This window comes from Periophthalmus magnuspinnatus, chromosome 20 (assembly GCF_009829125.3).
Source record: "Periophthalmus magnuspinnatus isolate fPerMag1 chromosome 20, fPerMag1.2.pri, whole genome shotgun sequence".
Taxonomy (NCBI): domain Eukaryota; kingdom Metazoa; phylum Chordata; class Actinopteri; order Gobiiformes; family Gobiidae; genus Periophthalmus; species Periophthalmus magnuspinnatus.
The window spans coordinates 22,001,084-22,111,042 of record NC_047145.1 but is presented as its reverse complement, the minus strand read 5'-3'; the positions used below and the strand labels follow the sequence as shown (position 1 = coordinate 22,111,042).

Genomic DNA, 109,959 nt, shown 5'->3' with positions numbered 1-109,959 from the left:
AGAAGACGACCACAGCTGAGCCTCAACACAGACGGCAGCTTTAAATACAACTGTGTTTCATATAAATGCATTTTAACCTTAATCTGCCACAGCAATAAAGGAAGATAGAGGAAAAAAAAACATTCAAACAAAATCTATTTTGGCTCAGTGGAGAAAATGTATGTGGACTACTGAAAAAAATAAAATAAAAAGCCAAACCAACGCAACAAGTGATAAGAGACAACGTTAATATAGTTACATCACCCAAAACACAGATTATAAACAGATTTTTACCACTGACACAGACTGATGTTAATATACAAAGAAAATGTATTTTTGTCACAAAACAAGAGCAATGAAGTTTAAGTTTGATGAAGGAGGTTGATAAAGATGAGGTTGGTGTTTCTCACATGGACAGAAGATGAACACATTTACCGTCTGCTTCAGCTGAACACACGGCTGTTCAACACATGTGCGTTCAGAGGAGGCACCACAGTGAGAACTTTGATCTAATCTGGAAACAAAAGGATCTGTTCAAGGGAAATGGCCCCCACCTGAGCAGAGGTGGAGTGAGAGTGCTGACGGAGAACCTCCTCCACCCGGCAGGCACCGGCCTGGACACGATCCTGGGCCAGAGGAAAAAGAGACTGAGCCAATGTGTCAGCACCACCAGCACCACCACAACTACAACCAGCACCACCACAACTACAACCAGCACCACCACAACTACAACCGCCGCCTCACCACCAGCACCACCACAACTACAACCACAACTACAACCGCCACCTCACCACCAGCAGCACCACAACTAGCACAATCATCTCCCCCAGTAAAGGAGTCACAACCCACACCACAACTATCTCCTCCAGAGAACAAGTCAGCAGCACCACCACCTCCCCCAGAGAACAAGTCAGCAGCACCACCACCTCCCCCAGAGAACAAGTCAGCAGCACCACCACCTCCCCTAGAGAACAAGTCAGCAGCACCACCACCTCCCCAGAGAACAAGTCAGCAGCACCACCACCTCCCCCAGAGAACAAGTCAGCAGCACCACCACCTCCCCCAGAGAACAAGTCAGCAGCACCACCACCTCCCCAGAGAACAAGTCAGCAGCACCACCACCTTCACAAGTGAAGGATTCCCAGCGGCTGGTCCTGCAGTTGTTCGTAGGAGACACATAAATGATAAAACAGGTGGTGCACTGTTCATGGAAACACTTTGAAAATGCCTCATGTTCTAACGTTGATGATTTGTTGAACTCTGTGACTTCGAGTGTTTTGAATGTTCTGGACACCATTGCTCCGATAAAGGTTAAAATGGTTAATGATAAACAGAAAGCGTCATGCAGGAACGGTGACTCAAAGAACGATGACAGAGCCCAGCCTATAGGCCCCAGAGGAACCACAAGAGCCATAGATTTATACTGAATATAAGATAATATGTAAAGTTGAAAACAGGACTTGTGTGTTTACAGCAGCCTAAATGTCCCTCTCAAATGATTATGTTTGTTTTTATCTATAGTAAAATATCAGCTGCTGTTTACATGTGTTTTTGAGCGGGGCAGAGGTGAGGGCAGCTCTGTGTTTACACTGGAGCAAGGACCCCTTCCACTGGGGGGCGCTCAGGCAGCTGGGGTACATTTGAATGGATGTTTTACAAGTTAGATTGAAAGTTAGTGAGCTTAAGTTTATCTAAAGTCTTGGGTAATGCATCAAAAACACAAGAAGAATATTATTTTGGAAAAGACGGTGAGAGGACTCACCGTCTGACTCTAATGGACATGCCAGGATGAAGTATTTTTAAACTACAACAGAAAGAAAAATATACCAACAAAGAAAAAAACACAGAAGAATACAGAAATAGTAAGGAAACAATGAGCATGAAGTAGATCCAACACTGATACAGAGAAAGTGCAGCGTGAGAATATATTTACACTGGTCTCTCTCTGTTTTCTGTTTTCTCTGTTTTTAAATTTATGAATATTTTGGCATTTCTTTTGTTGTAAATCCAGAGCATTCCACAGTTTCACCCCACAAACAGTCACACAAAAACTTTTACGAGCGGTTTGAACATTAGGTAGTATAATATTTCCATAACTTCTTAAATTATAAGTTCTTTCTTTAAGAGCGAAACACTTCTGCACGTTTCATGGTAAGAACTTTAATAATTTGAACTGGATGAAAAGATTGTGAGTATGATCTAGAAAACCAGCCATGTGAATGATTCACACGACTCGTTTTTTGCAATTAGAATAATGGGATAGTTGAGCAGTGATAACTGTTTCCCCATATTTCAACACAATACGTGAAATAAAGGAGAAACAATCAGCAGTAAAATGTACAAAGTGTCATGATCAAGATAATTGAGAGGCTCTTGGCTATTTTAGTTTTTATATGCCGAATGTGGGCTTTCCATGATCATTTGTTGACCGTAATTACTGGAATTTATTCTTAAACACATTTTCAATTTATACTCCTTCAATATTTTTGTGTAATTCTGTGCTGGTTTTATGGTCACCAAATGTCAAAGGTCATTACTTTGGTTTTGCTTGAACGTACTGACAGTTTATTTGTGTCCATTGTTTTATTTTCTTTAGTTCCACATTTCCAGTGTCTACGAGCTCATTATAATCTAAACCTTTATAAAAAATGTCAGCGTCATCAGCAAAGAGAATTAGTTTACAACAAATGAAGAAGGGTTCCTCAGTATTTTTTATCTACACTGAGTTTTAGCTTTAGGTCTGGGATTTGAGACAGATGTGGGCCAATATTTACAAAAAAATAAATTAAAACTGTTAACTATATTTTTAATGTTGTATTTATGTCAGTAAAATACACTGTCTGGCCAAAAAAAGAGTCGCCATCTAGATTTAACGAAGCAAATAGGTTGGTGTAGCTGCAGTTGGTCCAGTCGAGGTTCAGAGAGAGAGAAAGAGAGAGAGAGGAAGAGAGAGAGAAAACAGAGAGAGAAACAGAGAGACAGAGACACAGAGGGAGAGAAAACAGAGAGAGAGACAGAGAGAGAGAAAGCAGAGAGAGAGAAAACAGGGAGAGAAAACAGAGAGAGAGAAAGAGAGAGAGAAAACAGAGAGAGAGAGAGACAGAGACAGAGAAAACAGAGAGAGAAACAGAGAGACAGAGACACAGAGGGAGAGAAAACAGAGAGAGAGAGACAGAGAGAGAAAACAGGGAGAGAAAACAGAGAGAGAGAAAAAACAGACAGAGAGACAGAGGGAGAGAAAACAGAGAGAGAGAACAGAGAGCCAGACAGAGAGAGAAAACAGAGGGAGAGACAGAGACCGAGACAGAGAGAGAGAGAAACAGAGAGAGAAACAGAGAGACAGAGACACAGAGGGAGAGAAAACAGAGAGAGAGACAGAGAGAGAGAAAGCAGAGAGAGAGACAGAGAAAACAGAGAGAGAAACAGAGAGACAGAGACACAGAGGGAGAGAAAACAGAGAGAGAGAGACAGAGAGAGAGAAAACAGGGAGAGAAAACAGAGAGAGAGAAAAAACAGACAGAGAGACAGAAAGAGAAAACAGAGAGAGAGAACAGAGAGCCAGACAGAGAGAGAAAACAGAGGGAGAGACCGAGACAGAGAGAGAGAGACCGAGAGAGAGAAAACAGGGAGAGAAACAGAGAGACAGAGACACAGAGGGAGAGAAAACAGAGAGAGAAAAACAAAGAGAGACAGAGAGAGCGAAAGCAGAGAGAGAGAAAACAGAGAAAGACAGAGAGAAAACAGAGAGAGAAACAGAGAGAACGAAAGCAGAGAGAGAGACAGGGAGAGAGAAAACAGAGAGAGTGAGAGACAGACAGTGAGCGAGAGAAGGAGCTTGAGGGAGGGAGAAGGGAGTGGGGAGGGAGGGAGGGAGAGAGAGAGAGAGAAATAAAAGCAGAGAGGGAGAGAAAGGGAGGCAGAGAGAGAAAGAGAAGCAGAGAGTGGGAGAAGCAGAAAGAGAGAGACACAGATAAAGATGCACAGAGAGGGAGAGAGAAAGAGGGAAATAGAAGCAGAGAGGAAGAGAGAGAAGCAGAGAGAGGGAGAAGCAGAAAGAGAGAGACAGAGAGAGGGAGGTACAGAGACATCATTTTCACACATGGATTGTCCACCACAGAGTCCAGACCTTAACCCCATTGAGAATCTTTGGGATGAGCTGGAGAAGCTGCAGCGTCAGACTCGACCATCATCAATGAAACATGTTGATGAAAAATTGGCAAACAAAAAAAACAAAAACAATGCCACAGGGAATGTGTGACGTAATCAAAGACAAGGGAACAACCAAATATTAGAGTGTGGGACCTTTTTTTTTTTTTTTTGGCCAGGTAGTGTATCTAATGACACTATTCTTTAATGACAAGGTTCAGGGTATTAAAAATGGCATCAATTCCACAACACAAATAACACCCCTGCAGCCACCAAGACACTTAGAGCGGACTCACTTTGCATCTTAAGTATAAAACATCAAAATGTAACCTGCTGACATGAATCACTCTGTGCAGCAAAGGAAGAAGCACCATGAGCCATTTAAGCCATTACATTTACTCTGTGGGCTCAATATCACATTATACTTTACATTATTTATACATATTACACATTATTTACAAAACACACTCACGTTTACACCGTATCCTTACGCCATACTGTGTCGCCTCTTAGTGTTGAACATGAGAATTAATTTAACCAACAGAAAGTTAGAAAATCAACAGTGAAACAGAAGCAGACAAACAAATGAATCCAAAAATAATAAAAGAAAACAAACTGATGTGTGTACGGCTCAATTTACCACAGATTTAAGAAACAATAATATGATTAAATACATAAGAAATGAAGATGTCGTATTTTATCTGAAAGAACTGAAGTGAGTCCACCAGCAGATGACAGTGTTTACTATTAGCACTAAGACACCAGCACAACCATCACACACACACACACACACACACACACACACACACACACACACACACACACACACACACACACACACACACACACACTTTGAACAGAATGTGATTGTTTTGAGTAAATGTAATATTATTTCTTCTTTACTTTTGCATAAAGGCTTTCAAAATCATCTTGAACCTGCCCGCTGGTGTCTTGCTTTGATACTTGAACCTGGGAGTACACAGTGTCCTCTTGTTCTGTGCTTGGGACGTCTTTAGGACTCAACTTAGAAAAGTCAAGCTCCCCATAATGGACGGTTTCTTCTTCTGTGGTTTTAGCCTGGGACATATTGACCTGGGAGTAGACTGTTTGCTCTTGTGGTTCATTGTCTGGATTAATATTTGAAGAATGTTTGAAGGTGGAGAAGTTAATTTCTCCATAATGGATGGTATCTTCCACTCCCTGCACAGATGTTTGTTGCTACAACAGACAAAAAATGTTTCATGTTTGTTCGATCTCCTTTGAGGTGTTTAATAGATTTTACCTGTACGTCTTTGGGAGTCTGGCATTTTATTTTGAAACACCTGAAAAAGAGCAATAAAGTAGTATGTATCAAAGACATTGGACTATTTTGTTTACAGGGAAGTTAAAGGGAAGTTGTCTCCATGGAAACAAGCAGTAGTGTAACCTCCACCAGAAAAGTTACACAGGACACAAAATTAAAGTGAGGAATTTCAATATTTAAATGTCAAACTAGACTTAATTGCCCGGGGAAATTGGACCCATCAGACAAGCCCAACTTGTACCATTAAACCAGGGGTGTCCAAACTTTTTTCATTAAGGGCCACGTATAAAAACACAGACAAAGCTGAGGGCCAATTTAGGGCCATAGACTGGTCACCAATACAGTGAATACTTCAAATCTGTGTATTATTACAAGTTAGACTGAACCACTAGACCTTTACTCACGCTCAAATCCTCAGTAAGACACGTTACATATTTGATATGGGCTTGTTAAAGTAAATTTTCAGAAATAGACAGTAAAAAGTACTGTTTAAGGCAATATGGGCCAATTCACCTGGAAGCTTGAGGGCCAAAAAAAATTGGTCTGAGGGCCGCATTTGGTCCCCGGGCCACAGTTTGGGCATGACTGCATTAAACATTTGCAATCTTTTTTTTTTTTTTTTCTTAACGTTTTCTTAATGTGCTGTGACAAAAACAGGAAATGTCCGTTTTAATTGTTTTTATTGTTTTAAATCAACTGATGCGCCTCGGACCTGGAAGTGACATCACACTAAACAAACAGTTATTCTCATAAGTTTACTCACCAGACAAACAGACACAAGCAGATGACCAACAGAACTCCAATAACTACTCCAAGAATGATCCATAGCAGAGCAGAAGAGCTTGTTCCTTTTATAAAACAGTGTCAGAATTAGAAATGCACAGATACTGGTAGATGTTGGGCCCAAGACCTACTATGTGATCACATGTGAAAAACAATTGAATTCAAGACAGAAACACCAGTATCATCCCCCATAATCAATGGAGCAGCTTTGGAGATGGTGTCAATATCAGGATTGAATTGTTGTTTTATGTTACTTTGCACTACAGCACTGCACATTCTTTATTTGAGCCAGTTATTAATTCCAACATTGATTCTGGGTAACAATACTGCACTTTAGGCTGACATACCTGTTATACTCAGTGTAATGGCTGGAGATGATTCATGTCCAAGTGTATTTGAGGCCACACAATAGTACTGTCCCTCTTCAGTGAGGTTGAAGCTGTACGTGTGTCCCTGGCTGACATTGGCTGGTCCCTGTGAGCTGTGTCTGAACCAGGTGAAGTGGTGGACAGGAGGCTTGGCTCTGCTGGAGCAGCTCAGCGTCACTGACTGACCTGCTGACAGTGAACCGGACGGACTGACCTCCACTGAGGTGTTTTTAGGACCATCTGAGGACACACAGGGAAGTTTAATGCCATACTTTGGAACAATTCAGGCACAGCAGTAATATCTCAGTGTAAACAGACTGAATCCATCAGTGTGTTTCACTCACATGAGACACTGAGAGTCACGTTACTGTTGGCCATTTTGAATCCTCCACTCACAGGATACGCTGCATTACACTTTATCATTAGTCCATCATGGGCGTCTGTCAGAGTGATGTTCTGTGTGATTTTAGTGGTAAATGTCCCGTTGGTCTCTGTGATGTGGGCAGTGCCTTGGTGGAGGTCCCATGTGAGCTGAGGAGGGGCGTGTGGACAGGGAGTGACAGCTGAGCAGGTTATAGTCACCACCTCTGTCTCTGTCTGTTTACCAGAGACTTCTATTGTGGGGCTCCAGGGAGAGTCTGAGAAGAGTAAAAACATTTGGGGAGAACATTACAATCTAAAAAAGGCAATAAACCGTCAGATGGGAGTGGAGGCTATTTACTGTGCACAGAAGTAGAGTGAAAATGTCATTCAAACATTCAAACTTGTTTATAACAGGTGTATGTTAGAACCTGATGACAAAACTAATGTGGAAAAGCAGTTTGTCCCTTTATAAATGAGGTAATGTTTATAAAATAAAGAGATAACATCAAAAGGTTTTAATCCTTTTTTTTTCTTCATTAACCTTTGAATAAATAGTAAAAGTGTCTTACCTATGACTTTTATTTGAAGAGAGTCACAAACAGCTGTGGCCGAAAAACGACTGTTCTCTACTCTGAAGTAATATTTGTCATCGTGGTTTTTGCTTAAATTATAAAACATTGTGGTGCAGTTTTTGTTTTTCAGGTTCCCAGTGATATTCATGGGATAAGACTTATTGAAGTCTCCACTGACCGAAAACGTATACTGTGACCAACGATCACCTTTAAACCAAATGCCAGTGACAGGGTCTGCAGTGTTTATGTCTTTATCTGGAGATAAATCTTTATAGGTGCATGGGATCCACAAACAGGAGCCACTCAGAGCCTCCATTGGACTTGGAGTTGTAAAGGACAAAGCATTTATTGGATCACAACCATCAGCTCCTGTAAAACATGCACAGGGTTAAAATGACAGTAACAGAAAATGCAGAGTACACACAGGTGTTCACCATGTAATCATTCATGTCATGTTTATTCTTACAAATACTGAATATAAATACACATTATAAATGACTGTGGTGAATACTCTTTATTCTCACGTTTAACAAGTCCTGCTTGAAAAAATAAGAGAATTAAATAAAATTAACTCACCTGAAAACAGCAGAAAAAGTTGTATAATTTGAATGAGCATATTCATTATAGCTTCAGAATTAAAAAAAAACAAATAACTTGAGCTGTTAGTGCTCTGCTTAAGGAACCTTCTCCAGAGTCGACAGTGAATCTCTCAATCGTCTTTGTGAGTTTTAGAATAACAGTGACTTCCTCTTCGTGACTGTCTCCAGCTTCTGTATTTTTTTGTTCTTATCATCTGACAGACAGATCAAACCACAAAGAGAAAGGTGAAGTTGGCAGCACCGTGGACTCAACATCATTGTCCACTGTTCATTCATTTGTCTTTATTATTTTCACAATAATTTATACTTGTATTCTTACAGTGAGCAGGGTCACCTCTCCACAGATCTGACCTACTGAACATATGTGGAACACAAGCTGCTCGAACCCAACCTGATTCTTATTAAAGATCATATGTTTCCTAAAATGGATCATATGAGCCTAATTTGCATTTGCAGGAGGGTGATTTTAAATTCAAATGGACTCACCCAGAGCCGCCCTCTTTGTGCATAAGACTTCTGGAAATAATCTCCTAGTAGTTTATGCAACTCTATAAAGAAGTGGACTAAGGGAGTGTGACGTCACCCGTAATGTTCGGCTTGCAGTTTTAGGGGAGAATTTGAAGGGAACATCAAAATCATCTGAATTCAGTATAATTCCAAGCCAAAGAAAAGATGCAGCAGGTGTCAGAAAAAATAAACCAGCATTATAAACCTAATCTGACTTCTGTCCTCTCCCCGAGCACCTTGGGGTTTGCTCACGAATCAGTCAGTGCCTGTACTTTATAAGAAGATTGAGGGTGTACGGCGTGGACAAAAATATAATGCTTCTTTTTTATCAAGCATGTATTGAGTCTATTATCTGTTATCGGATGTCTACTTGGTTTGGCAACCTGTCTGTCAAATTGAAAGCTCAAATCTTAAGCTTGACTAAAAGGGCAGGTAAAATAATCGGCATCGCCCCCTGTCCTCTTCAGGAGATCTTTCAAGAGACACTAGTGAAACTGGGTAGTAAAATATGTAATGACCCGACTCACATCATCGACAACCAGTTTGAGTTAATGGGTACAGGGTCCCAACCAGCAGACTAAACAGGTTTAAGCACTCATTTATTCCCCTTTCAATTTCCTTGCTGAACTTGAAGAAATAATGCTCTACGGTATGGCCATCAGGGACTGTGCAATACTATGTGCACATAGGCTTTGAGAATATGCAATACTGCCCATAGGTAGGCTCCAGGGAAGGTGCAATATCTTTGGGCACTTGCAGTGAGTAGGTTTCAGGGAATGTGCAATATACACTCACCTAAAGGATTATTAGGAACACCTGTTCAATTTCTCCTTAATGCAATTATCTAATCAACCAATCACATGGCAGTTGCTTCAGTGCATTTAGGGGTGTGGTCCTGGTCAAGACAATCTCCTGAACTCCAAACTGAATGTCAGAATGGGAAAGACAGGTGATTTAAGCAATTCTGAGTGTGGCCTGGTTGTTGGTGCCAGACGGGCCGGTCTGAGTATTTCACAATCTGCTCAGTTACTGGAATTTTCACGCACAACCATTTCTAGGGTTTACAAAGAATGGTGTGAAAAGGGAAAAACATCCAGTATGCAGCAGTCCTGTGGGCGAAAATGCCTTGCCATCCATATATATATATATATATATATATATATATATATATATATATATATATATATATATATCTGTGTATGCGTGTATGTGTGTCATAACCAGCGTGACGTAAGGACCAAAGTTGCAGACTCATAAAGGTTTAACAATGTCTTTATTCACAATAATCGTGATCACAAGGGTAATAGTCCGTAGTATAGTCCGTGATCTTAAAACAAGGCAAGAGTCCAAAAACCATAGAAGCTGGGGAGCGTGGGTGCGAAGTAGTGGAGGGACCGAGGTGTACGGGGAGCAGAGCGAGACAGGATCCTACCAGGGTCGAGGTGCACGAGCAGGGGAGGTCCGGAGCTGGTTCCCGGCGGATTCGTGAGTACGCGGACGTTCTGGCCCCGAGTGACTCGTCCAGACCCCTCTTATCCGCGGCAGGTGGCGTTGATTGCACTGATGGGGAGCAGGTGCGCGCGGGAGGAGTCCGGACTCCGCCCAGCTCCGGAGACAGACAGGTGAGGGAGGGGGGAGACGAGGGCGCAGGGAGAGCAGAACAGGGATCATGACAATGTGTATGTGTATGTGTGTGTGTATATATATATATATATATATATATATATATATATATATATATATATATATATATATATATATATATATATATATATATATATATATATTACAGCACATGGACACCAAACAGAGCTTGTGCAAGCCATCTTTTTACCTTGCACATGAAGCGATCTTCTTCACGCACGTGACGGGAGTTTGTATCCATTTCTACTGCAACTCCTCCTACTCCTACTACTACTGTGTTTATTTAAAATACTAATTTGTTGTTTTGAATTTAGTCGTGGCTGTTAAGTCAAAGGAAGAGGAGTACAAACATTTGAGCTCAACCTTGGTATTGTCATACTGGTAGCACTTTAAAATACAGTCCAGGACTTACCAGGAAGTATCTGTTGTAGTTCGTAGATACTTCACTGGTAATTACGATGGTACTTACAGTGGTAGTTACTGGGGTAGTTACTATGGTATTTCTGGTGGTACTTTGGCTGGTACTTATACTGATACTTACTGATACGTACTGTATAACTAATAGTGGTACTTTGTGGTACCTACAGTAGTACTTATTGTGGTACAAGAAGTGATACTTGCAGTAATAACTACTGGTACTAGTACTGTACTTACTGCAGTATGTCATATTAAGTGAATGGTTTAAAGAATATATTGTTATGAGGCAGATGAATATTTGATTTACTGGTACTTACCAGTAATTACTGCTGTTTGTACTGGTAATTACCGTAGTAGTTACCAGTGAGAACGGACTGTATTTTAAAGTGAGATATTATGGTAGTTGCACGAGTAAGTACTGGTACTTTCTGTGGTACTTACTGTTGTTTGTACTGGTAATTACTGTAGTAGCCCATAACATGGTACACTTCTCGCACGCACTTTTTATGGTTTCAGTAAAATTTGGTCAATGGTGCAATATGGCACAGTGTAGTGAAGTGCCACACTATTCTAACATTTTATTTGATCTGCTGTGTTTTGTATTTGATGATACTGATTTGTACATTCTGATGTTTGGAATAGCACAGGACATTTTACCTGACTCTAATAAACTGACTATTGCCTCAGTGTTTTAGAGTTTTAGTGTTTTTTGTCGTGTTTGTTAAATAAATTAGCTAAATTTATTTCCAGCCTCTGTCCAGTTCATTCTGGCACCTGCATATCCTGAACACTACACAAAAAACAACACAGCAGTAGTGATCTGTACATTCTGAAGTATTTTATGGATTATTGTTATTATTAATTTATTTATTAAATCTTTAAAAAACTTTACCAGACCAGAGGACAAACTCACAAATGTTAAACTTCCTCTTCACACTTCTATTCTGCAGATATTAATCTCCAAACGTGGTCAGTCTGCTGTGCTTCCTTAAAAACACTTACGACAGAGAATGTTTTCACGCCATTTCTATTTTAACACATTACAAGATACATTATGTTGGCCAAACCTTTTCAGTTTAGAGTCCACTATTGAGATGTTACTGCATTAAACTTATCCATCAGTTTGTCTACAGGTCAGGTCAGGTCAGATCTGTGGAGAGGTGACCCTGCTCACTGTAAGAATGCATGTTTTTAAAGTTTTTAAGTTTAATATCCTCCCTGAACCACCACCTTAACATGGTGGAGGGGTTTGAGCACCAGAATGATCCTGGGAGCCATGTTGTCAGGCTTCATGCCCCTGGTAGGGTCACCCATGGCAAAAAGGTCCAGGGGGACGGGTCAGACTAAGAGCGGTTCAGAAGCCCCTTATGATGAGCACCAGAACAAGGCCAGTTACGTCGCCCGGACCAGCGTTACCAGGGCCCCACCCTGGAGCCAGGCTTGGGGCGGGTGCTTGCCATTGAGCGCCTGGTGGCCAGGCCTTTCCCCACGGGGCCCTGCCAGGGTCAGCTGAAGGAGCGACGTCGGGCCGTCCTCCCACGGACTCACCACCTGTGGGAGGATTTGTAAGGGGCCGGTGCAGAGAGATCTGAGCGGCAACTGAAGGCGGGGGCCTCAACAGCCGGATCTCCAGACATGGAGACTGGCTCTGTGGACATCACCTCGCTGGGGGGAAGGAGCTTATGTGGGAGGTTGAGTGTTACTGACTAGATATAGTCGTCTCACCTCCACACAGTTTGGGCTCTGGAACCCAACTCCTTGAGAGGAGCTGGACTCTCCATTTCTCTGGGGTTGCCTGGTGAGGCGGCTGGTGTAGTTTTGCTTACTGCCCCACAGCTCAGCTGCCTCTTGTTGGAGTTCACCCGATGAACGACAGGATCGGAGACAGGTCTCACTGTTGTGTCGGCCAATGGGCCACACAGATTTTCAGACAGTTTGAGATTACGGTCTATTTCAAACCTACAAACACTTTAAGACAGTTCAGGACAACGAGCCACAAACAAAGTAATGTGTCTACTCCATTCAGTGTAGTGAAGAGGGAAGGGAGCGATACATTCGAGAAACTAAACAGCCACAACAGAGAATGTACCAACACTGAACTGAAGAAGAGACTTGGATGAGCAGCGAAACGTCTTCACTCCTACAACATTTTGTCCAGTTGACAGATTTAACTTTGTTTTTTACTGTCATGTCAGAGGCTCATAAATACTTCAGTATTGGTTGGATAACAGAGTATTTTTTAAAACACACAGTGACAACCTTTTCAAAAAGCGTTTTCTTTTATCGGAATAAAGTCTGTGTTTTATATAAAATAGGAAACATTAATTCAATCTACAGTCTTTTCTTCACTGGATTATGGTGACATTATTTATGGTCACGCAGCAAACACCTTATAAATCTTGATACGATTCACCGCAGGCCTTTTTGTTTTATTCCTTTTGACGGTAACTGTCCTCACCGCTGTGATCTGTACAGCAGACTGGGCTGGACCTCACTGCAGACCTGCAGACTTCTACACACCCACATCTTCATTTACAAAGTTATACTGGTAAAACTTCCACAGTATCTCAGCTCCTGATTCAATTCAATTTTCATCATAACTATACCAGGTCTCAGGAGGAACTGACCTCAGCAAAACCACAAATGTACACAGAGCAAAAGAAAACTGGTCTTGGATTGTGAGTTTAAGTGAATTTAAACACACCATATCTGTCACCTCTTCAGATCGTTTTAATTGTTTCAACTTAAACCTGTGGACCACAGGTTCAGTAAATATTTAAATGTCCATTTTATTATGTATTTTATTAATTTTAAATGTTGCTTGTTTAACTGTACTCAGGACTCCCTTGCAATTAAGATCAACCTCAATGGAACTTCCTGATAAAAATAAATTAAATAAAAACAAACATAAAAGTCAAACATAGACCGAACACAAAGATACATTCACTCGTTGCCGTATAAATGATCATTAATATTCAATATAAAGCGGCTCTAGTATTTGTTGTTTTGCAGGTATCTGATCAAATACAACATAAGCAGGAAACACTAAACACAAATGGTTTTAATCTTGATTTTCAATGACACGATTGACATGTGCTGCTGCCTCTGGGCTCTGTGGATAAGACGACACACAGAGTTAAACAGAGTGACAAAAGTGTATTCATAAAACTTTTACCTGTTCCTGTTTCTTGACACAAGTTGATCTAAACCAGCTGAAAATAAATCACAGGAATCAGTTTGACTTTTTTACTCACTCGTGGCCTCTACTCACTTATTAATGTGCTGCACATGTTCATCTTAAAGGGACACTGTGGCACTTTTTGGTGATGTTATTTCTTTGCCTCGAATGTTCCACAATAAGCATTAAGCTATAAAATCATTTATTTCCATGGAGACAAGCAGGTGACACCACCCAGACCAAGTTACAGGTCAGATCTGTGGAGAAGTGACCCCCCTCACAGTAAGAATGTAATAACAACACCTGTAATTGAATAAACGCAAGACAAGACATATTTAATGCCATAGTGTGGAACATTCCAGGCAAATTAAAAGCTTCTTCATGAAGACAAGTCAGACCCCCACCAGAAAAGTTACAGTGCATCTTTAATATGACTTTTTATCCTCGTACTCATACTTAAGTAAAAAAAACAAGTTTGTAAAAATCCAGCTTCACTAAATAAGTAGAAAGTAAAAGCAAAACAAATATTGTCTACACTTTAAACTGATATAATGCAGGTCTAATATCTGGAAACAATAACTTATTAGAATATACATTTTGGTCTCACCATTCCAGAAGGAGCAGGGAGCTGTAGAGCAGTATAATCCCACAGAGCTTCACTATGTTGTATGGGCCAATCCAAGTCACAACACTGGGTCCAGACTCTGACAAAGGTAAAGATACAGACTGAATGAACTTCTGTTTCATCTCCTGTTCTTCTGTAATTAGCATTTTAATATTCTAATAACTGTAAAGAGCCACAACTGGTTTTATTCTGAAAAAGTCTCACACATGTGTAAATGAGTAACTCTGTGTATTATGTAATGCCACAGAGGGTAATCTAATGGCACCTCTCTGGTTCACACCTGCAGCCTGTGACAAAGGACAAAATCATCCATCTGGAATTTCCCCAGTGTGGGACAAATAAAGTTTATCTCATCCTAAGCTATTCATTAGTGCCTTATATTGAATATTTAGATGCCAAACACTGGTACTGGGTAAAAAACCTTCAGAGAATACTGCACTTTAGGGTGACATACCTGTTATACTCAGTGTAATGGCTGGAGATGAATCATGTCCAAGTGTATTTGAGGCCACACAATAGTACTGTCCCTCTTCAGTGAGGTTGAAGCTGTACGTGTGTCCCTGGCTGACATTGGCTGGTCCCTGTGAGCTGTGTCTGAACCAGGTGAAGTGGTGGACAGGAGGCTTGGCTCTGCTGGAGCAGCTCAGCGTCACTGACTGACCTGCTGACAGTGAACCGGACGGACTGACCTCCACTGAGGTGTTTTTAGGACCATCTGAGGGCACACAGGGTTGAAGGATATAGTAGTTGTAACTAATTTAAAAATGTGAAAACAGAGCTACTTTGGTTAAAATGATTTGCAGTGGTCCAAAGGTTTTCCTCACTTACCTTATGCATTCTGAGCATCCTAATTATTCACTACGATGAGTTTATGAGCACTTTTCACAATTCACACAAGACCATCATGCAGCCTCTTAAAATTTAAACTCAAACAAACTCCATCCTGTCTCAGCAGTTGCTATAGTGACACAAAATAATAGACTTACATGTAACATTGAGAGTGATGGTATTTTCTGTTGTTTTGAATCCTCCACTCACAGGATACGCTGCATTACACTTTATCATTAGTCCATCATGGGCGTCTGTCAGAGTGATGTTCTGTGTGATTTTAGTGGTAAATGTCCCGTTGGTCTCTGTGATGTGGACAGTGCCTTGGTGGAGGTCCCATGTGAGCTGAGGAGGGGCGTGTGGACAGGGAGTGACAGCTGAGCAGGTTATAGTCACCACCTCTGTCTCTGTCTGTTTACCAGAGACTTCTATTGTGGGGCTCCAGGGAGAGTCTGAGAAGAGTAAAAACATTTGGGGAGAACATTACAATCTAAAAAAGGCAATAAACCAAGACCTAAGCTGATGCTCGTCAGATGGGAGTGGAGGCTATTTACTGTGCACAGAAGTAGAGTGAAAATGTCATTCAAACATTCAAACTTGTTTATAACAGGTGTATGTTAGAACCTGATGACAAAACTAATGTGGAAAAGCAGTTTGTCCCTTTGAATATAAACCTGTGTCAACAAAATACTGTTTGATTGTAAAACAAACTGCTATTCAGAGATGAAACTGTAGAAACAAACATTGGAGCTGATTGAATGTAAATCCTAAACAGTGAAATACACAGTATTTCACTGTATATAATATAAGAATAAAAGTTTGATTAAAATTCAGACAGTAGAATATTCAATTGGTCTTGGGTTTTGCACAAACTAGTTTGTCCCTTTGTAAATGAGGTAATGTGTATAAAATAAAGACATAACATCAAAAGGTTTTAATACATGTGTCATAATTAACCTTTGAATAAATAGTAAAAGTGTCTTACCTCTGACTTTTATTTGAAGAGAGTCACAAGCAGCTGTGGACTTAAAACCACTCTTCTCTACTCTGAAGTAATATTTGTCATTGTGGGTTTTGTTTAAATTATAAAACATTGTGGTGCAGTTTTTGTTTTTCAGGTTCCCAGTGAAATTCATGGGATAAGACTTACTGGAGTCTCCACTGACTGAAAACGCAAACCTTGTTTCCTTTTTATCATTAACACCTTTAAACCAAAAGCCAGTGACAGGGTTTTCAGTGTTTATGTCTTCATTTGTATTTACAGGTTTATAGGTGCATGGGATCCACAAACAGGAGCCACTCAGAGCCTCCATTGGACTTGGAGTTGTAAAGTTCAAATTATTTATTTTACCACAACCATCAGCTCCTGTAAAACATGCACAGGGTTAAAATGACAGAAAAATGTAACAGAAAATGCAGAGTACACACAGGTGTTCACCATGTAATCATTCATGTCATGTTTATTCTTACAATATAAAGCTAAATTATTGTGTGGTGAAAAGGCTCCACTTTGTGCTCACATTTAACATATAACAATATTAAAACAATCTGAACTCACCTGAACTCAGCAGTAAGATTAGTATCATCTGAATAAACATATTTCCAAAGGACAGAGTCTGTGATAAAAATGAACTCTTTTAAAAGGCTTGAGTCCTGAAGAACCTGCAGCTCCTCTGAGTTGGGTCGAGTGGAGTAACAGTGACTTCCTCTTCGTGACTGATCTTAACTTCTATATTTCTGTAATAATTGCAGTGTGTTTTGTGGTTGCCTGACAGACAGACACAAACAAAAAGGTAACGTTAGGTAAAAACACTCAATATAATGCTCTCTGATATTTGTAATTGTTTGGTATTAGTTTCACTGATATGGAAAAATTCACTTTATGTTAAAGTTACAAATTGTAGCTTTAGCATAACTGATCCAGTCCTGTTGTGTTCCCATATAACACCACTAATCTATCTGCTGTGTAATCGTGTGTCAGATTTGATCCAACAGAAGACGACCACAGCTGAGCCTCAACACAGACGGCAGCTTTAAATACAACTGTGTTTCATATAAATGCATTTTAACCTTAATCTGGATTTTTTTTTTTTTTTTATAATATTGGCAAACTTTGGTTATTGGCCACAGCAATAAAGGAAGATAGAGAAAAAAAAACATTCAAACAAAATCTATCTTGGCTCAGTGGAGAAAATGTATGTGGACTACTGAAAAAAAAAAAAAAAAGCCAAACCAACGCAACAAGTGATAAGAGACAATGTTAATATAGTTACATCACCCAAAACACAGATTATAAACAGATTTTTACCACTGACACAGACTGATGTTAATATACAAAGAAAATGTATTTTTGTCACAAAACAAGAGCAATGAAGTTTAAGTTTGATGAAGGAGGTTGATAAAGATGAGGTTGGTGTTTCTCACATGGACAGAAGATGAACACATTTACCGTCTGCTTCAGCTGAACACACGGCTGTTCAACACATGTGCGTTCAGAGGAGGCACCACAGTGAGAACTTTGATCTAATCTGGAAACAAAAGGATCTGTTCAAGGGAAATGGCCCCCACCTGAGCAGAGGTGGAGTGAGAGTGCTGATGGAGAACCTCCTCCACCCGGCAGGCACCGGCCTGGACAGGATCCTGGGCCAGAGGAAAAAGAGACCGAGCCAATGTGTCAGCACCACCAGCACCACCACAACTACAACCGCCGCCTCACCACCAGCACCACCAGCACCACCACAACTACAACCACAACTACAACTGCCTCCTCACCACCAGCACCACCACAACTAGCACAATCATCTCCCCCAGCAAAGGAGTCACAACCCACACCACAACTATCTCCTCCAGAGAACAAGTCAGCAGCACCACCACCTCCCCCAGAGAACAAGTCAGCAGCACCACCACCTCCCCCAGAGAACAAGTCAGCAGCACCACCACCTCCCCTAGAGAACAAGTCAGCAGCACCACCACCTTCACAAGTGAAGGATTCCCAGCGGCTGGTCCTGCAGTTGTTCGTAGGAGACACATAAATGATAAAACAGGTGGTGCACTGTTCATGGAAACACTTTGAAAATGCCTCATGTTCTAACGTTGATGATTTGTTGAACTCTGTGACTTCGAGTGTTTTGAATGTTCTGGACACCATTGCTCCGATAAAGGTTAAAATGGTTAAAGATAAACAGAAAGCGTCATGCAGGAACGGTGACTCAAAGAACGATGACAGAGCCCAGCCTATAGGCCCCAGAGGAACCACAAGAGCCATAGATTTATACTGAATATAAGATAATATGTAAAGTTGAAAACAGGACTTGTGTGTTTACAGCAGCCTAAATGTCCCTCTCAAATGATTATGTTTGTTTTTATCTATAGTAAAATATCAGCTGCTGTTTACATGTGTTTTTGAGCGGGGCAGAGGTGAGGGCAGCTCTGTGTTTACACTGGAGCAAGGACCCCTTCCACTGGGGGGCGCTCAGGCAGCTGGGGTACATTTAAATGGATGTTTTACAAGTTAGATTGAAAGTTAGTGAGCTTAAGTTTATCTAAAGTCTTGGGTAATGCATCAAAAACACAAGAAGAATATTATTTTGGAAAAGACGGTGAGAGGACTCACCGTCTGACTCTAATGGACATGCCAGGATGAAGTATTTTTAAACTACAACAGAAAGAAAAATATACCAACAATGGAAATAACAAGAATACAGCAATAGTAGGGAAACAATGAGCATGAAGTAGATCCAACACTGATACAGAGAAAGTGCAGCGTGAGAATATATTTACACTGGTCTCTCTCTGTTTTCTGTTTTCTCTGTTTTTAAATTTATGAATACTTAGGAATTTCTTTTGGTGCAAAACCAGAGCATTCCACAGTTTCACCCCACAAACAGTCACACAAAAACTTTTACGAGCAGTTTGAACATTAGGTAGTATAATATTTCCATAACCTCTTAAATTGTAAGTTCTTTAAGAGCGAAACACTTCTGCACGTTTCATGGTAAGAACTTTAATAATTTGAACTGGATGAAAAGACTGTGAGTATGATCTAGAAAACCAGACATGTGAATGATTCGCACGACTCGTTTTTTGCAATTAGAATAATGGGATAGTTAAGCAGTGATAATTGTTTCCCCATATTTCAACACAATACGTGAAATAAAGGAGAAACAATCAGCAGTAAAATGTACAAAGTGTCATGATCAAGATAATTGAGAGGCTCTTGGCTATTTTAGTTTTTATATGCCGAATGTGGGCTTTCCATGATCATTTGTTGACCGTAATTACTGGAATTTATTCTTAAACACATTTTCAATTTATACTCCTTCAATATTTTTGTGTAATTCTGTGCTGGTTTTATGGTCACCAAATGTCAAAGGTCATTACTTTGGTTTTGCTTGAACGTACTGACAGTTTATTTGTGTCCATTGTTTTATTTTAGTTCCACATTTCCAGTGTCTACGAGCTCATTATAATCTAAACCTTTATAAAAAATGTCAGCGTCATCAGCAAAGAGAATTAGTTTACAACATCTCTGACTTTTTGTTCGTTGGTTGGTGAGAGAAAAAAATGAAGAAGGGTTCCTCAGTATTTTTCTCTACACTGAGTTTTAGCTTTAGGTCTGGGATTTGAGACAGATGTGGGCCAATATTTACAAAAAAATAAATTAAAACTGTTAAACTATATTTTTAATGTTGTATTTATGTCAGTAAAATACACTGTCTGGCCAAAAAAAGAGTCGCCATCTAGATTTAACGAAGCAAATAGGTTGGTGTAGCTGCAGTTGGTTCAGTCGAGGTTCAGAGAGAGAGACTGAGAGAGAGAAAACAGAGAGAGAGAAAGAGAGAGAGAGACAGAGAAAACAGAGAGAGAAACAGAGAGACAGAGACACAGAGGGAGAGAAAACAGAGAGAGAGACAGAGAGAGAGAAAGCAGAGAGAGAGAAAACAGGGAGAGAAAACAGAGAGAGAGAAAAACAGACAGAGAGAGACAGAAAGAGAAAACAGAGAGAGAGAACAGAGAGCCAGACAGAGAGAGAAAACAGAGGGAGAGACAGAGACCGAGACAGAGAGAGAGAGAGACGGAGAGAGAGAAAACAGAGAGATACAGAGAGACAGAGACACAGAGGGAGAGAAAACAGAGAGAGAAAAACAGAGAGAGACAGAGAGAGCGAAAGCAGAGAGAGAGAAAACAGAGAAAGACAGAGAGAAAACAGAGAGAGAAACAGAGAGAACGAAAGCAGAGAGAGAGACAGGGAGAGAGAAAACAGAGAGAGTGAGAGACAGACAGTGAGCGAGAGAAGGAGGTTGAGGGAGGGAGGAGGGAGTGGGGAGGGAGGGAGAGAGAGAGAAATAAAAGCAGAGAGGGAGAGAAAGGGAGGCAGAGAGAGAAAGAGAAGCAGAGAGCGGGAGAAGCAGAAATCTCATTGTTGTGGAATTTCTAATGGTCAAAAAGTCTTAAAGATATAAAAATCAACAGAGAAGTTGTCTTGAATCAAAGGTCTGGTTTATTGAATCAATTGTGCACAATTGTCAAAAAGCTGTGTCCCTAACGGTGTCGTCTCGCCCTCAGCTGACAAATGTAAACATACAGAGTATTTATACCACCAAAACAATCTTGCCAGTTTGGTCTAATCGAAGTGGCTTTGACGCCAGACACATAAGACATAACAACATAACAGATAGTATTATGAAGGTTAGGTCAAAATGATCCATAATAATACAAATAAAGATTTATGCCAAAGAAAGCCATAACAATACTTTAGATGATTCTCCTAAATAAACTTGTGTCCCTTGGTTTGGATAAGGTTTCTCTAAACTTGTTCACCTCATACGTTTTAAATAGATCACAATCAGGAATAGCAGATGAATACAGAGCTCCATGGTCAGTGATAAAAAACGTAATCCCCAAAATCCTTGGCCTATTACTTTATACTTTGTATATAAATAATAATTTCCCCTCATCTTCTCATTGTATCGCCCATTTTTATGCGGATGACATCATTTTATATTCTATTGCGCTCACTGCTCATGAAGCTCTTTTCAAATAACAAAATGTATTTGATATTTTTCAGTGGTCATAAATAAATCTAAAACTGATCTTAAATTTGTCAAAAACTAAAACCATGCACTTCACCATCTCTCATGTCAGAGGCTCATAAATACCTCAGTATTGGTTGGAGTATTTTTTTAAACACACAGCGACAACCTTTTCAAAAAGCGTTTTCTTTTATCGGAATAAAGTCTGTGTTTTATATAAAATAGGAAACATTAATTCAATCTACAGTCTTTTCTTCACTGTGTTCATTTCTGATGCAAGCGTCAAAGAGGACTAAGAGACTGAAATATAAGTCAGAAGGGTTTAATGAGTTCATCACAGGTAAAGTTAACAATGAAGCACCGGACTCTCAGGAAAGGATAGGAAGAGAGTCCTGAGATGTTTGTGTTTCCAGCTTTTATAGGCCTCCCAGTGTGTGAGGCGGGTCTTCCTCTCGGCAACATGTGGTTACACATTAACCTCCTGAGACCTGACGTCCTCATCTGTGAACAACACATTTTGGATTGTTTAGGCCACAGTGCAAATTTTTAGAAGAACAGCAATAAGAGAATGTTCAATTTTGAATATTTCTAAGAGTTTAGAATATTTATTTTTTTGTTTATTTTTATTTTATTTTTTATTTAATTATTTTATTTTTATTTGTTTTTATTATTTTTTTATTGTATTTTTATTTTTTTTTAATTTTATTTACTTATTTTTTTATTATTTTATTTGATTAAAGCTCGGGTCTCAGGAGGTTAAAAACCTTTTGGCAAAATCCCACAATGTGTGTTTTTAAGTCAATCAATCTCATTGTTTTATGACCCTCACAGGATGGGGGCACTCAGTCCTTGGTGAACAGGGCCACAGAGAGGAAGTGGCCCTGATCATAGATGTTATCTTCTTGGCCCCAGTGCTGCAGATTGCTTTATGATTTTCTCAGGGTGGGGGTCTTTGGTGAATGGGGCTACAGGCATCTGGGGTAGTATTACATTGTTAAAAAATACCTTACAACTGGATTATGGTGACATTATTTATGGTCACGCAGCAAATACCTTATAAATCTTGATACGATTCACCGCAGGACTTTCTGTTTTATTCCTTTTGACAGTTACTGTCCTCACCGCTGTGATCTGTACAGCAGACTGGGCTGGACCTCACTGCAGACCTGCAGACTTCTACACACCCACATCTTCATTTACAAAGTTATACTGGTAAAACTTCCACAGTATCTCAGCTCCTGATTCAATTCAATTTTCATCATAACTATACCAGGTCTCAGGAGGAACTGACCTCAGCAAAACCACAAATGTACACAGAGCAAAAGAAAACTGGTCTTGGATTGTGAGTTTAAGTGAATTTAAACACACCATATCTGTCACCTCTTCAGATCGTTTTAATTGTTTCAACTAAAACCTGTGGACCACAGGTTCAGTAAATATTTAAGTGTCCATTTTATTATGTATTTTATTAATTTTAAATGTTGCTTGTTTAACTGTACTCAGGACTCCCTTGCAATTAAGATCAACCTCAATGGAACTTCCTGATAAAAATAAATTAAATAAAAACAAACATAAAAGTCAAACATAGACCGAACACAAAGATTCATTCACTTGCTGCCGTATAAATGCATAATTAATATTCAATATAAAGCGGCTCTAGTATTTGTTGTTTTGCAGGTATCTGATCAAATACAACATAAGCAGGAAACACTAAACACAAATGGTTTTAATCTTGATTTTCAATGACACGATTGACATGTGCTGCTGCCTCTGGGCTCTGTGGATAAGACGACACACAGAGTTAAACAGAGTGACAAAAGTGTATTCATAAAACTTTTACCTGTTCCTGTTTCTTGACACAAGTTGATCTAAACCAGCTGAAAATAAATAACAGGAATCAGTTTGACTTTTTTACTCACTCGTGGCCTCTACTCACTTATTAATGTGCTGCACATGTTCATCTTAAAGGGACACTGTGGCACTTTTTGGTGATGTTATTTCTTTGCCTCGAATGTTCCACAATAAACATTAAACTATAAACTCATCTATTTCCATGGAGACAAGCAGGTGACACCACCCAGACCAAGTTACAGGTCAGATCTGTGGAGAAGTGACCCCCTCACAGTAAGAATGTAAAAACAACACCTGTAATTGAATAAACGCAAGACAAGACATATTTAATGCCATAGTGTGGAACATTCCAGGCAAATTAAAAGCTTCTTCATGAAGACAAGTCAGACCCCCACCAGAAAAGTTACACAGTGCATCTTTAATATGACTTTTTATCCTCGTACTCATACTTAAGTAAAAAAAACAAGTTTGTAAAAATCCAGCTTCACTAAATAAGATAGTTAGAAAGTAAAAGCAAAACAAATATTGTCTACACTTTAAACTGATATAATACAGGTCTAATATCTGGAAACAATAACTTATTAGAATATACATTTTGGTCTCACCATTCCAGAAGGAGCAGGGAGCTGTAGAGCAGTATAATCCCACAGAGCTTCACTATGTTGTATGGGCCAATCCAAGTCACAACACTGGGTCCAGACTCTGACAAAGGTAAAGATACAGACTGAATGAACTTCTGTTTCATCTCCTGTTCTTCTGTAATTAGCATTTTAATATTCTAATAACTGTAAAGAGCCACAACTGGTTTTATTCTGAAAAAGCCTCACACATGTGTAAATGAGTAACTCTGTGTATTATGTAATGCCACAGAGGGTAATCTAATGGCACCTCTCTGGTTCACACCTGCAGCCTGTGACAAAGGACAAAATCACCCATCTGGAATTTCCCCAGTGTGGGACAAATAAAGTTTATCTCATCCTAACCTATTCATTAGTGCCTTATATTGAATATTTAGATGCCAAACACTGGTACTGGGTAAAAAACGTTCAGAGAATACTGCACTTTAGGGTGACATACCTGTTATACTCAGTGTAATGACTGGAGATGATTGGTTTCCGAGTGTATTTGAGGCCACACAATAGTACTGTCCCTCTTCAGTGAGGTTGAAGCTGTACGTGTGTCCCTGGCTGACATTGGCTGGTCCCTGTGAGCTGTGTCTGAACCAGGTGAAGTGGTGGACAGGAGGCTTGGCTCTGCTGGAGCAGCTCAGCGTCACTGACTGACCTGCTGACAGTGAACCGGACGGACTGACCTCCACTGAGGTGTTTTTAGGACCATCTGAGGACACACAGGGAAGTTTAATGCCATAATGTGGAACAATTCAGGCACAGCAGTAATATCTCAGTGTAAACAGACTGAATCCATCAGTGTGTTTCACTCACATGAGACACTGAGAGTCACTTTACTGTCGGCCATTTTGAATCCTCCACTCACAGGATACGCTGCATTACACTTTATCATTAGTCCATCATGGGCGTCTGTCAGAGTGATGTTCTGTGTGATTTTAGTGGTAAATGTCCCGTTGGTCTCTGTGATGTGGGCAGTGCCTTGGTGGAGGTCCCATGTGAGCTGAGGAGGGGCGTGTGGACAGGGAGTGACAGCTGAGCAGGTTATAGTCACCACCTCTGTCTCTGTCTGTTTACCAGAGACTTCTATTGTGGGGCTCCAGGGAGAGTCTGAGAAGAGTAAAAACATTTGGGGAGAACATTACAATCTAAAAAAGGCAATAAACCAAGACCTAAGCTGATGCTCATCAGATGGGAGTGGAGGCTATTTACTGTGCACAGAAGTAGAGTGAAAATGTCATTCAAACATTCAAACTTGTTTATAACAGGTGTATGTTAGAACCTGATGACAAAACTAATGTGGAAAAGCAGTTTGTCCCTTTGAATATAAACCTGTGTCAACAAAATACTGTTTGATTGTAAAACAAACTGCTATTCAGAGATGAAACTGTAGAAACAAACATTGGAGCTGATTGAATGTAAATCCTAAACAGTGAAATACACAGAATATAAGAATAAAAGTTTGATTAAAATTCAGACAGTAGAATATTCAATGGGTCTTGGGTTTTGCACAAACTAGTTTGTCCCTTTGTAAATTAGGTAATGTGTATAAAATAAAGACATAACATCAAAAGGTTTTAATACATGTGTCATAATTAACCTTTGAATAAATAGTAAAAGTTTCTTACCTCTGACTTTTATTTGAAGAGAGTCACAAGCAGCTGTGGTCCTAAAACCACTGTTCTCTACTCTGAAGTAATATTTGTCATCGTGGGTTTTGTTTAAATTATAAAACATTGTGGTGCAGCTTTTGTTTTTCAGGTTCCCAGTGATATTCATGGGATAAGACTTACTGGAGTCTCCACTGACTGAAAACGCATACTTTGTTTCCTTTTTATCATTAACACCTTTAAACCAAAAGCCAGTGACAGGGTCTGCAGTGTTTATGTCTTCATTTGTATTTACAGGTTTATAGGTGCATGGGATCCACAAACAGGAGCCACTCAGAGCCTGCATTGGATTTGGAGTTGTAAAGTTCAAATTATTTATTTTACCACAACCATCAGCTCCTGTAAAACATGCACAGGGTTAAAATGACAGTAACAGAAAATGCAGAGTAGACACAGGTGTTCACCATGTAATCATTCATGTCATGTTTATTCTTACAATATAAAGCTAAATTATTGTGTGGTGAAAAGGCTCCACTTTGTGCTCACATTTAACATATAACAATATTAAAACAATCTGAACTCACCTGAACTCAGCAGTAAGATTAGTATCATCTGAATAAACATATTTCCAAAGGACAGAGTCTGTGATAAAAATGAACTCTTTTAAAAGGCTTGAGTCCTGAAGAACCTGCAGCTCCTCTGAGTTGGGTCGAGTGGAGTAACAGTGACTTCCTCTTCGTGACTGATCTTAACTTCTATATTTCTGTAATAATTGCAGTGTGTTTTGTGGTTGCCTGACAGACAGACACAAACAAAAAGGTAACGTTAGGTAAAAACACTCAATATAATGCTCTCTGATATTTGTAATTGTTTGTTATTAGTTTCACTGATATGGAAAAATTCACTTTATGTTAAAGTTACAAATTGTAGCTTTAACATAACTGATCCAGTCCTGTTGTGTTCCCATATAACACCACTAATCTATCTGCTGTGTAATCGTGTGTCAGATTTGATCCAACAGAAGACGACCACAGCTGAGCCTCAACACAGACGGCAGCTTTAAATACAACTGTGTTTCATATAAATGCATTTTAACCTTAATCTGCCACAGCAATAAAGGAAGATAGAGGAAAAAAAAACATTCAAACAAAATCTATTTTGGCTCAGTGGAGAAAATGTATGTGGACTACTGAAAAAAATAAAATAAAAAGCCAAACCAACGCAACAAGTGATAAGAGACAACGTTAATATAGTTACATCACCCAAAACACAGATTATAAACAGATTTTTACCACTGACACAGACTGATGTTAATATACAAAGAAAATGTATTTTTGTCACAAAACAAGAGCAATGAAGTTTAAGTTTGATGAAGGAGGTTGATAAAGATGAGGTTGGTGTTTCTCACATGGACAGAAGATGAACACATTTACCGTCTGCTTCAGCTGAACACACGGCTGTTCAACACATGTGCGTTCAGAGGAGGCACCACAGTGAGAACTTTGATCTAATCTGGAAACGAAAGGATCTGTTCAAGGGAAATGGCCTCCACCTGAGCAGAGGTGGAGTGCTGACGGAGAACCTCCTCCACCCTCTGAGGCACCAGCCTGGACAGGGTCCTGGGCCAGAGGAAAAAGAGACCGAGCCAATGTGTCAGCACCACCAGCACCACCACAACTACAACCAGCACCACCACAACTACAACCGCCGCCTCACCACCAGCACCACCAGCACCACCAGCACCACCACAACTACAACCACAACTACAACTGCCTCCTCACCACCAGCAGCACCACAACTAGCACAATCATCTCCCCCAGCAAAGGAGTCACAACCCACACCACAACTATTTCCTCCAGAGAACAAGTCAGCAGCACCACCACCTCCCCTAGAGAACAAGTCAGCAGCACCACCACCTCCCCCAGAGAACAAGTCAGCAGCACCACCACCTCCCCTAGAGAACAAGTCAGCAGCACCACCACCTTCACAAGTGAAGGATTCCCAGCGGCTGGTCCTGCAGTTGTTCGTAGGAGACACATAAATGATAAAACAGGTGGTGCACTGTTCATGGAAACACTTTGAAAATGCCTCATGTTCTAACGTTGATGATTTGTTGAACTCTGTGACTTCGAGTGTTTTGAATGTTCTGGACACCATTGCTCCGATAAAGGTTAAAATGTGACAGAGAGAGAGAAAACAGAGAGAGAAACAGAGAGACAGAGACACAGAGGGTGAGAAAAGAGGGAGAGAAAACAGAGAGAGAAAACAGAGAGAGAAAACAGAGAGAGACAGAGAGAAAACAGACAGAGAAACAGAGAGAACGAAAGCAGAGAGAGAGACAGGGAGAGAGAAAACAGAGAGAGTGAGAGACAGACAGTGAGCGAGAGAAGGAGGTTGAGGGAGGGAGGAGGGAGTGGGGAGGGAGGGAGAGAGAAATAAAAGCAGAGAGGGAGAGAAAGGGAGGCAGAGAGAGAAAGAGAAGCAGAGAGCGGTAGAAGCAGAAAGAGAGAGACACAGATAAAGATGCACAGAGAGGGAGAGAGAAAGAGGGAAATAGAAGCAGAGAGAGGGAGAAGCAGAAAGAGAGAGACAGAGAGAGGGAGGTACAGAGACATCATTTTCACACATGGATCGTCCACCACAGAGTCCAGACCTTAACCCCATTGAGAATCTTTGGGATGAGCTGGAGAAGCTGCAGCGTCAGACTCGACCATCATCAATGAAACATGTTGATGAAAAATTGGCAAACAAAAAAAACAAAAACAATGCCACAGGGAATGTGTGACGTAATCAAAGACAAGGGAACAACCAAATATTAGAGTGTGGGACCTTTTTTTTTTTTTTTTGGCCAGGTAGTGTATCTAATGACACTATTCTTTAATGACAAGGTTCAGGGTATTAAAAATGGCATCAATTCCACAACACAAATAACACCCCTGCAGCCACCAAGACACTTAGAGCGGACTCACTTTGCATCTTAAGTATAAAACATCAAAATGTAACCTGCTGACATGAATCAGTCTGTGCAGCAAAGGAAGAAGCACCATGAGCCATTTAAGCCACTACATTTACTCTGTGGGCTCAGTATCACATTATACTTTACATTATTTATACATATTACACATTATTTACAAAACACACTCACGTTTACACCGTATCCTTACGCCATACTGTGTCGCCTCTTAGTGTTGAACATGAGAATTAATTTAACCAACAGAAAGTTAGAAAATCAACAGTGAAACAGAAGCAGACAAACAAATGAATCCAAAAATAATAAAAGAAAACAAACTGATGTGTGTACGGCTCAATTTACCACAGCTTTAAGAAACAATAATATATTTAAATACATAAGAAATGAAGATGTCGTGTTTTATCTGACAGAACTGAAGTGAGTCCACCAGCAGATGACAGTGTTTACTATTAGCACTAAGACACCAGCCCAACCATCACACACACACACACACACGCACACACGCACACACACACACACACTTTGAACAGAATGTGATTGTTTTGAGTAAATGTAATATTATTTCTTCTTTACTTTTGCATAAAGGCTTTCAAAATCATCTTGAACCTGCCCGCTGGTGTCTGGCTTTGATACTTGAACCTGGGAGTACACAGTGTCCTCTTGTTCTGTGCTTGGGACGTCTTTAGGACTCAACTTAGAAAAGTCAAGCTCCCCATAATGGACGGTTTCTTCTTCTGTGGTTTTAGCCTGGGACATATTGACCTGGGAGTAGACTGTTTGCTCTTGTGGTTCATCGTCTGGATTAATATTTGAAGAATGTTTGAAGTTGGAGAAGTTAATTTCTCCATAATGGATGGTATCTTCCACTCCTTGTACGAATGTTTCTTGCTGTAACAGACAAAAAGTGTTTTACGTTTGTTTCATCTCCCTTGAGGTACACTCCTGATCAAAATTACCATTTGAAAAATTGCAAGAATTCACATTTTGCAATGTTGGATTTTAAGAAGGTTCTACGTAGTGCTTCAGAACGCAAAAAGAATAAATGGGAGTGAGACAAAAAAAAATGAAATTGGCTGTTCATCAGCTGATCAAACGTTTAAGACTTTAAAAGCCCAATCTTCGCAAAAATATGGATTCAGTGTCATTTTCTGTCAGATCTCCAACTTTCTCGACCTCCTGATAGCAAAGGCAAAAAATCTTTCTCTCTTTGAACGTGGTCAGATTGTTGAGCGGCATCAGCCTCTCGCAGCGTGCCATTGGTGCTGAGGTTGGACGCAGTAAGACAGTCATTTTAAAATTTTTAAAAGATCCTGAGGGTTATGGGAAAAAAGTCAAGTGGTAGACCCAAAAAAATTTCATCGACCCTGAGCCGGAGGATCCGATTGGCTCGAGACACAGGACGATCCTTGGTCCATTAGACGACATCTGCAAGAGAAGTGTTTTAAAACAAAAAAAACGTCTTCAAAGACCTCGTCTCCTTCATCAGCACAAAATTGCCCATTTGGAGTTTGCACAAAAGCACCAAACATGGGACACTGAAAGGTGGAAGAAAGTTTTATTCTCTGATGAGAAAAAAAATTTAACCTTAATGGTCCTGATGGCTTCCAAAGTTACCGGCATGACAAGGAGATCCCACCTGAGATGTTTTCCACACGGCACAGTGCAGGGGGCGCCATCATGATCTGACTTTTTGCTTCAGTGGAACAATGGAGCTTCAGGTTGTGCAAAGGCGTCAAACGACCGCTGGCTGTGGAGATGTTGCAGGGGGCGTCCCTCATGACTGAAGACCATCGTCTGTGAGGTAATGACTGGGTTTTTCAACAGGACAATGCTGCAGTTCACAATGCTGCCTGACAAAGGACTTCTTCGAGAGAAATAACATAACTCTTTTCAACCATCCTGTTCCCCTGATCTAAATCCAACTGAGAACGTTTGAGGTTGAATGGCAAAGGGAGTTAACAAAAATGAACACCAGTTCCAGACAGTGGATGCCTCCATGAAGCATCTTCACCACTTGGAGTCACATTCCCACGCGCCTCCTGGAAACACTCGCATCAAACATGTCGAAACAATTTCTGAGGTGATTAGCAAGAATGGCACAGCTACTCATTACTGAGTCCTTTTTGAAAGTCCCATTTGTTCTTTTTGCGTTTTGAAGCTCTACTTAGAACCTTCTTAAGATCCAACAGTGCAAAATGTGAATTCTTGCAATTTTTCAACTAATCTTAAAATTTTGATAAGCAGTGTATTTGATATGTTTTACCTGTGTGCCTTTAGGACTCTGGCATTTTATTTTGAAACACCTGAAAAAGAGCAATAAAGTAGCATGTATCAAAGGCATTGGACTAATTTGTTTACAGGGAGGTTAAAGGGAAGTGGTCTCCATGGAAACAAGCAGTACTGTAACCTCCACCAGAAAAGTTACACAGGACACAAAACTAAAGTGAGGAATTTCAATATTTAAATGTCAAACTAGACCTAATTGTCCTTGTGGGGAAATTCCATCTCTACATTTGATCCATCAGACAAGTCCACAGTCTGTGGGGACTTGTCCTTGGATCATAAAGAACAAACCATTCTAAGACCTGAACAAGAATCATCAGTATTGTAGGGTTTCAGGAGACATTACAACATTCTGTAGGGTTATAATAAAATGAGGAGGGGTCTAAGTTTTGATAATTACAAGTCATATTGAGTTCAAAGGCAGAGTCTAGCTTCTTTTACCTTGTACACTTTCTGCCACACTTATAACCTTGTTAGAATTAAACGTTTACAATCCTTTTACAAAGCCAAATGTTCCATCACTAAAAAAACAGGAAATGTCCGTTGTCTATTGTTTTAAATCAACTGAAGCGTTTCGAACCCGGAAGTCACATCACACTAAACAATCCTATGCAAACAGAAAACTGTAAACAATAGTTAGTCTCTTAAGTTTACGCACCAGACAAACAGACCCAAGCAGATGACCACCAGAACTCCAATAACTGCTCCAAGAATGACCTCCCATGACAGATCACCACTAAAAGAGCCTTTTAGTGACAGAATTAGACAGACAAATAGTGCATTGTCATTATGAAAATATACAGGAGACCCACAAGAATGCATTTAGGGACCCCTCTTGTTCACTGTGATCACATGTGAAAACTCATTGAATTCAGGACAAAAACACCAGAATCATTGCCCATTAAGTGGTGGAACAACCTTGGAGACTTTTGACATATGTGTTAAAATCAGGTTTAAGTTGTTACTTTTATGTTACTCTGGACTACATTGGTTTTAGGTAACATTTTTTCTCTTAATTAAAGTAAACTTCAAGAATGCCTGGTGAGTTTAAAATAGTTTCCAGTCATTACAATACTGCACTTTAGGGTGACATACCTGTTATACTCAGTGTAACGGCTGGAGATGATTCATTTCCAAGTGTATTTGAGGCCACACAATAGTACTGTCCCTCTTCAGTGAGGTTGAAGCTGTACGTGTGTCCCTGGCTGACATTGGCTGGTCCCTGTGAGCTGTGTCTGAACCAGGTGAAGTGGTGGACAGGAGGCTTGGCTCTGCTGGAGCAGCTCAGCGTCACTGACTGACCTGCTGACAGTGAACCGGACGGACTGACCTCCACTGAGGTGTTTTTAGGACCATCTGAGGACACACGGAGTCAGTGGCTATATTAACATTAAAACTGACCACTATTAAGATCATATAAAATTTGTTTTATTGGATTCCTAAAGTAAAGTCTTTAAAGGTGTTGTATCTGATTTAAAAAAGTGAAAAACCAAACCAATTCATTTTAAAAGATTTACAGTGATCTATAGTTATTCCTCACTTACCTTAAGCATTCTGAGCATCCTAATTACTGTGATGGTAAATTTAGCAACACTTAGTATGCTAACTGCACACTTCCTGATAAATGGACAATAAAATGCTTTACAATTAAATGCAGACCAAATATTTGTACTGTGAAATGTGAACATATGTGTGACCCAACCCCTAGACCATCATGCAGCGCCTCTTTAAATTTAAACTCAAACAAACTCCATCCTGTCTCAGCAGTTGCTATAGTGACACTAAATAATAGACTTACATGTAACATTGAGAGTGATGGTATTTTCTGTTGCTTTGAATCCTCCACTCACAGGATACGCTGCATTACACTTTATCATTAGTCCATCATGGGCGTCTGTCAGAGTGATGTTCTGTGTGATTTTAGTGGTAAATGTCCCGTTGGTCTCTGTGATGTGAGCAGTGCCTTGGTGGAGGTCCCATGTGAGCTGAGGAGGGGCGTGTGGACAGGGAGTGACAGCTGAGCAGGTTATAGTCACCACCTCTGTCTCTGTCTGTTTACCAGAGACTTCTATGAACGGGACCCCAGGAGCAGCTGAGGGAGAAACAAAAAAACAAAAACATGACAATTGTTTTCTCTAAGGTCATACTAGGTTCATACTAGTTCCAAGCCCAAATAAATTAAAGTATTTGTGAGAGTAAATACGTTTGTGTTTACAGGTGTGTTGAACAGTAGCCTGCTGCTATTAAGTACTTAGTCAGTGGACAGTCAAATACAGGAGCCCCTCTCTGTTGTCCCCATGTTAACAGCCCCAGACTCCTGTATTTAAAACATGAATCACACAGATAGATCTTTGCTTTATGGAAAAGTCTCACAAAAAGTCAGTTTAGATTCACATATGAGTTTTAGCCACGTTCATTTGTGCCTCTCTGTGTGATGCAGAGACACTATTTTCTGTGGGGTCAAAGGTCAGCACATGCTTGATGGGAGCTGCCTCAGTGCAGTGATGGATGTGTTCAGTAAGATGCTCAAACTTTACCAGGGTCTGGCCCTTTCAATTCAAAGGTGATAAAACCTACCAGTTATTTGCAGTGTAATGTCTGGAGACGTCCCATTGCCATGTGTATTTGAGGCCACACAGTAATAGTCTCCTCCTTCACAGATGTTGAAGCTGTACGTGTGTCCCTGGCTGACATTGGCTGGTCCCTGTGAGCTGTGTCTGAACCAGGTGAAGTGGTGGACAGGAGGCTTGGCTCTGCTGGAGCAGCTCAGCGTCACTGACTGACCTGCTGACAGTGAACCGGATGGACTGACCTCCACTGAGGTGTTTTTAGGACCATCTGAGGACACACAGGAAAGTTTAAGGCCATACTGTGGAACATTTCAGACAAGGTAGCCCTAAGAGAGAACTGCTGTTGTGATGTTGGGCTTTACAAAAATAAACTGAACTGAATTGAAAGCAATGATATCTCCATGTAAACAGACTGAATCCATCAGTGTGTTTCACTCACATGAGACACTGAGAGTCACGTTACTGTCGGCCTTTTTTTTGAATCCTCCACTCACAGGATACGCTGCATTACACTTTATCATTAGTCCATCATGGGCGTCTGTCAGAGTGATGTTCTGTGTGATTTTAGTGGTAAATGTCCCGTTGGTCTCTGTGATGTGGGCAGTGCCTTGGTGGAGGTCCCATGTGAGCTGAGGAGGGGCGTGTGGACAGGGAGTGACAGCTGAGCAGGTTATAGTCACCACCTCTGTCTCTGTCTGTTTACCAGAGACTTCTATTGTGGGGCTCCAGGGAGAGTCTGAGAAGAGTAAAAACATTTGGGGAGAACATTACAATCTAAAAAAGGCAATAAACCAAGACCTAAGCTGATGCTCGTCAGATGGGAGTGGAGGCTATTTACTGTGCACAGAAGTAGAGTGAAAATGTCATTCAAACATTCAAACTTGTTTATAACAGGTGTAAATGTAAATCCTAAACAGTGAAATACTAGAATATAAGAATAAAAGTTTGATTATGCATTAAATGTGTTCTCTTCAGTTTGTCTTGGGTTTTACAGAAACAATTTTATTCCTTTGCTAATTATGTACTGTAAATAAAATAAAAACATATTTGATCTTTTGCCCTGTTACAGATCAATAATAACACACTTTTTTAACGGATATCAATGTGCTGTACAATTCTTCTGTGTCTGTGTCTGTGCACATCAGAGGAAGTGGCTAAATGTAATTTTATTGGTTGCTTTCTCAATGACAAATTTGACAATAAATGACAATCTATCAACATCAAAAGGTTTTAATGCATGTTTTTATCATTACATCCAAATGAATAGTAAAAGTGTCTTACCTCTGACTTTTATTTGAAGAGGGTCACAACGAGCTGTGGCCGTAAAACCACTGTTCTCTACTCTGAAGTAATATTTGTCATTGTGGCTTTTGCTTAAATTATAAAACATTGTGGTGCAGTTTTTGTTTTTCAGGTTCCCAGTGAAATTCATGGGATAAGACTTACTGGAGTCTCCACTGACTGAAAACTTATACTGTGACCAACGACCACCTTTAAACCAAATGCCAGTCACAGGGTCTGCAGTGTTTATGTCTTCATTTCTATTTACAGGTTTATAGGTGCATGGAATCCACAAACAGGAGCCACTCAGAGCCTCCATTGGACTTGGAGTTGTAATGGACAAATCAGTCTGAAATAAACAACCATCAGCTCCTGTAAAACATGCACAGGGTTAAAATGACAGTAACTGAAAATGCAGAGTACACACAGGTGTTCACCATGTAATCATTCATGTCATGTTTATTCTTACAATATAAAGCTAAATTATTGTGTGGTGAAAAGGCTCTACTTTGTGCTCACATTTAACATATAACAATATTAAAACAATCTGAACTCACCTGAACTCAGCAGTAAGATTAGTATCATCTGAATAAACATATTTCCAAAGGACAGAATCTGCAACAGCAATAAATAAAAAATTAAATATAAAAATGTTTGCGAAATGATCCTAATCTTAAAATATACCACTAGAACAGGCTCGAGTCCTGAAGAACCTGCAGCTCCTCTGAGTTGGGTCGAGTGGAGTAACAGTGACTTCCTCTTAGTGACTGATCTTAACTTCTGTATTTCACACAATAAATGTAGTGGGTTTTGTTCTTATCTGACACAGACACAACCACAAACAAAAAGGTAACATTAGGTAAAAACACTGTTACTCTGTGGACTGAACATAATACTCTGCATTTTGTATTTGCAGTGAATAATAATTGCTTATTACATTTTGCTTAACATGAAAAAAATGATATTTATGTTAAATGTTATTATGTTTTATATAAATGCATTTTTTATATTTGTTTTAATAAAAGTGAAAAGTTAATGACTCTTCAATTTGAGGGACTTTCTGGAGATTTGAAAATATATCAGCAAAGCGAGATACAGAATTGTGCGATACAAATAAACTTTCCTCATTAGTAGAAAAATATTTATATATTGTCCCATCACAGCTGATCCAGTGGAGAAAAGAAGCAATTTAGAGAATGTACTTTACTGAAAAATATGTTTTAAGAATGTATTAGAACAGAGTAGACAGTGGGGCAAAAAAGTATTTAGTCAGTCACCAATTGTACAAGTTCTCCCACTTAAAAAGATGAGAGAGGCCTGTAGTTTTCATCATAGTTTCACTTCAACTATGAGAGACAAAATGAGGGGGAAAAAATCAAGAAAATCACAAATTATTGTGGAAAATAAGTATTTGGTCAATAGCAAAACTTCATCTTAATACTTTGTTATATACCCTTTGTTGACAATAACAGAGGTCAAATGTTTTCTGTAAGTCTCCACAAGGTTTTCACTGTTGCTGTAGTTTGGCCCCTTCCTCCTGCAGATCTCCTCTAGAGCAGTGATGTTTTGGGGCTGTTGCTGGGCAACACGGACTTTTAACTCCCTCCAAAGATTTTCAATGGGGTTGAGATCTCGAGATTGGCTAGGCCACTCCAAAACCTTGAAATGCTTCTTACAAAGCCACTCCTTCATTGCCCAGGCTCTGTGTTTTTGGGATCATTGTCACTGAAAGACCCAGCCACATTTCATCTTCAATGCCCTCGCTGATGGAAGGAGGTTTTCACTCAAAATCTCACGATACTTGGCCTCATTCATTCTTTCCTTTACACAGATCAGTCGCCTTGTTCCCTTTGCAGAAAAACAGCCCCAAAGCATGATGTTTCCACCCTCATGCTTCACAGTTGGTCTGGTGTTCTTAGGATGCAACTCAGTATTCTTTCTCCTTCAAACATGACAAGTTGAGTGTTCACCAAAAAGTTCTATTTTGATTTCATCTGACCATATGACATTCTCCCAGTCCTCTTCTGGATCATCCAAATGCTTCTAGAAACTTCAGATGGGCCTGGACATGTCTTAAGCAGGGGGACAGGTCTGGCACTGCAGGATTTCAGTCCCTAGCGGCATAGTGTGTTATTGGTGGTCGCCTTTGTTACTTTGGTCCCAGTTCTCTGCAGGTCATTCACTAGGTCCCCCTGTGTGGTTCTGGGATTTTTGCTCATCGTTCTTGTGATCATTTTGATCCCACAGGGTGAGATCTTGCGTGGAGCCACAGATCGAGGGAGATTATCAGTGGTCACAGTTGATTTCTTCACACCAAGCTGCTTATCTATAGCAGATTCAGCCTTCAGCCTGGTGCAGGTCTACAGTTTTGTTTGTGGTGTCCTTTGACAATAAGTAAAGTTACCTGTGTTCCTAAGGCTTAGCAATCTATAATCTCCAGGTGAAATTCCTGGGGTGACATTGTTGGATATTTATTAAATTATTTAAAGGTACTACTCCTCTGCTCCCGCCGCACATGTCAAAACTATTACACATAGTCCCCGACCACCAAAGGCATAATCCCATCTCATTTGTGTTTCAAAACCGTCTGGGGGCTTTTAAAATGAGGTGTGGTGATCCGCCTGTGTAATTACTCAGTCTATACAAATAATTCTAGGATATAGGCCTATAATTACCCTTTATTCATGTAAAACAATGTGAAATAATTTACAATATGTTATAATGCAGACGTCTCCAACCTTTTTCCTCCAGTCAGCTGCTTTTACAAAACAAAAAGCTGCTAGAAAGTGAGCGATGACAAGCCTCATATGGTGCACAGTTACATGCCCATAAATATATCCATTCATTAATGTGCAGAGTTAAGCATCTGAAGTTTACAGTTACTGGTAAGAGGCATTTAAAGAATCAAACTTGATTCAGCACAAAGTGTATAACTCAGAAATCCTTGGATAGCTGCTTTGAAGGAGGTGGAGAGCTACAGGTTTGAGACACGATATAAAGTTATACATTGTCAATAAAACTGACTATAATTCAGAGATTAAACACAAATTAGTTTGTGGATTAACCTAAATACATTAATCTATAATAAACTGTTTCAAAGGTAAACACTCAAAATGTTTTGAACTGTTTTTGATTGATGCAGTTGAGTGGGAATAGTGACATAGACAATGACATTTTTTTTTGTGTATTTTCCTTTAATTCTGGTATAATTCATTTTGACCCAGGAGCCGTTTTTCAATTCCAAACTGGCGACTCCATGTAATGAGTTTGCATAATCCAGTTTTCCACCCACCTTTTAAGACACACTTGTCCAAATCTTGTAAAATTTGGGAAATATAAACAAATTTAAATTCAAGAATATCTTTTAAAAGTAGTAAACTTACTTCTCTGTGTCTGTTGGTTCCTCTGTCGAAAGTGTGAACAGTACAGTGCTGACTGTGAAATGCAAATGATGACACCACAAGTTCTGTTCCTCCAGTATGGCTTTTTTTTAAAAACAAGTAAATAATTTTCATTTTATCATTACAAGTTCCAGTGCATAATATGTGGTCCACCAAATGGTTCACATCACAAACACATTGCGTTTTGTTTCATTCACACAAGTTTGACACTTTGTGATGCCATGTGGTAATACAGGAAGTGCTCCACTGTGTTTTTAAACTCCATGTCGTGCTTGAGGGGGCACTAGGCTCCTCTAGGCTCTTGACTAAATATGTTCAAATGGCAACTACAAAATGTTCAAAATGAGCCTACGATAAAATAAAGAATTCCATATTATGTTTTATAAGTCACTAGAGGGCGCTAACTCCATTTAAACTTGGTCAAAGCAGCAAAGCAAATATAGTAGAGAGTGGGGGGGGGGGGGGGCCTTGGCACCTCCTCAGCTCCTCCTCCAACCAAAAATGTCTGGCTCCTGTGCACAAGGTCGAATTATGAACTTCTGACTCATTATAGTTACATAATCATAACAAAAGTGTTACATTCAGCTATATATTTTTTTGAGTCATTATATTGTTGGGCCTTATTCATAGTAAACATCTCATTTTAATCTCATAATGATTTAAAGTATAGAAATGCCATTCATGGGTTTCAATCCTGTGACTTTTTTAATTACAGGTGTCATTTTTAGGACTTCTGACTATTCATAAGAATTTGTTTTTGATTGTAAATAATTGCCATGGCAGCTGTCTCAACTTGTCATTACTCTGAAACCTATGGAAACATGTTGTCAAATATGTTAGAATAGAACTAGACTTGTGTGTGCCTTAAGCATTAACGATAAAAATGGTTTTACTTGTCAATACAAATCTACAACAGCATGCTTAGATTTTGGGAGGACAGAGTACCCAAAGGGTGTTCTGGGCATGTCCCAGGAGGCCCACATCAAATTACTCTCCTCCATGTGACCCTGTCCTCTGCAGCCTCCTGTTTCTATCCTTAACCCTCCAAAGCAGAACCCAGTCCACTACAAGTTCCACTATTCCTCTTTCATTACTGTAAATGAGTGATTCACAAACCATATAACCAGTACAGGGCTCAAATCAGAGCCACAAAAGGGAAGCAGAGACACATGTTATGAAATTCAAACTTATTTCAGAAGGGAAAACTAAGATAAAACCAGAGTTCACTGTGGAGTGGATGGGTACGGTACTGTCTAAAGTGAACTGCCCCGTCTGAGGAGTCTGACCCTGCAGGACGTGGGTCTGGTACGGCACAACTCCAGGCACGATTACCTACCAAACGAGATGACTGGATAAGAGAGAACGCAGAGTCAAGTGAAAACTTAAAATAATAATCTTGCTGCCTTGTGATAAACCGCCATATTCCCAGTTATGGCAACTTTAATGGCAAATTGAAATGAGCTACTTAGCTATAATCTGGTGCAGAACATCTCTGTTTTATGCTTAATGTCTCTGTACATGATCCCTTAAATAAAGACTAAACTAACTAACTTATAAGTTGAGCCGACATGCCCCACAAAACACAAATGCAATACTGTTTCCTGTTTATAGATGCAGGACACTCGTGTAGAAAGAAAAAGATCGAAAATGTTATATTTCCAGGTCATAGCGCATCTAACATGAGCTAAACCCTCTGCATGACATAAAGAGACACTAAAACACAGCACAGAGGCTTCAAAATGGGAAATAAATGCACAAAAAGCCGATCATAAACCGGGAACTAGCATTAGCCCCACAAACTAAACGTCTTTTTGAGGTTTCGTTCATCCAAGCTGCTTGGATCTTCCGTTCTGGTCAAATTGCTGGTGGACACTGCCTTATATCTATCTGCAGAAAGGAGCTGACTACACTGAAACTGTAAACGGCTCTTGTCTCCATTTACACCCCTAATGGCCCTATTCAGCCTTTAATGGCCCTACTAATGTTCTCTTTTTTTCTTTTGTTTACTTTGGGTCTGAGAGTGGAATTATAGATCATTGAGAGATGATGTCTCAGGCCCATTTCTGTTTCGGGAAGGATTGTTTTTCCTAACAAAAAGATCTTCTTTAACTCCCCTCTCAAACCATTTCTTTTCTCTGGCTCAGATCTGAACCTTAATGGCTCAAGTGATGAGCACAAACACAGAGGGAAAAGTGAAGGAGGAACAACATGTGGAGAAAGCCCTATTTGTTTGTGGATATTCAACATGGGCCTTCAATAGATCTAAGAGAGCTAAAAAAAACAAAACAAAAAAAACAGGACAACAAGGAATCTGAACCTAGAAGGAAAGATGTAACTATTCCTTACAGAGCAGGTGTGTCTGGAAAATGTTTCACAGTATGAGATTCCGGTCTATTTCAAAAACACTTTAATAGGGAAACTGGGTCACCCAAAGGACAAAACCCTGAGCCACAAACAAAGTAATGAAGTCTACTCCATTCAGTTTAGTGAAGAGTGCAGTGAGCGTTACACTGGAGTAACTTAACAGACACTCCATAAGAGAATGGACCAACACAGAGAGAGAGCTCCTCAGGACCTCAGTCTGCTGTTCATCTCCATCTCAAAGACACTAACCTCTCCTTTGAAGAGAGTGAGGTTCAGATATTAGCCAGAGGAAAGAAATGGTTTGAGAGAAGAGTTAAAGAAGCTATTTTTGTTAGGAAAGACAATCCTTCCTTAAACAGGAATGGGGGCCTGAAACATAATCTCTCACAGATCTACAACTCTATCCTCTGACCCAAAATAAACAGGAACAATGAGAACAATAGGCAGTCATTACAGGCTGAATAGTCTCGTTAAGGCTGAAACTGGAGCTGTTTATAGTTTAGATGTAGTTAGCCTCTCCCTGCAGATAGATATAAGGCAGTGTCCACCAGAAATCTGATCAGAACTGAAGATGAGCAGTGAAAATGTCTTCACTCCTACAACGATTTGTCCAGCGGATTTAATTTCGTCTTTTGCTATAAAGAGGCTGTAGATAAAAGTACCTTTCCAAATTAATCAGTGTGTCCAATCTCCAGTGCAGAGAGTACATTTCTATCCTTACACACTGTATAATAACCCGACGACTAAAATGGCTGTGCAAATGGTTGGAGCATATTAAGTAAACTATTAAGTTCAAGTAAATACAACTGGTTAGTGTACAGTGGGGCCACAGCAACATGTGTGACAACTAAACTAAAAGGTCCTATGGTTTGTTACACATAAAGTGAGTTCACTTTCGGTGAACTCTTTGGTTCCGAGGACTTCTTGGCTTTCCCAGTAGCAGGAGCCGTAGGTTTTCCTTTCTTAGGTGGACCTGCAGAGGGCGTTAGAATGATGCACAACAATTATCCTTTTGATCATTTATGAAACCATGTATTTTTGTTTCGTCGTTACCTTGGAGGCAGACACAGTGGACTTCTTGGGGGGGTGCAGGTTTGGGAGGAGCTTAAGCAGGAGCTTAAAACAAGATGGCTCTTAATGCAGCCATTTGACTGACGCACTTATTCAAAGTTACAAGTTACTTCCTTTGTCAAGTTTCAGTTTGTCCAAATCAGCAAGAAAAGGATTAACAGCCTTTTCTCCTTCCGTAGACATAGTTGTACCCAAAGCTTCGAAAGCAGCATCTCTCACCTCTGGAGCAGAATCATTCACTTGCTAAAAATACAGGACAAAAACACAATTTAACAGCTTATATTCATGATCATGGTATTATGGTATACCAAATGATACCATTTACCTTAATGAGCGCTGCAGAAAGGGGTTTGAGGACACTCTTGGGTAACACTGCCTGGGTGCTGTGTCTTAAAGAATGTGTGAGAAATAGCAAGGTTTGCTGCTTTATAGAGGGATTTTTGTTGGCCATTGCAGCTAATATGTCTTTAGAAAGCTTTTGTACAGTAGTCTAGGAAATAAAAATGACACCATAGAAACTACATAGTATAAAAGTACAAAGACACTAAAGAGTGGCACTTACAGTGAGAAAATTTGCATCAGTTGCCTCCTGCAGGGCTTGTACCACCTGTGGTTTGTTCTCCTTGAATTTCTCAAGAATAGTTGGGACTACCTAGAACATCAAATACATTTTTAAGTTAAAAGCGAAAAATCCATAGATCAACAAAAGAGAAGACTCCAGGCTATTTACTTGTCCAGCGTATTGCCCAAATTTCTTTCTTAAACCTGTGACCAGGTCAGCCAAACATTTAGCTGCCATGGACACCAACATTACATGTGCATCATTTCCCACAACCTGCAATGAAATGAAAACAACATAAATACAATAAAAGATATGTGAGGAGGACAACAATACAAGATTTTTACCTTTTTCAATGCCCTAACAAGATCACTCTCCATTTTCTAGTTTTGGATTCTTGGCCATGACCTCCACAGCTTCAAGAGCTTCTTTTCTCTCCTGCCATTCCTTCACCTCCTGTTAGATGAAACCCCCAAGTAAGCAGCATTTTACTGTATGATTATATTCAAGAGGAAGTCAAACATACTATTTTTTCATACTATTTTTTCATAGAAGTCTTCGGGCATCTGGGAAAGAATCTCTGCAGCCTCCAGAAGTTCATGTGGGTCAAATGCTGCTGCAGTTTCCTCAACATCTTCCCCTAATATCAAATGCATGTAAAACTTTGCTCCCCAAATCTTAAAATGTTACATGAAATGATCGAACTGATTTTACCATATGACTGGGCTTGCTGCTGTTCAAACTTTGCCTTCATGTCGTGCTGGGAACGAAAGAACCTGGTCTGCTTGGGTGGAGCAGTGGGTGACTTCACCTACTCTTCCTCCAGCTCTTTCAGCTGCAACGCCAAACAATACACAAGGATGCTTTGATACCTTTTAACTTCATTTAAACATCATATGGATCGTACACACAACACAAATGGATCCCACCTGCACAGAGTCGATATTCTGCTGAGAAGGTCTAACAGCATCTCTGTTCCACTTATAGATTTCAATGGCAATTATTACACTGGCTGTGGTTGTGTCTCGTCCTTTTGTCTCTAAACACAGATGATGTGAGTGGAGTTAAAGCCTCTGCTCCTGTGTCAGATTAACAATGTTGATTATGGCAGAAACCTGTTACATCTGCTGAATGAAAGAACGACCTGTGAACAACTCCTGAATGTGCTGTGAATCATATAGGGACGCATCAACACCACGTTTTGAAAACCTAGTGCTTCATTTTGAGTACACGCGGATACCGAGTAAAGATACCAGACATGATTTTTGATTATACTAGTAAATCTAATTTATTTCATAGGATTTTTATAGTATAGCTGACTTATTCATCTAAGAAGACTCATCTGAGAGTTTGTTTTTCATTTCTAGTGAAATCACTGTAGTTAGGTATAACTACAGAAAATATAAATATAATTTATAGAAAATATAATTTATCTCGATAAGCTCCTGGCTTTAATATTTACCACTCCATCTTTGCAGCTGCGCTAACTGCTAACAAGCTAACTGCTAACAAGCCACTGCTAACGTAACAGTGAGTGTTGTGTTACTTTAACCACGGCCACACTTTGACTTTTAAAAGCTCTATTCAGTCTATAAATGTGTTTGTCAGTTACATTAACTTATAATGCAGCATAAGCAGGTAATTGCCAGCGCCACTTAGCAACATTAGCATGCTACGATCGTAAACACAAGCACTGCGCTGATGTCCTCTGTGAACTACACAAACCTTTAGAGTCCTAAATATTTATATATATGTATGTGTGAAATATGTATATTTCATGTGATCTTCTCATATGATTAAAGCTGCGCTTAATGTTACAGTTAATGTGCACTTTTATGGTCACCTCTGCTCAGAGCTCAGCTCTGTGGAGAGATGAGCTGTGAGCCTCAAACAAGAGGCAGCACAGATACAGTGGTATCGGCTCTTGGTATCAGCAGCCCATTGACGAGTATGAGTACTGGCACCCGATACTGGTATCGGTATCTGTGCATCCTTAATCATTAATATGCACATTTAGGTGAAATCTTTTGAAGGCAAATTTATGTCTCATAACTCAACTCTGCTTTCAAAGCCTGACAATAAAAATAAAAATTATGTAACCCTATAATAACCCTCTTATTTAACGTTCAGTTCTTCCCAATGATCTGATTGTTATAAATTTGATGCTATGTCCAGTCTGTTTTTCTTATGCAACTCTTAACTTGGATCACTACTTTGTTCTTGAGTGATATGATTTGAAGTAAGTGTACTCTTGCTTAAGTACATCGTTTGGCTACTCTATCCAATTCTGACATAAAAAAAATAAAAGATAAATGTAAGCTCACTTTAGTCAAGTGTAATACATTAAAATGCACCAGAATTTTTAACTTTCTCTGGCAGACCCCCCTTCCTTACATGTTTTTATACTGTTTTACTATAGAATTTTCAATCTTTTAACAACTGGTTGTGATGATGTCTTAATGTTGTCAAATAAAAATATGTGGCACTGAAGGGGCGAGGGCAAATTCAGTTTATCGCCCCCTAAAGGCTAGGGACGGCCCTGCTGTAGTCTGACAAAACTAAAATTGAACTGTTTGGCCATAATGAGCATCGTTATGTTCGGGGGGAAAAGGGGGAAGCTAGCAAAACACCATCCACAAAATAGATGGCATCATGATTCATGAACATTATGTGGAAATACTGAAGCAACATCTCAAGCCAGGAGGTTAAAGCTTGGGCACACATGTGTTTTCCAAATGGACAATAACCTAAAGTATACTGTCAAACTGGTTACAAAGTGACTCAAGGATAACAAAGTCAATGTTTTGGAGCGGCCATCACAAAGCCCTGATCTTAATCCTATTAAACATGTATGGGGAGACCTGAAAAAGCATGTGCAAGCAAGGAATCCTACAAACCTGACTCAGTTTCACCAGTTCTGTCAGAAATGGGCCAAAATTCCTGCCAACCATTGTGAGAAGCTTGTGGAAGGATATTCAAAACATTTGACCCAAGTCATAGAGTTTAAAGGCAATGGTACCAAATACTAATGAAATGTCTGACTTTGAAGAAAGTCATGAAAAACTGTGTAAATTGTCTCATTATTCTGGCATTTATCAATTAGAAATAATTTTTGTAATCCTCATTGGCCCAAAACAGAAAAAGTTTAGTCTGATTTTATGTCAGACAGTGAGAAAAAAAGGTTATGTGTCTTTTTATACAGTGTATATATAAACCTCTGGTTTCAACTGTATTTTTGATTTGATATATTCATAATTTTTCATGTTTACCTTGCACCTTCTGGGGAAAAAAACAAAAAATTTCATCCATCTCAAAACATAACCAACATGTGACTTGTCCTTTACAGTAAATAAAATAAGAGCATAATTTAATTACTTCTTACCTTTTACATTGACTTGAATGGTTTGGCAGGACGCAGTTGCCTTGAAAATCTCATTCTCAGCCCTGAAGTAGTATCTATTTGTATGTTGTGTGGTCAGATTTGAAAACATTGTAGTGCAAATTTTCTGACATGTTTCCAATAATTTTCATGGGATATTTCGTCATTGCCCCAGTGCTGTTAATCTGTCTTTGTTTCGGTCTGAAAGTACATGGGATTTGTAAACAGGATTAGGTCAATACTTTTAACTCCTTTGTTGGTGCAGTGACAAACAGTGTAGGATTCCTCTCACTGGCCCAAACATCTGAAATTGCAATTCAGTATTTTCAATAATTAGCAAGTGTTGTTTAGATGTAATTTAAAGTACAGTTGGGCATGTTATTTCTAAACCTGGAATGTTCCACAGCATAGCATTAAACCTACTATCTATATTATATTATATTATATTATATAGCATTTGGGAGGTCCAGGACATGATGGAGGAACTATGTCTCTTGACTTGCCTTGGAACACCCTGGAGTCCCACTGGAGGAGCTGGTTTGGGGTGAGGAAAGTCTGGGAGCCCCTGTTTTGACTGAAGCCCCTGTGACCCAGGCCTGGATAAGCAGAACAGAATGGATGGATGACATTTTGGCTCAATTACAGATGTTACAAGATAATTAACTCACTAGAATACCTTGTTGAGCTGAAGAATATGATTGTTTCTATTTTTGAACCAACACGACACACAAAGACCTAAAAAAAAACAAAAAAAAACAACAACTTTGAAAACAAAAGTAGGTTTCCACAACAGATTTATGCCACTAATATTGAAATGTTATTGACCGTTTATGGAATAGCTCAAGTCATTCGTGGTTATCTGAAATCATATAAACATTATCTATCCACATTCACATGTAATTGATGTTGTAATAGAAAACAATATTAAAGACTTACCAAATCGCTCACTCAGGGATAAAGATTGAAGGGTATGTCAAGTAATAAAGCTTTTAAGTTGCATTACAAACACATATATCAAAAATATGGAATGCATATTGATTGAATAAAGTTTCTTAGGGCCATCACATATACATATATATCTTTTGATACTGAAATCATATAAGTTTTGAATATTATTATGTAATCACCATTTTTATACTGAATTTATATATTCTTTGAATGTTGTATCTTTTTGGAGGTTGTCTAACAAGCACCATACTAAAAGTTGAATACCATCTACTAACACTGAAATTAGGTTAAAGGTAAAACGTGAATTATGGGAGACAGTTGGTCCCTTGCAGAAACTCCTTTAACCGAGTTAAGGCAACATAGTAGGAGGTGAATCATGTTGTTTGACAGCTACTAATGTTTATACTAGAGTGGAGCATCTTGTGATAATACTGAAACTATGCTAAAAGCAATATTGTGTGATATGAATTGGGGAAGGCTGTTGGGGTGTGTAGACGCTCCTTTACAGGGTGGTCGGATGAGACTCAAGGCCGGAAAAATAGACTGGTGCAGCCTGGAGAGATGAGTGAGGCCGGAGGGAGGAACCTGGGCTACAACCTACTCAACATAATATTTGCATATTCATGTTTCATGTTATATTTTTATGTTACGGGGCCAGGGAAAAGCAGACAGACCGCCTGCTGCACACACGAGGGATAGATCATATGACCCCGGGTCCTGTATTAGATTGTAACTGTCAGGGGAATAAACTTTTGAGATTTGAACTGATTGAATCCAGTCGTCATTTTGATAAGAACACGCCTAACAATTGGTGAGCCCGACGTGATCAAAACTGACGCCGTACCAACTGCGCGAGGGGGAGTAGGACTCCGCGCGCCTCCGCTCGGACAGGACTTCTCTCCAAGTGCGGCCGCCAACTCTGAAAGGTGAGCAGAAAGCCTGTTGTGATAAGGAACCGAATTTCTGCTATTGGACATATCAAAATTAAGGAGAGAGGTGCTGCCCAGTGGAGGTGAACATGTATTAAAGGCGCTATTATCGTATAAGAGCGGTCCAGACAAGGTGAGCATATATGTATATATTTTTCTCTCTTTTAAAAGTGTTAATATCATAACAAGAGCAGACCCGGGGTCATATGATGTGGTGAACTTGTGTGATGTGGTGTTGTGTTGTGTTGTGTTGAAGGTTTTTATCTGATAGAGGACATGTTGAGATTTAGATCTTATGTGTTGCTCAACTTGGTGAACTTGGTGTGTTTTAGATTGTTATGCAATTGAGAGTTTTGCCCTGCCTGGTGTAAAATATGAGACCTAAGTATTTTTGTGCAGCGACCTGAAAGTGTTTGTGTGCTTATGTGCTAATATTGTATATGTTTAAATTAGATACAGTACTGAGCTGAACTCTATAGGTAGGCGGCCACCTCGTGTGGTGCGCTGAAATTAGATAGGCTACCCGGCGTGGTGAGCAAAATAGATTAGGTAGGCGACCCGGCGTGGTGCGCTGAAATTAGATAGGCTACCCGGCGTGGTGAGCTGAATAGATTAGATAGGCGACCCGGCGTGGTGCGCTGAACGTGTGTGTGTGTGTGTGTGTGTGTGTTTATGTGATAAGATAAATTGTGCCCGGAGACGTATAGTCTTTTGAGAAACCAGTAAATTGTGCCGCTCCCCGACAAGGTGAGCTGATTGTGTTTAACATTTTTTGGGTGATAAAGTGAGTTATACCAGGCAGGTGCAATAGTCTAAAGTGGAGTTTTCTTATAATTGTGTAGGTTTAGGGTCACCAAGTTGAAATAATACAGTACAACATGGACGGATAGTGTGCATTCTGACTAGACATTTGGACTGTGGGGGCTTGGGGCCCTGGGCCTGGGACCCACTCAGCTGTGCAATATTTGGATAAACTGGCAGGGACAGAACTTCTTCTTCACTGTGGGTGGCTTGGGTCTCTGACTTCTCCTTTTTAGCCTTTACCGCATGGAGTATTGGCTGGAGCAGAAACCACATAGGCTGCATTTGGGGGAGGAGAAAATAAAGGTGAAAACCTGGGGTCTAGAAGTGTCGAGTCTTTAAAACTGAAATCACACATGTCCTGCTGGAACCCCCACCCCGCACAGACGTCTTGGCCTCTGCGTTGGGTGGACAAGGTCAAATCTGGTGGGACCTCTGTGTGGTGAAAGGTTTGGATCCATACATTATGTTTACACTAACATTTCCATTCCCAATAGTCCAAATTACAGGTGTGTAAATCAGACTTAGAGACGGACAGAATTGACAATGTACAAACATAATTGTACCGCTACTATGACAAAAGAAACATGGACTGACAGACTTGTATTAGACATAGTAAAGTGACAGGAAAGTCTTGTAAAGTAATGGGAAAGTTCTTAAACTGAGCAAGACAGTGTTTAAAGAGTGGGAGAGTTTTTAAAGGGTGCAAACGAGTTGCAGATTGGAGGCATCCTAGGACAAGATATTATTATACTAAAATATTGTTGTACTATTAGATTATATCATAATATAATTCAGTCTAAAATATGAGGGATTTGTGTAATAACTGTCAGTGCTGCTTGTGACTACATTAAAGCTGCAGTTCAGAAAATCTGTAACTATCTCTATCGAGCTAAAGTACGAAATGTGGACACAGAACACATAAACAGGCATAGTTATAAAATACAATCTGAACCCATGTTCAAAAATGTCAAACAAAATTGTACCGATGATAGATGATGAATAAATACACTTTATCCCATATTGGTGCCTCTGTGAGTGGTTTAGAATGAAAGCAATTTACCAAATAATGATCCCAGGAATATGATTAAACTTGAGTTTAACCACACCTACATGATACAAGACCAATGGTTAAAGGGCCACAGTTGATGATGTTTGTGCAATGCAAAGAGAGAGCAGTATGTTTTAAACTCATCTGACAGTGATGATTTATTTTAGCATTCGAGTAAACATTAGAAGAATTTTGTTTAATTAGATCATGCTGAAATTTAAGTAAATAATTCAAACCATGTCTTTATAATTATTGAAAATTCCTCACTTTAACTTTAGGATATTGTAATATAGATACAGATTTCTTATGCAAACTGTTTACACATTTTTTTTTGGAGGTGAAAATGAACAACTTGTCCATGCAAGTTGGAATAGACTTTGAATAGATTTTAGTTTTGGCTGAAGTGGATTTGGGATGGGTCTTTGGCCTGTTGTGTCTGGGTGGGCGTGGTCTAAGTGCAGTGGCTCTGGGTGCATCGCTCCAGCTCTGAACTGAAAGGTCACATGACCTGGACTGGCTCTGCTCTGCTGTTGTCTAAAGACTGTCTAAACATGGCTGCTGCGTCACTGAGAAACATGAACTGAACTAAAACCAAAGAAAGTCCTGATGGCTCTGAAACTTATCTGTGGACTGGGCTCCTCCACTACTGGTCACATGACAAATGAATGAACTGAATCAAAAGCTTCAAGTGCTCTGCTGCTCCTCTACAGGCCCCATGGAACTGTCTCTGCTGCTGCGTTTGGGCTGTGTTTACCTGGGCACTCATGACTGGAGCCTGTTCTCGGATCCACACAGTCAAAGATTTTGTTTTTTAACTTAATTTCAAAATTTAGAAGTGTATTCATTTATTTGAAATAGTTTTCCTCCATTCCTGAAAATAATCATATATCAATATAACATTATTTAGGCTATTTCTTTTCATTGTACATTAGCGCTGTTAAACTGGGGCTGCTACGTACTGCATATGCAACGCATTTGAAATGGCATTTAGAATGGTCACAATTAACAAAATTAGAAACCAAAGTTTTTAGACAATAGAATTTCCAATGTGGAGAGAAATATGTAGCTTTATTATGTGTGAAATCTGAGACCGCTGGGGTCTGAAAGGCTTTAAATAGTTTGGTGTAAATGTTTAGTTCATATACTATGATACTTTATATTAGATCAAAATGTTAATGCTCCTGAATGTGTTTGAACTTTGTATTTTAAACTGAATTATATTATCAGAACATAAAACAGTGGCTTTTTAATGCTCGTAAAACAATTGAGCTAACAACAACAACTAAATAGGGTAGTCACAATAAAGCCATTTCAATACATCTGACATATGAAAAACAAAATGTTCAGCAGTATGAATGTGTCTAAATTTAAAGATAATTGAACACTAGGAAAAATCTGAAAGAAATAAGTCCCATTTAAATCTTAATCAAAACCTGGTTTTAAATAATGTTAAGTATTTACAAATAGAATAAATTATTGCTGTGAATGAATGTTTGAATTATATGAATGTTGATCAGATAAAATAAAGTTGTTAAAAAGGGGGAGGTTGCAGGTTATATAACTTAAGGCTAAACTGGACGAGGAGGTTGCAGTTGATATAATATACAGCTAAACTGGACAACATTAACAAAGGACATTTATGGTTAAAGCAGTAATTATGGCATCTAATACACACTGATGCCTCTCAATAGATACAGAAGGGATTTACCACCAGCACTGTACAAACAACTGAACATTCAATAGAACTGATAGACACTGGCAGGTTATTGACTCGAGCTCAGTATTTGGACTGGCACAGATATGACAAATATGTACCAAATATGTAACCAACAGGACAAATAAGTGTCACAATAGACCACCTGACAACTGACAGACTGTTACATATGGCTATATTTTATAGAGGGGGGCCTCATCACTTGAGCAAATGGGGAAATAAAACATGAACTTTACCAGAATGACATGGTTGGATGCTTTGCCATTAGCGCTGATGGCAACGTGATCCACAGCCAGCATTCCTGATTTCTCTTTACATGAGATCTTAATTAGGAAAAGGATGGACACTCCTCTCCAACCTGAAACAAGTGTCCTTAAAAATCTTCAAATTCATAAGGTCTGGATTACAAAGCACTGACTAACGTAAGTCTATAGTTCTCTCCCAATAGGTCCAGAGTCTCTGAGAACCCCCTGGTGACTGGTAAGGGTAAACTAACCTAAACTGAATAAAAACAGCTTAGAATGTATCTGACCTGAAGCCTATTCTGTGAACCGCGAGGATACTCTTCTGTGATCAAGGTCATGATTAATCATTATATTCCTACTCATGGCTTTCCAGCTCTGATTAGGTCTGATAATGGTACACATTTCCACGACCATGCTCTTCAAAAGGTTGAAAAAATGCTTGGTCTGTGTCATAAATTTGGTTCTGTGTATCATCCTGAAAGTCAAGGACGGGCTGAACACTTTAACAGACAAATTGGCTAAGATCTGTTCTACTTCAGGGCTTAATTGGTTCCACGCCCTACCCCTGGCTCTTCTGGCAGTGAGATAGTCTATTAACAAAGTTACTGGTTTCTCTCCTTATGACTTGCTCACTGGACGTTTGATGCCAGGGCCAGGGGCTACATTGGTACCACAGGAAGAGGAGCCCCTTCCAAATCTCCAGTACAAGCCATACTGGAATCAATTGCGGCATCTGGTATCTAGTTTTTTCTTCTCAGGTGTCGGAACGGCTGGAGGTGTCCACCAAGGAGGCTGCTCTGCCTCCACCCTCTGAGGTCTATCTGAAAGTTCTGTCTCATAAGTGGTCTGAACCATGCTGGACTGGCCCATACAGAGTGACTGCTCACACCGACAGGGCTGTCCGGTTGGAAGGCAAAGGCCATAAGTGGTTTCATCTAACACAGACCAGACCGGTGGACCCTTGAATTTTTGGTGTTTGTTTGTTTGTTCTCTTTTTACATATTTCCATAGGTGTATTTTGTTTGCTCCGGTGACGTTCGACGGTTTTAAACTCCGGGTGTGGTGTTAGGCTTTGGTCTCTCCTCCCTGTACATGGTTTGGTAATACGTCCTGGCGGAAGGTTAAGTACACTCACACACACGCACAGCTATTTTAGATTGCATGGAGCTCCCCCTGAGCAAAAGGGGGAAATGGGGAATTGTAGTGATATTGATTGGGGGTGTGCTGGTTGCCTTCGCCATCCTTCTCTGGGAAGCAAATCAAAAACATGTACAAACCAATGTGGAAAAGATTCTCCTAAAACTTGACCCACGGTCAATCTCAGAATGTGATAAGTATGTCAAAATGACCATACAGGACACCAAGGGGCCATCCCTTGCATTCCAATTTGATTTATGTTCCGTTGTTTATTGCAAGACTCCAAATGCCCTGTTAAAAAAAGGGGTTGTCCCCCCAGTGTTAACTATACAAAGTGACCAACTTTACAGATTGTATTGTGTGCTCATCGGCCAGACCGACTCTAAAGACCCACCCTGCGCCAATTCACCTAGACGATCATCATGGGTATGATTGTATGTTGAACCTATTTGACAGTAATAACACTAAAGAGAATGAAATATGTATTGACTTGTCCAAATTATACCCTCTCTAGAAAAAGCCTGTGCAGCCCCCGATGTTCACTCCAGTATGAGCTAATCATATCTGTTTCAATTCTACTAAAGGCGATCATGAATCTTTGCAGTGGGGAGAGCTTCCAGAAGACTGGTGTGAACACGTGGTGCAGCTGCCAAATCCAGTGCCCTACACCAGAATACGGGGAGATCTATATTGGCTGTGTGGAGACATGCAATTGAGGTACAAGTTGAAGGCAAAATTTACGGGCATTGGTGCTATGGTGCGGCTAATTATGCCCATCACCCTCTGGGGACACCTTAATAAGACTCTACCCCACCCTCAGAGGGCTAAACGTTCAGTGATGCCAGAACTCCTGGACCACAACAACCCCACTTATATTGATGCTATTGGCATTCCTAGAGGGGTCCTGGATGAATATAACTTAGCGGACCAAATAGAGGCCGGCTTTGAAAATATACCTCTAATTGCTGCAATTTTCCCAATCACCCCAAACAAAAATGTGGACCCCATCAATTATATTTACTATAATTTGCTTAGGCTTAGTTCAGTAACTTAACGAGGGACGCAGTAGAAGGTTTGGCCGATCAGCTCCACCCAACATCATTGGTAGCCTTTCAAAACAGAATGGCACTAGACATGCTCCTCGCAGAGAAAGGCGGGGTTTGTCATATTTTTAATGATCAATGTTGCACCTTTATTCCTAATAACACAGCTCCTGATGGGTCAGTGTCTAAGGCTCTGGAAGGACTGCGCATGTTGTCTAGGGACATGCACAACGCGGCTGGAGTGGAAAATCCGATGAATACGTGGCTAAATAATGTATTGGGTAAATGGAAAGGTCTGGTTGTCTCATTGGTTACTTCATTGGTCGCCGTGCTTGCTATATTTGCACTGGTGGGATGCTGTTGTGTGCCTTGCATTCGTGCCCTGTGTCTTAAGGTCATTAACACTGCAGTTTGTCCGGACCAGAGGGGACAGTATCCTTTGTTGAGTATGGAGGATGACGGAGGGGACCAGCTGCCACGTGATGTTACCTTGCTCTGGGATGTGACCTCTTAGAAGAGGTCAAAAGGGGGAAATGAAGGGTATGTCAAGTAATAAAGCTTTTAAGTTGCATTACAAACACATATATCAAAAATATGGAATGCATATTGATTGAATAAAGTTTCTTAGGGCCATCACATATACATATATATCTTTTGATACTGAAATCATATAAGTTTTGAATATTATTATGTAATCACCATTTTTATACTGAATTTATATATTCTTTGAATGTTGTATCTTTTTGGAGGTTGTCTAACAAGCACCATACTAAAAGTTGAATACCATCTACTAACACTGAAATTAGGTTAAAGGTAAAACGTGAATTATGGGAGACAGTTGGTCCCTTGCAGAAACTCCTTTAACCGAGTTAAGGCAACATAGTAGGAGGTGAATCATGTTGTTTGACAGCTACTAATGTTTATGCTAGAGTGGAGCATCTTGTGATAATACTGAAACTATGCTAAAAGCAATATTGTGTGATATGAATTGGGGAAGGCTGTTGGGGTGTGTAGACGCTCCTTTACAGGGTGGTCGGATGAGACTCAAGGCCGGAAAAATAGACTGGTGCAGCCTGGAGAGATGAGTGAGGCCGAAGGGAGGAACCTGGGCTACAACCTACTCAACATAATATTTGCATATTCATGTTTCATGTTATATTTTTATGTTACGGGGCCAGGGAAAAGCAGACAGACCGCCTGCTTCACACACGAGGGATAGATCATATGACCCCGGGTCCTGTATTAGATTGTAACTGTCAGGGGAATAAACTTTTGAGATTTGAACTGATTGAATCCAGTCGTCATTTTGATAAGAACACGCCTAACAAGATGAAATGGTACATAAAGAACAGGTATTTCAGCGGCTGCACAAACCTGCAGTGTTGATTTAAAAGTTCTCCGAAATGAGACGAGCGACTGATGATGTCAACAAAGCAGAAATGCCACTCTGCATTCTGTGTTGAGGAAGTAACTTATTTCATTGGCCCATAGACGTCTAAGAATAACACTGGGTAGCGTAAATGACAGATTTATTACACAATAGTTAAATTGTTTGACTCATGAAGGAAATGACATGTAAAATATTGTTCGGAAGACTTGTGGTCTCATGATTCCTGTATTAGTATTTCAAACTGGCACTTGCAGTAAATTTTAAGTGGGAACAAATAAAAATGGATTGAAATGCACAGGAAACCTCACTTCTTCCAATAATAGTTTTAAAGTTAACAACAACAATAAAACACACTCAATGGGTGTGCTTTTTGTGGACATTTCCCACACTACATGGAGGTGTACGCTTCACTCGCTGGGCTCGGAGGAACTCTTGGTGCTTGGGAGTCGCCACCAGCCCACGTCACCTTGATGGAGGTGGTGGAAGTGCAGAGGGTGCACGTTGCCCTCATGTTATAAAGGGAACATGTGATGGTCAGGCCAGACAACATGACAGTTGTGGATTGCTTGAATGAACGGGGGGATCCCAGGTCTCCTCATCTGCATTAGGTTGTAGGTGGACTTTTGCCTGGCATGGTCTGGGTTCAGCCCTTCTGTATGTCAGTCAATGAGGATGCGTATTTACAGTAGTTCAACCGTTCTTCAAACCTAAGGCACCTCAGCCCTTTCAGTCCACTCTAAAGAAACGCCATGCTCCATTTAACCCATTTCATTTATTCAGTCAGTTCAATATCACATTATACTTAATTACACAATATACATTATTTATACACATTACACTTTACACATTATTTATAAAACACACTGAAACTTTTTCACCTTATTCTTCTGTGGGTCTAAACTACATCCACCCAGATGAGTGGAGATGGCCCTACTATTACTACTACTAATAATAATAATGTATAATACAGTTGAACTATAAATACACCTCTTATTACTTTCATGAAAGACAGATATCATTAATGTTATACTGTGGAACATTCAATGTAAAGGAATAACAGATAACAAACTTATGTCTGTACCCCTCAACTTACTGCAGCTTTAAGAAACAATAATATGATTAAATACATAAGAAATGAAGATGTCGTGTTTTATCTGACAGAACTGAAGTGAGTCCACCAGCAGATGACAGTGTTTACTATTAGCACTAAGACACCAGCACAACCATCACACACACACACGCACACACACACGCACGCACACACACACTTTTGAACAGAATGTGATTGTTTTGAGTAAATGTAATATTATTTCTTCTTTACTTTTGCATAAAGGCTTTCAAAATCATCTTGAACCTGCCCGCTGGTGTCTGGCTTTGATACTTGAACCTGGGAGTACACAGTGTCCTCTTGTTCTGTGCTTGGGACGTCTTTAGGACTCAACTTAGAAAAGTCAAGCTCCCCATAATGGACGGTTTCTTCTTCTGTGGTTTTAGCCTGGGACACATTGACCTGGGAGTAGACTGTTTGCTCTTGTGGTTCATCATTTGGATTAATATTTGAAGAATGTTTGAAGGTGGAGAAGTTAATTTCTCCATAATGGATGGTATCTTCCACTCCCTGCACAGATGTTTGTTGCTGCAACAGACAAAAAATGTTTCATGTTTGTTCGATCTCCTTTGAGGTGTTTAATAGATTTTACCTGTACGTCTTTGGGAGTCTGGCATTTTATTTTGAAACACCTGAAAAAGAGCAATAAAGTAGTATGTATCAAAGACATTGGACTATTTTGTTTACAGGGAAGTTAAAGGGAAGTGGTCTCCGTGGAAACAAGCAGTAGTGTAACCTCCACCAGAAAAGTTACACAGGACACAAAATTAAAGTGAGGAATTTCAATATTTAAATGTCAAACTAGACTTAACTGCCCGGGGAAATTGGACCCATCAGACAAGCCCACCTTGTACCGTTAAATCAGGGGTGTCCAAAATTTTCTCATTAAGGGCCACATATAAAAACACAGACAAAGCTGAGGGCCGATTTAGGGCCACAGACTGGTCACCAATACAGTGAATACTTCAAATCTGTGTATTATTACAAGTTAGACTGAACCTCTAGACCTTTACTCACACTCAAATCCTCAGTAAGACACGTTAAATATTTGATATGGGCTTGTTAAAGTAAATTTTCAGAAATAGACAGTAAAAAGTACTGTTTAAGGCAATATGGGCCAATTCACCTGGAAGCTTGAGGGCCAAAAAAAATTGGTCTGAGGGCCGCATTTGGCCCCCGGGCCACAGTTTGGGCATGACTGCATTAAACATTTGCAATAATTTTATTTTTTTTTCTTAACCAAATGTGCTGTGACTAAAAACAGGAAATGTACGTTGTCTATTGTTTTAAATCAGCTGATGTGCCTCAGACCTGGAAGTGACATCACACTAAACAATCCTATACAAACCGAAAACTCTAAACAAATAGTTATTCTCATAAGTTTACTCACCAGACAAACAGACACAAGCAGATGATCAACAGAACTCCAATAACTACTCCAAGAATGATCCATAGCAGAGCAGAAGAGCTTGTTCCTTTTATAAAACAGTGACAGAATTAGAAATGCACAGATACTGGTAGATGTTGGGCCCAAGACCTACTATGTGATCACATGTGAAAAACCAATGAATTCAAGACAGAAACACCAGTATCATCCCCCATAATCAATGGAGCAGCTTTGGAGATGGTGTCAATATCAGGATTGAATAGTTGTTTTATGTTACTTTGCACTACAGCACTGCACATTCTTTATTTGAGCCAGTTATTAATTCCAACATTGATTCTGGGTAACAATACTGCACTTTAGGCTGACATACCTGTTATACTCAGTGTAATGACTGGAGATGATTGGTTTCCAAGTGTATTTGAGGCCTCACAATAGTACTGTCCCTCTTCAGTGAGGTTGAAGCTGTACGTGTGTCCCTGGCTGACATTGGCTGGTCCCTGTGAGCTGTGTCTGAACCAGGTGAAGTGGTGGACAGGAGGCTTGGCTCTGCTGGAGCAGCTCAGCGTCACTGACTGACCTGCTGACAGTGAACCGGACGGACTGACCTCCACTGAGGTGTCTTTAGGACCATCTGAAGACACACAGGGTCAGTGGATATATTAACATTAAAATGTAATACTAATGACATCATATAATGTCATTAGTGGATTACATTAATAAAGTAGGTGCTGTACCTGATGTAAAACCTGAAAAACATATGCATTCCCTGCATCGTAATTATTCACCGCTATTAGTTTATAAGCACAATTCTTAGAGGCAAGAGTGAAATTTTATGTGATGGTAAATTTAGCAACAGTTAGCATGCAAACTGCGCACTTTCTGAATATCTGACAATAAAACACTTGCAGAAAGTATATCTGTACTGGGACAAGACACATTCAACATCACATCAAAGTGATGAATCTGGGACTTGATCTCACAGTGCGGATGTAGAAATGTGAACATGTGTGTGACCCAACCCCTAGACCATCATGCAGCGCCTCTTTAAATTTAAACTCAAACAAACTCCATCCTGTCTCAGCAGTTGCTATAGTGACACTAAATAACAGTTACTTACATGTAACATTGAGAGTGATGGTATATTCTGTTGTTTCTGTTGTTCCTCCACTCACAGGATACGCTGCATTACACTTTATCATTAGTCCATCATGGGCGTCTGTCAGAGTGATGTTCTGTGTGATTTTAGTGGTAAATGTCCCGTTGGTCTCTGTGATGTGGGCAGTGCCTTGGTGGAGGGCCCATGTGAGCTGAGGAGGGGCGTGTGGACAGGGAGTGACAGCTGAGCAGGTTATAGTCACCACCTCTGTCTCTGTCTGTTTACCAGAGACTTCTATGGACGGGACCCCAGGAGCAGCTGAGAGAGAAACAAAAAACTAAAATGTGACTTTGAAAGTTATTTTCTCTAAGGTCAAAGGTCGCTGTGTACTTTCATACTAGCTCCAAGCCCAGATAGATTAAGGTATTAGTGAGAGTAAATACATTTGTGTTTACAGGTGTGTTGAACAGTAGCCTGCTGCTATTAAGTACTTAGTCAGTGGACAGTCAAATACAGGAGCCCCTCTCTGTTGTCCCCATGTTAACAGCCCCAGACTCCTGTATTTAAAACATGAATCACACAGATAGATCTTTGCTTTATGGAAAAGTCTCACAAAAAGTCAGTTTAGATTCACATATGAGTTTTAGCCACGTTCATTTGTGCCTCTCTGTGTGATGCAGAGACACTATTTTCTGTGGGGTCAAAGGTCAGCACATGCTTGATGGGAGCTGCCTCAGTGCAATGATGGATGTGTTCAGTAAGATGCTCAAACTTTACCAGGGTCTGGCCCTTTCAATTCAAAGGTGATAAAACCTACCAGTTATTTGCAGTGTAATGTCTGGAGACGTCCCATTGCCATGTGTATTTGAGGCCACACAGTAATAGTCTCCTCCTTCACAGATGTTGAAGCTGTACGTGTGTCCCTGGCTGACATTGGCTGGTCCCTGTGAGCTGTGTCTGAACCAGGTGAAGTGGTGGACAGGAGGCTTGGCTCTGCTGGAGCAGCTCAGCGTCACTGACTGACCTGCTGACAGTGAACCGGACGGACTGACCTCCACTGAGGTGTTTTTAGGACCATCTGAGGACACACACGGAAGTTTAATGCCATACTGAGGAACATTTCAGGCACAGCATTAATATCTCAGTGTAAACAGACTGAATCCATCAGTGTGTTTCACTCACATGAGACACTGAGAGTCACGTTACTGTCGGCCTTTTTTTTGAATCCTCCACTCACAGGATACGCTGCATTACACTTTATCATTAGTCCATCATGGGCGTCTGTCAGAGTGATGTTCTGTGTGATTTTAGTGGTAAATGTCCCGTTGGTCTCTGTGATGTGGGCAGTGCCTTGGTGGAGGTCCCATGGGAGCTGAGGAGGGGCGTGTGGACAGGGAGTGACAGCTGAGCAGGTTATAGTCACCACCTCTGTTTCTGTCTGTTTACCAGAGACTTCTATTGTGGGGCTCCAGGGAGAGTCTGAGAAGAGTAAAAACATTTGGGGAGAACATTACAATCTAAAAAAGGCAATAAACCAAGACCTAAGCTGATGAAAAAGCTTTTTTCTCAATGACAATAAAGGAATCAATCTATCAATCAACATCAAGAGGTTTTAATGCATTTATTTCTTCATTAACCTTTGAATAAATAGTAAAAGTGTCTTACCTCTGACTTTTATTTGAAGAGAGTCACAAACAGCTGTGGCCCTAAAACCACTGTTCTCTACTCTGAAGTAATATGTGTCATTGTGGTTTTTGCTTAAATTATAAAACATTGTGGTGCAGCTTTTGTTTTTCAGGTTCCCAGTGATATTCATGGGATAAGACTTAGTGGAGTCTCCACTGACTGAAAACGTATACTGTGAAGATGTACTGTACTCAAGAACACCTTTAAACCAAATGCCAGTGACAGGGTCTGCAGTGTTTATTTCTTCCTCTTGAGATAAATCTTCATAGGTGCATGGGATCCACAAACAGGAGCCACTCAGAGCCTCCATTGGACTTGGAGTTTTAATGGACAAATGATTTGGTCGATCACAACCATCAGCTCCTGTAAAACATGCACAGGGTTAAAATGACAGTAACAGAAAATGCAGAGTGCACACAGGTGTTCACCATGTAATCATTCATGTCATGTTTATTCTTACAATATAAAGCTAAATTATTGTGTGGTGAAAAGGCTCCACTTTGTGCTCACATTTAACATATAACAATATTAAAACAATCTGAACTCACCTGAACTCAGCAGTAAGATTAGTATCATCTGAATAAACATATTTCCAAAGGACAGAGTCTGTGATAAAAATGAACTCTTTTAAAAGGCTTGAGTCCTGAAGAACCTGCAGCTCCTCTGAGTTGGGTCGAGTGGAGTAACAGTGACTTCCTCTTCGTGACTGATCTTAACTTCTGTATTTCACACAATAAATGCAGTGTGTTTTGTGCTCATCTAACAGACAAACACAACCACAAACAAACAGGTAAAGTTAAGTAAAAACACTGTAACTCTGTGGACTTGACATAATACTCTGCATTTTGTATTTGCAGTGAATAATAATTGATTAGTACATTTTGTTTAATATGAAAAAACTGATATTTATGTTAAATGTTATTATGTTTTATGTAATTTATGTTTTATTTGTTTTAATAAAAGTGAAAAGTTTATGACTCGCCAATTTGGGGAACTTTCTGGAGATTTAAAAATATATCAGCAAAGCGAGATATAGAAACTTACTGGTAGAAAAAATCTATATTTTGTCCCATTACAGCTGATCCAGTGGAGAAAAGGAGCAATTTAAATAATGTACTTTACTGAAAAATCTGTATTTTTTTCAGTGTTGTACATTATCTAAACCAGGGGTCGCAACCTTTAACACACAAAGAGCCTTTTGGACCCAGTTTCCACGGAAAATAAAACACTAGGAGCCGCAAATACTTTTTGACATCTAAAATGAAGATAACACTGTATATAATTATAATAATAATGTAACGGAATAATATAGGTTTTATTTTCACGGACCGGCCTTCTATATGTGACAGAAAAATATGGCAAAAGTAAGTTAAGTGCATAAAAAAATACAACTCACTATACTGCTGAATCAGAGGGAGCCCTGCGCTTGTTTCTTTGGGATGAGGTGGTCCCATCGAGGAGTGATGAGAGACAATGACAGTGTGATTATGTTTAGTCTGCTCTGCAGTTTCTTTCAAAAAACTCTAAAGGCTTTTTTATAATCCAGGGTGCTTAGTCTCAATGTGCCAACGTAGATTTGAAGGTTTCATTGCCTCATTCACTTTTCCCGCATATTACGCAGAGTGGACTTGGCGCATGAGACTCACCTGTAGAGACAAACCCAAATTTTAAGTAGGACTCCTGGTGTTGTCTGTTAAATTTATCGGTCTTTTTCTTGGAGGTCGTAGTCTCCTCTTCTGGCTCTTCAGTTGTCCTTTTCCCCTTTGTTAAAAAGCTCTCCAAAGACTTTTGGTTTGGCTCATTTTTACTCTCTTATGGCTCTACTTTTGTGCATCGTGTCTGATGTGTTATAGGTGATACGTCTGTGTGTGTCCCCGGCCCGGTGGTTGGGGACCACTGCCTTAAAGTACTCGCAGTTACTTTATTTCCAGTCATCTGTTCATTTTACATGTTTCTTTCCTGTTTCAGAGCAGTTAGCAGCAAAAAATCTGCCTAAGGACATAACGACAGTAAATCACGGTATGAATGATGCTGTTTGAGGAACCAATTAAAAAGCTGCACTTTATTACAACAGAGGTCCCATTAAACAAAATAAACATAAAAGATACATTCTTTTATCGATATAATTATATAATATTTATATCTCTACGTACAATTAGTATATATTATTTATACAACACTTAGTTCTTCACTGGAGTATAGATAGAACTGCCGTCGGCCATGTTGGATACTTTTACCGCAGAGTACACCGTTTCCTGGTTCTTGTCCTGCACTGGCTGCCCCTTTGACTCATGGGTAAATTTGGAGAAGTCAATCTGACCATAATGGACCTCATCATGTTTGTTTATATCTGCTGGTATCTGTGCAGTTGTGAGGCTCTGGGGAAAGAAGAAATTGCTTTAAGTTAGAAATACAAAATACTTCCTATTTTGACACACACGCTGTAACACGCACTTGTTTCCATGCTTTTTGGGGACATTACATTGACTTCATTTCCTGGAGACCAAGTTGACTCTATAACCATAATCACCACTGGTCTAACCTTTACTTAGACCTTAACCAATTTTAAGCCACATCTGAACTTGCTGATGTAATAATAAAGTATTTGCGTCATATACAGATTTTAGTCCCCACAATGTGATAAATACTCATCCAGAAGAGCTAGGTTGAAGTAGCACATTATATTTCACGCTATAGATTCAATTGTAATATTTGTTTTAACGATTGTAATTAAGTAAACGCCAAAGTTAAATCTGTCAACTGGACAAAAAGTTGTAGGAGTGAAGATGTTTGGCTACTCGTCCAAGCCTCTTCTTCAGTTCTGGTCAGATTACTGCTGGACACTTCCTTATATCTGTCTGAGGGGAGGAGCTAACTACACTGAAACTGGAAACAGCATCTATCAGCCGTCTATTTCAAGCCTACAAACATTTTAAGACAGAAACTGGTTCACCCAAAGGACAAAACCCAGAGCCACAGACAAATTAATGTGTCTACTCTACATTCAGTGAAGACTGCAGTGAGCGTTGCATCGGAGAAACTAAACAGAAACTCCATAAGAGAATGTACCAACACAGAGAGAGAGCTCCTCAGGACCCCAGTCTGCTGTACATCTCCATCTCAAATAGTGAAGTTCAGATCTGAGCCAGAGAACAGAAACGGTTTGAGAGGAGAGTTAAAGAAGCAATTTCTGTTAGGAAAGACAATCCTTCCTTAAACAGGAATGGAGGCCTCAGACATAATCCATCCCCCATCTACAACTCCATCCTCAGACCCAAAGCAAATAAAGGAAACAAAGAGAACAATAGAGTTAGCCAGTAGGCCCATTAAGGCTGAAACTGTAAAAAATGGCTGTTTACAGTTTCAGTGTAGTTAGCTCCTCCCTGCAGATAGATAGAACTGAAGTGGTTTGGATGAGCAGCGAAACGTCTTCACTCCCACAACCTTTTGTCCAGTTGACAGATTTTGGTGTTTACTGTGCTTGAAAATGTGTCATTTCACAAAAGCACAGCTGGCAAATCACTTCCTCAATGACAAAGCTTTTTTCTCTCAGTATTGACTCACACAATAAGCAAAACGTCAGATAAAGATATTTTTAACTCCTGCAAATACATCATGTGTTCTCTTACTCTTGTCTGCTGGGAGGGTTTGTGTTTTAACTTGAATCTCCTGCAAGAAGAAAATAACACTATAAGTATAATATATACAGATATGAAGTGGGCCCATGTGAACATTTGTGAATGTTTTACCAAATGAAGAAAATGACAATTACAACCAGAAGAATCCCAATGATTCCTCCAGCTATGGCCATAGACTGGGACGAGCTGCTGGCTGCTTTGACTCCTATAAAAACAAAACATTATCTTATTTAAAACAATGTCTCTGTTCTGTGTGTTTCAACATTTGGTTATCGCTGTATTCAAATATGAAAATGATGAGTGGCTGTTTTTGGTTTCACCCGTTGGGCAGGACTGTTCCATTGAAGGCCAAAATGACGCTGCTTTGCATATTGTTCAGAAATAGCTCACCAGTTTAGAAAACATTAAAGGATGAGTGACCACATGTCCTCTTCAAGTAACAGGCCGGCCATTGCTAGACTGTAATGTAAAGTGTTCTTGGTCCATTGCTGGGTCACTGGTAGGTGTGACATTAAACTCTGTAGTTGGGCGTTTGTGACTCACTACATCCTTGTACCACCAGGTTTATTATCATCAGAGTTATGTCATGACGGCATAACTTATAAAATGTGTGGATTTGATGAAACTTTGGGTAGGTGGAGTGATAGAAAGAAATTGTTATTTTAGTTTTATTTTGAAATATTGTCTTTACGAAAAAATGCTTATTGAACATATAAAAAACATGTAACATTATAAACATATAAAAAGAATTGTGCTTCCTATCAGTTTATCTTTAACCTTTACTCTATAATTTGGGTTTAAAAAACAAGTATTAAAATGTATATAAAGTAGTTGTTTTGATTTTAAAAGTTCCTTCATGTTAGGCTACATGTCGTTATGTTGTGAGGCTTATTCAGATGTAACACTGGGCTACACATAACTGCTCCATTCAGGCTTAATGTCACTTCTCCAGGATGTTTCTTAACTCAATATAAACAAATGTGCAGGGAGATTAAAGGTGCACTGTGTACTCACCTCTGTTGTTATTGTTTTACTTGGAAAGTTCCAGAGTATGGCATAATTAAACATATATATCATCATAGAGACAAGCAACAGTGTAATGTAATGTTGCATGGCCAAATTAAAGGTCAGATCTGTGAAATGGCAAGCCTGTTCATAGTAAGAATGTGTGTTTTTAAAGAAATTTTTGAGCAGTAAAAACAACAGTTATAAAGGGCATCTTTAAATAAAATGGTCATCAGAGATGTTACCTCCAGGGCCCACATGCATCACTTGAGACTGTTGTTTTCCGACTTTATTCCAGGCCTCGCAGTAATATTCTCCATGTGAGGCTTTGCTGAAGTTGAAGCTGTACGTGTGTCCCTGGCTGACATTGGCTGGTCCCTGTGAGCTGTGTCTGAACCAGGTGAAGTGGTGGACAGGAGGCTTGGCTCTGCTGGAGCAGCTCAGCGTCACTGTCTGACCTGCTGACAGTGAACCGGACGGACTGACCTCCACTGAGGTGTTTTTAGGACCATCTGAGGACACAGGGGGTAGGGGGGTAGTTGGAGTTAAAAACTAAGAAGTGGATAACATGTCTACAGGGACCACTCCCACCCTGGACATGGACTATTCACTGCTCTTCCTCCTGGGAAATGAATCAGACTGTTTAAGGTGTGGAGCAATCGACTGAAACGTAAACCCTCCTAATCTCTGCTGAATCTGCGAGTTGTTAAACTGTATTTTGTTGTTTTTTACCTGACAATGACAATAAATAAATGTAATCTAATAATACATGTGTTTTAATAAGATCAGAGGTTCAGCAGTTTGAGAACCACTGTTAAATACTGTCGTCATACTCAAACCATTAACAGACCATTATTCATTCACTCTGCAATTGGTGGGTAGGAATTTCAAGATTATTTGGTAACAATGAAATGTTAAGAAGTGAAAAATCACAGAAGAAAAATGAGGTGGGTTTAATTCTATACTATGACGTCATTTTATTGATACATCGCCACCTCTATGACAGTAAACTGATTATGCAACATGTTCCTCTCAAATGTAATGACTCTTTGAGGTAACTTTACTACTTTATCTAATCTGAAGTACTTTTACTAGAGTACACAATTTGCCAGTGTGTGTCGTAGACTTACATGTAACATTGAGCTTGATTGTATTTGCAGCCATCTTGATCTCTCCATCGACTCGATACGCAGCAGTGCATTTTATCTGTCGTCTGTCGTGAGACTGGGCTAAAGTCACCTTCTGGGTTAATTTAGTGGTAAATGTCCCGTCTGCGTTGGTCTCTGTGATGTGGGCAGTGCCTTGGTGGAGGTCCCATGTGAGCTGAGGAGGGGCGTGTGGACAGGGAGTGACAGCTGAGCAGGTTATAGTCACCACCTCTGTCTCCGTCTGTTTACCAGAGACTTGTATTGTCGGGCTCCAGGAATCTGTGGGTTTAATAAATCAATATTCAATCCAAATACTGTAACTTTATCTTGTGGAGGGTCCAAAACCTTCTATTCTCCAAAAAAAGATTTTGTTTTGCCGGAAATGTTCCACAAAATGGCATAAAACTTTCTGATCTCCACAGAGACAAGCAAACCAAGTATCTTATCATTTATTTAAAATGCATAGTTTGAATATATATTAAATTTATATAATGTAAATTAAAGATAGATGTGTTTATACCATACTGTGGAACTGCAAAGCAATAATATTTTTAGGAGACAACCAGGTGAAACAGTTTGTATAGTGCGAGCTCCCTGCAAAGGCTCGTTACTTTCATGTAATATAAACAAATGCATTCTTACTAATGCTATTACCTAAGCATTTGCAAATTACTGTACATAGTAACTTGGTTGGCCAAGCACTGATCAACAAACTGGAAAGTTGGTGGTATTAAACTGTCAGTGTGCCCATGGGCAAGACACAGCTGCATTGCATTTATATGACATTGGTGAGTGAAATATTTTAGGCAGAAACTACCAGCCAAAAGTTTGGACACAACCTCTCAATCAATTTTATTTTGTCTTTTTTTTTTTTTTACTACTTTCTACCTTTTCTATACATACTGATCATGAGCTTTGGGTAATGACCGACAGGACAAGATGGTGGATACAAGCGGCTGAAATGAGTTCCTCCGCAGGGTGGCCGGGCGCTCCCTTAGAGACAGGGTGAGGAGCTCAGACCGGGCCCCGGATAAGCGGAAGAAAATGGATGAAATATGGAATGATGTAGTATAGAAAAAAGTTAAATAGCCCTACTAAATATTTTTTAGTATTTTATATTTATGAAATTGTTTAGTTAACTCTTTTCTTTACTACATCATTCCATATACATCGCTTCATATATTTGACGTCTTCTGTGTGTATATAAAATGTGGAAAGTAGTAAAAAAAAACACTGAATGAGAGGGTGTGTCCAAACGTTTGACTGGTCGTGTCCCAGTCAAAACCAACGTGTGAGTCATTTCATTTCTAAGTGACTGGAGCCTTACAGTAAATAAAATAGGAACATAATTGAATAATTTCTTACCTTTTACAGTGACTTGAATGGTTTGGCAGGACGCAGTTGCCTTGAAAGCCTCGTTCTCAACCCTGAAGTAGTATTTATTTGTATGTTGTGTGGTCAGATTTGAAAACAACGTAGTGCAGTTTTTCTGTGACATGTTTCCAATAATTTTCATGGGATATTTTGTTCGTGCTCCACTGCTGTTGAAAATAATGTTATCTGCAAATTCAATTCTGGGATCGTGTTTAATCCATATGCCGTATATTTTTTTTGAGTAGTCCATAGTCTGTCCTTGTTCAGGTCTGAAAGTACATGGGATTTGTAAACAGGATCCAGTCAATGCTTTTAACTCCTTTGTTGGCGCAGTGACAATGAGCTTAGGATTCCTCTCGCAACTGGCCCAAACGCCTGAAATTACAATTCAACATTTAAAAATAATTAGTACATAGTTCGCGTTTTCATGTCATTTAAAGTAGAGTTGAGTAAAATGGAATATTGTGGAATAGATCTGTAAGATAAGATGAGATAATAACTATTTATCTCACAGAAATTCACTCTTAATACACACTACGGACGAGTAAAAACTGTTGTGTGCATGTTACTGCTATGCCTGGAATGTTCCGCAGCATGGCATTACACTTATCTATAGAGCATTTGGCCCAATTCCTGGTGTTTTATTACAAAAAAATAATAATAATAATACATTGCCTCTCCACAGGTCTGACTTGTAACTTCGCTTGGTCAAAGTTTAATGCCATGCTGTGGAACATTTTAGACCAGAGGTGTCAAACTAAATTTCACCAAGGGCCACATCAGCAAAATAGTTGGTCTCAAATTTGCAAAGATATAAAAATATGTCTGTGTAACTGCGTAACTCCTGATAAACTGACATTTAAAACAGTCATGCATTTCAATTTAACTTGTTGCCGGGCCACATAAAAAGACATGGCGGGCCACATTTGGCCCCCGGGCCTTGAGTTTGACACGTGTTCTAGACAAAGCAACAGTAGCGCGCAGTGACTTTTATGGGTAGGCAAGCAGACATGGGGTGGACGTCAATATTTGGTCGATAACAATTAATAACAGCTGTTTTTTAAAATGTAAACTACATTGCAAATTAGAATATTTATTTTTACTTATATATAGTATTGTTCACTATGTCACTACTGCAGTTTTCCCTCGCTATATCGCGGTTCACCCTTGTTTCACAGATTTTTCCAGTGCAATTCTACACGTTTTTTTACATCGTCTGAACGTGCATTGTGTTCTGCGTCCTGATTGGCTGTTGGACTGTAGACCATTGTCCAACAGTCTCCTCCGTGCCGCGTCTCCCGTGCAGCACAGAATTCAGCGTTTAACCAAATTTGTTCCATCGACGCTAAAGCGGAGCGACGCCAGGACGAAGACGCACGGTCAGAGGAACTGTGAAATACTCCTGAGTCGCTACAAATTAATTAAACAAGAGAGAAATGTGAGAAAATGTTAATATCTGTGTGAGAAAAGTGTATAAAGTGTGTGGTGAGGGGTTTTACAGACAAAAACATATAGAATAATTGTACAAAATAAAGCTGATACTTCACAGATATTGACTATTGTGGGGGGTTTTTGGAACGTGACCCCCGCGATAAACGAGGGACCACTGTATTATTATCATTATTATTATCACGCAACTAGAAACCAAGCGACATCTGGAGACACCAACAATGACATGGCCTCCGTAGCACAACAGTGACCAGTATTATGTGCAAAACAACACCGTGACTACAACCATGCTTCAAACAGGCACAAGTGAAGGAAAAACGGGATTATTCGTACGTATTTTGAAAGTATTTAATCATTCTTTTGACACACGATGAGCACTGCTTGCCTTGATCGTCCTGTAACATCCCCATGGAGTAAAGTTTACGGATTTGACGGGCCTGTTCATTTAAGATGGGACATTACACCTTGCTGTCCCGATACAGTTGAACTCAGTAGAAAATCCCGTTTACCTGACAAAAACAGAGCACTGAAGAAAAAGATCGTTTCCATTTTCGAAACCAGCGCGACACACAAGGACCTAAAAAACAAAAGTAGGTTTACGCAACAGATTTATGCCACTAATACTGAAATGTAACTGACTATTGGTAAAGCTCAAGTCATTCCTGGTTATCTGGAATCATATTAACATTAACTGTTCACTTTGCATCACATAATTGATGTTGTAATAGAAAAAAAATATTAAAAACTTACCAAAGCGCTCACTCAGGGATAAAGACGAAATGGTACATAAAGAACAGGTATTTCAGCGGCTGCACAAACCTCCAGTGTTGATTTAAAAAGTTCTCCAAAATGAGACGAGCGACTTAAGACCTCAACAAAGCAGAAATGCCACTCTGCATTCTGTGTTGGGGGAAGTTACTTATTTCAATAGCCCATAGACGTCTAGGAATAACACTGGGTAGCGTAAATGACAGGTTTATTGCACAACAGGATTTGGGTCTTTTGTTAAACACTCATTTCTAATACGTCTGATACGAAAAGCCTGAAATTGTAATGCGTCTGATCTTAATAATGCACCGTCTCATCATTACAGCAAAGCCTCATGATGGAAATGACACATAAAACGGTTGGTCGGAAATCCTGTGGTGTCATGATATCGGTATTAGTATTTCAAAACGGCACTTTTAAGCGGGTACAAATATAAATGGAATGTGGTCAGACATCCACAGGAAACCTCACTTCATCTAATAATAGTTTAAAAGTCAACAACAACAACAAACACGCACATTTATATTAATTTACATACATAAGATCTCATAAACGCTTAAATATCTGCACTAAACTGAACACTTTATAACACCAGGCACCTAAATAAAGTCAAGTTTGCACTGTTGTATTTTATTTTTAAGCATATCTTTTTTAACTTTATGCATGCTCTTATTTGGATTTATAATAGCTATACTTCTTTTTTAAATATTATTATTATTCAGTGTTTTATGTTGCACTTTATCACCAAAAATACGTTCTTAGTTTGTGAGTTGTGTTCACTGAAAATGGCAATAAAAGTCTTTTGATTATGATTTCCTGTACAGGCCTGTCACGAAAAAACACATTTTGAAGTGTGATATATCTCTGAAGTGCAAACAAACAACCGAGAGCAGATTTAAACCGCAAAAACTATTCAAAATCTTCAACATCATTATAAAAAAACACAACCTGCAAACAGATAAACAGCAGAATGAAACACTTTAGTCGTTAGTTTGTATCTGTAAAGAATGTTAGACGTTATTATTCTTAAATATTATGATAAAAAATGAAGAAAATAAATACAAATTTTCCAGTAGTGCAAAGTAAAAGTGCACAAAATAAATACTGGCCTCCAAAAAATATTCCAGTAAACCAAATCTAACCTTAAACCTACTGACTATTTGCCTAAATCTAAGATAAAAACGAATCATAACCTATTTTAACCCAGATCTGAACTTTAAATCATGCTGTTGATCTAATAATAAAGGAGTCACATCATGAGCTGTTTTTTGCTCCTTATAAGGAAAGAAGGTCCCCGTGATGTGAGTTTGTGCAGATTTTAGTCTCCACAATGTGACAAATACCAGTCCACATACCACGTGTCAAAGGCGAGAGTGTTAACGCTGAATTTTTTAACATATTAACACGTTGCAGATTATTGTAGAGTAAAATCAGCATTAAAAATCTGAGCAATGAGTTACTCTAATCCAGTGCTTCTCAATTATTTTCTATCATGCCCCCCCCCCCCCTACAAAGAAGAGAAAAAATAAAACTACCCCCTGAAAAAATAAAATAAATGAAATGATATAATGAAATTTAATTAAATATCAAATAAAAAAAATAAAATAAAATAAAATAAACATCAAATGAATAAATGAAAATTAAATGAATATCAAAATAATACATTAAAATTAAATAAATATCAAGTTAAAACAAGTAATTTAGCAATTTGGTACGCCACCTTATATGATGCTCAGTGCTGCTGCTTTAAGTGACATTTACAAAGTGGATGATTGTTGTTCATATTTGACACGTTTATGCTGAAAAAACTCCAGCGTCTCATCAGCGTGACTGAGGTGTAATGAGGTGGGGTCTTAACTTATTTGTCTTCATACTGTCCACTGCCACAGCAGACACCGGTCTGTCCTCGTGTCCCACCGGAGTCACGGTGAAGCCAAGTGATAAATACTCTTCATTAGACTCTTCTTCGTTTTATTTTTCGGGTGACTTTACCTCCGTCTATATCCGCCTTTCTTTTCATTCCTATTAAAATGTTTTCCATAGTGTCTCATTAGCAAAAGTGTTTCTTGTTCACTGCCCTGTGTCACGATCTGTTCGCTCTCTCCTGCTGTTTGCTGTGCGCGCGCTGCGTAAAGTACTACAGTGTCATACGCAGAGTCATGCCCACTATTTGAGAACCACTGCTCTAATCTAATGATATTCTCAAAATCTTATCAAGATACTGATTCTTTATTTCTTTTCATGATGAGTGCAGTAAGTACTTAACAACTTGGTCACTTTACTTTAAACTGTTTCGAAGCAGTTTCATGTCAAAACTATTACACATAATCCCCGACCACCAAAGGCATAATCCCATCTCATTTGTGTTTCAAAACCGTCTGGGGGCTTTTAAAATAAGGTGTGGTGATCCGCCTGTGTAATTACTCAGTCTATACAAATAATTCTAGGATATAGGCCTATAATTACCCTTTATTCATGTCAAACAATAATGCAAATGTCTCCAACCTTCAGCTGCTTTTACAAAACAAAAAGCTGCTAGAAAGTGAGCGACGACAAGCCTCATATGGTGCACAGTTACATGCCCATAAATATATCCATTCATTAATGTGCAGAGTTAAGCATCTGAAGTTTACAGTTACTGGTAAGAGGCATTTAAAGAATCAAACTTGATTCAGCACAAAGTGTATAACTCAGAAATCCTTGGATAGCTGCTTTGAAGGAGGTGGAGAGCTACAGGTTTGAGACACGATATAAAGTTATACATTGTCAATAAAACTGACTATAATTCAGAGATTAAACACAAATTAGTTTGTGGATTAACCTAAATACATTAATGCTATAATAAAGTGTTTCAAAGGTAAACACTCAAAATGTTTTATAACTGTTTTTGATTGATGCAGTTGAGAACGAAAAGAAAATGTAGTGTATTTTCCTTTAACTCAGGTATAATTCATTTTGATCCAGGAGCCGTTTTTCTGGCGACTCCATGTAATGAGTTTGCATAATCCAGTTTCCCCACCCACCTTTTGAGACGCACTTGTCCAAATCTTGTAAAATTTGAGAAATAAACAAATTTTTATTTAAGAATATCTTTTAAAAGTAGTAAACTTACTTCTCTGTGTCTGTTGGTTCCTCTGTCGAAAGTGTGAACAGTACAGTGCTGACTGTGAAATGCAAATGATGACACCACAGGTTCTGTTCCTCTAGTACGGCTTTTTTTTTTTTTTTTTTTTTTTACAAGTAAATCATTTGCATCTTATTGTTACAAGTTCCAGTACACAATGGCTCCATTTGTTTTCTTTAAAGGCCCATATGACTCAATTTTCTGATCTGTATTATCAGTTTCCTCATCACAAACGGACCTGAAGTTGTGTTTGTTTCATTCAAACATTTCACACAATTCTTCCCTTTAAAAACAGTAAACAACATCCATCCATCTTCTTCTGCTTATCTGGGGCCGGGTCGCGGGGGCAGCAGTCTAAGCAGGGACTCCCAGACTTCCCTCACCCCAGACACGTCCTCCAGCTTCTCCAGTGGGACCCTAAGGCGTTCCCAGGCCACAGACATAGTCCCTCCAGTGTGTCCTGGGTCTTCCCCGGGGCCTAATCCTGGTGGGACATGCGTCCGAACACCTCCCCAGGAGGCATCCTGAGCAGATGCCCGAGCCACCCCTACTGGTTCCTCTCGATGTGGCGGAGCAGCGGCTCTACTCTGAGCTCCTCCTGTGTGACCGAGCTTCTGCGGAGGAAATTCATTTCTGCCGCTTGTATCCACGATCTTGTCCTTTTGGGTCATTACTCAACGCTCATGACCATATGTGAGGGCAGGAATGTAACGAGAGCTTTGCCTTTCAACTCAGCTCCTTCACAACAGCGACCACATCACTGCAGACGCTGCACCGATCCGCCTGTCAATCTCACGCTTCATCCTTCCCTCACTCGTGAACAAGACCCCGAGATACTTGAACTCCTCCACTTGAGGCAGAGACTCACCACCCACCAGGAGAGGGCGCCACCTTTTTCCGGTGGAGAACCATCGCCTTGGATTTGGAGGAGCTGATTCTCATTCCAGCCGCTTCTGGCTCGATGAAGCATCAGGACAACATCATCTGCAAACAGCAAAGATGAGACCCTGTGGTTCCCGAACCAGACCCCCTCCGGCCCCTGGCTGCACCTAGAAATTCTGTCCATAAATATAATGAACAGAACTGGTGACAAAGGGCAGCCCCGAGTCCAACATGCACCGGGAACAGGTCTGACTCACTGCAAACACAGCTCCTGCTCCTGCTCCTGCTCCGGTCATACAGGGACCGGACCCCCCTTAGCAAAGGGCCCCGGACCCCATACTCCCGAATCACAGAACAGACACACATGTTATGAAAAACTTTTATTTCATAACTGAAAACAAAGATAAAACCAGAGATTAAAACTAAAGCCTTGTTTCAACAGGTTCGCTTTGGAGCGAACCTGTTTGGGGAGTCTGGGAGCCAGTACCCTCCAGGGTCAGAGGGACGTGGGGCTGGTACGGCTCCAGCCACCAACCAAATGAAATGATTGGACAAGAGAGAACAGAGTCAAGTGAAAACAAGACGGCAAAAAAGGAGATATAAACAAAATAATAATCTCACCAAATGCTGACTTGTGATAAACGGCCGTATTTCCAGTTATGAAAACTTTATATGTTGAGCCGACATGCCCCACAAAACACAAACGCACGAATGCTCCAGCTGCTTCCTGTTCACTCTGTGCACTTGTGTATAAAGATCGAAAATGTTGTATTTCATAATGAACCTAACATGAGCCAAACACACATGACATGCTAAAACACAGCAGAGGCTCAAAGAAGTGAAATAAAATGCACAAAAAGCTAAATCAGACGTTAGCATTAGCCACGTCTCACAACCCCACAAACTAAACGTCTTTTTGAGAATCACTGAGATCGGACTTGTAATTAAAAGTGTAATTCAGGTACGATTTATTAAGTTAATATTAGCTATGTTTAGGTGACGTTAGTGTCTCACGGAGCAAAGCCTGAACTTGGAGCTGCACCTGGAGCATGGAAACTCAACAGCTAGAGGGCGCCGCACCAAACAGACGCGCTCCAAGGCCCAAGAGAATCGTGCCAGTGGAAAAGAGGCTACAAAGAGATTATTTTACAGACAGGGGGAAACATTTGACATAGCATTCCTAAGCTGGTTCTAAAATGGTATTACATTTATTTATTTCTTGACCCAAAATGTTAGGTATACAATTCATTTTCCCTTCCGAAATTTGCCAGGTGTGCCATTAGCGGTCTTCAGCTTCTTTTTGGCAGGGGCTTTTGTCTCAGATTCCTAAAGAAAAACAAAACAAAACATCTGGTTCATCTTCCCTAAGTCCAGACAAAGTCAAATTTAGCAATGCATTTGTGACTTAAAATTAAGGTCAGCTATTGATTGACACAATAAAACGTTTAAAAAGGCAGCTATACCAAAACTGTCAAGATATTCAAATTCTGTGCCAGCAGGATCATTCCACTGAGTAAATGCAATAGTCTTGAATGATTTGAAACTTTAAAATGTACAGTTTGGTTTGTCTCTGCAAGTTACACTGTAGTTTGGATTAGCAGGGGACCAGAAAAATCTCAATCGGACACAACTTCACCTTCCGTTTTGAGGAGAGAGATCCGGTGACAGTGAAGAAAGAGTCCAGCCGCCCTTGGGTGCTGCCCTGCCGGCTTTTCATAATCTTCTTAAAGCCGTTGCGGATTCTGTCCTCACTGTAAGAAATAAAGTTTATATTGGCTGTTTACTGTTATGCAAAAACTCTGAAACTAGTACAACAGACGTCCCTTTTTCCGATTGGCCCCACAGGATAGTAAATGGTCATATTTTTACATAGCGTTTTTCCACCTTCAAGTCAGTCAAAGCTCTTCACATCAAGGAAACACTCACACATTCACACACCAGTGCACACAGACACTGGGTGAGGTGGGTGAAGTGTACCTGGTTGCTTTATATTTCGTGTATAATATGATGATTTATATACATAACTCAACAGCGCACCTAGTGGTCACCAAAGCTATTACTTCTAGATGCTGGATTTGGACAATTGGAGATGTCACTCAAAGGAATCCAATATCGTTTTAATCTTCTGCTAATAATTAGAGAACATGCAAACACCAAAACAACTTTTAGCTAGGAAAAACAGGAAAAACACTTCTTTTGAAATGTTATAATTGCAATGTTTTAGCGTCATTTGTTTCTTGCTTATGAACAACAGATGAGTAACTCTCGCTTTAATCTGGTAAACATGTAACTCAAGAAATTATTAGTAACCAACTTTGCAATTAAAAGGCCCAAATTACATCATTTTCTGATCTGTTTGGTTGAAAACTATCGATTCATGACATCACAAGGTGGAACAGAGCATTTTAAGCTTTAGATATAAACAGACTAATAATAAAGAGTTACTCAAACATGTGTGAATGAAACAAAACACAACTCCAGGTCTATTTTTGATCAGGTAATAACATTCTAACATGGCTTAAAGCTCACGAGAGTCCTGTTTGTGTAATATAGAACCTTTAAAATAACTTGCCCAGAGATGTAGTTAATACAGATTGGGGTTTTTTCATGACCAATGCTGATCGCTTAGAATACAGATCAACCGATGTCTGATAACTGATCATTTCTGGGTCCCCAACGTATGTAATATACTACAAACTTACCCCAAGCCCTTTTTAACCACACACTCAGAGCTTTATAGTCAGGTTTTGTGCAGTTTTCTCTTCATATTAAAGTGTTAATATAAAGCTTTGTGTGCATCTTTACAGCAAATTCACCAAAACTAAATATCGGCCTGTGCTGGAGATTTAAGGCTCATAGCTGATATGCTAAAAAGGCCAAATATTGGCTGGTCTCTAGTAGTAAATGAATAAAATTGATTCAAATCTTTAAAAAAACAACAAAACTGCAGCCTGTAATTTACCTGAATTGTTTCTCGTTGCACATGAACTGAACCAGTCCCTCTTCGTCTGGCTCGTTCCACTTCAGGTCGACTGTTGAACAATCCACGACTTCTGGCTCCAAAAACAAAGCCCTGGCCTCTTTGTACAGCCAGTCCTCTGGAGCTGGGTGTTTCTACCAGCCAAAGGAAAGGCAAACATTAACACTATTGAAATTATAATCTATCTGAATATATACATCTTGAGTCAGTAATCGTCTTTACATTGGGATCTATGTTCTCCAGGATCTCTTCAATACTTCCATGTGTTTTGATAAGGTCAATGGCTCTTTTAGGCCCAATCCCTTTAATAGTTCCACAGTAGTCGCAGCCAAGAAGAATACACAGGTCTATAAACTGAAGTTCACAAAAGATTATTACTGAAAGAAGTCAAAGATGATGATCAACAATAAAACAACACAAGAATGTATTTAAAAAGGAGGGATGCCGTTTGGATTTTACTTGTTCATTCGTCAGGCCAATGTCTTGAAGAATTTTGCTGAAGTGGAATTCCTGGATTGGCAATTTCCTAAAACATTGCAAATAAGTAAGATTAGCATAGTTAATAGTAGTTAAATTATAATTATTTTCAATGTATTACACTTTGCACTGTATTTTCTTACCCTTAGACTATTTATTTATATTCAACTTGTATATACACATGCACATCTGTTATTATTCATATGTTCATTAATAATCTTTGTTTTGTCATCTTTGTTATGAAAAATGCTAATATATATGTTGTCTTTTTGAGCTACTGACTCCAAGTAGTTTTCTTTGTAGATCTATAGGATGATTTTTATGTCTAAGAATAACTGCTATGTAATATTTGATTGAAACAGTAAATGCAAGTATGAATTAATAACAGTATTATATAATGAGAGCCATAATCCCTGCTGGTTTCAGATATTTTCATTCATTTATCCTTGTCGGTCCATAGAAGGGGGATGTTTAAAATATAACAAATGGACTATGATTATAATTAAATCCTTACTTTGCTTCACTCGCTGTGAGGTGCCTCAACAAGACGTTTGTGCCAAAGGTGAGTCCGTCCATATCTTCAGTCGCGGTACCAAAAACCTTCCCAGCTTTAACCAGGGCTGCACAGCTGGCCTCTGCCTCACACGGAGCCTACATACAGAATCAATATGATCAAAACACATTACCACAATGTTTTCTTTTTTTTTTTTATTATAATAGAGGTTCATTTAATTCCTACCTCAATGTAAGGCACTCCCATGAGGGTTAACAGCTGCTTGCACTCGTCATTGTGTTGCTTGGTGACTTTTACTAAACGTTTGGTGAATTTGTCGATGTTTTCTTGTTCTCCTGCCTCCTGGGCTTGTGCTAGCTGTTTCTCAGCTTCAGCCCTCCTCTCTCCTCTCTTCGTCAGCTATGGACAAACAAAAAATATTAATTAATTTAAAGTGTAAAGCACGAAAGCAAGATGGATAACTTGATGCAGAGATGACCTGTTTTACTGACCTCTTGTGATTTGAGCTGAGGGGGCTTGCCGTCAAACACATACACAGGTTTGATTCCGTGTTCAAGCATTCGTATGGTCCGGTAAAACATTCCCATGAGATGACTGGAGACAACAGCAAAGATTTAGCAATAATTACGAGGTGTAGTCAAGTAAAACAATCATCAGTCCTGTTTGTTCAAGGATCCTCCAAAAACAAAGTTACTATCAAACTTACAGATGCTATGATCAAAGTCACCAAATGGTTAAATCAGTGTTGCCTACAACTAAATGTGTCTAAAACAGTTGGAATGTACTTCACTAAAAGTGTCAACTCCACCACAAACCCTGACATATTTGTATCTGGTGAAAAACTACAATTGGTTGAAGAATATAAGTACCTTGGCATTGTAATTGATTCACATATTAATTTTAAGTCACATGTTAAACAAACCATCAAAAGGGTCAAATTCAATTTAGCAAATTTCAGATTCATCCGAAATTCTATGTCCACCCAAGCAGCCAATATTTACATGCACTCCATGATTCTCTCACACCTGACTTACTGCCTGACGAGCTTGTCCCAGGCCAATCATACCACACTCAGACCACTACAATCACTGTATAAACAGACACTCAAAGTTCTAGACAAAAAAACACGCCACTTCCATCACTGCAGCATCTTATCTAAATATAATATTTTAAGTTGGGAGAATCTGATTAGATTCACAGATGCCTGCTTTGTTTATAGAATCTTATATGGACTCGCCCCTCCAACACTCAATGACTTTGTTAGCGTAAGATCAAGCTCAAACCGCATCACTAGAGGAGCCTCAAGAGGAGACTGTCTGATCCCATTCAGAAAGACAGCATTTGATCAATCAGCCTATTCTGTTAGAGCTTCTAAAGGGTGGAACAGCATCCCTACAATTATCAGGGAGAGCTCCACATACAGCTCCTTTAAGTCTCAATTTAAACGTTGGCTTTTAACAAATCAGACCTGTCAACACCAAACTCCTGCTGCTGCCATCTAGTGTTTGTCCTTTACATGTGCTTCTCTGTAATTCTGCTTTAACAAATCTTTTATTGCCCCTTTGTTTATTTTCTTGTGCTTTTTTAACATAATCTTTTACTGTTATTAATTGCATGCTGTTCTTAATAACCTGTCTGTTTTAATTATTTTTCTTCGCTATGATTCACTTCTTAAGACTTAATGCTTTTCTACTTTTTTACCATGCTTGCAAATGTTTTTATAAGGAGCCATCTGTACATCATGGCAACGGACAACAGATGAAAAGTAGCCTTTTGGCTAATTCTGGCATGTTAAACAGTTACTGTTGGTCAACATGCACTGACCGCTATAAATAAATAAAAAATAATAATAATAATCATTTGCGTGCAATATGGGTCTATTCATTGTAATACAAGTAGTACAAATGTATCACACGGTTGGTTGATATGGCACTAACATGTCATTTACAAAGATATAATTTCAAGATAAAATGTCTAGGCCTTGTCAATAACTGTCCCATTTTAAATCATCTCACACTCTGAGGACTTCAGGGACTGGCCTCCTGCTGGTGCCCGAGTCAGGACTAAGTCAGGACTAAGTCAGGACTAAGTCAGGACTAAGTCAGGACTAAGTCAGGACTAAGGCAGGACTAAGGCAGGACTAAGGCAGGACTAAGGCAGGACTAAGGCAGGACTAAGGCAGGACTAAGGCAGGACTAAGGCAGGACTAAACATGGAGAAGAGTTTCAGTTTTGTGCAGCTACAACCTGGAACAGTCTTCCTGAAGATGTGAGACAGGCCTCTACTTTGACAAGGTTTTTATTGTGCACTTTTCTCCTCTAATGTTATTTTTATGTTTATTCATGATTAATATTATGTTTTGATTTGTTGTATTGTGATTTTAATGTCTCTCTTATTCTGTAAAGCACTTTGAATTGCCTTGTGTACGACTTGTGCTACACAAATAAACTTGCCTTGCCTAAATAAACTCACCTGGTCGTCTCTCCATCCTCATTTTGTAGAACATTTCCATCTTGACGCACAGCAATCAAGAACTGGTAAATGCACATAGAAGCATCAATTGCTATTTTCCTGCCTGTAAAAAAACAAATACATTATAGCCATTTAATAAACAAAGCTATGTGGGATTTCAAATAAAAGATACAGGGAAAACATTACCAAAGTAGCTCTTGATGTCCTGTTCTCTGATGGCAGCGGGAGCTTGATCTGCTATGAGTTTTGCTAACCCATGTATTCCCATTGTGTTAAGCTACAAGTTCCTGGGATTTGCAAATCTGAAACAGAAATAGTCCAGTAAAAAGTAAACTTATTGCTGGGACTTTCATAAACTATTCAGCCAATATTTTGCACTTAGTAAGATGATAATATGCAACAAAACATGTGCATCTGAGGACAACAGCCTGACAATGCCAAGTTAGCAAAGGCTACAATCCACCTAGCATCTCAAATACTGCAAAGTAAATGTTCATGGCGTTATATAACACAGACAGCAATGAATTATAATCCATTAGACTTGCAAAACGTATATAAACTACCTTGAAATGTGACTGTTTGCAGAAGAAGCCCACACGTCTCCTTCACTGTGCAACTTTCGCGGGAAACACAGGTCCAGGCAAAATCAGTAGATACGCTGATTAGACTAAAGCCGACGCTGATTGGATCAATAGTTTTGTGACGTTCACTTTTGGTGATGCCGATTGGCTGAAAATATCTTGCTCGACTGTGATTGGTTGCTATCTGCGAGCTCTCCCGGATGTAGCGGAAGTAAACGCGCTCAAAATGTAAGAAGTTTTTAAATTGCCAAATCGAACTGTTAACAAATTAATGTAAATAGTTTTGAGACGTGTATATGATAAAATTTATAAAAGAAAAGGAATTTTGCGTTTAAAAAAAAATATATATTGCGCTACCAGAGATGCTTTAAAGGTAGAGATTGCAAGCAAGTTCTCTTCAAATGAATTCTTCAGTTAACTTTGATTATTTGGCGAATACGTATTTTATACAATTTATAGAGAAATATATAAATGTTCTGTGACAATAAAATAAACAACCGTTCAAAATAATGTCTAATAAGACACTAAATAAATAAATATTGTACAAAATATGTATTCGAGCGATGACGTACACTCGATTACAATGGTCTCTTTTCCAACCCGGAAACACAACAAGACATTTGATTGGCTGTGTCTCATAGAAGGAAATCCTGTCCTTAGAGCGAAAACGGTAGCTTTTCAGGTAGCTTTTCACTCCTTCCAGATGTTGGATTTGAACTATAATCAATTAAAACAAGGCGTTACAATGTGAAGGACGTGAAAACAGAACCCAGACGCTTATGAGAAACGCGTAAGGTTTGTGATCTCTGCATCCTCCCCGGACGTTTCAATCTCGTCGTCGCTGTTTTTTTATGTTTTAAGGTGACGTGGAGCGCCTTGCAAACAGAAATCGCTTTGGATTTCGGGAGTGCTCGGTTTATCTCGGATGCCACTGATGGATACGGTCTTGGTGCTTTGCCGTGGCGATGTTCAGAAGTGAAGCCGTGCTCTGAGCTCCATTAACGGGCGGAAGGAGTCGGTGCGGGGCCTGGAGGTTGGATTGGGGTCTAGAGCAAGACACAACCGTCAAACAAACGGACTGGTATGACTGCATTTTTGGTTTAATGTCTCCATCTACGAGGATTTGTTTGTAAATGGAAATTACTATGCACACTTCTGATAGAATGTGGTGGTTTGAGGTGTCTTCTGCTTCCTCCTTCTCTCTGTGTGTTGATATTTCTACTATTAAAGTGATGCTACATGTGAAACACAGCATCAGTGTTATTACAGTTTGTCATTATCAGATTGTACACTTGTTTTAGCAATAGAAATACAATAATCCTAAAAATAAAACAACAATCTTAAAAAAAAAAAATCCTAAACACAAAACAAAAAAATCCTAAAAACAAAAAAAATCCTCAAAATAAACAGAATCAATAATCCTAAAAATAAAAAACAGTAATCCTTAAAACAAAACAAAAAAATCCTAAATACAGACAAAAAAAATCTTAAATACAGACCAAAAAAAAAATCCTAACTAATCCAAACAAAAAAATCTTTAAAACAAAAAATAAAAAACAATAATCCATAAAACAAAATTAACACAAAAAACAATAATCCTTAAAAAAAAAAAAAAAAAAAAAAAAAATCCTAAAAACAGTAATCTAAAAAAACAAACAAACAAACAAAAAAAACAATAATCCAACAAACAAAACATTCATTCATTCATTGCCTGGCTTCTTAGGTTTAATCTGTAATTATAAATTGGTGATTCCTATATCCTTAAACATCTTCTATTCTTCTTTTTGAATCCAACAAAAAGTTAAATATTTAACTTTTCTCCAAGGCTTCTTGTATTTGTCTTGGATGAGTCAGTCGGTGAAGAAAGAGCAGGAGACAAAGTGCATTTTATTGATTTAAGTGTATTTCCTTAACACATTTACATTTAAGCTCATTGGTGTAGCCTCTTGGACTTAATATGTTTACTCTTTTTAATTTTGTGTTTGGTAAATTGTCACATTTTTATATAGAGATTTTTCCACTTTCAAGTCCTTCAAAGCACTTTACAGCAAGGAACCACTCAACCATTCGCACAGGGGGGAGGGGTTAGGGTTAAGTGTCTTGCGCAAGGACACAAAGGCAGCATTCATCTGTGCGGGCTGGAATCGCACCACCAACCTTCGTATCAGTGGATAAACACTCTACCAACTGACCTACTGTCGCTCAAACCACATTTCTTCCCCAAAGAACAATTTCATCTCATATCTTGACAATGTGCCACTAAGCCAGTCACGAAAACACATTTTAAAGTTCGATTTATTGTTGAAGTAAATATAGATGTTAAACAATAATTCTGAAACTAATTTATGCCACTGACACAAAAACCCAAGAGCAGATTTAAACCACAAAAACTATTATAAATCTACAATATGGTTAAAAATCATGAGCTGCAATAAATAGGCAACAGAACGAAACACTTTAGTCGTTAGTTTACATCTGTATTGAGCCATAAAAGTTATTAATTCAACTTTTGATAGCTTAAAAAATATTGTATAGCCAAAAAAAAAGCACAAATTTCCCAGTAGTGCAAGTAAAAGTACACACGATAAATACTGACCCCCCCCCCCCCAAAAAAAAATATAGTTCCAACTTTCATATACTGAATGATAAGTTGATATAGTGATTATTGTGACAGGTTTACGTATGGCTCACTGCATATATATTTTGGCAATTACTTGAAAATGTTGTTCTGACCTCTCATCAAGAAGCTAGTGTTACCTGTTTTACATGAATAACACTCAGTTTGTCTCCATCACAGGCAGAATGAGGTGTGGAGCAGGCCTCGGGCACCTCTGGAGGACCATGGAGCTACTCTGCGTTCTGCTCCTTTGCTGTTTCTCAGGCTGGGCAGTGGGCTACAAACAAGGGGACAATGTGACTCTCTATGTCAACAAAGTGGGGCCTTATCATAACCCCCAGGAGACATATCATTACTACACTCTGCCCGTGTGCAGGCCGGAAAAGGTCAGTTTGGTTTTGGCTTCACTGCACATTAATACAGTAGACAGCTGTCATACAGTGAAGGTGAATGAGGCTCAGGGTTAAGGTTAGTTTGTTGTGATAAACTTGTAACGCAATCCTTTTTTATGGCTCCTTTATGAATGGCCCTTATATTGTTTTACTGATGGGTAGAGACGAGCACATCTGATTTAAAAAAAAAAAGTTCCGACTGCGTGCTGGGTCCAAAGACAAAACAGCAGAAAACAAAGGAAAAGATCCGCACTGCAGTTGTCTGGAGTTTTTTGAAAATGATTTTAATGGCAGCACAATGTGACGTTTCGGGGTCAAGTCCTACTTCAAACATATATTTTAGCAATAGCCATGAAAGAAATGGCTTATCCTGATTTGTTTATTTCGAGCATTGGGCTAACATAATTATTCATACTTGTCCAAGATAAATATAGTAATAATAATGCATGAATACACTTGTTCTTCATCTTACACACATTTACAGTTTTTAGTTGTGTCTTTATATGTTAAAAAGTTAAATTTCAAATAGAACTTTTGATTCATAATTTAGTTCTGACATAGTTTGACAAAAGTCTTAATCAGAAAAAGGTCGTTCATTCTACAGGAGTGGTTCTCAAAATGTGGTTCATGAGCTTTTTTTTGGTGGTCCTCATACATTTCCTGCATTGGTTCTAATTTGAGCCCAGTTTAGACCTGATGCAGACTTGGTTTAGTCCTGGTCTAGTCCTGGTTTAGTACCAGGATTAGTCAGTATTGTGTTGTGTGCATGGTCTAAGTAGTCTTCAAATTAGCGATTCTTTATGTCAGAAGCATCACGTGATGATGCTTTGACATGTTTTATGAGCTGCTTTACTTGGTTTTGCCAGACAGTAGGAGCAGGAGAGAGCGTCAGACAGTACTACTCACCTACTGTCCAATAAAGCAGCCTACAATCCACATAAAGCCGGTAAACAAATGCTTCTAAGTTTAAAACTGAAGACAGAATGGACTTTATACTGTATTTAGTCTATATTCATTCCAGCTGGTTAATCAAATCTTTAGTATTGCATTTATTTGTTTTTTTTTGTCATGGTACTGACCTGGTTTACACCCAGTTCACTCATGACCATCTCTGAGTTCAGGAATGTTTAGTTAGGATTTAGTATTGGTCTAATTCTATTTGTAGATCGAAAGCGTTTCCTGATGTGTAAAAAGTTTGAGCAGAACCACACCTCTTGAGTAAACACATACACAAAAAACATATGAAACAGTTATTGTCGTTATTGTACTGTTCCATATTTAAAAGACTTCTGTCAAGTTATAGTAGTCATTATTATTAGGTTAATCTATAGACTGTATATATAAATGCACGTCTAACACGCTAGCCGCCGCACTCCACATAGGAAGTGATCATGGACGCTCTTCTGGCTTCAACGACTCTGACTCCATTTCACTTTCTATTGAACTGTGCCTCCTTTCGCTGTAACTGCTGCTGTCAGACTCGTTATTTTGGTCTTAAAATGTTCGTATTAACCCGCTCTACATGATCCTGGGGGTAATCACATTGCACGTTTAATTTTTGGAACTTTTAGTGATTTAAATTGTTTTCATTGTTCTGTTTTATAATGTATTTCTTTATGTTTGTAATTTTACCAGGTGCATCACAAATCGCTGAGTCTGGGAGAGGTGTTGGATGGAGACAGGATGGCAGAGTCTCTGTATCATATCCAGTTCAGGGAAAATGTGGAGAAAAAAATGCTTTGTCAACTCACTCTCTCAGAGCAACAGGTAAAACATATTCTACTGCACCCGGCTCTGCTCACAATAATGAGACGGCACAGTGGGATTTTACATTACTGATTAATTACACTTTAGCACTTAATTTGCATCTGTAATGAGTCATAGAAGTCATTCATTTAACCTTTTACGGCTGCTTAAATCCTATATAAACAAAAAATAATAAAAAAATTCCCAGTAGTGCAAAAAAGAACACATTATAAATATTGACAAAATATACAGTTTCAGTTTCATGTATTGAAGTCGATATAGTGAATGTTGTGACAGGCAAGAGAAAACTAAAATAAAAACTGGGGAAAAAGAGGAGAACCTCATTGAAGGAAAGATCTACTCACGTGGACAAACCGTGGACAAACCGTGGACAAACCGTGGACAAACCGTGGACAAACCGTGGACAAACCGTGGACTAAACCTGGACTAAACCTGGACTAAACCTGGACTAAACCTGGACTAAACCTGGACTAAACCTGGACTAAACCTGGACTAAACCTGGACTAAACCTGGACTAAACCTGGACTAAACCTGGACTAAACCTGGACTAAACCTGGACTAAACCTGGACTAAACCTGGAGCCAGTCTACAGATGTATCCAGGATTAACGCACATCCACTCACAGATAAAGTTCAAGTCTGTAGGGCCAGAGCAGACTCAGGACTAGGGGACAGAGGGGGGCCCATCCCGAGTGGGGGTCATCCAGCCAGATGAGAGAAGGGGAGGATGTGGGCACACGTTGACCCATGTCACCATCACAATTTGGTCCAAACTAGTCAATTTCCTTCTTGCTTCCTTAACACATCAACTGTATAAAGTACTAGTAATATTCCTTATTTAGAGAGTTCCTTTGACGTGTCTTTGGTCATAATGATTGTCCTGGTCTGTTGTATTTGTATCTTTGCTTCATCACACATATAAATGTTTTGTTTTTAAGGTGGACCAGCTGCGTGAAGCCATTGAAGAGCTGTACTACTTTGAGTTTGTTCTGGACGATATTCCCATCTGGGGGTTTGTGGGATACCTGGAGGAGAGCGGCTTCCTGCCTCACAGCCACAAGGTAAATGCAGCTTTAAGTAAATCAGGAAATGTTGTATTGACGTTGTATTTGCACTGTGACGGATGTGCGGCTGATTAGCTCTGTCAGGTTCCTGTTGTGGTAAACTGTGCTGTCTCATAGCTGCATGATGCAATGTGTCATATATTATTATAACAACAGCCATGAAAGAACTCACTAATGTTCCTCATCTTACAGGAATTTACAGTTTTTTATTGCAACTTAATATGTTAAAAAGTTCCAAATATATCTTTTGATTTACAATTTAGTTTTGACAAAGTTTGACTTCAGATTTGGTCAGTACATAATGATCTTATCAGTGGTAGAACGTAGTAAAGTACTGTTCTTAAGTACAAATTTTAGGTATCTGTACTTTACTTACTGGATACATGTTACTTTTTACTTTTACTTCACTACATCTGAGAGCAGTATCTGTGCTTTCTACTCCACTACATTTTTGAACTGGACTGAAAAGTAAAAGTATTGTTTACAGTAGTTTGAAACCTGCTGAAAAGACTGAGAGCTTTTTATTTTTTTATCATGTTCATAATTTGAGCAAAACAACAGAAACAGTTTGAACAGTTTTTCCTCCCTGTTTTTATTTGTACATTTTTGAACAAAAATCAGCTCAAATCTTTATCAGAATCACCACATTTGAAGCTTTATAAGACTCAAAATCTGTGTGAAATACTACGTACATTTTTAAATTTTTTACTTATGCAGATTTTTTCTTGTGATACTTTCATTTTTACTTGAGTATGTTTTCGCTCTGGTATCTGTACTTTTACTTTACTAACAAATCTGAGTTCTTCCTCCACCACTGGATCTTATAACGTAATGTAATATATTTATGTGGTCACATTTCTCTATTTCTCATTTCAAATTAGAAAAATATCTGATTTATTCACGATTTGTTCTTCCAGGTGGTTTTGTGGACTCATCTTGATTTCAACATCGAGTACAACGGTGACTCTATCATCTTCGCCAACGTCTCGGTCAAAGACGTCAAACCCGTCCCCCTAGAGGAAGGCGCCGGCACTGGAGTCGGAGGGGTGGGGTTGGGTGGAGGAGGCCTGACCGTCACTCATACCTACAGCGTGCATTGGTTCGAGTCCCCTCTGCCTCACTCGCGCCGCGGGGAGCGTTTCAGGGACTACTCCTTCTTCCCCAAAACCTTAGAGATCCACTGGCTGTCAATCATTAACTCTCTGGTGCTGGTCGTGCTGCTGCTTGGATTTGTGATCATCATCCTCATGAGAGTCCTCAAGAATGACTTTGCCAGGTGAGTCCACAAAAACTGTCACTTGCTTTTTTCCATAGAGATGATACGGCTTTATCTAGAATATTCCGTAGTATGGCATTAAAGCAGATCTAATATCCAAAATTGACTTTTCAGAGCTTTTATCCATGTTTTTGTCGTTTCTTCTCATTGAGCCTCTGAAGTTGTATTTGGACTGATTCATGTTTGAGTTTAATCTTTAGTCGTGTATTTTCAAGACGCCATTTTGCCGATCAACCCCCGTTTTCACCTCCACTGTGACACGCCCACTGTGACGTACGCACTTCCTTCTCCAGTTTTATTTTCTTAATCGGTGATGCTCGTAGGATTCGCCAGCGTCACATTGTCATTTTGGTACAAATGAAACAAAAATCCGTTGCTCGCTAGTGTGATGCGCAGCTGTCCATAGGGGGCGCCGACAGCTACACGGCGCTTTGTTGTGATGACGTTTACGGCGACGTCAGCTCCCATTTTCTAACGCGGAAGTCAGCGGATTTGTTTCTTTTATTAAGTCGTTTTAGATGAATATTGCAATTTAAAATGTGTAAATTCTAACGCAAAGATCCACGAGTGTCAGAGATGAGAACCATAGAGACACAAGCACAATAGTCCTTCTTTAAACATATTCATCCTGCACTTATTCTATTGCTGATGTTTCTATTGCTCAGATTTACCTTGCAAAACATGAATTCGCATAACTTCTCCACAGATTTGAATTGTGATGTCTATGAAAAATGGATAGAAGCTTAATGCCCTACTGTGGAACATGTGACGGACCTTCTACCAGAAAAGTTACATAGTGCACCATTTAAAAGAATACCTGTACATAAGCAACATAGTGTTTAATACAAATAATGCTGTATTAAACTGTACTGTTCATTGATGTAATCCACTGAACCACAGACTGCATCTAAATGGACATGGCTAACCCGCTAACCAATTCACCAACTCTGGCTCCAATTCACTTTCTATTGAAAAAACGTCCCCTCTCTCTGTACCTGCTGCTGTCAGACTCGTCATTTTGGTCTTAAATGTTCGCATTAACCCGCTCTACATGATCCTGCTGTTGTTATTTCACTGCTGTCCTCATAAATCAAGATATGAACATTAGTAACACACAAATCAGGCTCCCGAGGTCAGGCCTGTTAGCGTTAGTAACAGGTTTGATTGACAGCTAAACGGGAGGGGCGTTACCTTCAGCAGCCTCACTCTGGATTGGCTCTTTGGTTGCTATGATACTCGTGGTCGGAATTCTAAATATGTAACTCGGCTCCAAATTGTCCGCTATAACTGCTCTAGCCTCGATGAACTTCATTTGACTGGAGCCGAACGCCGTGGGTGACGTCACATTCACTTTTTTACACAGTCGGGTACAGTTCAAAGAGTCCAGTCACCAATTCTACTAAAGGCAGAAGTTCTTGCAGCTCAGAAATATTTGTAAAAAAATAATAAACCTTTCACCTTGGTAACAACTCAAAGTAAACACTGGCTACTTGAATTTGCGGTGACCTTTGCTTTGAAATAATCTGTTATTTTAGTCTCATGTGTTGCCGGGTTTCAGATGACATCATGAAATACTAAAGGCCAATAAGATTTAATACAGACGGAGGCAGATAAAATTAATATTGTTCAAATGCTGATTTTTTTTTTGTTGTAATACAGTAAATTCTTGAACCTGATCATTTCTTTTAATGACTCGACCCAACTTTTATGAATTTACTTTTTAGCTATTTATATTTAATGTCATCAATAGGGAAACTGGCTCTTGCGCCCCCATCTGGGAGAATGGCATCATCACATTCTACAATCTAAAAACCGTCATTTCACCCGTGTCCATTTTTGCAGATATAATGTTGAAGAGGAGGGAAGCTGCGATGATTTGGACCAGGGAGACAACGGCTGGAAGATCATTCACACCGACGTGTTCAGGTTTCCTCCGTACAAAAGCCTCCTGTGTGCCATACTGGGCGTGGGGGCGCAGTTCCTCACCCTCGCCACTGGTGGGTATTATTTTCAATGACAAAACCGCACTTCATTTCAGTCTATGGGGAAATATTATGTCAGAACACGTCCAAACAAAAACACAATGACTGCTACAAAAGACTGCGAGTAACTTTGTGAAAACCCAGGGTAGAAAAATGATATTACTCCTTATCGCCTTATCTCCTCAGTATGTGTTTGAAGCTAGTCCTCCGTTGCCGTAGCAATTACACACAAAAAAATAAATGAGGAAGGATTTTTTTTGCCTGAAATTCATGATGTATAAACCGGTTATGGTAAATAATTACATTTATAGATGTTGGTTCATTTCAAAAAGAGACTGATGTTATATTTTCTGGACTCAGGAAACTATTAAATATGTACGTGATGATTTTAAAATATACTATAAAGTACTTTCTACCGTTGTTCCGATCACTTGAAGTAGAACTGTTTGTGTTTTGTTTTGTGTTACTCTCAAAACGTTGACTCCCGTGTCTTTTCACGACTAAATGAAGCCGTTAATCGTTCCCGTCCGTAGGAATCATTTTGATGGCCTTACTGGGGATGTTTAACGTTCATCGCCATGGCGCCATAAACTCTGCGGCCATCGCCTTGTACGCTCTCACCAGCTGTGTGTCGGGATACGTCTCCTGCAGCTTCTACACTCAGATCAACGGACAGCGATGGGTTTGGAACATCATCCTCACGTCGTCGCTCTTCTCCGGTGAGTTCAGAGATTAAACCTGTTCTGTATTAGAGATTTTAATCATGATATATTTGTTTCCCTCTCACCATTTAATCACCTGAAGTTGTATTTGGAGTGATTCATGTTTGAGCAATCTTTAATCGCTTATTTTCAAGACGCCATTTTGTTTTCACTGTTCCCAGTAAACAGCGACAGCTCTGTACTTCAATTTTATTTCCTTAATCGATGATACACGTAGGATTTATCAGTTTCTTTTATTACGTCGTTTTAGATTAATATTGCGATTCAAAATGTGCAAATTACAACACAATAATCCACAGGCGTCATAGATTATAACTATAGAGACACACAAGCACAACAGGGATTATATTTTGTTAGGCTGTGTGGCAGAAATTCAGACCAAACTTGTACATAAAGACATAAATTTTGCAAATCCTAGACAGTTTTTTTCTCTACCTTTAGTCTTTGTATGGGCATTTTTGTTGTCTGCAAGTGAAAGGGGATAAAGTAAACAGCAGATCGATCGCTGGGAGTGGATCTCATGTGGAAAAAATGCCCAACTTTTACACTGGAGCCTAAACTTTAAGCTGTCTTGGGGCACATTTACTAAACACTCAATAAGTCACCTTGAATTTATCCTTCATGATGTCAATTTATAATGTTCATCATGGTAGTTGTGTATCTTTCACTTCTTGCAGATGTACTACCAATGCATTTAACCTCCTGAGACCCGAGCTCTTGCATGACATGCTTTATTAATTTTCTTTGTTATTTGGGCTGATTGGGACCTGATGAGTGTAAATACAAAGAATTACATAATAATTTACATTATGTAGTTTCTGAGAAAAAACATGTAAATCAAATGTCCTCATACGTGGACATTTTAATCATTTTGATAAAACATTTGAATAATGATTTGCAAAAACTATTTATTAAGACCCAGAAAACAGCAACATTTGTCCTGAGTAAAAACAAAATGAGAAACGACAATTGTGCCTCTTGGAAGAATGTGTCTCATGTGAAGAGCTGCAGACAGGAGCAGGAAGAAAAATAAAAATAAATAAAATATTCTAAACAATCTAAACTGTTAAAAATGTAAAAAAAAAAAAAAAAAAAAAAAATATATATATATATATATATATATATTTGCATTGTTGCTGTTCTTGTTGCTGTTATTCTTCTACAAATGTGCATTGTGGCCTAGATGACTCTTGTGAGTAATCCATGATTCTAATGTCGCACATGTTTGTGTAACTCTTATTATTAGTCTGTCTACATCTCCAAAACTCAAAATTCTCTGTTCCACCTTGTGATGAGTGGCATTTTTCAAGTTAACAGCTCATTTAACCTTTTAGTGCAGTAGAAATGAGCAATTCCAGGACTGAAATTATCCAGATTATTTCAGTTTGAGAGAAGAACTCAGCCTAAATATGCAGAGTTTGTGCGTAAACATGTGTGAATGAAACAAAACACAACTCCAGGTCTGTTTGTGATGAGGAATGTGGACTTAAATGACCCATGTTACACTGTTTTCTGATCTATAATGTCGTTTCCTGTCTCCACAGCCCCTCTGTTCCTGACCTGGAGTGTGGTTAACTCTGTTCACTGGTGGTCCGGCTCCACCCAGGCGCTCCCGGCCACCACAGTGCTGCTGCTGCTCGGGGCCTGGGTGCTGGTGGGCTTTCCCCTCACTGTGATCGGAGGAATCGTGGGAAAGAACCGAGCGGGAAACTTTCAGGCCCCTTGTCGAACTCGCAACATCCCCCGACAGATCCCCACACAGCCCTGGTACAAACACGGCGCAGTGCACATGGCCATCGGAGGATTTCTGCCTTTCAGGTAAGAGTCAGCGTGAGAAGTCCAGCGGTGAAGAAGTACTCCATTTTGTAAAAGTACAGGTACTGGAGCAGAAAAATACTCAAGTAAAATTAAAAGTATCACATGAAAAAATCTGCTTAAGTAAAACCATTAAAATACCTGTTTAAAAAAGTTCTTAAAGAGTAAAAAGTAAACGTTTTTCACGCAGATTTTAAGGTCTAATAAAACTTCAAATGTAGTGATTTTGATACATATTTGTGCTGAACAGAAACAATTGAATTACTCATTTTTTAGCTTTTTGTTTTGCTCAAATTCTGAACGTGTTAAAAATAAACCCTCAGCTTTTTCAGGAGCTCTCAGACTGTGATAAAAAATACTTATACTTTGCAGCCCTGTTCAAAAATGTAGTGGAGCAGAAAGTGCAAATACTGCTCTCAAATGTAGTGAAGTAAAAGTAAAAAGTATTCACTATAAAATGTACTTAAATTTTAGGCATCGGTGCTTTACAACTTTTACCTCGTTACGTTCCACCGCTGCCTAAAAGTAATTATCAACAATATTTGGAAAAAATGTAGAGTGTAATGTTGTTACTAATTCAACTTTGCCACAACAACTGAATCTATTTTGCCATGAGGACACTACAAAAATAGGTTTGAGCAGCTGAACCTGGCAAAGCAAAAAGTATTTCAAATTGTGACTAGGTAAGTGTTACAAAAAGGCTGCTAAATTATTTGTCTCATAATTGGGATTGTGTTAATTTTGACAGTATCATTTTAAATAAATAAATAAAATGAAAAGAAATAAGATAAAATAAAATAAGATAAAATGAAATAAAATAAGATAAAATAAAATAAAATAAAATAAAATAAAATAAAATAAAATAAAATAAAATAAAATAAAATAAAATAAAACGAAACGAAGGCATGGTAAACCTTCATATATTTCATTAGTGATGTTTTATGACAGTTTTATAAGCTTAGTCTACAGATATAACCGAATAAATGTCTTTCCTCTAGATTTTGAGCAGAATTCATTCCGAACAGAAGGAAACTAATTGTATTTTTAATTACAACATGTTTGTCGATGAATAGAGAAATTTTCAAAGTCTGCATTTTTATGTTCAGGAAATAAATACTCGAGAGTCATTTTTATTTGTATTTAATCAGACAAAATAAAATGTAATCAGAATTTGTGATGGACCAATATGTGATTTTTTTTTTTTTTTTTCCTTTTGGCGTATCACCCAGCCCAGATCTTCATCTCAGTCTAATTTCCTGTCTCTTCCTCCAGTGCCATCTCTGTGGAGCTGTATTACATCTTCGCCACAGTCTGGGGCAGAGAGCACTACACACTTTATGGCATCCTGCTCTGCGTCTTCGCCATCCTAATCTCCGTTGGCGCCTGCATTTCCGTGGCACTCACCTACTTCCTGTTATCCGGCGAGGACTACCGCTGGTGGTGGCGAAGCGTCCTCAACACGGGATCTACTGGCATTTTTATTTTTGTTTACTCTGTTTTTTACTACAGAAATCGCTCGTCTATGAGCGGCCCAGTTCAAAGTACAGAGTTTTTTGGTTACTCGCTACTTACGGCAATGGTTTTCTCGCTGATGCTCGGTAGTGTCTCATTTTGGGCGTCGTTGGCCTTTATCAGATACATTTATCGTAGCCTCAAAATGGACTGAAATGTGCGATTATGTTCACGTTTTATCGCACATGGACAATCCGCGTTCGGCTCGTTCAGTCAGACGGCCAACTGCACACTTAAAAATACAGTACTGCAGATTTGGGGCCTTTTGTTGTAAAGGGACAGCTTGATCTATGAATAGGTACAAATTTATATTAGTAAGCATTAAATTGTTATTGTAAAAAGAAAGGGAACACACATGTAATTTAATTTATTGTTGAATAGGACCCATACAACGATCTCTGAATGTAGTTTAGGTTGCTTTAATATCTCCAAGCTCTGCGATGTTTACCCAGTGAGAATAAAATGTTCTGCAGTTTTAGTGCAGCTTTAATGAAGTTTAAAGGTCCTGTATTATGTAAAACTGACTTGTGTGAAGTTTAAGTCATGTTAGAGTGCGCTTACCTTATCAAAAACATGCCTAGAGTTGTGTTGTGTTTCATTCCCACATGTAGACAGACAATTAAAACATCTCAAAAGCTCAAAATGCCCTGTTCCACCTTGTGATGTCATGGTATTTTAAGTTAACTACCAGTGGATTTTAGTGAATCACTTCCTGTATTACCAAATGACATCACAAGGTCTTTTCAGTTTGAGAGAAGGCCAAATATGCAGGATTTGCGTGTTAAACAGGTGTGAATGAAACATAACACAAGTCCAGGCATGATTTTGATGAGAAAATAGCGTAATACGGGCCCTTTAATGTCCTAATAGCAGCAATTGGGTATTCATTTATTCAGCTAGCCCCGTCAAGCTTCACATGGCCCTACCATGTTTAAGGATGCCTTGTAGATGGACAGAAGTTGCAAAATGGTTAAGGAGCAATATTCTCTTTGTTTTCATGGTCAGCTAATAGGCCACATTCATTTTGTTTTTGTAAATAGTCTTTTCAATAAAATGCTTTAATACAAGTTTGCCTAACCAGGTTTCATTTTATTAGCCCAGTAAAGCGTTAGCAACAAGTGCACAGATGAAACCTTATAGAAGTTAGAGTCAAAACACAAAACTGCGTGGTTACAGTGTTGAACAAAAGTGTGAAAGACAAAAAGGTTTCAAGTGGAACTGTATTTATAGAAAAAGGTGCTGAAACGTGCACATCGACAACATTCCCCCAAAAATGAAATGACTCCAGCTTGACTTCCTCCGGCATCACCAATCGCAAGGACATTGATTAAATACTTGTATAAAAATAAAACTTCAGAAGCATGAACATGCATATGACGGCATATGTACAGTTAAACCAGGTCGGACAAAAAAATGAGACCCATTTTATTTACAAACCAGTCAGAAAATTCATGAGTAAATGATTAAAAACATTCATATCCGTCACGGTACAGCGGTTTGTGCAATGATGGTGCTGTGAGCTGCCCGGTTGATCTGCTCTCCCTCTCTAAAGCCTGTATCTGGAACATTGCCTAGACTGGGATGGTTGAATGCGCTGTAGTCGAAATGGGAGGAGTCTGAAGGCAGGGGCCAGTTTGGAGCCTGGGGTCTGTTGTGGAGGGCGTTTTGGGGAGCGTTGGACGACCAGGTGGGGTAACCGGTAGACCCAGCCGCTCCTCCCATCGCAGCCAGGTAAAAGGCCAGATTTGGAGGTGCAGTTTTCTTCAAGGCCGCCTCGATCACCTGGTTCAGCGCTGGTCTGGTCTGTCCATCGTACTAAGAGAAGAGATTTGATCGATTTAATTTGTAATCCAAAGTTCAGTTAGCATTTTAGATTGCACCACACTCCATTTAAAAACATCCTTCTACATTACACAAAATTGAGGTAACAAAATTATAACATGACTTAAAACAAATTCCAGTTATGTTTTTGACTCGTGAAAGTTCAAAATGCTCCGTTCCACCTTGTGATGTCATGTAGTGGTTTACTTTTACTTCAGTAGAGATGGGCAATTCCAGGGCTGAAATTATCCAAATTATTCTAGTGAAGGAGTATTGAGATTAAAACCACTTCCTGTATTACCACATGATGACATCACGAGGTGGAACAGTGTTTTCAGTTTGAGAGAAGAACTCTAAATATGCAGCGTTTGATGAGGAAACATAATAGATCAGAAAATGGTGCCCTTTAAATGCAGAGAAAGCTGGAAGACTAGATTTTGGTGTGGTCCAACCATGTCAGCTCATCTGGAAACCCCCCAGTTTGAAAGCAACAACTTTTGTTTCTTTTGAATATTTGTGGGGTTTGCCAATTATTACACTTGCATAATTAGTACAAAATGCAAGGGCCACTTTTAAAATTGTCACATTTTGCCTTTAAGGCCACAACCTGACTGTGGTAAGGCCTCCATTATGGATGTGTTAATCTCTGTCCGAGTCACTGATTCTGTTTATAGTAAAAACGGAACACCTGGACCCAGACAATATGAGCTTATTGACAGAGGACGGTACTTACAGGCTGCGAGGGGAGGTTGGTGAAGACTGCCCCGTGTCCTGCATGGTCCTGCACACTGTACCGCTCTGATGCCCAGCTGTTGTCCTTCTGGTGTCTTCTAAGCTTCATTCTTCGATTCTGAAACCATGTCTTCACCTGCACAAAGCAAAGACGCATTACATTACACGAAGTTACACAAAATTCCAGTTTTGTTTCGTCTTTAAATGAGACTTGCCTGCTTGTAGGTCAGCCCTGTAACTTCTGCCAAGTTTTTCATTTCCGCTGGAGTGAGGTACCTTTGCACGTTGAAGCGCTGAGCCAGAGCGGTCATCTGGCTCTCGGAGAAAGACGCCCGGACCTTCCCTTTGGTAGTGCTTTGATTCTTTGGGGCGACTGAAGGTGCAGAAGTGGTCATAGCATTAGCGCCCTCACCGCCGAGCATGCAGTAGGTTTGGGGCTCCTCTTTAATGAGAAGTTCTTCATTAGAGTCAGGGCTCCTGCTGCTCGTCTCGTCCAGGTCCACCTTCTGAGCCCATGTGGTGGGGTCAGCCTGAGGGAGACAGCCTTCACCACTGCTGCCGGAGCTCCAGGAATCTGCAAAACGGGAAAAATATACTGGTAAAGTGTGCAGGTTAATGAAACAGCAAGTATCAAATGAGGAGCTTCATCAAAATGTATAAAAAAAAAGACTGAGCAAATATAGTAGAATATGGAAAAATGTTTGTTTCATTGTTTTACTGTCCTCAGGTTACATTAAATAAGTAATAAAAATCTCAGAATGAGGAATGGTTTAAAATGTTTTGCTAGATGTAAAAGGACTGTAAAAGGCGAATAAAGTATTGTAAATGCCTCTAAATAGTTATTGTAATAGCTCCATGGTAAACAGCCGCTCTATTTTTTTTTTTGTTCTCGCGAGGTTTCACAGTTTGAACTAACATCTCGCCTTGGCAGAACTTCACAGTTGAAGCTAACGTCTCGTTTGGCCTTGGCGGGAATTTAAAACAAAACAAAAACATCATGGATCCAAATTTAACACCGCTGGAAATTTTGGAGAACTTAAAGATTTGGAATGGCATCGGACAAACTGTAAGTCACTTTTTAGCTCGTTTGTAAATAAACCTTTTGTGTGCTTTGTGAGAGCTCGCCGCGCGCGCTCATGACCCGGATGTGGCTGTACCTGGAGACGTTTGCGGCTCCGAGTCGCTGGCGGAGTCACTTCCGGTCAGTCTGGCCTCATGTTCACGCGTTTGTCCAGGTAAAAGGAGCCTGCTCGCTTCAGTGTCACCGAGGTAGACCAGCCCGGTGCTCTGGTAGTGTTCGTCGGCGGTGTAGGCGGGCTGCTCCGGGCTCTGCGGCGGGGTCTGCGCGGGGCTCCTCGGTGCGGCGGTAGCGGGAGGGTAGTAGTTCTGGGTCGCGGTGGAATTACCCAGATCTGAGAGTCCGGACTCGGCCCATGAGTTCAGATTAACGTGGGTTTGCTCTGATCCGGGCTGGTACATGAGGCTGTAGGCGTACGCGTGGTAAGAGGAGTTGTAGTTGTAGTTTATCTGCGTTTTCCATTCTGCCATTGTGCAGATCTGTGCGTCCAGGGGAAAAGGTAAAAAGGATTTAAAAAAACAAAACAAAAATCAAGCCTCTGTGACGTTACACATGTATAAAACCGAGCCGGACCCGCACAACCTGTCCCCGAGGAGTTTAAACCTGGACCAGGCCTCCACACGCTGTTTATAAGACGTGTGTGGGTGTGGTGTGTCTGTCCAAGGACCAATCTGCTCCACCTTCAGCACCTTCAGCACCTGAGCACACGCCCACCGCACTGTGCAGGGGGCGGCTTTGGAAAACCGTGGCGTTTATTTCAAAACATTTGCTTTTCATTGGTAATTTGTGAGAAAATTGTTAGAAAGTAACAAAAAGTAAGAAAACATACACCCAATATAATACATTCACCTAGATAAATGAAGTATATTTTTATTCTGGAGTTTGGGAAATATTCTGGATTTTCTTTTCTTTCTTTTTTTCTAGAGATTTGGAAGTATGTTGGATTTTAATGAGCAAAAGTAGCAAAAGGAATAAGCAAATGCACGTCAAATAATAAATTCAACCAGATAAATTAAGTATTTATTTTTATTCTGGAGTTTGGGAAATATTCAGGATTTTTTTTTCTCTTTCTTTCTTTTTTTCTAGAGTTTTGGAAATATGCTTTAATGAGCAAAAGTAACAAAAATAATAAGCATACACAGACCAAAATAATAAATTCAACTAGATAAATGAAGTATATTTTTATCCTAGAGTTTTGGAAATATGCTGGATTTTAATGAGCAAAACTAACAAAAAGAATAAGCAAACGCACACACAAATAATAAATTTAACTAGATAAATGCCTTTCTTTAATCCAGAGTTTGGGAAATATTCTGGATTTTATTTATTTTGTGTGTGTGTTTTGTTTTTGTTTTTTGTTTTTGTTTTTTAAATTTTCAATATGATAGAGTGAAGATGCCATATTGTTTTGACTATGGTACATTTATTTTTTAAGTATAAACAATAACTTAATACAATTAGAATACTGTTGTCTGTGTGTTTAGTCTGTATTGACTTCTACATCGATTTATTCCACATTTATTTATTGAGACAGGCACAATCCTTTGAGATATAGCGTCTTGTTTTTGTCGGGACCTACATTTTTAACCCCAGGGCCAGTGTGTGATTTGAGTTTATTTGGAGACAAAACATGTTGCTGCAAACTCTGATCATGCTCTGCAGTAGTTCTATTCAAAAACATGATTCACATTAACTGCCTGTCTATGCTGTTTGTGTTCCTCCTCCTTATGTGCATTGAAGTGATAATAAGCGGTGATAGAGCACTGAAATGCCAAACCTAATGGTCCATTTGCATCTCTACAGATCACAGCCCGGACAGGGCGGGTTTGTCCAGACCTCCACAGACTGAGGCATTTCCATATGCGCTGGAAAATTACCACCCTGGTTTCTGACACAAACAACAACCACACAACAGTGCTTGTATAGCCCCTTTTTATTTGATTTTATTTACAATTCATGGCTAGGAATTATATAGTTTGACCTAGTTATATGCAAGTTACTATTATTATTACCTACAGTTGTCATTTCAATGGAACAAAACACACTTTTTTTGCATATTTGAATAGGCCAGTTTAGGTAGATTACTTTAAAGTATTATTTAGTGGTTTTATCATCTCTTTGAATAATTCACCTCTAAATAGTTGATGATTGAAACAGCCCTGTTGGACATCAGGTTTAAATGTGACTGCCCAAATATTAAAGGCATTTTCAGAACCACTGGCCTTGGCTTATTTTACATACTAACAATGTAAAAATAATTTATTCAAGTTGGAGTTATGTTTGTATGTTCATATTTCATTTTCAATTCACCTTTATTCTCATGGTCCATTTTTAAAAACAGACCAGGACAGTGACAATACAAACAGTAACATTTACATTTTAAAAAGAACCACAACAGTGACTCCACATCTTGGATTTCATTTGTGAGTGACATTATTATTCAATTTTCTGACTTATTCAGCTTGTAAACAAAGCTGTACATTAAAGTTCTTAGTACAGCTTGCAGAGTGTTGACTCGAGCAGTGATAAACACCTCGGTCGCTCTAGTCCATCTGATCTCCTCAAGGGCATACGTAAAGCATCATTATAATCTACCTGCAGCCTTTGGAGATTGGCTTTTTTTTGTAATGAATCCAGAGGGGGGCAGTGTATGGCGGTGCACAATGTGATTTAAACAACATCAACTTTACATCATCAGAACAAGAACCAAACTTGAGCATAAGATAATAATATATCATAATAATACAACAGATTCATCCCTCAGCTTGTTTTAAAATCTTGGGGCAAACATTAGACCATGTGGGGCCACTATAATCTCCACTCTTCGTTCATCTGTGTGTGAATATCAGATGGTTGTAATGCGCCCTCCCGTCCAGCTGGTGGCGATGTGTGTTTCTCTGCACGTGCGTCAGATGTGCGTCCCTTTAACCGGGCTCACGTGGACCTGTGGCCGGCTCTGTCCGCGTGCAGCTGTAACGGACCGAACCCTCAGAACTGTTTAAACATAAACACTAAACAAACGGGAGCAGAAAAGGCCTTAAAGACGTTAAAATCCAAACGCTGCGTCGCTGTTTTGATCATTTAAATTTTGGATATTCACCGGAGACGCACAACTTGCAACCCACGAGCTGTCAAACTTTATTTTCGGAGACGGTTAGAGACACAAAGACCCGAGTCCTGCCGAGTCGAGATGACACAAGAACTTGAAAAACTGCTCTCTCAGCTGACAGAGCCGGACAATGCGGTTATTCAGCAGGTAACACGAGGGATTTACTCTGTTTAAGGAGTTAGCTTGGTCATTAGAAGTGATTTCACGACACAAATGAGACTCAAAATGATGTGAAAACCGTTAAACGTCGCTGTGGGTAACGGTCAACGGTTTGTCAAGATCCAGGTCCATAGCACAGGCCAGGGATGTGTCTGCAGGAGCAATGTTTTAAAGGATGATCATAGGACAATAATGAGGCAAAATGTTTATAATGTGTATTGTATGTGTATTTCCCAGCTAACAGGGTCTTTTTCTATGTCTAATCCAACCATTTAGGCCACGATTCAGCTCAAACAGGCGTTTAAAGACCCTGCCATCATCCCCGCCCTGTGTGCTGTCATCAGTGGATCTCAGAGTTCACAGGTTTGGGGGGTTTTGGGGGGAGGGGTATGGGGGGGGTTGGTTTGATTTGGGTGAAAGTCAATGACACTATGCTATCTATGTGATGATGGTATTGTTCACATGTTTTTATCACCCTGTAGATTCGTCAGACGGCTACAGTGATGCTGAGATTAAGGGTGAAAAAACATTGGAAGAAAATAAGTCCCAGTGACAGAGAGAGGTCAGAGTCAGAGTTAATTTTAGAGGATTTATCATAGTCTCTTACTCTGTCCTATTTATTTTTCCTGCACAGCTTGAAAGCAGTGGTTCTGCAAGCATTTATGCAGGAGACAGAGTGAGTGTACTTTGTTAGAATCTCATTATAATGCCAAACTTCATGCTCATCATATTTACATGTGTGTTTCAGACACTCTGTGCAGCACTCGCTCTCCCAGCTCTGTGCTGTGATGGTAAAACATGAGACTCCTGACCGTTGGCCGGCTCTGCTGCAGCTCCTGAATCAGGCCACTAAGAGCGACAATCCTCATGACAGACAGGTATGGTACCAGTACCACTGTCCCTAATCTTATATTTGCAATATAATGTTCATGTAATTGAAACGTAACATGGAGCGTTTGTTTGCAGGTGGGGCTGCTGTTACTGGCTAAAGTCGTGGAGTCAAACCCTGAGCCGTTCAAGCCTCATTATCATCAGCTGCTGCAGCTTCTGTCCACTGTGCTACAGGACCTGAACAACCCCACAGCTCTGTTCTACTGCATCTCCACCATCACCTCCATCACCCCCTACACCGGCTCAGAGGAGATGGTGAGGCTTCACACAAACATTACCAACCTCACACTTTTGTATAAAAGAGTTTCTTTGAGAAAAGGACAAACATTATTCTGCTCCCCAGAACCAAATGCGCTCCATGATTCCAAGCCTCATCGCTGCTTTGAAATCACTTATCAAGGAAAATCAGGTAAACAAAGAGCATTTTGGAAAATTTTATCAATTTACAATTTAATATTGACAATTGTAATAAAATTAATGTTTTAGGATCAAGCAGGTGAGGCCATGGAGGTGTTCAATGAGCTTATGGAGAGTGAGGTTTCCATAATTGTACCACATGTCGCTGCTATTGTAAAGTTCTGCCTGGAGGTACTTTGTATTTACTGTTACTTCCTCTTACATAAACCCAAAGTGTGCGCTGGCCGTAACACTTATTTGTGTTTTTGGTCAGGTGGGCTCTGACACCACTCTGGATGCCTCACTGCGCGTCAAAGCTCTCTCCTGTCTCACTTTCCTCATAAAGTTAAAGAGTAAAGTAAGTTATGCAGTATTTTACCTTCTGTGACATTGGAGGACTGTTTCACCCACCAAAAATGCCAACAAAGTTCTTTCTCTTGTAGGTTGTGATTAAGCAGAAACTGCTGAGTCCCATTCTGCAGTCCATTTTCCCTGTGCTCACTGCAGCGCCCCCTCCTGGTGAACAGGATCCTGAGGATGAAGAGGATGAGGATGATGGTGAAGAACACGACAGCCCTAAACATGTTGCTGCTCAGGTAATGGGCTCATGGCTTTGGGGTTTTTAGTAGGATTATTTTCTGAACATAGTAATGCTTTATTTTATTCACAGATTATCGACACAATGGCACTTCACATGCCTCCAGAGAAACTGTTCCAGCAGCTGGTACGTTGGAATCACATTACAGTGGTTTTGTGATGAATGTGCCACTTTGTCATCAGTGTTAACGCTGTAATATGTCTTTGTTTATGTACAACAGATGCCTCTGGCTCATGCAGCTCTGTCCAGTGAAAACCCCTATCAGAGGAAGGGAGGCCTCATGTGCTTGGCTGTGTTGGCAGAGGGCTGTGCCGACTACATCCGCACCAAGTGATTCCACATTCCTCTCATTTTCCTCCATCTTTTGACCCAGTATATAACTTCCCGTCTGTGGTTTGTTCCCAGGATGCTGTCGTCGATGCTTCAGACAGTTTGCCAGAGTCTTTCTGATAGTAACCATGTGGTGCGCAGTGCTGGACTTTTTGCTCTTGGACAGTTCTCAGAGCATTTGCAGGTAACAAACTAAAATAAATGTTGCTTTTAAAATTATGTTGATGTAATAAAAACATGTCCCTGTTTACATGAAAAAGCCGGACATCAGTAAATATTGTGCTGAGCTGATGCCTCTGCTGCTGGGATACCTGTCGTGTTTGAACCAGGCCAAGATTGTTCATGTCACAAAAGCCTTTTATGCCCTGGAAAACTTCATGGAAAATCTGGGTGAGTTAAAGAAACAAAATGGTTAAACTTACCCTTTTTAAAAGAAACACCTTATAGTTTTATATTCTGTGTTTACTTTTCAGGTGCTGACATTGAGCCTTACCTCTCCACCTTGATGGAATCCATGTTGTCCACCCTCAACAACACGGAAAGCCTCAGGATCAAGGAGCTTGCTGTGTCTGCTATTGGAGCCATAGGTGAAATAATACAATGCAGTTGCAAATGATAGTATAACTTTGCTCAGTGTGAAGCACTAAACCCTAATTTTGAATCCTCTTTTACAGCCAATGCTGCTAAAGAGCTCCTAGTTCCCTATTTTCCTCCAATTATTGAAAGTTTGAAGGGTTTTCTCACTGCCACCTCAGAGGAGATGAGGCCTCTGCAAACTCAGTCTTTGGGTTAGAAAAGTACACTTTACAGTTTTAATACTGTATGCAGTGTAAATCTCATTAGCTGTGCTTATCAATATGTTGTTGTAGACACTCTGTCTGTTTTGGCTCGCACCATTGGCAAAGATGTTTTCAGTCCTCTTGCTGCAGAATGTGTCCGTCTGGGCCTCAACCTCACGGACAACATCGATGATCCTGATCTCAGGCGCTGCACGTATGGCACTTTACACACTTCAGCCATCCAAACCTGCCCTGTTTGTTTTCTCATAAACTGATCGATATATGAGACTTTGAGTAATGATAATGTTTTCACAGGTACAGTTTATACTCTGCTGTGTCCACTGTCAGCCCTGAGAGCCTGACTCCTCATCTCACTGCCATCACCACCGTCATGGTGATGGCCCTCAAGTCCAACGAGGGAATCACGGTACAGAGACAAACATATCACCAACAGGTCTGTGCGTGGAAGACACTGTTCATTCTGTTTGTATCAAGGCACACGTCGAGGAAGACAAGACATTTGTGCTTCTGGACGATGAAGATGATGATGAAGATGAGGAGGAGCATGAAGAGAAAGATGTCAGTGACTTTCTGGAAGATGATACTGAACCTGAAGTCCCCGAGGCCTCACGGTACATCCACACAAACGAGCCCTAAACAAACACAAACACATCCACACAAACAAACACATCCACACAAACAAACACTAAACAAACACAAACAAACACAAACACATCCACACAGACAAACATGAAACAAACACAAATACATCCACACAAACACTAGCGTTTGTTTAGTGTTTGTTTAACAAACACTAAACAAAAACCTAAACAAACACTAAAACACTAAACTGACACTAAAAATGTCCAAAATCAGAGGAGGGTCACGCTGTCTGATCCTTCAGGTTCACTGTGGAAAACGCCTACATTGATGAGAAGGAAGATGCCTGTGACGCTCTCGGAGAAATTGCTGTGAACACTGGGTACGAAAACAAACAGAGCTTTTGTCCTGATACAAAAATGTCATTTGCTCACTATGGTGTTTGTCCCTTGTGCCTCCTGTAATATGTCGACTTGTGTAACTGTGCAGTGCTGCATTCCAGCCGTTCCTGGAGACCTGTTTTGAGCAGGTGTACGAGATGAAAGATGTAAGTCCCAGCTCTGCCTAATGAGGCGTTAAAAGACATTGTGCCTATTCTGGAATATTTTTTGTAACTGTCACTTCTTACATCCTAAAATATATAATTTTACTGTGTAATTTGGATGATTCAGAACCTAAGCATATAAGATGTAGGTTTATAATTTCTTTTTCTTTTCTTCTAGTATGCTCATGAGGACGTGCGCAAGGCAGCAATGGGAACCATGGGCCAGTTTTGTAATGCTCAGCATAAAGTGTGGAAGGAAAATCCCACTGAGGACAACTACCAGGGTGATCTTTAAAACCTGCTCCTGTCAATATTAAGTTGTATAAAGAGATGGTATAATTTTCTTTCTTTTTTTTTTTTTTTGTGCTTTCCGCAGCTCTACACAAGTTGTTGGATTTGGTGATGCCCTGCCTCCTGACGGCCGTAAAGTCTGACGAGGAGCGGCAGGTGGTGATGGGAGTCCTCGACACCATTAACAGTATAGTAAAATCCTGCAAAGCAGAGGTGTTCAAAAACCCCACACGACTCAAAGAAATTAGCAGCACAATTACAGATGTGCTAAAGAAAAAGGCAAGTTGTGCACTATTTCAGATACAGGTAAATTGCCCCCAGCACATGCACTGTGTCGTTACATTATATCTATTATTTTCCCTGTAGACGACTTGTCAGGACGGTGGTGATGATGCAGATGATGATGAGCAACAGGTTTGTGATCAGGGCGGGAGAAAAACAGGACAGATGAACAAAAACAGGTCCTCATGATGTTGTTTTCAGGCCGAGTACGACGCCATGCTGCAGGAGTACGCTGGAGAAGGGATCCCCCTGGTGGCAGCTGCTGTCCCTGCAGACACCTTTGCTCCTTTCCTCAATGACCTGCTGCCTCTGATCATGAGCAAAGCTGTACGTTAACACATTACACTGGATCGCACTTTAATGGAACTAATCATATGAGTTAACATTTGTATAAATATGAAACTTGTTTTGGCAGAAATCCTCTTGTACTGTGGCCGAGCGGTCCTTCTCAGTGGGCACTATTGGAGAGTTACTGGCGGCTCTGGTAAAGGCGCCGGGTGGGCGGGGCCTGGCGGGCCGACTGTCCAATAGGCTTCTTCCCGTGCTGGTGGCTGGAGCGAAGGACTCTGACAATGAAGTGCGTAACAACAGCGTCTACGCTTTGGGCTGTTTGGCCGAGGCCGCTGGGCCGATTGTAGCATCGTATCCTTCCACTTGTTGGTTTATCATACAGTTTATAGACAGTTATAAAAACACTACAACTGTTCCTTAGCAACTGTTCAGAGACTATCCCATGATGCTCTCTGTGTTTTCTAAATTGCTGGCCAACGAGTCTGACCTCAGAGTGACAGACAACCTGTGTGGAGCCCTCTGCAGGATGATCATGGGTAATGCAGATGCCGTCCCACTGGAGCAGGTGATTGTTGTGGTTTGCATTTGGTACAACTCAGGCAGGTTTTAGAATCAGCTCACCATAGTGTGGTTTGTGTTGTAGGTTTTTCCTGCTTTGATGGCTCGGCTCCCTCTCAAAGAAGACCTGGAGGAAAACAAGACGGTTTACAGCTGCCTGACCATGATCTACAGCCGAACTCCTGCTGTGGTGAAGTTTAACCGCCTTTTTACTCATTATCACAAGTGGCTCTGATGCAATTAACACATTAAGAAATTCACTTTTTCAACATTTGTCAAACAGTGTTTTTAAGCAATTTATTAAACATTGTTACATGTATATAACACAATCACCCTCACACATTAGAGCATCAATGTTAAAAACATTTTCTACACCATTGTCTTTTTCAGATCGTGCAGCAGATGAAGCCGATCGTGGCCACTTCAACCCACGTCTTGGGCCATAAAGATGTCGACCAAGGTAAAGGTGACACCTCTGTGATCCAAGACCTTTTGTTGAAAAAGTTTTGACTCCTTTGACATTTATTTTTGGTGGTTCTTCAGTCTCTCCTTTTTTCCCACAGAGACCCAGAGCACAGTGGCCCTGCTCCTGAGACAGCTCGCCCAGCAGCACTCCGCAGACTTCCACACAGCAGTGACATCACTTCCTGGAGATCAGCAGGCCAAACTCAGCGCAGCCATCTCCTCCTAGCCCCCCCTCCTCCTCCTCCTCCTCCCAGCCCCATCCTCCTCCTTATCACCTTTTGACATAAATGGGACTGAATTTAATCAAACTAAATACAGCACTTGAACCATTTCTCCACCGCAGTTATTAACTTCTCTGACTAATTAATTTGTATTTATTTGTTACTAGCATGAGTTGATTTTATTATTTTAAGAGTTGGATTTACCTGCCGTTGTGTTACAAATGCGGTTTCCAATCGGTTTTCTTATGTATGAAATAGCACAGTTTGCTTTTGTCCCATTTTAACTCCACCTGGACTGATTTGTGGTTCAGAATTGACATGAATTGAATCTCTTGATAAATATAATAATTTTGTATAACCCTTTCCGGCCCTTTTCTGTTGTTAAGATCTAATGTACAGCACAAAAGCACACATTTGTACAAAACATTTACATTTGACAGTATAATAATAATAATAATAATAGTGCTGTGGGGTCTGTAAGCCTTTTGTCGTCAGCCTCCACTCTGATTCATCGGAGCAGTTGGCGACTCGCTCCTCCTCAGATGTCCCGTTGTGCTTTGGTACCATTGGACTGTCGGTTTTCCATATTCAGCGCCATAGTCATCTGCACTGGCTCCAGTTCATTTTCTCCTGGCAAAGACACAAAAACAGGAGCAACAAACACCTCCTTAGTGACGATGGGAACTTTATCACATGTACCTCCCATGAATAACACAGGCCAGTTTATAATCTAGCGTCGGGATAACATTTTGAAGCTTTTGTACCTGTGTAATGTTGTTTCCAAGGCACAATGTCCATCCCCGTCCGGCAGAATGAGCGGTCAGTGTGGGCCTCGGTGCTGTATAACACTTCCTGCAGCGTCTTGTCTCCGGGTTTTTGAGCTTTCACACGAACCTGCGAAACATTTCACCTTAATATGTTGAGTTCAGCAAAGCAAAGGGTCTTGAAAAATACTGATTTATCCCATCCAAAGGGGAGAAAGTGAAGAAAATGTGGTCACAATGTGCATTTTTTGGTGCTTTTGTTACTACAGCAGCAAAATACCAGATTAAATGCCAGTTTGTAGTTTGTAAGAATCATGATTTTTGTCAATTTAATCCCTGTGAAATTCAAGCAGAGGCCAAACTTATTTTGTTTTACCTCCAAAATAGTCGTTTCTTTCTCTTTTAGTTTCCCAGTTTTATTCTTCACTTGGGTCTTCGTAGTGTCCACCCACACCACCCGCTCCTTCACCTCTGACCTATCGATACAAACACAATTTTAAACATTAAACCCAAAACTCATTTCATTTCAGAACACTTTATAAACTCACTCTTGTATTCCCAGATCTGCCAGGGTTGTTTCCAGAAAGGGGAACGGTTGGCGCGCCGGGTCAGGCTGCATTTCGATGGGCAGAGTCACGGCCATCGGGATGTCCCACTCCAGCTCCACTCTCACTATGGGCTCCTTGGCACCGTCCCGACCTCTGCGTCTCCGCCCCTCCTCGTCCTTCTGGGTGCGCTTGATCTCGTCGGCCGCCAGCTTGACCCTGGAAGGTATTCTAGATGAAACAGGTTCGTGGTGTCGAGTTTAAGAGGTGGGTTAAACCAACAAAATGTCCTTTGTCCCTTTGCTGTTGATGACTTTGAAGAGTTTTCTCATGTTACACTATTCTCTGATCTGTTCTAATGTTTCCTCGTCACAAACAGACCTGGAGTTGTGTTTTGTTTCATTCACACATGTTTAACACACAAATCCTGCATATTTAGGCTTCTCGAGTTCTTTTCTCAAACTGAAAACACTCTGTTCCACCTTGTGATGTCATCATGTGGTAATACAGGAAGTGCTCCACTGTGTTTTTAAACTTCACACACCTTCATTTATAGAATCATTTGGATCATTTCAGTCCTGGAGTTGCCACTTATCTCGACTGAACTAAAGGTAAAATGTAGCTGTTAACTTGAAAACTACCACTTCATGACATCACAAGGTGGAACGTCGCATTTTGAGCTTTGGAGATGTTACAGACTAATAATAAAGTGTGACTCAAACATGTGTGAATGTAACAAAACACAACTCCAGGTCTGGTTTTGATGAGGTAACAGCATTAGAACATGTAGAATCCATTTTGTGTAATATTGGATGTACAAGAACTACAGTCACTACTTGCCCAATCCACTTTATTTCTATAGCACATATAAGTTTCTAAAGTGCTGCACGTAGCAAATGAAACACAATAAAAACATGTATAAAATAAAACAATAAAATAGAGTTAACAGGCATAAATGAATAAAAACAATAAAAATAAAGCAGTAAAACACAAACAACTCAGGAGTTAAAATCCAGAGAATAAAAGTGGGTTTTAAGACGAGACTTAAAACACTACACTGTGTTTGGATGTGAGGGCCAAAGTGTACTTGTGTACTTGTGTACTTGTGTACTTGTGTACTTCTGCCTGTCGAGCTGAGAGCCACACAGAGCCTGGACTTTTTTAACACTAATCTAAAGACCTTTTTATTTAGAAAAGCTTATTGTTGATGTTTTTAGCATTTAGAAATTTAGTGTTGGTTTAAAGTTCTTGTTTTATTGTAGCACTCTGAGATTCTATGGAATGAAGAGTGCATTATAAATAAAATGTATTATTATTATTATTATTTATTACTTGTTAAGTGTGCAGTAAGTAACAGCATAAATACAAACACAAATGTCTTAATCTTATCCTGTTATTACACCATAAAACATAATTAGTTTCCAAAATTGTATTCCCGAGAAGAAACCAGGGAGTTATTTTTAGAAATCGACCGTGCGACTCAAAAGTTACTCAAGTAAATGTGACTTTGAATAACAGTTTTCCCACCTTTTGGTTAGTGTTGGTGGCTGCTGTCGATGGCGTTGTTTTGTCCGTGATCTCGGCGGTGGGCGAGCTGCTCGGTGCGTCGGTGGCAGCAGATGATTCACGGCTCCGAGGACCCGGTGGCCTGTGCGAAGTGTGAGTTGTTGTTTGTGAAATGCGATTGGACGCTGCCCTCTCAGCCTTTATAAGCAGCCGGTGTCAGGGTGCGTTATGTGGCGTGCAGATGTGAGGTTTATTAGACTGTCACGCCACTGATGGACCGAGATGTATCTGTGACCGGGACATGTCCAAACCACAGCTTGAACATGATGTAACCCAGTTTACTTTTATAAATGCCTTTTTAAGTATTCAAGCTGTTGGACTGTTTGACTTTCTGTGGGAGTAGTTTTAGTCGAAGTCCTAGGATGAGAGCTGGAGTTGGGTTGCCAGATACTACACCGTGGTTTTCTCCTGACAGGTTGGTCCCGTGGCCTAGTTGCAAACGTTACTCTTGAAGGTTCCAGGTTCAATTCCATGTCTGGGATTTTGAATCACAAGGAAACGTTCAGCTTTAGTTCATTTGTATCGCACAACTGTCC

At 39.7% G+C, this 109,959-nt stretch overlaps 10 protein-coding genes and 1 pseudogene across 10 annotated transcripts; 2 read left to right on the top strand and 9 right to left on the bottom strand.

Moving 5' to 3' along the window:
* Positions 1-5,013: 5,013 nt before the first annotated feature.
* Positions 5,014-7,830, bottom strand: LOC129457258 (B-cell receptor CD22-like). The gene is made up of 6 exons (XM_055230293.1): positions 7,512-7,830; positions 6,924-7,217; positions 6,559-6,819; positions 6,192-6,276; positions 5,408-5,447; positions 5,014-5,343 (listed from the first exon to the last, which is right to left on the bottom strand). The coding sequence occupies exons 1-6, from the start codon at positions 7,828-7,830 to the stop codon at positions 5,014-5,016; spliced, it is 1,329 nt and encodes a 442-aa protein (XP_055086268.1).
* Positions 7,831-13,672: 5,842 nt separating this feature from the next.
* Positions 13,673-16,910, bottom strand: LOC117388245 (B-cell receptor CD22-like). The gene is made up of 6 exons (XM_055230292.1): positions 16,871-16,910; positions 15,471-15,764; positions 14,939-15,199; positions 14,467-14,563; positions 13,857-13,893; positions 13,673-13,793 (listed from the first exon to the last, which is right to left on the bottom strand). Exons 1-6 carry the CDS (start codon positions 16,908-16,910, stop codon positions 13,743-13,745), a joined length of 780 nt encoding a protein of 259 aa, XP_055086267.1. The 3' UTR covers positions 13,673-13,742.
* A 6,090-nt stretch (positions 16,911-23,000) lies between these two features.
* LOC117388117 (B-cell receptor CD22-like) lies at positions 23,001-35,133 on the bottom strand. The gene is made up of 16 exons (XM_033985589.2): positions 35,094-35,133; positions 34,537-34,908; positions 33,695-33,991; positions 33,263-33,523; positions 32,484-32,777; positions 31,781-32,041; positions 30,039-30,182; positions 29,567-29,664; positions 29,042-29,290; positions 26,984-27,050; positions 25,450-25,830; positions 24,638-24,931; positions 24,273-24,533; positions 23,801-23,897; positions 23,185-23,221; positions 23,001-23,121 (listed from the first exon to the last, which is right to left on the bottom strand). The coding sequence occupies exons 1-16, from the start codon at positions 35,131-35,133 to the stop codon at positions 23,071-23,073; spliced, it is 3,204 nt and encodes a 1,067-aa protein (XP_033841480.2). The 3' UTR covers positions 23,001-23,070.
* Positions 35,134-41,173: 6,040 nt separating this feature from the next.
* Positions 41,174-51,052, bottom strand: LOC117388116 (cytoskeleton-associated protein 5-like; annotated as a pseudogene).
* Positions 51,053-57,419: 6,367 nt separating this feature from the next.
* LOC117388115 (B-cell receptor CD22-like) lies at positions 57,420-60,437 on the bottom strand. Its single transcript, XM_033985587.2, has 6 exons — positions 60,394-60,437; positions 59,825-60,208; positions 59,342-59,638; positions 58,977-59,237; positions 58,181-58,477; positions 57,420-57,694 (listed from the first exon to the last, which is right to left on the bottom strand). The coding sequence occupies exons 1-6, from the start codon at positions 60,431-60,433 to the stop codon at positions 57,420-57,422; spliced, it is 1,554 nt and encodes a 517-aa protein (XP_033841478.2). The 5' UTR covers positions 60,434-60,437.
* Positions 60,438-61,925: 1,488 nt separating this feature from the next.
* LOC117388114 (B-cell receptor CD22-like) lies at positions 61,926-69,632 on the bottom strand. The gene is made up of 7 exons (XM_033985586.2): positions 68,969-69,632; positions 67,002-67,385; positions 65,619-65,915; positions 64,734-65,000; positions 63,595-63,688; positions 63,475-63,514; positions 61,926-62,223 (listed from the first exon to the last, which is right to left on the bottom strand). The coding sequence occupies exons 1-7, from the start codon at positions 69,006-69,008 to the stop codon at positions 62,026-62,028; spliced, it is 1,320 nt and encodes a 439-aa protein (XP_033841477.2). The 5' UTR covers positions 69,009-69,632; the 3' UTR covers positions 61,926-62,025.
* Positions 69,633-74,422: 4,790 nt separating this feature from the next.
* Positions 74,423-80,330, bottom strand: fen1 (flap structure-specific endonuclease 1). Its single transcript, XM_033985727.2, has 11 exons — positions 80,240-80,330; positions 79,863-79,978; positions 79,677-79,779; positions 77,696-77,798; positions 77,430-77,603; positions 77,205-77,341; positions 76,673-76,739; positions 76,436-76,567; positions 76,196-76,347; positions 74,870-74,984; positions 74,423-74,559 (listed from the first exon to the last, which is right to left on the bottom strand). Exons 2-11 carry the CDS (start codon positions 79,942-79,944, stop codon positions 74,479-74,481), a joined length of 1,146 nt encoding a protein of 381 aa, XP_033841618.1. The 5' UTR covers positions 79,945-79,978; positions 80,240-80,330; the 3' UTR covers positions 74,423-74,478.
* Positions 80,331-80,884: 554 nt separating this feature from the next.
* Positions 80,885-94,470, top strand: tm9sf1 (transmembrane 9 superfamily member 1). Its single transcript, XM_033985720.2, has 9 exons — positions 80,885-81,338; positions 83,055-83,260; positions 84,902-85,033; positions 85,971-86,093; positions 87,014-87,372; positions 89,215-89,369; positions 89,888-90,073; positions 91,621-91,894; positions 93,164-94,470. Exons 2-9 carry the CDS (start codon positions 83,060-83,062, stop codon positions 93,555-93,557), a joined length of 1,824 nt encoding a protein of 607 aa, XP_033841611.1. The 5' UTR covers positions 80,885-81,338; positions 83,055-83,059; the 3' UTR covers positions 93,558-94,470.
* Positions 94,471-94,885: 415 nt separating this feature from the next.
* nanog (nanog homeobox) lies at positions 94,886-97,545 on the bottom strand. Its single transcript, XM_055230234.1, has 4 exons — positions 97,114-97,545; positions 96,172-96,530; positions 95,958-96,092; positions 94,886-95,218 (listed from the first exon to the last, which is right to left on the bottom strand). Exons 1-4 carry the CDS (start codon positions 97,502-97,504, stop codon positions 94,886-94,888), a joined length of 1,218 nt encoding a protein of 405 aa, XP_055086209.1. The 5' UTR covers positions 97,505-97,545.
* Positions 97,546-99,977: 2,432 nt separating this feature from the next.
* On the top strand, positions 99,978-107,487 carry ipo4 (importin 4). Its single transcript, XM_033985716.2, has 30 exons — positions 99,978-100,290; positions 100,579-100,665; positions 100,785-100,864; positions 100,937-100,978; positions 101,051-101,180; positions 101,269-101,448; positions 101,537-101,602; positions 101,680-101,781; positions 101,864-101,947; positions 102,033-102,185; positions 102,260-102,313; positions 102,408-102,517; positions 102,593-102,701; positions 102,778-102,907; positions 102,991-103,104; positions 103,192-103,305; positions 103,387-103,510; positions 103,612-103,723; positions 103,792-103,928; positions 104,201-104,278; positions 104,386-104,443; positions 104,619-104,724; positions 104,817-105,010; positions 105,098-105,145; positions 105,215-105,340; positions 105,429-105,655; positions 105,737-105,869; positions 105,948-106,052; positions 106,253-106,322; positions 106,426-107,487. The coding sequence occupies exons 1-30, from the start codon at positions 100,225-100,227 to the stop codon at positions 106,551-106,553; spliced, it is 3,267 nt and encodes a 1,088-aa protein (XP_033841607.1). The 5' UTR covers positions 99,978-100,224; the 3' UTR covers positions 106,554-107,487.
* Positions 107,072-108,099, bottom strand: si:ch211-196f5.2 (uncharacterized protein LOC556372 homolog). Its single transcript, XM_033985584.2, has 4 exons — positions 107,861-108,099; positions 107,689-107,788; positions 107,313-107,442; positions 107,072-107,178 (listed from the first exon to the last, which is right to left on the bottom strand). Exons 1-4 carry the CDS (start codon positions 107,953-107,955, stop codon positions 107,087-107,089), a joined length of 417 nt encoding a protein of 138 aa, XP_033841475.2. The 5' UTR covers positions 107,956-108,099; the 3' UTR covers positions 107,072-107,086.
* Between the last annotated feature and the right edge of the window lie 1,860 nt (positions 108,100-109,959).

Excerpts from the sequence above, each read along its gene's own strand:
- LOC129457258 (XM_055230293.1), bottom strand. The coding sequence starts at position 7,830 with ATGGAGGCTCTGAGTGGCTCCTGTTTGTGGATCCCATGCACCTATAAA. Across the intron at positions 7,218-7,511 it reads TCTTCAAATAAAAGTCATAG|ACTCTCCCTGGAGCCCCACA; the intron begins GTAAGACACTTT and ends TACTCTTCTCAG. Across the intron at positions 5,344-5,407 it reads AGACTCCCAAAGACGTACAG|CAACAAACATCTGTGCAGGG; the intron begins GTAAAATCTATT and ends TGTCTGTTGTAG.
- LOC117388245 (XM_055230292.1), bottom strand. The coding sequence starts at position 16,910 with ATGTTTATTCAGATGATACTAATCTTACTGCTGAGTTCAG. Across the intron at positions 15,200-15,470 it reads CATCACTCTCAATGTTACAT|ATGGTCCTAAAAACACCTCA; the intron begins GTAAGTCTATTA and ends GTGTGCCCTCAG. Across the intron at positions 14,564-14,938 it reads CATTACACTGAGTATAACAG|AGTCTGGACCCAGTGTTGTG; the intron begins GTATGTCACCCT and ends TACCTTTGTCAG.
- LOC117388117 (XM_033985589.2), bottom strand. The coding sequence starts at position 35,133 with ATGTTTATTCAGATGATACTAATCTTACTGCTGAGTTCAG. Across the intron at positions 33,992-34,536 it reads TCTTCAAATAAAAGTCAGAG|ACTCTCCCTGGAGCCCCACA; the intron begins GTAAGACACTTT and ends TACTCTTCTCAG. Across the intron at positions 23,898-24,272 it reads CATTACACTGAGTATAACAG|AGTCTGGACCCAGTGTTGTG; the intron begins GTATGTCACCCT and ends TACCTTTGTCAG.
- LOC117388115 (XM_033985587.2), bottom strand. The coding sequence starts at position 60,433 with ATGTTTATTCAGATGATACTAATCTTACTGCTGAGTTCAG. Across the intron at positions 59,639-59,824 it reads TCTTCAAATAAAAGTCAGAG|ACTCTCCCTGGAGCCCCACA; the intron begins GTAAGACACTTT and ends TACTCTTCTCAG. Across the intron at positions 57,695-58,180 it reads CATCACTCTCAATGTTACAT|ATGGTCCTAAAGACACCTCA; the intron begins GTAAGTAACTGT and ends GTGTGTCTTCAG.
- LOC117388114 (XM_033985586.2), bottom strand. The coding sequence starts at position 69,008 with ATGGAAACGATCTTTTTCTTCAGTGCTCTGTTTTTGTCAG. Across the intron at positions 65,001-65,618 it reads AATCAAGCTCAATGTTACAT|ATGGTCCTAAAAACACCTCA; the intron begins GTAAGTCTACGA and ends CTGTGTCCTCAG. Across the intron at positions 63,515-63,594 it reads ATTGTCATTTTCTTCATTTG|GAGATTCAAGTTAAAACACA; the intron begins GTAAAACATTCA and ends TTCTTCTTGCAG.
- fen1 (XM_033985727.2), bottom strand. The coding sequence starts at position 79,944 with ATGGGAATACATGGGTTAGCAAAACTCATAGCAGATCAAGCTCCCGCT. Across the intron at positions 77,799-79,676 it reads GAGGATGGAGAGACGACCAG|TCATCTCATGGGAATGTTTT; the intron begins GTGAGTTTATTT and ends TGTTGTCTCCAG. Across the intron at positions 76,740-77,204 it reads CTCACAGCGAGTGAAGCAAA|GAAATTGCCAATCCAGGAAT; the intron begins GTAAGGATTTAA and ends GCAATGTTTTAG.
- tm9sf1 (XM_033985720.2), top strand. The coding sequence starts at position 83,060 with ATGAGGTGTGGAGCAGGCCTCGGGCACCTCTGGAGGACCATGGAGCTA. Across the intron at positions 86,094-87,013 it reads TCCTGCCTCACAGCCACAAG|GTGGTTTTGTGGACTCATCT; the intron begins GTAAATGCAGCT and ends TTGTTCTTCCAG. Across the intron at positions 90,074-91,620 it reads CACGTCGTCGCTCTTCTCCG|CCCCTCTGTTCCTGACCTGG; the intron begins GTGAGTTCAGAG and ends CTGTCTCCACAG.
- nanog (XM_055230234.1), bottom strand. The coding sequence starts at position 97,504 with ATGGCAGAATGGAAAACGCAGATAAACTACAACTACAACTCCTCTTAC. Across the intron at positions 96,093-96,171 it reads CAGGGCTGACCTACAAGCAG|GTGAAGACATGGTTTCAGAA; the intron begins GCAAGTCTCATT and ends TGCTTTGTGCAG. Across the intron at positions 95,219-95,957 it reads CCAACCTCCCCTCGCAGCCT|TACGATGGACAGACCAGACC; the intron begins GTAAGTACCGTC and ends CTCTTCTCTTAG.
- ipo4 (XM_033985716.2), top strand. The coding sequence starts at position 100,225 with ATGACACAAGAACTTGAAAAACTGCTCTCTCAGCTGACAGAGCCGGAC. Across the intron at positions 103,929-104,200 it reads GAAGTCCCCGAGGCCTCACG|GTTCACTGTGGAAAACGCCT; the intron begins GTACATCCACAC and ends CTGATCCTTCAG. Across the intron at positions 105,341-105,428 it reads CTCTGATCATGAGCAAAGCT|AAATCCTCTTGTACTGTGGC; the intron begins GTACGTTAACAC and ends TTGTTTTGGCAG.
- si:ch211-196f5.2 (XM_033985584.2), bottom strand. The coding sequence starts at position 107,955 with ATGGCCGTGACTCTGCCCATCGAAATGCAGCCTGACCCGGCGCGCCAA. Across the intron at positions 107,789-107,860 it reads GCAGATCTGGGAATACAAGA|GTCAGAGGTGAAGGAGCGGG; the intron begins GTGAGTTTATAA and ends TTGTATCGATAG. Across the intron at positions 107,443-107,688 it reads AAGAAACGACTATTTTGGAG|GTTCGTGTGAAAGCTCAAAA; the intron begins GTAAAACAAAAT and ends AATGTTTCGCAG.